The following is a 144179-nucleotide window of genomic DNA, read 5'->3' as shown; positions in this document are numbered from 1 at the left end:
TGAATTCCATTTGATACTTTTCCGCCCACTCAACGAAACCATTGATATCATTCTGGAATCTACAGCTATCCTCTTCACTATCAATGACATGACCAATTTTTGTGTCATCTGCAAATTTCCCAATCATGCCCCCCATATTTAAGTCCAAATCATTAATATATTCCATAGACAGGAAGGGATCCAACACTGAGCCATGTGGAATGCCACTGGAAATGCCTTCCATTCACAAAAACATTTTTCTGACCAGTCTGCCATGAGAACTTTGTCAAATGCCTTACTAAAGTCCATGTAGACAACATCTCCTGCACTACACTCATCAATCCTCCTTGTTACTTCCTCAAAAAATTCAATTATGTTGGGCACCCAGACTAAACCAGACGCTGATTTTGATGTATTGGAGTGAAGTACTACATTGAAACATCCTAAAATAGAGAATGTTTTAAGGGCAAATAAAATATTTAAAAAATTAAATCTGGAGAAATGCATTCTTCCCACCCTTAGGTAACCCAAAGAACTTGAAACTAGTCATTTTTAGCAATACTTCACGTACCAACCTTCCTGATGGGTATTGTAGTGCACCTGATTTCATAATATTTCTGATGGGTGAGAATGGAAATGTTGTCTTTTAGCTTGGGAAGGTAAGAACATAAAATGTGTTGTTAAATGTACTTTCGCTGCTAAAACACTGGCTCTTGTCAAACAGGGGATGTGGGATTCTAGTGTGAATTATTGAAAGTGAGATACCAATATAAGGGGCGTACTGAAGATAGTACACCCTTTGGATGTTGTGTAGATAATTGTTCATTGTGGGATAATTACATTCTAAGAAAAGTGTGAGTGAACATAGAAAATAGGAGCAATTATATTCAATTATAGTTGGTTCCTCAACATATTGGTCCAGAAAACCATCCCGTATATACTACAAGAATTCCTCCTCTACGGTATTGTGACTAATTTGCTTTGTCCAATCTATTTGCAGATTAAAGTCACCCATAATTACAGATGTTCCTTGATTGCATGCATCTCTAATTTCCTGTTTAATGCCATTCCCAACATCACCACTACAGTTTGGGGGTCTATATACAACCCCCACTAAGGTCTTTTGCCCCTTAGTGTTTCTCAGCTCTACCCATACAGATTCCACATCATCAGAGCGAATATCTTTCCTCACAATTGCGTTAAATTCCTCTTTAACCAGCAATGCAACTCCACTGCCTTTTGCTTTTTGTCTGTCCTTCCTAAATACTGAATACCATGTCTCTGTCATCCCAACTATATCATACCCGTTTACATCTATTTGCGCGATTAATTCATCCAATTTATTGCGAATGCTCCGCACGTTAAGGCACAAAGCCTTAAGGCTTGTCTTTTTAACATTACTTGTCCCCTTCCCACTATTTCTCACTGTGGCCCTGTTTGATTCTGGCCCTTGATTTCTCTGCCTATCACTTTTCTTATTCCCCTTACTGTCTTTTGTTCTTGTCTTTGATCCCCCCTCCTCTGACTCTTTGCAAAGGTTCCCATCCTTGCTGGCTTGAAAAAAATGCTGGAGAGAAAGAAAATCTCTAAAATTAAATGGATGGATGTAAGAAATCAACTGTCTGATTGTTTTACAAAAAGAAATTCATGTAACAAAAAATTGTTAGGGGTCCTAGAGGAAGGGTGTCTCACAGTATAATGCTTTGTAGAGAATAGGGAGGTTTCTGATTTAATTTTTTTTGAAATTTTGGTTGTGCATATTAACTCTAACTTTTGTTTAAAGAGGGAAGGGAGTCTGTTAATTGTATATTAATTGTGTTTAATTGTATGCAGATGGTAGGCTATAACTGGTGATTCACTTGAGCCCCTATAAATACAAACAGACTTCACCTGTTGGTGTGGGTTTAGGAGGTGTGTGCTTGTAATTTGTAAATGTGTAAATAAATACTTTGTGTGTCAAGATTGGCTCCAGTTATACCCTTCACCAGCTGGTTGTCAGCATTATAACAATACTTAATCCACCTCCTCACATCTGACCAACCCCTCATACCACAATCTCTTCTGACTTACAAGCTGCAGATGGTCTAAGCAAACACCCTCTTGCTTCTACCATCCTCTCCTCACTGCAACCCTACCCTTTTGCCTTTCTCCTTTCAAATACCCAAAAACTACAGGCGGCCAGGCAATGGTGCAGGAGCATACGAATTAGGAGCAGGAGTAGGCCACTTGGCCCCTTGAGCCTGCTCTGCCATTCAATAAGATCATGGCAAATCTGATTGTAACCTCAACTCCACATTCCTGCCTACCCCGATAACCTTTCACCCCCTTGCTTACCAAGAATCTATCTACCTCTGCCTTAAAAATATTTAAAGACTCTGCTTTCACTGCCTTTTGTGGAAGAGAGTTCCAAAGACTTATGACCCTCTGAGAGAAAAAAATTGTCCTCATCTCTGTCTTAGTTGGCGATCCCTTATTTTTAAACAGTGACCCCTAGTTCTAGATTCTCCCACAGGGGGAAACATCCTTTCAAAATCCATCCTGTCAAGACCTCTCAGGATCTTATATGTTTCAATCAAGTCGCCTCTTGCTCTCCTAAACACCAGCGGATACAAGCCTAGCCTGTCCAACCTTTCCTCATAAGACAACCCGCCCATTCCAGGTTATTAGTCTGGTAAACCCTCTCTGAACTGCCTCCAACGCATTTACATTCTTCCTTAAATAAGGATACCAATACTGTATGCAGTACTCCAGATGTGGTCTCACCAATTCCCTGTATAACTGAAGCATAACCTCCCTACTTTTGTATTCAATTCCCCTCACAATAAACGATAACATTTTGTTCGCTTTCCTAAGCTGAGCCTGCATACTAACCTTTTGTGATTCCTATACTCGGACACTAAGATCCCTCTGCATCTCAGAGCTCTGCAATCTCTCACCATTTAGATAATATGCTCCTTTTTTACTCCTCCTGCCAAAATGGATAATTTCACATTTTCCCACATTATACTCCATTTGCCAGATCTTTGCCCACTCACTTATCCGTACTATATCCCTTTAAAGCCTCCTTATGTCCTTGTCACAGCTTACTTTCCTACCTATCTTTGTGTCATCATCAAATTTAGCAACCATGCCTTTGGTCCCTTCATCCAAGTCATTTATATAAATTGTAAAAAGTTGAGGCCCCAGCACTGATCCCTGTGGCACACCACTCGTTACATCTTGCCAACCAGAAAATGACCCATTTATACCGACTCCCTGTTTCCTGTTAGCCAATCTTCTATCCATGATAATATGCTACCCCCTACACCAGGAGCTTTTATGTTCCGCAATAACCTTTGATTTGGCACATTATCAAATGCCTTCTGGAAGTCTAAGTACAGTACATCCTCCAGTTCCCCTTTATCCACAGCAGATGTTACTTCTTTAAAGAATTCCAATAAATGGTCAAACATGATTTCCCTGATTACCTTGCTTTTTTTCAAGTGCCCTGCTATAACATCTTTAATAATAGCTTCTAACATTTTCCCTAAGACAGATGTTAAGCTAACTGGCCTGTAGTTACCTGCTTTCTGTCTCGCTCCTTTTTTGAATAAAGAAGTTACATTGGCTATTTTTCAATCTAATGGAACCTTTCCCGAATCTAAGAAATTTTGGAAAATTAAAACTAACGCATCAACTATCTCACCTGCCACTTCTTTTCAGACCTGAGAATAAAGTCCATCAGGACTTGTCAGCTCGCAGCTCCAACATTTTCTCAGTCCCACTTCCCTGATGATTGTAATTTTCTTGAGTTCCTCCCTCCCTTCCAAGAAGTGGAAGAGGGAGAAGAGACAAATGCTGAAGAAAAACTGTCACTCTCTCACACAGTTGCAGCTACCAACTCAGATACTGCCACTGTGCGTACTTTTAGAGGGTGCCTTAGAGGCAGGACCTGCATGAGGTTCAACACTGGAGATGAATTGTCTTGAGCCAGGGCAAAGAGACAGGGTAGTTCAAGTGCCAGCTCGCCGGAGGGAGAGGTCTTACATGAATTCTGCTGCAGAGGACTTCGATCGGTATACACAGTGAAATACTTGGTGCAGTGAGCCCTGCCAGAAAGCCTGTGCTCACTGTCAAGGAACATGGAGGAATTTGGCACCATCTTGGCATAAGGCTTTGTGAAAAGCTTGGACTCATCCTTTCCAGCGTAGAAGTGGCAGTCAACTCCATTAGAACATTGGTGGACCTGACCGATGTCTCAGCTTCCATTGCAATACAAGCAGAAGCTACACAATTGCCATGCTAGGCCCCCACCTGCCAAGAATGAGGCGCATTAATTTTGTCATGAACATTGATTTTAAACTGTTACTGGAATTATGAAAGGACTTGTTAAACAGATCAGCCATGGCTGAAAATGACATTTGCATATTAACAGATAGTATTTGGAAGGACAAAGCAGCCATTCCCTGACATTCAACCACAATGGACTTTTGATCACCAGACATTGAAGGTGGGGGAGCTCGCATTCCCAGTTAACTGCTAAGATGGCCGAATACACAAACGAACATGGTCAAACCAGCTCATCACAGGACTAACCTGCTGGGCAACCTGAGTTTTTTGAATTTGTACAAAGAGTTTGGGGAGAGTGTCTGTTTGCATCTGGACTGAAAATATCTCTCTCCTGTCTGCTGCTCCCATCTCTTTCTGACAAGCCTCTGAATCCACTGAAGACACATGAACCCCATGAGAGAAAAGTCTCCTACAGTGAACAAGGTTTAAGAAGAATACTGGGCCCCAACAAAAAGCAAGGTCTACCTACAGTCAAGGACTCTACACTAAGTTCAAAGAACCGTAACAACAACTCTTCAGATATTGCCTCAAACCTTTCCACTTTATTTTTCTTCTGCTCTTTTCTGTCTCTATTTGCATGTGTGTATCGCGTATGCATGCTAGCGTGGGGTGTGGTGTGTATCCATAGACATTAATCGAATTAGAGTTTAAGTTTAAGTTTAATAAATTTAAATTTTTCTTCTTTAAACCTAAGAAAGCCTGTTGGTGCTGGTTTCTTTGCCTTATAATTGGAAAGCGGTGAACAAGGATTCATCACGGGGGAGCTAAAAACACGGTGTGTTTAAAATTAAACCCAGTTACAGTAAGACCAGGTGAAGGCTGAAAGGGAACCCTAGACCTCTTTCTCACCTGGTCATAACAGTATGTTTGCTTCAGTGGAAGCTCAGGCTGCTCTTCTGCAAGCTCAGTTTGCTGCTATGCATGCTCAGACTGTTGCCATTTTAGCTGCTGTTACAAACACCTGTTCATGGTTTGTATCAATTTCTAGAAGTAAATTTTAATTTGGGAATTGATTTTTTTAATGCAAGACAAATTAATACATCTGGTTTGAGAAGCTGGCAAACAAACCTAGGGTGGTTACAAATCAAAGGGAGGCCCATGTTTATTTAGTAAGGTCATAATGGGAAGTGTGAAGACCCTAAAGAATGGGAACCTCTCTGCACTTCTTGATGGAGATGCCGCAATCATGGGTTTAAATTATTCATGCGATTTCCCAGAACAAAGAGAAGATTTGGAGTTGGAACTAATTAGTTTAAATTGCTGTCTGGGACATTCCATGTGCATCACATTTCTATGGCGATAGATGATGCAGGGGATGCATGTTGGTGTTTTGATCTGTGTGCTTGCTAACAGAGAAAGTAATTGGCTTTTGGAAAAGCAGGTTGGGTTTTGGAAAAGCAGTTGGCTTTTGGATGTCAGTTGGACTCAGGCGCAAAGAGGCCATTGGGTGTTTCTGCTTTGAGGCAGGCCCGTGCTCAAGCTGGGAAGTCCAGATTCAGGAGCTGATCTCATATCTCAGAAGATAGCTGAGAAACTAAGGAATCAAAGTGAATTTGTAAGAGCTGTGGTACATTATGGATTGGTCCCAGAAGAAGTGAACAAACCACCAAGATCCTGTAACGTATTGGGAAACTCTTGGGGTGGAAGTAAAAGTCAAACGGGGTGTTCTGTTGAGATTTAGATTTGAAAGTATTCGGCTTCATGCTTTGTTAAGATTTTAAGTTTCAGATATGTGTTTCTAAATTGTAGTGCTAAGCTAATAGTGTTTTGTTTAATCTTGTACAGTAAAGATTTTTAAAATGTAAAATCTTGTGGCTTAATTTCTTCAGTAATAACTGGGAATTTGACTTTTTCTCTAAAAGTTAATGGTCCTTAATGGGATCGTAACACTGTGGATACCAGTGTGCAAAGGGGCTTGCAGGGTCTCACAGTAGTCTGGCAATCTGTTCTCCAGTACATTGCTAGGATTGCTGAGCTTCCATCCTGTGGGAGTGGCAGTGGCTCCCTGAGCATGAACTTTCTGTCCTGTCTCAGAATGACAGCATTCATCCTCCCACCACTGTCAATCTGCCAGCACCCTTGCTGTTGCCTGCCAGCCAGGCAGCCAGCCAGCCAGCTCAGACTTTTGCTGCCCATGCTGAGATGGTGCAGTTTGAAGCAGAGCCAGAGCTACTTGAGATTGTCCTGCAAGGCCATCTGCAGTCTCCCCCAGAAAGTCAGCAGCCTTATGCCAGCCATGTTGAAGTCACTGGTAGCGCTAGGACAGGCAAAGGCACACAGGAGGCAGGCACTAAGCAAATGCACAAGGCCGATTAATTGATTTGTATGGAATGTTGGATTATTTGTTTGATAAAGTTGGTTTGGAATTTTTGTTTTGTGGTGGCTTTTATTTCAGCATTGTGGCCAAGAGCATGCTGTGATGGTCAGTAATAGAGGGAAGTAAAGGTGTGGGACTGCTGAATGGGGAATTGGTATTGCATTTACTGGTGGTGCAGTTGAATGAATCAATCACAGACAGCCCGGAACAGGATGTGTTGGTTGCCCCCCTCCCTGCTTCCTCCTACTTTTTCTCTTCTCCCTCCTCTTTACCCTCCTCCTCCTCAGCTGTTTGCCATATGCACTGTGGCAAGGGCTATGCTGTCCTGATGGCAGGTTTTGCAGGATGCAACAGACCACGACAAATTGTGACACATGTTCTGTAGAATACTGCAGGGCTTCTACCAGAGTAATCCAGGCACTCTAATGGTCTGCTCTATCAAGTTTTGTGTGGTGGTATGGCTCTCGCTTATATGCATGCTATCCATCTATATGGAGTCATGAGCCAGGTGGTCAGCAGATAGCCCTTGTCACCCAATAGCCACCTTCTGATTTCTTGTGGTAGCTCAAATGCTGATGGTACAGCGCACCGGCACATAATAATGGCATCATGGCTGCTGCCAGGATACCAGGCATTGAATTGCATGATGCACTGAGTATGGTTGCACACCAGTTGGACATTGAGGGAGTGGAAACCTTTGTAGTTGTAGTACATCTTGAATTTACACATGGTGACTATGTGCAGTTAATCGCGCCCTGCACCATGGGGAAGCCTGCTATCCTGGCGAAGTCGCGTGATTGCTCTGCCTGCTTCTCTCTGGAAAGAGAGAATGCAAGTTATTCCCCTCTCTTTGCATACAGAGCATCAGTGACCTATCTATGCAACAGTGGACAGTGAACTGCAAGATACGAGCATATGAATTAGAAGCAGGAGTAGGCCACTCGGCCCCTTGAGCCTGCTCCGCCATTCAGTACGTTCATGGCTGAACTGATTACTCCACATTCCCACCTACCTCGATAACCTTTTTCAACCTCTTGCTTATCAAGAATCTATCTACCTTTGCCTTAAAAATATTCAAAGACTCTGCTTCCACTGCTTTTTGAGGAAGAGAGTTCCAAAGACTCAAGACCCTCTGAGAGAAAAAAATGTCTCCTCATCTTTGTCTTCAATGGGCAACCCCTTGTTTTCAAATAGTGACCCTTAGTTCTAGATTCTCCCATAAGGGCAAACATCCTTTCCACATTCACCCTGTCAAGATCCCTCAGGATCTTATATGTTTCAATCAAGTTGGCTCTTACTCTTCTAAATTCCAGCGATACAAGCCTAGCCTGTCCAATCTTTCCTCATAAGACAGCCCACCCATTCCAGGTATTAGTCCAGTAAACCTTCTCTGAACTGCCTCCAACACATTTACATCTTGTTCCAACAAGATGTTGGAAATGTTACCTGTTCCAGCCCGAAAGGAGCCTGACATGAAGAAGTTAATGGCCACTGTCACCTTTACAGCCACTGGCAGTGCAGTCCTCACCCTGCTCTGTGATTGCAGTTGTGTTTGCAGCAGGTGGCAGATTTCAGTGATGATGTCCTTAGTGAAGTGAAAATATCTGACACATTGTTCCTCGCAGAGGTTCAGTTAAGAGAATTACTCCCTGAACACCCTGGGTGGATATGACGTCCTGCTGAGAGCCCTTCTGTCCTTCTCCTCCTTTCAGAAGCTTGTCCTACTTTGTGTCGCCTCTGCTAATTCCTGTCATACTGTAGTTCAAAAAGGATGCGTGCTAATGAATCCATGACTGGGAGTAAGTGATCTGAGCAGAACCTTTGAACTGAGAACTAAGGCCTTCACCATGTGCCACACCACTCACTAAAGACTTCACCAACTTTAATTAGCAGTCCAAGCACTTCTACTAACTCAGCAACAGCCAGTAGAAGTCAACCGGCAGCTAATCTGAAAGTAGTTGATGATCCCTTTTGATCATTAATGGGGAGACCTTCTACTGCTGGACAGATGTGTGAGGTTAAGAGATGTTGTTAGCTGGAATGTTGAGGTCAAAAATGGCACTGCTGAAGTCAAATCAGCATTAAATGCTGACTGAGGTCCCAATCTGCCTACTCTGCATACTTCCACTGCACTTTCTCAGTGTCCACGCCAGTCACCCAACCAGAATGGCATCCACCGTGGTCCACACCAGAAGTGTACATGCAAGTGTACATAGATGCCATTTTGATCCTGAAACAGCACAAGCACTCGTAGCACTGAAAATATGGATTTACACAACTGAGTTTTATGTACAAAATGTCCCAACTACCTTACAGGGGAGTATTAAGGAGAACACACATGCTGAGGCAGGGCAAAGAGTTTAGGAAGAGTCATTGAAAGCTTGAGTAAAAAAGATGAGTTCTGAGAATACTGTTAAAAGTAGGGAGAGAAATAGAGTGGCATTGGTTTTGAGGAAGGGGGTTTCCAGAAAACTGGGCTCTGGTAGCTGAAAGCTCTGGTGCCGATGGTGGGGCAAAGTGGTGCGGGGGGGTGGGGTGGGTGGTGGTGGGGGTTTGGTGGTGGTGGTGGTGGTGGGGGGAGGCTGCTCAAAAGGTCAGAGTCAGAAAACCAAGGGTGCAGGAGAATAATTATCCCTGAAGGAAATGGTAGAGATAGGATGGAACTGACAATGCAGAGATCTGAAGATGAGGACAAGGATTTTAAACTGAATGAGTTCAGGATAGGGAGCCATGGAGTTTTCGGATTGTGTCCAATAAGAACAACAACAAAATAAGAGGATTATTTTGAGGAACTGTTGACTAATGTGAAGCCTTCCGAATGTTAAGTGTATCACCTGAAGTCGTTACTGTGCCTGAAACCTTATCTCAAAAAAATTACCCCCAGTGTCCAGAATCTCTCTGAAATCTGTTAGTAAGGGACAATGCAATTTGCGGCATCATGGTGCCACATGTACAAGAAGTGCAATGATGAAAATTAAGGACTAAAACTGAAGAGTTGCAAAAATTGATTTTGTCTTTTAAAAATGGATCTTTCTTTCAGAAAGTGAACAATGTGCTCAAAATGTCACCAAAGGTAACTTTGGTTACTTGGCCTTTGTTCCTGTCAGACAGTTTGAATATACAAATGAATACCTTCAAAGCTAAGAGGCATCAATTGCACCCATCCAACACACCTATCCTGAAATATTCCCGAATTGAATGGGTTCTTCTGAAACAAATAAATTATGATCTGGAAACATAATAATCAGATTATTCTCATCCTGGGCCATTGTGTGATCACCATGGGGGAGAGACCAAAGCATGTCCTACCAGAGGATGATGTGACAAACTTTTTACCTTTAAAAAGGCAGCCCTTGAAGAGAGAGGGAGACATCCAAAAAGAAGCATCACTGAACAGTTTTTCCAGCTAAGGGGCTAGGAGGAATCCAGCAAGCCAAAAGGGACACACCCTGCTGTAGAATTCTACATCTATTCTTATGCAGCAGTGAATTAGAAGTGATCCAATGTCTTCAACTAAACTTCAAACCAAGAGAGAAACCTATAAACACCTCAGGCCTGCAACCGAGAACTTGACTTCCAAGAGAATTCAAGAGGTTTACCAAGACCCCCCTAAAACCTACCCCCACTTACAACTGCTTACCCCTTTCCCTCTCTATCTGTCTGTTTTGCGTGAATATGTGCAAGTGAATGTGTGAGTGGATGAAGTTGCGAAAATTTCAGGTTAAGGCGTATTGATCAATAAATAATTGACTTAAACCTATAAGGAAACCTGTTGCTGCCTGTTGTTTTGACAAAAAAGGGGTTAAACCCTAATAATAAAACACAGCTGCTGCAGTCAGCTGGGAGTTAAACAGTGGGAACCACCGAAACCCCTCACCACGTGGCAGTAACAATGGCAAAAAAAATCACACCAGGTGAGTGGAACCAGAACGTTTCAGACAGGGTAATCCAGTTCATTTCATGAGTAAATGCCCATGTTATATGGGATCATTTGGTTGGACATTTACAAAATCATCTAATTTTACAGCCACTCAGTGGCATCAGAAGTAATTGAAAGAGTTCATCAAAAACAAGAGAGAATGAACATCAATTTCTATTGTGCCAACCTCTTAAACAGAAAGCCATTGTGTCAAAAATAAATCTCAGAATGTTAAACCAATTCCTCAACAGGAATGGTTCAAGATAGTGACATTGCCTCAAATTATTCACATGGTATGTCCTGGGAAATTGGCTGGCTGCTGTCAAAAAATGCTTAATCGCATTTTAGCATATAGGCTTGCCAGTGCAAACGTTTCAAGTAAACATCAAGGGCCAAAGATATCTGTGCATCTTTTCCTTAGTGGCTGAGGTATTAGAAAGTCATTGTCCATAGTTCTGTTTATATCAGGTTAAAAGCATACAATAATACAGCACAGATGACCATTCAGAGCATCTGCCTGTGCCAGCTCTTTGGTAGATCTACCTAGCTAGTCCCACACCCCTGCATTTTCCCATGCAAATATTTCCCTTCAAGTATTTACACAATTTCCTTTTAAAAGTTATTATTGAATCTGCTTCCATCATACTTTCAGGCAGTGAATTCCAGGTCACAACAACTTGCAGTTTTCTCAAGGCACCTCTAGTTCTTTTGCCAATCATCGCAAATCTATGTCCTCGGGTTATTGACCCTTCTGTCACTGGAGCAGTTTTTCCTTATTTACTCTATCAAAACCCTTCATGATTTTGAATACCTCTATCAGATCTCCTCTTAACCTTCTCTGTTCTAAGGAGAACAACCCCAACTTCTCCACATAACTGAAATTCCTCATCCCTGGTACCATTCTAGTAAATCTCTTTTGCATGCTCTCTAAGGCCTTGACATTCTTCCCAAAATGTAGTGCCCAGAATTGGAACGTAATTTTCCTGAGGCCTAATCAGTGTTTTATATAGATTTAGGGTAACTTCCTTGCTATTGTACTCTATTCCTCCATTTAGAAAGCCAAGTATCCCATAAACTTGCTGAACCATCTTTTGAACTTGCCTTGCCATCTTCAAAGATTAGTGTACACAGACCTCTAAATTTTTCTGTTCTTGCAGCCTGCTCAAAACAGTGCCATTTCAATTATCCTGCCTCTCCATGCTGTTCCTCTCAAAGTTCATCACTTTACACTTCTCTGCATTAAATTTCATTTGCCATGGGCTGGATTTGAATCGGCGTGGAGCTTCAAAAGCGGCGGTGCACGGGATTTGCCCTGTGGAGCCGCCACCATATTTAGCGCGGTGGCACATTTCCATGAAGGGGGCAGAACGCCCACCCCTGATGACGTAGAGGGGGTGGATGCTCCATCCGGCAATGGTGTCCGGCGCCATTTTTAAAGGGCGTCAAGCCCTTCAGGTCCATTTTAATTTTTAAAGGTACAGGTCTGTAAAACATAAAATTAAAACTTTATTATCAGTTTCAATCCCCTCTCTCACCAACCCCCCCACCCCCCACCAATGACTAATCAATCTATAAATTGCCCTCTGCCGCCCAAAGAAAGTAAACTTTCCATCCTGGACTTCCCCCCCCCACTGAACGTTATTAACTTTGACCTTCAACCCCTTCCCACCATCTCCTCAACCAACAGCAAGAGTTTTCCCTGCTCCCCCCCTCCCACCCTGAAAGCTTCACTCCGCCCCCCTCCCCATCAATGTTCTGCCTCGGAACTCCAAATGGAGATCTGATGGTGCATGCAGTTCTGGTCGCCACATTACCAAAAGGATGTAGATGCTTTGGAGAGGGTGCAGAGGAGGTTCACCAGGATGTTGCCTGGTATGGAGGGCGCTAGCTATGAAGAGAGGTTGAGTAGATTAGGATTATTTTCATTAGGAAGACGGAGGTTGAGGGGGGACCTGATTGAGGTGTACAAAATCATGAGAGGTATAGACAGGGTGGATAGCAAGAAGCTTTTTCCCAGAGTGGGGGATTCAATTACTAGGGGTCACGAGTTCAAAGTGAGAGGGGAAAAGTTTAGGGGGGATATGCGTGGAAAGTTCTTTACGCAGAGGGTGGTGGGTGCCTGGAATGCGTTGCCAGCGGAGGTGGTAGACGCGGGCACGATAGCGTCTTTTAAGATGTATCTAGACAGATACATGAATGGGCAGGAAGCAAAGAGATACAGACCCTTAGAAAATAGACGACAGGTTTAGATAGAGGATCTGGATCGGCGCAGGCTTGGAGGGCCGAAGGGCCTGTTCCTGTGCTGTAATTTTCTTTGTTCTTTGTTCTTTGAGTTCCGGCAACCGGCTGGAATATCGGAGTGGGACAGCTGTTGCGGCGAGGTAAGTACTTATGCACTAATTAATGTTCATTTAAATATTTAAATTAAGTTTCCGATGCCGATCGGCGGGGTGCCACCACGAGGCCTTGCCGCCACTGCTAATAAGGGGCGGGGCCTTCCCGGCGTTAAGGCCCACGGCGGGCCTGTCTTGGAGGTATTTTCTGGACCCGCCCGCCATGACTCCTGATGTTGGGGGTGGGGTGGGGGGTGGGGGTGATGCTGGTAAAATCCAGTCCCATGTGTCCGCCTATTTCACCAGTTTGTATATGTCCTCTTGAAGTCTGCTACTATCTTGCTCACTATTTTCTATGTTGCCAAATTTTGGACAATCTTCCTCCAGTTAAACATCTTGATTATTCCTTGTTCTTTTCCATAACTTTTCTAAACCTGCTTTTCTAAAGTTTTCTTATACACATTTCATCCCCCTCTTTGCTCTTTAAACTGTTACTGTCCTAGTCTATATTAAGATATTTGAAGTCTCCCATTATCACTATTCTGCATCTTTCTGTAATTTGCACATTTTCTCCTCTATCTCTTTTCCCCTATTTTATGACTGAAAGTATCCACCCAATAGCAAAATAGTTCCTCTATTGTCCCATATAATTTATAACCAAATAAATTCTGTCTTTGACCCCTAAACTACATCATCTCTCTCCACTACCATAATAGTTTATTTTGTTAATACCGCTACCAACCACCCCTTTTCTCCCTTCCATATCTTTCCTAAATAACTCGTCACTTAAATTCCCAAATCTTTCCTTCTTTGAGCCAGGTTATAACACCTTCCGATATAATAATAGTGATTATACTTCAAAAATATTTTAACAGTTGTAAGGTGATTTGGGCCATCCTGAGCTTGCGAAAGGTGCTATATAAATACTAGCTCTTTGTTTCATGTTTATCAATTCCTGGACAACAACTTACTAAACTGCATGCCCAAAATCCACCGATTCAGCTGTTAAACTGATACTCAGCACAGTCCAAGAACTCAGCTTCACTGTTAACTTTGAAAGCTATAGCTGGAATCAAAATTAACTCCTATTGTAGATTCTCAGCATGATAACAGTTGCCATCTTTGTAGTTCCCACTGTTTGGCTCTTTGACCACATCCACTGCACTACTCTCATCAATCCTCCTTGTTACTTCTTCAAAAATTTCAATCAAGTTATAAGACATGACCTTCCCTTAACAAATCCATGCTGCCTATCCCTGAATAATCCGTGCCTATCTAAGTGGCAGTTTATCCTGTCTCTCAGAATTGATTCTAATAATTTACCCACCACTGAGGTCAGACTGCCCGGCATATAATTATTTGGCCTATCTCTTGCACCCTTTTTAAACAATGGTATTATGTTCGCAGACCTCCAATCCTCTGGCATCTCACCCGTATCCAGTGAGGATTAGAAGACGATCCTCAGCGCATCTGCAATTTCCTCCCTGGCTTCCTTTAACAACCCGGGTTGCAATTCATCTGGGCCTGACAATGTATCCACTTTCAAGGATGTCAGACCCTCTCATACTTCCTCTCTCATTATGCTTATCGTATCTAATATTTCACACTCCTCTTTTACTACAATGGCTGCATCATCCCTCTCCTTTGTGAAGACAGAGACAAAACCTCATTAAGAACCCTGCCCACATCTTCTGCATTCACACATAAGTTCCCTTGTACATCTCTGATAGGCCCTTTCCTTAGTTATCCCCTTGCTCTTTATGTACTTATAAAACATCTTTGGGGTTTCCTTGATTTTACCTGCCAATAATTTTCCATGTCCTCTCTTTTCTAATTTCCTTTTTTACTTCACCCCTTCACTTTCTATAATCCTGTAGGCTTTCTAAAGTATTACGTTTTTTGTGGTCATCGTAAACTTTCTTTTTCTGCTTTAACTTACCCTGTATGCTTCTAGATAACCAGGGGGCTGTAGATTTGGCTGTACCACCCTTTATCTTTGTGGGGACGTGCCTACACTGTGCCTGTAGAATCTCGCTTTTGAATGCCTCCCACTGGTTTGCCACTGATTTTCCTTCAAGTAGCTGTATCCAGTCCACTTTCGCCAGATTACCTCTCAGTTTTGTAAAGTTTGCCTTCCCCCAATTTAGAACTTTTACTCCTGTTTTATCTTTGTCCTTTTCCATGATTATGCTAAAACTAACTGTATTATGGTTATTATCTCCAAAATGGTCACCCACTGCTACTTCATGCACTTGCCCAGCTTCATTACCGAAGGCTAAATCTAGAATTGCACCACTCTCGTTGGGCTTGTTATGTGCTAGCTAAAAAAGTTCACTTGAATGCAGTTCAAAAATTTTGTGCCTTCTGTGCCCTTCACACTGTTTGTATCCCAGTTGATATTAGGGTAGTTGAAATCCCCAACTATTATTGCCCTATAGTTTTTGCACTCAGAAATTTACCTACAAATGCACATTTTATTAAATCTTTGTTGTGATGGTGCATTCTTTGTGCACACTTTAACGCCTCCATGTAAGCAAATCTTTGCATGTGCATGAAAAGAGGAAATGTAACCTGATGAATTGTATTTTCCTTATATGTCTCATTTTAAACCAATATAACAGCCAAAAAAAAATTCTGGACAGAAATGAAAAATACCTCACAATAAGAAATAGGTCCTGAATTTCCTTGGGACCTTGGGTGGAAAGCCAGCATAACAAAGGCTTGAGAGAACAGGTGGCCTGAAAAATGGGACAGGACCTGTTGTATTATCGCTTTAAGAGTGATGTCCCTTTAAGAACTCAGTATGCTAATCAGCTATATACCAGCATGTAGTCTTGTGACTATAAGCCACAGGTTCTGTATATAGATTGCTCTGTATTGCATGTATTAGTTTTAGCTATTAATAAACCTTCTGGAGATCTTCAAGAAACTGGAATCCACATACCTCATTGTGCTGCTTAAGATTACACAAAGAAATACATGATATGGTGGCAGAAATGGTGTACAGCAGTGATTGCTTTCTTTAAAAGACAAGATACAAGCTTGAAGACCACGGGTGAAACAACAAACAAGATTTAGAAGCAGTACCAGAAGTCAGAAATTCCCGTAGTACAGAAAACAGAAGAAAATGAGGCTTACTTACTCCACAAATTGTGAGCATATTTGAACTGGGCAAGTCTGGGCAACACAAGAACACAAGCAATAAGAGCAGAAGTAGACCATATGGTCCTGTGAGCCTGCTCTGCCGTTCAATACGATCATGGCTGATCTTGGGCTTCAATTCCACTTTCCTGCCTGCTCCCCATATCTGTTGATTCTCTGTGAGACCAAAAATCTATCTTTCACAGCCTTAAATGTGTTCAACGATGGAGCATCCACAACCCTCTGGGGTAGAGAATTCCAAAAGATTCACAATCCTTTGAGTGAAGTAATTTCTCCTCATTTCAGTCCTGAATGATGGACCCCTTATCCTGAGACTGTGTCCCCATGTTCTAGATTCCCTGACCAGTGGGAACAATCTTTCAGCTTCTACCCTATCAAGCCCTTTCAGAATCTTGTATGTCTCAATTAGATCGCCTCTCATTCTTCTAAATGCCAGAGAATATAGGCCCAATTTACTCAGCCTCTCATCATAGGACAACCCCTCATCCCAGGGACCAATTTAGTAAATCTTTGTGGAACTGCCTCCAGTGCAAGTATATCCTTTCTTAAATGTGGAGACCAAAACTGCAGACAGTATTGCAGGTGTGGTCTCACCAAAGCCCTGTACAACTTTAGTAAGATTTCTTTATTCCTGTACTCCAATCCACTTGCAATAAGGGCCAACACGCCATTTGCCTTCCTAATAGCCTGCTGCACCTGCATGTTAACTTTGTGCGTCCCTGAACATCAACACTTACTAGTTACACACCTTTCAAAAAATATTCTTTTCTATTTTTACGACCAAAGTGAACAACTTCACACTTCCCTACATTATACTCCATTTTCCATATTGTTGCCCACTCACTTAACCTGTCTATATCTCTTTGCAGCCTCTCTACTTCCTCCCTTCGGCTTACCTTTCGACCGAGCTTTTTATCATCAGCAAACTTAGATAAATTACTCTCTGTCTCTTCATCCAAGTCATTAATATAGAGTGTAAATAGCTGAGGCCCCAGCACTGAACCTTGTGGCACCCCACTAGTCTGGCCACTTGAAAATGCCCCATTTATGCTCACTCGCTGCTTCCTGCCTGTTGACCAATCCTCTATCCAGGCTAATATATTACCCCCAACACCATGAGTCCTTATCTTGCCTATTAATCTTTTATGTGGCACCTTATCGAATGCCTTTTGAAAATCCAGGTCTACCACATCTACTGGCTCCCCTTCATCTACCCTACTTGTTACATCCTCAAAAAGCTCTAATAAATTTGTCAAACAGGATCTCTCTTTAGTAAAACCATGCTGACTTGTTCTAATCATACCATGCTTTTCCATGTGCAATGTTAAGACTTCCTTAATAATAGTTTCAGCATCTTCCCAACGACTGATGTTAGGCTAATTGGCCTGTAGTTCCCTGTTTTCTCTCTACCTCCTTTCTTGAAAAGCGGTGTAACATTTGCCAACTTCCAATCTGATGGGACCATTCCTGAATCTAAGGAATTCTGGAAAATCATAGCCTGCGCATCCACTATCTCTGCAGCTATCTCTTTTAGAACCCTAGGATTTAGGTCATCTGGTCCCAGGGACTTGTCAGATTTTAGTCCCTCAAGTTTTTCCAATACTTTTTCTTGACTGATATCAATATCCTTAATTTCCTCACTCTTTTTAGACCCTGGGTTACTGCATAGTTCTGGTATAGAACTTGCATCTTCTACTGTGAATACAGACACAAAATATTTGTTCACTGCCTTTTACATTTCCTCATTCCCCATGATGATTTCTCCTGTCTCTGCCTCTTAGGGACCAATGTCTACTTTAGCTACTCTCTTCCTTTTTATGTACTTATAAAAGCTCTTACAATCTGTTTTTATATTACTGGCTGGTTTACTCTCATATTCTATTTTTTCCCTTTTTGTCAACACTCCCAATACTCAGACTTGCTACTATTTTTTGCAACATTGTAAGCCTCTTCCTTTAGTCTAATACTCTCCTTAACTTCCTGAGTGAGCCATGGATGGGTCTTTCTGGATGAGTTTTTGTTTTTGAATGGAGTGTACTTTTGTTGACCCCTTTGAATTGTTTCTTTAAATGTTTCCCACTGTACATTTACCACCATACCTTCCAGTCTATTTACCAAATTAACCTTAGCCAGTTCTCCCCTCATACCTTCGCAATTGGCTTTGTTTAAGTTTAAGATGCTTGTTTGTGATTGAAAAGTGTCACTTTCAAACTTAACATGAAATTCAATAGTATTATGATCACTATTTCCCAGTGGATCTTTTACTATGACATTGCTTAGTAACCCTGCTTCATTACACAATACGAGATCTAAGGTAGCTTTATCCCTAGTTGGTTCTACAACATATTGCTCCAAGAAACTGTCATGAAAGCATTCTACAAATTCATCTTCTAGACAACTGTTGCCAATTTGATTGTCCCAGTCTATATGCAGATTTAAGTCCCCCACAATTAATACATTACCTTTTTAACATGCTCCAATAATTTCCCATTTAATGTTCTGTCCAATAATATATCTACTGTAAGGGGGCCTGTAAATTACTCCCACCAGTGTTTTCTGACTCCTGTTATTCCTAATTTCCACCCACACTGGTTCTACTTCATGATGGTCTGAGGTCAGATCCCTTCTCATTAATGTCCTTATGCCATCCTTTACTATCAGGGCTACCTTCCTCCTTTGCCATTCTGTCTGTCTGTCCAAATATTTTGTACCCTGGAATATTTATTTCCCAACTTTGATCTCCTTGTAACCATGTCTTGGTAATGGCAATTAGATCTAGATTATTTACCGCTATTCATGCCACTAGTTCATCTATCTTATTACAGATGCTTCATGCATTCAGATAAAGGAACTTCAATTTCATTTTTTACCTCTATTCCCTGCAATGACCTTATTTGCCAATGTACAATTTTTGTTAAACTCTCTGTCCCTTCCTGTCCCATTCTGTTAGGAGTTAACCACATCACTATCCTGCACAGTGGCGCAGTGGTTAGCACTGCAGCCTCACAGCTCCAGCGACCCGGGTTCGATTCTGGGTACTGCCTGTGTGGAGTTTGCAAGTTCTCCCTGTGTCTGCGTGGGTTTTCTCCGGGTGCTCCGGTTTCCTCCCACAAGCCAAAAAGACTTGCAGGTGAGTAGGTAAATTGGCCATTATAAATTGCCACTAGTATAGGTAGGTGGTAGGGAAATATAGGGACAGGTGGGGATGTGGTAGGAATATGGGATCAGTGTAGGATTAATATAAATGGGTGGTTGATGGTCGGCACAGACTCGGTGGGCCGAAGGGCCTGTTTCGGTGCTGTATCTCTAAACTAAACTAAACTAAATCCTGCTCCAGTACCCTGATCTCTTTGGATTTCTAAATTTCCCTTTACCCAAACCCGGAGTTCCCGGTTGTGGCTACAGAGAACAGTTCTATCCCCTTGATTATACTGTCTCCTTTCACTACCACTTTCCTCTTCACTCCCCCCACTGGAATGGCTTCTTTCATGGTCATGGTCAGTCCGCTCATCCACTGCAGCTAGCTGAATCGTGACTGTGCTATTTAAAATGTAAAGGGCCATTGGGAGCCCCGTGCTGAACAAAGAAAAAGTGTGCCTAAATTTAAACAAAGAAAACAAGAGCAGGCTATAATTTGGAACAGCGCAGAGTCAATAGAACAAGTTTTAAAACCAATTTTAAATCATAAATAGAAAAGTCATGATAAGTACTGTGCTGAAGGTACACATAGAGCTGAAAAAAGTGAAATATAAAGCAGAAAGCACAGCAGATACACTGCTGGAGGTACATGCGGAGAATACTATTACTATTATAGTAATAGGATTATTGAAACATTGTTGTATATCCATAGTGTCCAAAAAAGGCAAAAGAATAGCAGAAGTATGGGTATCAAATTTCCCAGCATGAACTGGAAGGCCATTGATGTCCTATCCAAGTTCAAACTTTTTAAACAAAGAATCAAGTTATGCTTCATAGATCAAGCTGTTGCAGAACCAGAGAAGCATACGACCATAGGAAATAGGAGCAGAAGAAGCATCGATCCTGCTCTGCCATTTAACAAGATCAGGCTGATCTGTTTCTGTCTCGAATTCCACACTCCCATCTGCACCTGATAACCTTTAATTCCCTTGCCTAACAAGAAGCGATCTACCTCCACCTTAAAAAAATTCAATGACCCCGCTTCAACCACCTTCGGAGGCAGAGAATTCCAAAGTTGCACAACCCTCTGAGAGAAAAATTTCTCCTCATCTCTATCGTAAAAGGGAGACCCCTAATTTTCAAACACTGCCACCTAGTTCTTGTTTCACACACAAGAGGAAACATCCTTTCCACATCCACCTTGTCAAGACCATTCAGGATCTTATATACTTCAATCAAGTCTTCTCTCACTCTTCTAAACTCCAGTGAAAACAAGCCCAGTCTGTCCAACTTTTCCTCATAAGACAACCCATTCATTCCAAGTATCAATCTAGTAAACCTCCTCTGAACCGCCTCCAACACATTCACATTCTTCCTTAAATAAGGAGACCAAAACTGCACACAGTATTTGAGATGTGGTCCAACCAGTGCCCTGTATAACTGAAGCATAACATCCTTACTTTTATTTCAATTCCTCTCATAATAAAGGATAGCATTCCATTAGCCTTCTTTATTACTTGAGTACCTGCACACTAGCCTTTTGTGACTCATGCACTAGAACAACTAGATCCCTCTGCACCTTGGAATTCTGCAATCGTTCCCCATTTAAGAAATACTCTGCTTTTTTATTCTTCCTGCCAAGGTGAACAACTTCACATTTTCCCACATTATACTCGATCTGCCAGATTTCTGCCCACTCACTCAACCTATCTATATCAGTCTGCAACCTCCTTATGTCCTCTTCACAACATACTTTCCACCTATCTTTGTGTCATCTGCAAATTTAGCTACCATGCCATCACTCCCCTCATCTAAGTCATTGATATAAATTGTAAAAAGTTGCGGCCCCAGCACAGACCCCTGTGGGACTCCACTCGTCACATCCTGCCAATCAGGAAAGGACCCATTTATGCATACACTCTGTTTTCTGCCAGCCAGCTAATCTTCTGTCCATGCTAATATGTTACCCCCTACACCATTAGCTCCTACTTTCCGCAATAATCTTTCATGTGGCACCTTGTCAAATGCCTTCTGGAAATTCAAGTGCAGTACATCAACGGGCTCCTCTTTATCCACAGATCATGTTCCTCCTTCAAAGAACTCCAATAAATTGGTTAAACATGATTTCCCTTTCACAAAACCATGCTGACTATTCCCGATTACCTTGAGTTTTTCTAAGTGCCCAGCTATAGCCTCCTTAATGATCGATTCTAACACCTTCCCCGACAGACATCAAGCTAACTGGCCTATAGTTACCTGTTTCCTGCCTCCCCCACTTCTTGAATAGAGGGGTGATATTTGTTACTTCCAGTCTGATGGAACCTTTCCAGAATCTAGCGAATTTTGAAAAATGAACACCAACGCATCTACTACCTCATTAGCCACCTCTTTTAAGACCCTAGGATGAAGCTCATCAGGACCCGGGGACTTGTCAGCCCGCAGCTCCGTTAGTTTGGTTAGTACCGCTTCCCTGGTGATTGTAATTTCACCAAGTTCCTCACTTCCTTCCACCTCCTGATTTACATCTATTACTGGAATTTTTTTGTATCCTCAATAGTGAAGACAGAAGCAAAATAGTTGTTCATTTCATCCGCCATTTCCTTATTATCTACTATTAACTCCCCATTCTCACTCGCTAAGGGACAAACACTCACTTTACTTACTCTTTTCCTTTTAAATACCTGTAGAAACTCTTGCTATCTGTTTTTACATTTCTAGCTAGTTTCCTCTCATACTCTAATTTCTTTCTCCTGATACTCTGACCATTCATCTGACCTGCCACTCATCTTTACACAATTATATGCTTTTTGCTTAAGTTTGATGCTTTCCTTAACTTCTTTAGTTAACCACGGATGGTGAGTCCTCCCTTTAGAATTTTTCTTTATAGTAATAATCTTACATGTGGCACCTTGTCCAATGCCTTCTGGAAATCCAAGTATAATATATCAATGGGCTTCTTTTTATCCACAGAGCATGTTACTCCTTCTGCCTCCCCCACTGGTGACTTCTTTCCCCAATTATTCCTCATCTCCACCCAAATTGATTCTACATCCTGATCTCCTGAACCAAGGTCATCTCTAACTATTGCACCAATGCCATCCTTGATTAACAGTGCTACACCTCCACCTTTACCTAGCTTCCTATTCTTCTTGAACGTTATATATCCCTCAATGTTAAGGACCCAATCCTTGTCCTCCTGCAGCCATGTCTCCTTAATGGCTATCAGATCGTATTTATTTACTTCAATGTGCGCTATCAGTTTGTCTACTTTGTTATGAATGCTATGTTCATTTAGATAGAGAGCCTTTAGTTTTGTCTTTTTGTTAACTTTGTAACATCTAGTCTTGACTGTTGTTGTGTTCTTAGGTTTTCTCTCTCTGTTCCTTCCTGCCATTCTCAGACCTTCATTTCCCATATTACTATTTTGCTCTCCTGCCTTGACTCTACCCCTTGATTTGCTACATCTTCCCAAACTTGACCCCTCTCCCCTCTTGTTTAGTTTAAAGCCCTCTCTACTTCCCTAGTTATACGGTTTGCTAGAAGACTGGTCCCAACACGGTTCAGGTGCAGACCACCCCAACGGTACAGCCCCCACTTTCCCCAGTACTGGTGCCAGTGCCTCACGAACCAAAACCCACTTCTCCCACACCAGTCTTTGAGGCACTTATTCATTTCACTCATCTTATCAGCTGTGAAAATACTGATAGCATTTGGCAATGAGGGGTCACACAGAGTCAATACCTCTGGCTTATCTGAAGAGGACCAGAAAGAACCCACAAAGATATGGAAAATGCTAGATGATCTGCATTGGTTAAGAGTGAATTTTAGAATTCATCACCTGGAATTGATGTCTTACAGGCAACAGCCACAGGAATCAATAGATCAGTAGATGCCATAGTAAGAGCAAAGAATGTGATTTTTCAGAAACTGAACTGTCGGAGCTAATAATAGAGCTGGTGATTGTTGCAACACCTATTGAAGCATTTCAAAATGATCTCTTGGGAAAAAAGAACGGTCACAGCATTGATGTACAACTAGAAGATGGCAGGAAATATGAAGCCATTGTAGTCAGACAACAGCATCTGCAAGCATTAGGTGCAGCCGACAGTATTGGCATGGTAACCAGGTCACAAAAACCAAGCAAGTTGTGTGGTAAGTGAGCTTTGTCCCACTCACCGCAAAGCTGTCCTGCATTCCAAGATCTGTGCAAGGCGTGCGGTGTAAAAGGCCACAGGGCCCACCTAAGCAAGACATCTGGCTCCAAAGTTGTAGCCAGAGGTCACAATAGGACACAAACAAACAGAAGATAGGTGCAGCTGCATGGCAATAGCAGCAAGGAGAGTGCCAGAGTCCTGCGTAAATGCACGCCGATACACGCAGTCAACAGTGAAATAGACCTGAGGCAAGAGAGGAGCAATTCTCAGCCAGAAGGTGAGCAGGCGTCTCACATTGTGAACCTGATGCATTGTGTGACGAAGTCAAACAGCTAGAAGCTTTTGCTATTATCAATATCAAAGAAAGTTGGCAAACACATACCCAGGACTAAGATTGACACGGGAGCTAGTGCAAATAGCCTACCAGTTCGAATCCTGAAGGATTTGTACCGGGATCATTGGAAACTTATTGTATAACCAACAACTGCAAAGTTAACTGCTACAATGGATCACTCATCCCTTGCAGTGGCACACTAACAATGCAATGCAGTTATGGTGAATTGGCATGGAAATCACAAATATTTTACCTAGTAGACACGAGTGGACTAGCATTGGCAGGACTACCAGCATTTACAGACCTCAACATTGTGACTATGCACGAGATTACCGAGGTACTCATTACAGCAGAAGAGACCAAGGGTACCTGCATTGAGTCAGTGCAGGACATACAACAAATGTACCCGGACAGGTTCAACGCCACAGGAGATTTCAAAGATGATACTATACTGCACCTCAGAGAGGATGCAATTCCGTCCGTCGACCCTCCCAGAAAGTGCAGCGTGCTCATACAACAAAAGCTTAAGTGCGATCTGGATGTTAAGGAGTGCAATGGCATCATCCATTGTGTGCATCATCACACAGATTGGTGTAGTTCAATTATGTGCATATTAAAGAAGGATGGAGCATTCAGGATATGTCTAGATCCAAGGCATCTAAACCTCTCCCTAAAGAAATGCCCCCTACAAGATTCCAACACTAGAGGAATTGAATCCCAAGTTCACAAGAACCAAATTATTTTCCAAGTTGGATGCTAAACATGGATATTGATTAGTACACTTAGCTAAGGAATCTCAGGAAATCACCACCTTCAGAACACTATTTGAAAGATATTGCTTCCAGAGACTACCTTTTGGCTTATCTGTCAGTCAAGATCTGTTTCAGCAGCATGTGGAGAGAATTACATAAAACATGCCCGGATATATATTTATCAAAGTGATTCCTGACAACGCTGGCTCCTCCACTGACATCATCAGGCTGCGCCGCGGTGCGCACATGCGCAGACGGTCTCCTGCTCTCTGCGCATGCGCTGCGTTCCGGCTTGCCAGGACTGGTTAGCGTATGCGCCGATGACGTCACCGCGTGACGTGTTCATCTTCAGGCAACGCGCCTGGTCGGCCTCTGCGCATGCACTTTGTGCAACGCCAACGGGTATTCACGCATGCGTCAACCTTCGGATATTCACGCATTCGTCAAGCTTTAGCGCGAGTTTCTGAAAGTGGAAGGAGGAGAGGTTTCGTCGGGCATTTTCTCGCAATTATTTAGTCGTTTTGAAGATTTCAGTCTGCTTCATTTTTATCAGAAAGAGGAGATTGCTCCTCGGTAAGTTGTTCTGAAAACATTTCCATTGTCTGGGGCACTGCATGTGCTCCAGTCCCTGTTGTAAATTGCTCTGAAAACATTTTCATTGCCTGGGGCACTGCATGTGCTCCAGTCCCTGTTGTAAGTTGCTCTGAAAACATTTCCATTGTCTGGGGCACTGCATGTGCTCCAGTCCCTGTTGTAAATTGCTCTGAAAACATTTTCATTGCCTGGGGCACTGCATGTGCTCCAGTCTCTGCTGTAAGTTGCTCTGAAAACATTTCCACTGTCTGGGGCACTGCATGTGCTCCAGTCCACTGCACTGCACTAAAAACCTTTCCATTGTCTGAGGCTGTGTGTAGGCAGTACATGTGCTCCAGTCCCTATTGTAAATTGCTCTGTTCCTGCACCCATCAGAGCAGTGCACATGGACACACAGCCACATGTTTCCCCATCCGCCCGTGAAACAACCATGCAGAGACTTGTGAGACTCTGCAATTGCCAGCTGCTGCCTGTCAAGCAGAGAGGGCATCCAAAGCGGTCAAGCACTTGGGAAACAGTCAGCAAGAAGAGTCTGAGCACTAAAAGAAACAAGCATGCCGTGTCCAGTGGTAGCACAAATGTGAATGCTCTTGCTGTGTACAGAACTGGCAAGGTGGGAGTGCAGCCACACCGTTCTCCATCCTCAATGTTGCTTTAAGGCAAAGGTAGATATGAGCGAAAGAAATGGAAGGTGATGCTGATAGTAGTAGGCAGGATTAAATGGGAGCGGATGGGAAGGCACGGGAGTAGCATAACCACTAGCAGGGAACAGCTGGGCTAAATGGCCTGCTTTATGTTCATAGTCCAAAAGAAATGTGCTTCTTTTTCCAGCACCCTCACATCATTCATGTTTTCCCTGAGAGCAGCATTGAACCATCACGAGATAGGGGCAGTAACATCATCCTGACTCCTACAGCTGAGGTGGGTACTAAGTGATTCATTGGCAGTTATCAGTACATGCCTTTACTGCAGAACATAAAGCATGCTCAACGGTAATTTCATTGGAGGGGGAAGCTCTGACACTGATGTTCTTTGCTTATTTCTATTCATGTAAAACATGCAGTCGAGAAAACAATCCTTGAGAATTAAGGTCAGCATTCAAGCAACGAAGGCAACTGGATCATGATGCGGAGCTTGTCACAATGTGGAAAGGAACCCTGCATTTATGGATGAAGTGGGAGCGCACATTGGGATGCGTTTGGGGAACATTCAGCAAGAATAGACTGAGCTCAGACTCTTGTGACTTTGCCTTCTTCACATGGACAATACAGTAGTGGAATAGAGAGCCACGCGTTCATTCACCACAAGGCTCTCCAGGAACAATCTCTGTGGTTCTGCATAGCAGAGACTAGGCCTGTCTGTCTCACGGGAATGCTAGTGACACAACACTCATGTATCCATGCACAGCAGTGCCTCGAATGTTTAATGCACTTAATAAAATTTCTCAATAATTAAACCTGGAATTGTTGAGGTTTTTGATGTTATTTTCCCGAATTTGCAACTGCTCTTCAGATATTCAACTGTGGTGTGGTCCTTGGGGGAGGTGGGGTTGTGAGGGGAGGAGAGGGGGTGTTGGGGGAAGAGGGGAGCAGAGGGTGGGAGAGGTAGAGAGGGGGGTGGGAGGAGAGGGGGTGGTGGGGGAAGAGGGGAGCAGAGGCGGAGGTGGGAGAGGTAGAGAGGGGGGTGGGAGGAGAGGGTGTGATGGGGAAGAGGGGAGTAGAGCGGGAGGTGGGAGAGGTAGAAAGGGGGGTGGGAGGAGAGGGGGTGGTGGGGGAAGAGGGGAGCAGAGGGGGAGGTGGGAGAGGTAGAGAGGGGGGTGGGAGGAGAGGGGGTGATGGGGGAAGAGGGGAGCAGAGGGGGAGGTGGGAGAAGTAGAGAGGGGGTGGGAGGTCGGGGTGTAGTGGGAGGGAGTTAAATTCAGAAGTTCCTGAAGCGGGAGATGCAAAAGGCAGGGACCAGACAGCTGCAATGCCTGAAGTACAGTTGAGAAGTAGGGGAGAAAGTGTCTGGATGGGGGATCTGCAGCTGGAGGGAACGGCTGGATGGAGAGGGCCGGAAGCGAGAGGCTGTAGAGAGCCGCGGGGAGCGAGTGGCCGAAGACCTTGGTGTCGCCGGATGCGGGGACCGGCCGGTAAGTCTTCTGCCATTGCAAATTTACGGCGCATGCACAGAAAAACGCACTCCCCCCCCCTCACCCCCCCACCTCACGCTGCTGTCTCCGGCTGCTCTGCTCGCCTCTGTCACTGGCCCGTTCGCTCAGCCGCTCCGCTCCCCCCAGGCCCGCTCCGCTCCCCTCCGTCACCGGGCCGTTCGCTCGCCCACTCGCCGGCTGCTCCGCTCCTACCAGGCCCCCCCCGCAGCCCCACCCACCCCCCCCGCTCCCCGGCCCCAGCCCGCTCTCTGGCCCCAGCCCGCGCCCTGGCCCGCTCGTTCGCTCTCTCACTCCGCCATTGTGTGCTGACATGTGTTTGTTTGGTTGCCTCTGTGTGATTATTTGAGCAGCGCCATCTTTGGTCCTGGCAGCTGCCTAAAGTCGCAGTCTGTGACGTTTTAGTGGCTCATGCTGCATTTGCGCATGTGCCACAGCAGCGCCCCCTAGTGGTAGCGTTGTCAGCAAATGCAGCCTATATTTATTGACGATGATATTTTAGTTATAGGCTAAGCCAAAGAAGAGTATATTGAAATCTTCATTCACTGATGGCTGTAGTTTGTCGCGAAGGGCTCGTTTTTAACAGCAAGAATGTAAGTCAGATCAATTTTTTTGGCTCTTATCTATTCAGGTTGCGGAATCCTTCCTGACCCAGGCAAAGTCGAAGGTGTAAAGTGCAAGCCTACTCCACAAGACAAAGAACATCTACAGAGATGTCTTGGATTTTTCAACATCTTGGCACCATACATTCCAAGTTTTTCTGACAAAGCATCCACAGTGAGAGGGCTCTTAAAGAAAGATGTACCTTATGTGTGGCAGGAGGACCATCAGCGTATGTTTGAGTTTCTCAAACAAGCATTGTCAGCAGAAACATGTACCCTGCAGTACTATGATCCATGAAAGAAGACAATCCTGGAAGTTGACGCCTCACAGAAAGGGCGGGGAGTGTGCATCCTGCAGGATGGTAAATCAATTGTGTTCAGATCCAAAAGTTTATCCTCAGCACAATCCAATTACTCAAACATAGAGCGTGAAACATTTGCTCTGGTGTTTGGGATCACAAGGTTCCACACCTATCTGTTTGTTAAGCAGTTCACTGCGGAAACCGATCATAAACCACTGGAGATGATCTCACGCAAGCCATTGACAAGTGCACCAACCCAACTACAGCGACTTTTAGTGAAGGTACAGGGGTACGACTTTGATGTTTGCTACAGATGGGTACCAAAATGGTCACCTTGGATACAGTGAGCAGATTGCCAAATCTGAACAAGAATGACAAAGTTCCACTGGATCTACATGGACATCGAGGTGGAATATGTGCTCACAATCAATTTATTGCATGTTGGTCAACACAAATGTGACAAACTGCAATCAGAAATAGCCAATGACCACAACTGAAGGCACTGTGGAGAGTCATCATGGAAGGTTGGCCTGATTCAATAAAAGAGGTGCCAGAAACCCTCAGATGCTTTTGGCCTTATAAAAATGAACTCAGTACCTTGAGAGGCATCACCTGCAAAGCAAAACAAGTGCTTGTGCCCAAAGCTCTCCGACAGGACATCTTGTCACAACTTCACCAAGGCCATATGGGTATAGAGCGAATGAGATGACTGGCGCACGAGACACTGTTTATTGGCCAGGGATCAAAGGTGACATTGAAAAGTTAGTGCGGATGTGTGAGGGATGCCAGAGCCACCAGCTAAAACAATGTAAAGAACCTCTACACCCTCACGAGATTCTGTCAGTCCCTTGGCCCATAATCACCACTGATCTATTTACCGTGAATGGAGACGACTTTAGCTTAGTCACCGATTATTTCTCCAAATTTTCAATTGTCAGGCAGGTAAAAGATGCTTCAAGTGTGGCCATTACTGACTATTGAGCATCATATTCAGTCTGTTCAGTGCACCTGAAGAAATTATTTCTGACAATGGGCGACAGGATATGGGCAAACTTTTCAGGGAAATGTGTGCCAAATGGGGCATAAACCATGTGACATCCTCACCACATTACCCTAGATCTAACAGTCTTGCCGAGCAAATGGTTCGCACAGTAAAATCACTTATCCTGAAGTGTAGGACAATGAAACAAGATTTTCGTGTTGCAATGTTACACCTCAGAGCTACACATATTGATATGGGCTTACCGTCACCAGCAGAGATCATGTTCGGAAGGCAAGTGAGAATGACTCTGCCAAGCCATCATCTGTTCAAATTCTCTGATTTGCAGGAGACACTGCTCAAAAAACAAGGGAGAATGAAGATGGTGCATGACCGACATGCAGGGGCGGAACTACCTCAACTACACGTAGGACAAAATGTCAGGGTCATACAATGAGAACATAGTTACCCGCAGAGGTATCCAAAGTATGCAGTGAGCCTAGGTCTTACGAGGTTACAACAGCCAAGGGAGCAATGTTGAGGAGGAACTGAAGCGAATTAAGAGAAATGTGCAATATCCTAACTGCGCACAGTGGACTCGAAAGAAGACACTCCAATGATGAGGGTGTGACGGAACAACAGGCCAACAACCAACAAACTAACAACACTTCTTCAAACCAAGAACAGCCACGGGTGAAATCCACATCCCCAGAATGTTATATTGTAACAAGATCTGGATGAATTGTCAAACCACCGGAACAATATATGCACTGTTAAGCTTCTGCATTCGTAAATTTTACAATCCCTATCTTGACATTTGTAAATTTTATAATATCTCCCTGTATAACTAATTTTGATATTATCCTATTTTATGTGTTTTACTTGTAGCATACGAGATTTATCTTTGGAAAAAGGGGGATGTTCTATTATTGTTTTAAGAGTAATGTCCTTTTAAGAACTCAGTATGCTAATGAGCTAAGTACCGTCTTGTGACTATAAGCCACAGACACTCTGCACTGTAATACCCTGGACACAGGTTCTGTATATAGTTTGCTCTGTATTGCATGCATTAGTTTTGCCTGTTAATAAACTTTCTAGAGATCTTCAATAAACTGGAATCCACGTACCTCATCGTATTGCTTAAGATAACACAAAGAAACTCAAGACAGGACCCATTAACACTGCTGCAGAAGACGTGCTAGAAATGCCTGCTAGGAGCAGCGTGGGAGGCAGCTGTTCTGCTTGCCGCATTGAAGGCCTGAAGTTAAGAAGGAGGTGGGGGCAGGGTGATGTCATCACCCACCAGATTTCCCATAGTTCCCCCTTCCTTTGCCTAACTGACCTGGAAACGAGCAATATACTGGAATATGGGGCAACAGTGGGGTCTACAGAGATTTCCAGGCCCAGGTCCCAGCTGCACAAGAAGAATATAGATGGCAATTTTCAATCAGCTCTCTGATACAAGGGGGCCTATCATATCAATTCTTCTGCTGCATAATCTGAGTTTGAGCCTCAGCAGGTAGCTTTCGTGTGCTGCATTCTGCTCCCCTTCTAGGAGACCCAAGATGTGTCCATACCTGTAAGGTGTGTGTTTATTTAAATTTTCCAGACTCCACCATGATCTTGAAAACTCTGTGGAGTCAGGATCACAGGTCACTGGTGGGATATGATTCCTGCACTAACAGAGTTACAGTGGAACTCAGGAATCCAATACATCAGCTAGACTGGCCTGCAGTACCCCAGGGCACTATTGACAGTTGACCAGCAAACCTGACTCATTAATGGCATCAGGCAGAGTTAAATCTGTTGATGGGGAGTGGTGTGGAGGGAAGGGGTTAGGGATACATGGTGATGGGGGCCATATATCCTTAGGTAACGCTGCAATGTGCTAATTGGTTGGACCAGCACAGGAAATAGGATAAAAGCAAAATACTGCGGATGCTGGAAATCTGAAACAAAAACAAGAAATGCTGGAATCACTCAGCAGGTCTGGCAGCATCTGTGGAAAGAGAAGCAGAGTTAACGTTTCGGGTCAGTGACCCTTCTTCGGAACAGGAAATAGGAAGCTGACTAGGCAGGTGGTTAAATTCCTGCTGTATCCCTGTGCACAGCTGGAGTTCCTGAAGCCTTGATTCTGCCAACTTGGCACTCTTTGGACTTAGGTAAATGGGGTGTGCTTCTACAGGGAGAGAATATGCATTTCATGTTGACCTAACAGAAACTACTTATATACATTTGTCAATAAGTTAGTTTGAAGACTCCTAAATATAATGATGGGTTTCTGTGTTTGTCAGTCACCTGTCTGCCCACAAATAATGTGGGACAGATACCATATTCAATGACAAAATGTTAACTATCAAATCCATTTTATGTCAAAAATAAGAAATGTAGACATGAGTACTGAATGTTGGATCTGAATGTTTTGTTTATACATAGCCCACCAGACAAAACTGACATTGATGCATAGCTTTCTGTGCATGTTTCTGAACAGCTTATTGCCCTTGGGCCCTTAGGTTAACAAATGGCAGCAAAATTTCCATTATTGAGTCGTGCATTACGTAGACCCATTTTACGACACTATGAATAGATTGCATTTATTTATAGGAAATATGAATGGATTTAACCTTTAGCCCATACAGCCAGTAATACACCTCCAAATTTTCAGCATCAAAATTAGCTGTGCTGCTTACTTATCTCCACTGTGCAGCTGGGGTAGTATTTTATGCTCTCCCCTGCAGTGGGTTTGGAGGCGGGGAGACCATAAAATCAGGTGGGATGGTGGCAGGGAGATCCCGCCTCCATCCCGCCTCCACCAAAATTTAGTCCGGGGCAGGAAGTCCTGTGAATGGCCTTCCCGCCCGACCGCCAGTTGAGGCCCTTAACTGAGTAATTAATTCCAATTACAGGCCTCTTCCCACCTCAGCTGCAATTACCCATTTGGTGGGTGGCCCTGTCGCCACACGGGAAGCATGGGGCAAAAAACCATGCGGGCTGCTTCCTGGCTCTCGAGGGGTGGTGGGGAGTGGGGGTGTTGGGCGGGGTGGGGGGGGGTCCCTTGTTCAAAGGTACAGTGCCTGAACGAGGAACCTGGCATTGGTAAGGGAGGGACCCACTCTGAGGGCCACACCCCTACATTTGCTGCCGACCCCCCCCCCCAATCCCTTGCAACCCCCACCCCACAAGACCCCTCCTGCCCTGACCTACCTTAAGCCTTGTTCCAGCACCACTCCTGTGTGCCTCTGTGGTGGCGCTGCAGCTGCCAGCCTCTGATTGACTGGCAGCTCTATAAGGCCCGGACCTCCGGCGACAGGGTCCTGAATCCAATGGAGGCTGTCCAATTAAGTGCTTGATTGGCGCTAAATTCTGTGGGCCTTCCGGAAAAGAGGCGATGCAGGAAATTCGGCATTGGCTTCCCCCAACATCGAGAACCCCGCCACCAGCATACAATTCCCCCCCAGAAACAATTAGATATCTGTTCTTACCACAACATCCTCTTCTATGATCAGCTGCAGATGCTCCCTTGCCAGATTTTGTGTTCCCCAAGCATGAGCTTAATTCTGTCAGCCCTCAATGGACTGGGAGGTGGGGAGGCCCGTAAAATGGTGAGGGAAGGTGGAGGTGTGGTGTGCCCCTTCCCTTCCAGATGCCATTGAACTTTGTCAGGGGCAGGGAAAGTTGAGGATGGCCTTCCTGCCCATGGGCCAATTGAGGTGCTTAAGTGGCCAATTAATGGTCTTTTCCTGCTACAGCTGGCATTTTACCAACAGCTGGTGAGACCCCCGCCAAGTGGGGAGACCACTCAATAAAATCAGGCGGCCTTCCTGGGGGGGTCGCGGGGTGCCCTTCTGCTTGGGCAATCTATAGTACGTGGAAGGCCCTCTGGCAGCAAAGGCTGCCCCTGTGACAATCCATGCCCCAGGTCCTCAACAACGAACCCACCCCTCATTTGGGCCTGCCTGACTTGTGGCACTGCTGAGACTGCTGGCCCTCTGATTGGCCAGCAGCTCTTGGAGGAGGCATCCCCATCCTTAAAGGGATGGGAACCCTGGCGCCGACCAATTATCTGCCTGAGTACCGAAAATGCAGCCGAGGATCCCCAAACCTTTCTGTCCTGGCATCGGCACCCCTGCTGCCTCAGACAAACTTTCTGAACAGGTTTTTAATGTGCTAGTCAAATGAGGAGATGGGGATTATATCAGATAATTCAGCACATCCATCCCTTAAACTACAGACATGGGTGTGCCTGTGAGTAGGGTGAGTTCAACTCTATTTTAGCTGAGAACAGAAAATTAGGTTTAAATGGTTCTTTAAAAAAGCTTCATCAGATTATCACTAGATGGCACTCTAACATTAAGAAACATTCTTATGCAGTAGGACAAATTTCAGATCTGTTTGATCATAAATCATAGAATGGTTAGAGCATAGAAGGAGGCCATTCAGCCCGTTGTGTCTGTGCCAGCTCCCTGCAAGAGCAACTCACCTTGTCTCACTCTCCTGCCTTCTCCCTTTAGCTCTGCAAACTTTTTCTCTTCAGATAATTATCCAATTCTCTTTTGAAGACCTTGATCGAATTTGCTTCCACCAGACTCACAGGCAGTACATTCTAGATCCTAACCACTCGCTGCGTAAAAATGTTTTTCCTCAAGTTGCCGTTGCTTCTTTTGCTAATCAAACTAAATCGGCGCCCCTGGTTCTGCATCCTTCAGCCTATCTACTCTGTACAGCTCCCTCATGATTTTGAGCACCTCAATCAAATCTCCTCTTCTCCAAGAAGAACAGCCCCAGCTTCTCCAACGTGGCCACGAAACAAAATCTAAAAAAAAATTCTTAGAATTATTAAACGTCGTCAGTCTAATGCTAAATATTGGACTTATTTAGGTCCCTTTTTGTCTGTTTGGTAGGGATATGTGGAAGTGGGATCTCCTGTGGTGGCTTAGTCACAGTCACAACCCTGTGTGTGACTCTAAACAACCTATTTTGATTGCATATTTTTTCATTATGACATTTTACTGTATCAGTTCCCTTCACTTGGCTGTTTCTGTTCATGTAATTACTTTTACTTTAGAAGCTTACCCAATTCCAAGAAATCCGATTGCTGTAAACAATACGGAAAATTTTAGAATCTGGATAATACCCCTGTAAATTATCAGAAGCAGAGCGTAAACTTCTTACACTAATTCTACGTAATCCATTATCCTTTTTCCCAGTCAGAAAACTTTACGACATCCTTAAACAGACACATAAAGGGGAACTTTTGCTGTTATTTTTGACAGAGTTCAAGTGACAATTGTAACATTGGTGAAGCTGCTATTGTATTTCACCGATCAATTTCAGGAACTGATGTCTGGTCAGTATTAGACAACTGGCTCCTGAGAAAATACTCTTCTTCTTAGGCACCCTCGGGAACGAGGATGACTTTCTTCCACTCGAGTATTGTGGGTCTTTAGGTAACTGAATAGTCCAATTCTGGATCCGCACACTGTGCCACAAGTGCGGCAGGTGGTGTTTGATGAGGCAAGTGGATGGGATGCTCGAATTTCCAAACGCTCCTTCTGCTGTTTGCACTTGGTCGCTGCCTGGGCACGTTGACGCTGTTCGAACTGGCTGGCACCTTCACGGATGCTTCTTCTCCATTTTGGGCAGTCTCGGGCAAAAGATTCCCATGAATCAGTGGAGATGTCACATTTTTTCAGGGAGGCTTTAAAGACATCCTTGTAGCATTTCCTCTGCCCTCCTGGTAGCCTCTTGCCGTGACGGAGCTCGAAATAGAAAGCTTGTTTTTGGAGCCTTGTGTCAGGCATGCGGATGATGTGGCCCACCCAATGTAACTGACTAGCCATGGTCAGTGTCTCGATACTGAGGGTGTTGGCCTGAGAGAGGATACTGATATTGGAGTACCTGTCCTGCCACTGAATTTGCAGGATCTTGCAGAGGCACCGCTGGTGATCTCTCTTCAGGGTTTTGAGATGTCTGCTGTCCAGTGTCCATGTTTCCGACACATACAGGAGGGCAGGTCACACTGTGGCCCTGTAGACCATGAGCTTGGTGCCAGATTTGAGGCCTTTGTCATCAAACACTCTTTTCCTCAGATGACCGAAGGCTGCGCTGGCACACTCGAGGCGATGCTGAGTTTCAGCGACGATGTCTGCCCTTTCTGGGAGGTGGCTCCCAAGGTATGAGAAGTGATCCACATTGTCCAGTGGTTCACCATGGATCTTGATAGTTGGGAGGCTGTGTTGCGACGCGGGAGCAGGCTGGTAGAGGACCTTTGTCTTCTGGATGTTTAGCTTAAGGCCCATTCTTTCATTCACCTCCGTGAATGCATCGACGAGGGTTTGAAGCTTGACCTCTGAGTGTGCGCATACGCAAGCGTTGTCAGCGTACTGCAGCTCGATGACAGAGGTTGGGTGACCTTGGTTCTGGACTGGAGGCAACATAATTTTTCTATGGTTCTATGGTTTTCTATGGTTCTAGGTTATATAGTTTACCGCTCGTCCTGTAGACTAGATCTACTCCGGCAGGGAGCTTCAGGGAGATGAGGCGGGGAGATGCGGCAAGGAAGTTGGAAAAGAGCGTTGGTGCAATGCCATAGCTTTGCTTGACCCCAGTTTGCACTTGGATTAGGTCACTAGCAGATCCATTGGCAAGGTTTACAGCTTACATGTTGTCGTGCAGCAGGCAAGGGTGGTGACAAATTTCTCCGGGCATCCAAATTTGAGGAGGGTGTTCCATAATTCCTCCTGGTTGATAGATTCGAAGGCCTTTGTGAGGTCAAAGAAGGCCAGGTATAAAGATTGCTGCTGCTCCCTACATTTTCCTTGGAGTTGTTTTGCTGTGAAGATCATGTCCACTGTGCCTCTTGATGGATGGAATCTGCATTGTGATTCCAGTAGGAGCTCTTCAGCCACAGGGAGGAGGCGGTTGAGAAGGACTCTTGTGATGAGAACATACTAAAAGGTGAGCAACACTCTTGTGTCATTTTTTTTGTGGCCAGATATAACTTGTGGTCCAATTCAATTTCTGATTAAATTACTGAATTCTCATCCCTAGGAAGGTGCCCATAAAGTTAATTTTGAAGTTTAATTTAAATAAAGTGCTAGATTTCAATGTAGAAATTAAAGAAGATACTGAAATGATTAAGGGCTTTTGCAGGGTTTTTGACCATGAACTGTTAGTGTTCACCATCATTATCCCTCTGAATCTGATCACAACTTTCGGATTTAATGCAAGTGCAGATGAATGCCTGAAGCTGCATTATGTCATTCACCACTCACCACAGACTGTGCTGTAGATCTCCTTCCCAACCCACTGAGCCAACAAGCAGCAAAATCAGTTGATCTGGTGAGATCTCTCCCATATCACTGTTAGAAACACCATGAAAAGTTAAGCCTTGTTCAATGAGGTGTAACTGGGTTTTTAATAATGCTCTGAGTAATAACTACTGCTGAACAACTGATGTGGCCCTGGAAAGTATATGGAATGTTGTTTAATGTCTCTATTATGATTGATTACTAGATTTTTTTAAACCTATGTTTAAATAATCAAATTAATTTTTTTTTAATATTTCAGCTTCTACTTTCACCCCATGTGTATATCCCAATCTTTATTTTGCTCTGTGTAAAATTTTTAAAAACTGATTTGATTATTAGTTGTCTGTCTGTGAGAATTCTTTAATGTGATTGGCTTCTTGGACGGCTTGATAATATCACTGCAGCTCCATGCTGGGAATTCCCATTAAACAATGCTACAATCAATTGCACATCAAGAGAGTTAAAGCTCTTGCCAAAGAGATCGCTAAATCTCTCAGCGAGGTTTTCTTCGTGGCCAATGCCCTTGCTTCAGCGCTGACTGCAAGATTTGGGACAATATAAATTATATGGAGATAAAATCTACTGCTAGAGGATGTATTTATGGGATCAAATGCTTTTCTGATATTTTATTAAACAGAAACTAGGCCCGTAACGACTAATGCATCAACTCACACTGTTTTATTTCAGTTTAATAGCAAATTCAGTTCTCACAGCTGAAATAGAGAAAAACATACAGTCCACAAAACATATTTTTAATCCAAAAAAAACAGTTGGCAGTGATCATTGAGAAACGGCATTCTTTAGAAAAAAGCTAAAGAGACTCGCTGATTTTGTGGTTTCTGAACATATGAGAGTATTTTCCTCTGTGTGCTATTTTTAGCACCATGTGCTAAAGTGTATTCACATAAATTCCTGTCTGCGCTATTTCAACGCAGTCATTATCTTAATTAAAATGAATGGGCTAATTACTATGTTAAAATAGTCATCGGCAATTAGCACAAACATGTAAATCAGTGCACTGAAAAGAGCACAGATAAAAATAAACCTACTTATCCTCTGGATGAACTATCTGATACAACTCATTACTCTGCACTTACTACATGATCTAAACAATTTTTTTAATTTTGTTACGACCAGGTGAGAAACAGGTCTAGGGTTCCTTTTCAGCCTATGCCTGGTGTTACTGTAACAGGGTTTTATTTTTAAACGCACTGTGCTGAATTTTACCGGCCCCTCGACACCGCGGGTCGCGGCGCGGGGACTAGTAAAATGTTGCAGGGAGAGGCCCACCTCCATCCACGAAATTGAGAAGGGCCCGCCGCATTTTACTGGCAGCAGCAGGACCTCAGTGCGGCGCCCCCCCCTCCTGCTGTCTGGCGGCAGGCTCTTCATCAGAACTTGTAGATGAATGTTTAAAATATGTAAATAAACTTACCTGCAGGCAGCGGCTGTCCCACTGTGATATTATAGCCGCCCTTCGTGTTCTGCGCGCCTTTGGAACTCCATACGGCGTTCCGGGCGAGAACCAGGTGGGGAGGCGGGAGGAATAAAATTTTCACTGTGGCAGGGGTGGAGGAGCGGGGAAATCAATTTTAATTGGATGTGGGGATGGTGGGAAGGGGTTGGAGGGCAAACGATCAAAGGTTGGGGGGGAAAGTTCGGGTATTTGAACAAGCAGTTGATGGTCATTTCATTGCCTGAAATGACCATTGCAGGGGTTGGGGAAGGGCCTCCATCACTTATTTTTATCTGTAATAAAAATCATGTCTATTATCAGTTTAAAAATTACACTTATTGGTAAGGACTTAAAGCCCTTTAAAAATGTCGCCCTTACATCATCGGGGCGGGTGCTCCGCCTCACTATTGAAATGAGCCCTGGCGTGAAATATCACGGAGGCTCCTCGGCAGCCGCTGAATGTGGGTGCCGCGCTAAGTTTAAAGGGCACCCCCGCGGAGCGTGGCGCCCAAATAAAATTCAGCCCACTGTGTTTTTAGTTCCCCCTTGGTGAATCCTTGTTCACCGCTTTTCAATTATAAGGCAAAAAATCAGCACAAACAGGCTTTCTTATGTTTAAATAAGAAAGGTGAAATTTTATTAAACTCTAGTTCGGTTGACGCCTACGGATACACGACACACCCATGCTAGCATGCATATGCGATACACACATGCAAATAGAGAGAGAAAAGAGAAGAAATAAAGTGGAAAGGTTTGAGGCAATATCTGAACAGTTTTTGTCACGGTTCTTCGAGCTCACTGTAGAGTCCTTGATCATAGGTAGATCTTGCTTTTCGTTGGGGCCCAGTATTCTTCATAGACCTTGTTTGCTGTAGGAGATTTTTCTCTCTTGGGGTTCATGTGTCTTCAGTGGATTCAGAGGCTTGTGAGAAAGAGATGGGAGCAGGCAGACAGGAGAGGTCTTCTCAGTCAAGGAGCATTCTGCTTTCTGCCCAAACAGTTTGTACAATTTCAAAAAACTCAGGTTGGCCAGCAGGTTAACCATGTGACTAGCTGGTTTGACCATGTCCGTTTGTATATTCAGCCATCTTAGCAGTCAACCTGGAATACAAGCTCTCCCACCTTCAACGCCTGGTGATCAAAAGTCCATTGTGGGTTGAATGTGTCAGCGAATGGCTGCTTTGTCCTTCCTAACAATGTCTGTTAATATGCAAATGTATTTTCCAGTCACGGTTGATCTGTTTAACAAGTCCTTTCTTCACTCCAGTAACAGTTTAAAATCAATGTTCTTGACAAAATTCATGTGCCTCATACTTGGCAGGTGGGGGCCTAGTTGATTAACTTGCAAACAATTGGCTTCAGTATAAATAAGAGGATAACAACTACTGTGCTTTATATTTTAATACAGCACAAAATTTTCAAAATAATTCAGTTCTCTTTTATTGCCAAAGCTGCAGAAAAATGTAGTTATTTACAGTATTTAATTTTCGCAAGCACTAATTCTCTGGGTTCATTTAGCTGAGCTTTATAACTAAATTACAGTTCACTTTCTTTATTAAGTGTGCAACATATGTGATATGCTAAGTAGTTGTGCCACATTTTTGGAATATGAAATAAGAACCCAAATGGAATTTTAAGCCAAAAGCAAAAGATTAAGGTCAAACAAGTGTTTCCTTCTAATGGTAGCAGTATCTCTCAGCAGCTGCCATAGTAGCTTGGACCTAGTAGCTGCCATTTTACTCACATAGATAACAACATACAAACATCTTATCGATACAGCTAGAAGAATGGAACAGCACCTTCACATTGCCCATTGTGTCCCCGAGAACTCTTTACCTGTCACTACAACAGTTCTGGCATACTCCTAAATATTCTACCCTGCAGAAAACCCTACCTTATTCAATGAAAACTTAATTACTAAAAGGTAATAAAAATAGAAAATGCAGCAAATAGTCTGCAGGTCAGGCAGCATCTGTGGAGAGACTGAGACCTTTAAAAGATCATTAACCAGAGAGACCTTGACCCCAATATTCATCGAAGCGCAAGTTTGGAGCGGGTAGTGGGGAGAGGAGTTAATGGTTAAACCTGGATGTATGGGTTTCCCTGAATGTCATGGAGTTTTAACTCCAGGGCATATCTTCATTTGTTTTTCCAGGTGATTCTCACCTGATAGCTAGCCTGATTGACAGCTGCAGAGCGGGTACGTCTAGTGTTGGTGAGAAGGCACTGATTGCGCAGGTAGTGGAGAGATCATTGGAGGGAATGGAGAGTTCGCGGGAGGAAGGAACGGAGAGATTTTGGGGCAGCAGTGATATCGTGGGGGCAAGTGGTGAGATTGTGGGTGGAATGGAGAGATCGCTGCGGGAGATCGGGGGCTTAGTGATCGCAGCGGGGATCGGTGATTGCGGGGGGCCTGGATGAAATACTTCTGCTCCAACTAGCCCACAAGCCCCTCTCGTCTCCTTTTACCTGCTGGGTTTCCTGAGGCCAGGGAATTCCGGCTGACAATAGTTAAAATAGGAATCTTGTTACAATGTTGTCACTGTCTCCTTAAAAGATTTTACCAGTGGACCTGCCTCCCATCTCTGTTAAACTTGGATGTGGGAGGGGTCAAGGCAGGTTGGGTTTGGATTTTAAATTCTTTAACAGTTTAACTTCCCATCTGACCCAAACCCATCCGTTTGTTGGGGGTTAAAATGCCCCCTACTAACTCTGGCTTCCTCTCCACAAATACTGCCAGACTTGCTGATTGTTTTCATGATTTTCTATTTTTATTTCAGATTTCCAACATCTATAGTTCTTTGCTTTTATTTAAAGTAAATTTTATTTGAAATTTTTAGGAAAATAAATATTAAATTAGAGGATTGGACAGAAAGTAAGGATGCATTCTATTATGCACAGAAAATCATTGACATTCTCTTGTAATTTAACTTGTGATGTCAGTCCCCCGGTATACAGTTCTCTTCCCTCATAGAGTGAAAATTTATGCATAATAACTTCTTATACAGAGCCTTTTATTTATAAAGTTTTCTTTTTTTAAAAGCGTGAATCATCACGATAATGGAGCTCAGTGCTGGGGACGATGTTTATTTCAGTGTATCCAGTACAGCTTTACGCCTTCCCAGGCCAGTATAGTACGGTAGATGTGGAATAACACTTCCTGTTCTTTACCTTAACAATGTGCCTCAGTCCTAACTTCAGAAAAACATCCTTACTGCAGGAGTGTAGCACTTTTCCAACTTCCATATCAATACCCGGTGAGCAATCTGAGATTTGCCAATTTAGTGCCAATTACTGCCAAAATAGTGGAGTATTTTGTTGTGGATCTCTGTGGAACTAGATCCAGAATGAGCCAAAGGCAAGAGTGGGGAGTGTGCTTCAAGTCATTTACATATTTCAAAGCATTTTGCAGTTTGATATGGAAACGATTTGTTTGTTCCATTTATGATGCAGATGATTAGTTAATTTCAGTGCATGAAACTGGTGAGCGAACTAATGGTAAATCGATTATGTAGCTTTACAGAAAGTACGTGATGTTAATAACCTTCTTATCTTATAGTATTAAGATTTCACATTTATATCATGTTTAGTTTTTTACACATTATGTTAAATTGTAATGAGCTGGAGAGACAAATGGACAGTGCATGTCTGTACAATATGTCCCAGAAGGTAAACATTTTTCCTCTTCCAATCTGTCAGGGGTCATTTTCCAGTTTAGTGGGATATTTTTAAGACCTCAATAATGAAAACTGCGCTGGTAAAACAATAATATCACGCACATTGATAATAGAGTTAAATGTTAATATTGATTTTAAAGTTGGAGCAAAACGGAGTCAACAAGCGGCTAATAGTTCCGGACCAAGTTAAACGTCGAACTCGTTGTGGGACAAGGCTCAGGAAAAGTTCCTGATGTTTTAATTCATTTTACACAGAGATGAATTATACCATCTTCACCTACTGTGCCCAAGACAGCTGCTCCAGAATTGTGTGTAATCGTACTTAGGCATTTGGAACGAATGACTACCAACTTTCGAATCCCCAACGTGTGAAATAGGTTGAAAACACATCTTTTCTTCGAAATTGTCACATGTAAAAATAACAGGTTTGTGACAGGTTTATGTTAAACGTTGGGCCATTTTGCTTTTCATTCAAGTCCTACAGCAAATTCTCACAGAAAGTGGACAGCGATTTGCATTTAACGAAGTCCTCAGCCACTTTTCCAGTTTGGACTTATGCGGGTCGGATATTAAGTAAATATCTGGCCAAAACCTGAGAACATAAGTGCTGCTTTGCTTCCAGCATCCCATCGGCAACGCAGTCAACAAACACAAGTTTAACGCAAAATAACCCGGGCGACTTGAGAGTCGACGTTTTGCCATATCACCCGCTATCTCATTCATGGTTGCTTCCTAATATAGGAATCATTTCAATTTTTATCGCAAATGTATTAAAAATTGTAGTTGGTGGAAAAATTGCCATATGGTGTTATGTGGCCTTTAAGTAGCATGCTAGAGGTAGAACAGAGTAGCGGTGATGAGCGAGGCGGCACAATGCTGACACACACACACACACACACACACACAGTGCGGGAAGTGGCTGCACCGCTGCTTATTTTGACTGCCATGTGATCCTGCGACAAGCAGATCGATTGGAGAAGAGAGAAGCACGGGAGGGGAAGGAAGCTCAGACATCGGGGGTCGGAACGAGCACCAAATCTCGGCTTGTAAAAAAAAAGAGCGCACGAGTATCGCAGAGCGCTCTCCTTTCTCCGATTGCCTGTCAGAACGACAACAGCCACCGCAAGGAGACTGGCACCTGGAAATCAAACTTAACGCGCCGATTGTGGAGCGGCAACTTCGCTGAACTGCCCGCGTCCCACATCACAGCACCAGGGACCAGCTGCTGCCCGAAAAGGCGGCGAATGTGCTGAAAACCAGCCACTTCCACTTTTCAATGCAGCGCTCTCCCAGAGCCGAGGCATCGTGATGGAGAAAGATGCCTTTATTCTTGTTCAGCTTTTAGCTCTCGCTGTTTGGGGTAAGGTGGCGAATGATTGGATTTATATCTATATCACACACTAAGATTGGTTTTATATCTATATCACACACTAACCTGACATTTCCAACCGACTGAGAACCAGGCACCACTGCATGTAACCAAAAACAGCTCAACTACAAAACGGCAACAGGAATCGCCCATAGATTTATTGGGATACCTGCGGCGAACTATAATATAACCAACAGCAGAACCCCTTTCCGATCACAGCATGGAGGGCTAACATTTTGTGTAACGTTGTGTCTCTTTAAATATATACAGAAACAGAGAATTCTGTTTTGCGTTCGAGATCTCCCACTTCAATAAATAGGCTTTAACCCCTTTTCCAATGTTTCTAACATTTTTAATGTCTCTCCAAAGCTATCTTTAAAAAAAAAAAATTATTTACCCATTCTTCGCCCACCAGTATTTTTGTCAGCTCCTCTTCGTTGATTTTCTTTTGCAACTTTTCCGGCTTCGTTTTCTGCACGTTGACTCTAAATTTAAACAGCCATTTTCCGCTTGCTGACTTTGCCTCGGGAATGTGGCGGTGAGTGCGGCAAACGCCAGCGGTTTGACCCGGGAAAGACCGGGCCATAGATAAAGGTACTGCTGCCTTTCCAAAACACCTCACCAACAATATTATTCATGTTTAAATTCGGATCGATAATCGAATAATTTTATATTCTGATTTAAAAAAAACTAAGTCGTTCAAGACAGTAATATCTTTGTAGCATCTTCTAATGCTTTCTCTTTTGTGTGTTTTGTAGGTAATAGTTTGTTGACTTCTAGTCTTTCAGGTAAGAGGAAGCACAGCGATTGGCACTGACCTAGTCCGCTTCTGGTGGCTTTCTGCTTTTTAATGTTGGTCATGCTCTGCTCATCTTGTTTGATTCAGTCCTAGTGTCTATAACTTGGTGCTAAACAGTACATATATCATACTATTTCTTTATATAACATTGGTAAGCTGCAAACTGGTGACATGTAACATCTTGTCATGACAGACTCATGCAGCAGTCCAGTCCAGCCAGGTCTGCTGCCAATACCAAATATCATCTTAACCAGTTCAAGGTTAACAACTAAAAGTTGGAAAGTAGCAATTTGTACCTTGAAATCTAGACGAGGGGGTTCCAGCACCTACGCAGTGGGTTCAAACTGTTATCTAGAGGTATCTGTTGTGTGTGTGAAGTTAAATGCACAGAGCCAGGTTTAAGATGATAGTGCAGTAAAGTCATTTTCATTACTTTAAACACAGAGAAAGATATAGTTTTCGTTCAGACAGCTAGTTGTTGCAGAGCTGAGATAATTATCTTAATGCAAACAATGTTAAAAAAAATTGCAAAGTCAATGAAAACTAATACAAAACCCCTAAGGTTTCCTGGGTATCTTAGTGCCATTAATTGGATGTTTCCAAAGCCCCAATAATTCTATGAATGATACAACTGTGTTTCAAAACAATGGGAAGCAAAATGTTTGTATCCAAATTTACTTGTTAAAAAATCACTAAAATGTCCATACGAACATACGTACGTACAAACATACAAATTAGGAACAGGAGTAGGCCACTTGGCCCCTCAAGACTGCTCTGCCATTTGACAAGATCATGGCTGATCTGATTGTAACCTCAACTCCACATTCCCGCCTACCCCCAATAACCTTTCACCCCTTGCTTATCAAGAATCTATCTACGTCTGCCTTAAAGATATTCAAAGACTCTACTTCCACCACCTTTTGAGGACGAGAGTTCCAAAGACTCATATCCCTCCAAGAGAAACAATTTCTCTTCATTTCTGTCTTAAACGGACCACCCTTTATTTTTAAACAGTGACCCCTAGTTTTAGATTCTCCCACAAGAGGAAACATCCTTTCATCATCCACCCTGTCAAGACTCTTCAGGATCTTACATGTTTCAATCAAGTCGCCTCTTACTCTCCAGCGGATACAGCCTGTCCAACCTTTCCTTATAAGATTGTGTATCTGACTGGAATTTAAAGGAACTTAACCTAAAATGAGTATTATTGGCTTAATTTTACAGTGCAGTATTTGTAAGGTTCAATATTGCCAGAAAAGTAATTTGTAATAATTATACATTTGAAAATTATGAAGTAAAGTGTTAATGTCAAACAAAAAGAATAATTTCACTTTTTTGAAGAGTTGCCAGTTGCATCAAATTAATATTTGTGTTCATATTTCCAGCCAAGAACAATACAAACCTGCATAATCAGTCACAATCAAACCAGTCAGAGAGGAAAACATTAACGGTTTGTAACGAGACTCTTATGCTAGAAGCAGTGCACTGGTGTGGATATCAGTTTGAAAGCCAACTTAACAGAATGAATTCCAGTGACTGGTGCAACTTCACACTCATTGCTGGGTAGGTTTTTTTTTAATGCATTTCTGATTCATTATAATCAAGCTTGTAAAGTCAGATACATAAGTTAACAATTAAGAAACATTGTTGCAAACTCATTGTTTCTTGATATTTGCTGTAAAATTTGTAGTCATCTAAAGCTTGTTAATTAGTCTACAACTTTCAAGATATAATTAAATGTTCCATCACTGTTTTGGATGAACTAAATTCTAGCAGAGAAATTAATATGTCAGAGATTTGCCTATATAGTGAGGATAGATACCAGAAACATGGATTGTATAGAAGGCCAATCCTCTTCATTTCCTCTGCAGGAGATTGCTCATAGATTTTTGTCCTGCCTGATCTTTCAATTATTATTTCTAGATGTGTTACAAATTAACAGTAAATCTGAATCTATTATCTATATTAGTGATTTTTTTTGATTTTGTAAAGCATTGAGCTCAGTAATGATTATTGCAAAATGTCATCTATAAAGGGTAGAATCATTAGCTTTTCCAGTAAGGTGCAACACATCCAAATGGATCTGATCCTCATTAACAGCAGAAATACTATACTCCATTGCGGATAACATTTGCAACTTGACTCTACAAAATACATTATCTCTTTTTTGAAAAGAATTGCCAGTTGAAAACATATCACATAAAAACAAAGTGCTAGAAATGATCAGCAGGTCTGACAGCATCTGTGGAGTGAGAAACAGAGTTGACGTTTAGAGTCGGATATAACTTCTTCAGAAGGGTGAAAGTCCCACCCAAGGCCAATTAAGGGGCTGGGCCATATAAAATCACAGCCTCCACCCCGAGGTAAAATTCCGGCCTCTGCTTCTCTCTCCACAGATGCTGCCAGACCTGCTGAGTATTTCCAGCACTTTCTGTTTTCACTCAATGGAAGGTGTGTCTCTCATGCAGGATGTGCCCATACAGAAATTGTGGTCCTGGGAATTGTTTTTACATTAAGATGTATTGGGAGACTTTGTATTGAGCATTGAATGTAAGGATTCACCTGGTCGGGTAGGGAATCATGAAGTATGAGGGAGGATGTATCTGGAATCGAGAATGTTAAGAGGCCCTGCAAAATGCATCGAGATGTTTGTGAAGGAGTGAGGGGGTTACTGATTTTTTTTTCTGTTATACTGAATTTTTTATATGTTTACTTTGTTAATGTTCATTTTAAAGTATATGGGATTGGTTGGGGAATTGTCATAAAAGTCATAGACCACGGAAAATATTTAGGTAGAATGCGATTTGTGCAGTCAGAAATTTGACCAAATAGAAATTACAGTACAGAGATGGTTTTACATTCTGATTGGTTCCTGATTTAGGGGTCTTGCTGGCTTCTGGCTCTGGAATTTAATTGGTTAAATAGAATGGTTTTACACAGAATGTTTATAGAAGTTACAACATAGAAACAGGCTATTCAGCCCTATTGGTTTATACTGGTGTTTATATTTTGTTTTAAAATGCTCCTATGAAGCAACTTGGGACAATATAGTATATTAAAAGCACTCTATAAATACAACTTGTTGTTATTCTCAGCAACTCCATGTGGCAGTATTCCATGTTCTCACCACTTTCTGCGTCAAAAAATTGTTCCTAAATTCTTTATTTGATCTGTTAGTGGTTCATGGAAAGGTCTTTGGAGTCTGATTATTTGATGTTCTTAGATGTAATCGGTCTGCCCTTTCAGGTGGATGTCAAAGATCCCATGGTACTATTTTGAAGAAGATCAGGGGAGTTATCCCCGGTGTCCTGGCCAGTTTTTAATCTCTTAATCAACATAACAAAAACAGATTATCTAGCCATTATCATATTGCTGGTTGTGGGAAATTGCTATGAACAAATTGGCTGCTGCATTTCATATATTGCAATAATGATTACACATAACATATAGTTCATTGGTTGTAAAGTGCTTTGGGATGTCCTGTGGTAATGAAAGGCACTATATAAATACAAGTCTCTCTCTTTTCCTCTAATTGATCGAAAACAATTCTGTAACATCACAATAGGCAATAGAAGACTAATTCATCAGTCTGTCAATTTAAGGAAGTCTGTCAATAACTTGAAAGAGAGTGCTTGCTGCTCATTGAACAGGAACAAAAGTTTCAAAAATGTTTTGGTTTACTTAAGTCCTTAATGGCTCCTATTATTCTTCTATTTCATGATATTCCTGAAGAAACTATTAACCTTAATTTATTTTAAGATTAAATCAAGAGTGTATAAATTATTTAGATTGAAACTTGCACCATGCCAAAGACATATAACTGGCTGGGCAAAGATCCAAGCCTCTTGCTGAGGATAAAAAATAGTGCAGAAAATACTATACTGACAATATAATTTGAAATCTTCCTTTTGTTAATACCTCAGGGGTAGTGTTCTTGTTATTTTTATCTATCTGTAACAGTTTTATTTTCACACTGCTCCCGAAACAGTAACTTTAGGCAGTTGATCCCACATTTAATTTTTTTGATGAATTTGTTTCTGTTTTCACCAATTCTCGGGCAGTCCTGCATTTTCTGTCAATGTTGCAACTCATTGCTGTCATTTCTATGAAACTATCTAATTTAAGTACAGATACTGAAATAAGAGAAACCAGTCATTATAGCATCACTTGTAGATACACTGTGCTCTACTGATGGAGTAGGTACCTGTACAGGTTTAGCCAATAATTCATTTTTTTGGTTTGTTGAAAAAAAAAAGTTCCATGTTTCCTCAGGTCCATGTATTACAGAATTCATGCTACATTACAAATTACAGGATGCTGGCAGATTCCTAACTCAGAAGTCTTATACAGTTCTGTGGGTGACATTCCTTTTTGATAGGATTGTGGTTCATCCTCAGTAGCAGCTCTCTGCAGTCATTTTTCTAGCTCTAGCCCACAAATTACCAGATTTATTGAAGGCAATTTCACAACATATCATGGTGAGACTATGAATGCCCAGCCTCTGGGTTCTTAGTCTAGTACTATAACCAGAGGATATAATTACAGAGGTGAGGTGAGAGTGAGTGCCCTTGAAATCAAGGCAGCATTTGACTGAATGTGCATCAAGGAACCCTAGCAAAATTAAAGTCAGTGGGAATCAGGGGGAACACTCTCCACTGATTGGAGTCATACCTGGCACAAAGGAAGATGGTTGTGGTTGTTGGAGGCCAAACATCTAAGCTGCAGGACATCACTGCAGGAGTTCCTCAGGGCAGTGTCCTTGGCCAAACCACCTTCAGCTGCTTCATCAATGACCTTCCCTCCATCATAAGGTCAGAGGTTGGCATCATAAGGTCAGAGGTTGGGACGTTCGCTAATGATTGCACAGTGTTCGCATGCAGCAAGACCTGGATAACATTCAGGCTTGGGCTGTTAAGTGGCATTCGCTCCACACAAGTGCCAGGCAATGACCATCTCCAACAAGAGAGAATCTAACCATCTCCTCTTGACATTCAATGGCATTACCATTGCTGAATTACCCACAATCAACCTCCTGGGGGTTACCATTGACGAGAAACTGGACCAGCCATGTAAATACCATGGCTACAAGAGCAGGTCAGAGGCTGGAAACTCTGTGGCAAGTAACTCACCTCCTGATCCCCCCAAAGCCTGTCCACCATTTACAAGACACAAGTCAAGAGTGTGATGGAATGCTATCCACTTGCTTATGTGAATGCAGCTCCAACAACATTCAGGAAGATTGACACCATCCAAGACAAAACAGCCTGCTTGATTGGCACCCCATCCACCACTTTCAACATTCACTCCCTCCACCACTGGCGCACAGTGGCTGCAGTGTGTACCATCTACAAGATTCACTGCAGCAACTTGTCAAGGCTTCTTCGACAGCACCTTCCAAACCTCCGACCTCTATGACCTGGAAGGACAAGGGCAGCAGACATGTGGGAACACTGCCACCTGCAAGTTCCCCTCCAAGTCACACACCATCCTGACTTGGAACTATATCGATGTTCCTTCACTGTTGCTGGGTCAAAATCCTGGAACTCCCTCCCTAACAGCACTGTGGGTGTATCTACACCACATGCACTGCAGCGGTTTAGGAAGGCAACTCACCACCACAAACTTCTGAAGGGCAATTAGGGATGGACGATAAATATTTGCCTTGCTAGTGACGTTGATATCCCAAGAATGAATAAAAGAAAACATTAGGCTACCATACCTTTGCATAAAGAAGCAGTAGGACTAACTTACTCTTTTACCTCTTGAGGCCTTGTATCTTTACAACATTGGGCATGGACTGGTGATTGGGAATTGGAGGGGGTTTGGGGATAGTGGGAGATTTTGCAATGGGGATTCAGAGGAGAGTAGGAGATTGGGGAATGGTGGTCAATGATGTTTTAGATGGCATCACAAACACCTGACTATCGCCTGATCCAGTATGGAGTCTGATGTGCTTCAGGTGCCCTTGTGGAATGGAATGCAGCACCATGAAATTGGTCCTCATTGCTCCCATTTTCTGCCTGGATAATGAGTGTTATGAGGACCAATTTCTCCTCCATTAGATTTTCATTTAGCTGGAATTCAACTAATTTTTCTCCCTCCCTACAGCTTAATTCAGTAGGAAATTTCATGAATTTTTATTTCACTGGAGATAGGAGTGCTGTTTTGTGTCTATGCTGTGTCTAAATATTTTTATGGAAATCAGCAAAGTAGAGTTTTGGTCTGTTTCCATATGTACTTGTCTTCTATAATGAATAGAACATTTGTATTTGGCCACTCAATGTGGCACCCATTCACCAGGCTTACAGATATGCTCTTTCAGCTGAACATGTTGTAGCTTTTGTGTTGTCAGTGAAGAGATGAAATTGTAAGTTTGGCATACCGACATTTCCTACCACTAGCTAATAATGGCCATGTCACTGGTAGCACCTCCAGCCTAGGACTGGCAGGAGAATAAAATCTAGTCTAATTTAATAATTTGAGTTGGCCACATCTAAGTATAATGGTGAATGACTGATGAATTTATTGCTTTTCCAGTGGTTCATAAATTCATCATAAATGTCAAATATTCAACATCTGGTGCTTCTAAACTATTATGATTTGTAGGTAAACTCTTCATTCACTTGAGCCAGATTGTTTTGTTTTCTGTACAGTATGATTGTCAAACTTACATTTTGATTCCGCTGATTTTAGTTTGGTCTATTAATCGTCAAAATTAAAAATCTGGAAATATACTCATTCTTTGGGATAGAGTTCTCAAAAAAAATTAAATGTTCTTAATACAGATGCAGTGTATCCCATGCCAAGTAAGTGTTTAGATACTAAAATAAAACTAGGAAGTTGCATACAATTGCTTTGCCAATTCATTTTTAAGGACAGTAATAAGGTTAGTTCTAAAGATTAATATAAGTGGAACCTTTGAGTTATGAAGGATTGATGTGACTCTCATGTTAGTTTTACTGGCTTGGAATTTACATATGAATTCACTTAAAGGTGAGATTATAATTAGAAACATAAAAACTTAGGAAATAGGAGCAGGAGTAGGCCACTCTGCCTCTCGAGCCTGGTTTGCCATTCAACGAGATCATGGCTGATCTTCTACCTCAATGCCATTTTCCCGCACTATCCCCATATCCCTTGATATCTTTAATATCCAGAAACCTATCGATCTTTGTCTTGAACAAACTCAATGACTGAGCCTCCACTGTCCTCTGGGGTAGAGAATTCCAAAGATTCACCACCCTTTAAGTGAAGCAATTCCTCCTCACCTCAGTCCTAAAGGGCCTATCTCTTATTCTGAAATTGTGTCCCCTGGTTCTAGGGCCCCCCAGCCAGGGGAATCATCCTTCCTGCATCAAACCTGCCGAGCCCTGTAAGAATTATGTATGCCTCAATGAGATCACCTCTCATTCTTCTAAACTCTAGAGAATATAGGCCCAGTGTCCTCAATCTCTCCTCGTGGGACAATCCTGCCTAGCATCTCAGGAATCAGTCTGGTGAACCTTTGTTGCACTCCCTCTATGGCAAGTATATCCTTCCTTAGGTAAGGAGACCAAAACTGCACACAATACTCCAGGTCCAGTTTCACCAAGGCTCTAAGCAATTGCAGCAAGACTTCTTTACTTCTGTACTCAAATCCTCTTGCAATAAAGGCCAACATACCATTTGCCTTCCTAATTGCTTGCTGCACCTGCATGTTAGCTTTCAGTGAGTTATGAACAAGGACACCCAGGTCCCTTTGGAAATCAACACTTCCCAATCTCTCTCCATTTAAGAAATAATCTGCATTTCTTTTTTTCCTACCAAAGTGGATAACTTCACATTTTTCCACACAATATTCCATCTGCCATGTTCTTGCCCACTCATTTAGCATGTCTAAATCCCCCTGAAGCCTCTTTGCATCCTCCTCACAACTCACATTTCCATTTAGTTTTGTGTCTCCGCAAACTTGAAAATATTACATTTCATCCCCACATCCAAATCATTGACATAGATTGTGAATAGCTGGGGCCCAAGCATTGATCCTTGCAGTACCCAACTGGTCACAGCTTGTCAACCTGTGAATGACCCGTTTATTCCTCTTCACTGTTTTCTATCCGTTAACCAATTCTCAATCCATGCCAGTATATTACCCCTAATCCCATGCGCTCTAATTTTGCTTATTAACCTCTTGTTAATAAGAGGTGGCACCTTATTGAAAGCCTTCTGAAAATCCAAATACACCACATCCACTGATTCCTCCTTAACTATTCTGCCAATTACATCCTCAAAAAACTCTTTCATAAATTCATGTTGACTCTGCCCGATCTTACCATTATTTTCTAAGTTCCAAGTTATCACATCCTCTATAATAGATTCGAGCATTTTCTCTACTACTGATGTCAGGCTAACATACACAGGTCTGTAGTTCCCCATTTTCTTTCTCCCTCCTTTCTTAAATAATGGGTTTACATTTGCTACCTTCCAATCTTCAGGAACTGCTCCAGAATCTACAGAATTTTGGAAGATGATCACCAATGCATCCACTATCACTACAGCCACCTCTTTCAGCACTCTGGGATGTAGATCATCAGATCCAGGGGATTTATCAACTTTCAGTCCCATTAATTTCTCCAGCACTACTTTTTCACTAATACTAATTTCTTTCATTCTCGCTAGTCCCTTGGTTCTTTATTATTTCTGGGAGGTTTTTTGTATCTTCCTCCGTGAAGACAGACACTAACGGCTGGATTTTAAGGAGCCCTTGATGTCAGGTTCCGTGGCGGGGGTTGGGGGGGCGGCCTGAAGCTGGCCCCGGATGAGGCCTGCCACGGACCTCAACACCGGCAGTGCTCAGTCAAATCCTCCCAGTGACGGTGGGGGACCATGGCGGCCTCCCCGTAGCTGGGCCACAATTTGAATATTTAAATCAATTAAATTAAGTAATCTAAATATACTTACTCCTCCTCTTGATGACCTTCCACAATCTTTGGCCCGGCGCCTTCGGATCCCTGTCTGGAGAAATGAGGGGCAACAATGGTGGGGAGGGGGGAGGAGGTAAGTTTATCAGCGGGGGGATGGGGGAATGGGGTCAAATGAACATTATAGGTGTAGGGGATGGTGGGAAGGGTTGTAGTTTAAAGTTTATGCAGTTTGGGCGGGGAAGGTCAGATGATAAATTTAAGTGTTTTGAGGGGAGAAGGGCATATAATTTTATCGTTATTGGGGGGGCGATGGGAGAGGGGCAAAAGAAATGTATTTATTTAATTTAATTCAATCTATCTTTAAGTATTTAAATAAGCTGGTAGGGCTAACAGCCATTTAAAAATGGTGTCTGTGCCTGTGCACAGGCAGCTGACGTCATTGCCGGGCACAGACAGCCCGTCTGCTCCATGTGATTGGGGAGGGGCGGCCCACCCTGGCTATTGAAATGAGCCGCCGTGCTTGAGATTGTAGTGGCTCTTTGGCGTCGCTGGCAGCCATTTTTGATCTTGGCGGCGAGCTTATAAAATCCAGCCAAAGTATTTGTTCAGTTTCTCTGCCATTTCCTTATTCTCTATTATAAATACCCTGCCTCTGTTTGTAATGAGCTACATTTGTCTTTGCTAATCTTTTCCTTTTTACATATCTGTAGAAGCTTTTACAGTCCGTTTTTAGGTTTCTTGCTAGTTTGCTTTCAGATTCAATTTTCTCTCTTTTTATCAGTTTCTTGGTCTTTCTTTGCTGAATTGTAAAATGCTCCCAATCCTCAGGCTTACTACTTTTTTTTGCCAACTTTATAAGCCTCTTCCTTTGATCTAATAGAATCTTTAACTTCTCTTGTTAGCCACGGTTGGATCACTTTTTCTACTTTTTTGTGCCTCAGAGGAATGTAAATTTGTTGTAAACCACGTCTAATTCTTTAAATGCTAGCCATTGCCTGTCTACCGTCATAATTTTTCATGTAGTTTCCTAATTTACCACAGCCAACTTGCTCCTCATACCTTCGTAGTTTTCTTTATTTAGATTCAAGACTCTAGTTTTGGATTGAACATTACTTTCAAAGTTAATGTAAAATTCTATCATATTATGGCCACTCTTCCCTAAAGACCCCTTCACAATGAGATTATTAATCAGCCCTTTTCCATTTCGCAAAACCAGATCTGAAATAGCCATTCTCTAGTTGGTTCCTCAACATACTGTTCTAGAAAACCATCTTGTATATATTCCAGGAAATTCGTCCTCCACAGCATGAGTACTAATTAGGTTTACCCAGTCTATATATAGATTGAAGTCCTTCATGATTACAGTATTACCCTTGTTACATGCACTCTAATTTCCTGTTGCATTGTAGTAGCTGTTTTTTGCTTTCTTAGATTACTTTGAAAGAAACGTCTATTTAAGTACAACAGCTGTGATTTGTCACATTGCTGCTCTTACCTATTTTAACCAGCGAGTTGCTAACAGAAGTCTTGAAGTGCAAAATTTTGACGTTATTGAAAACCAAAGGTAACCCTAATTCACTTGCTCTTTGTAATGCTTCTTTCATGAAATATAATTTTTCCAAATACATTTTGCTTGAGATCAAGTTGAGATGGTGTGTGAGCTGACAGTCATTGCACCACACACCAGTGCCAGTTAATAAAATCTCACTGAGGTGGTGTGGACTAACAGCAGCGTACAGTAGACACAGATAGTGGGGGTGAAATTAGACATGAGCAGGGTTGCAAATTGAACAGTATTGCATGAGTCACCTGTTATACCCTCTGCCCAACCTCGGCGTTTTATTTAAACCTGAGCTGAGCTTCCAACTCCATATCCTCTCCATCACCAAGACCACCTGCATACATCTCTGTAACAGAGCCACTTATCACCCCTGCCACAGCTCATCTGTTGCTGAAATGCTCATCTATGCTTTTGTTACCACTAGGCTCGACTATTTCAACCCTCTCCTGGTTGACCTCCAGTTTGCATTGCACTCTCTGTAAACTTGAGGTAATCCAAAACTCAACTGCCTATATCCTAGCTCATGCCAACTCCCATTCACCATGATTTCATTGTTTCCTGACCTACATTAGCAATGCCTCAATTTTACAATTGAACACTATCGCTTGAGTCACCTGTTATATCCTCTGCCCAATATTCAGTTCCATTGACTTCTCATCCTTGTTTTCAGATCCCTCCATGGCTTCCCCATCCTTATCTATGTAACCTCCTCTAGTCCAACAACCCTCCTAGGTCCCTGCATTCCTCTATTTCTGGTCTCTTGCACAGCCCTGATGTTAATTTCTTCACGTTTGGCAGCTGTGCCTTCAGCTGCCTAGGCCCTAGTCTCTGGAATTCCCTCCTAAACCTCTCCACCTCGCTCTCCTCCTTCAAGACACTTGTTATGACCAGGTAAGAAAGGGGTCTAGGGTTCCCTCTCACCTTCACCTGGTCTTACCGTAACGGTTTAATTTTAAACACACTGTTTTGTTAGCTCACCCTTAGTGAATCCTTGTTCACTAACTTCCAATTATAAGGCAAAGAAACTACCCAAACAGATTTTCTTAGGTTTAAAGAAAAAAGGTTGAACTTTATTAAACTTAAACTCTAACTCGGTTAAAGTCTATGGATACGCGACGTGCACATGCATACGCGATACACACATGCAGATAGAGACAGAAAAGAACAGAAGAAATAAAGTGGAAAAGTTTGAGGCAATATCTGAAGATGGTTTTGGTTACTGTTCTTCGAGCTCACTGTAAAGCCCTTGATTGTAGGTAGGTCTTGCTTTTCATTGGGGCCCAGTATTCTTTTTATACACTGTTCGATGTAGGAGACCTTTCTCTCTTGAAGTTCATGTGTCCTCAATGGGTCCAGAGCCTTGTCAGAAAGGGATGGGAGCAGACGGGAGAGGTCTTCTCACTCCAGGAGCAAACAGTCTTTTCAGTTCAAACTTTTCGTACAATTCAGAAAAACCCAGGTTGTCAAGCAGGTTAGTCATGTGACTGGCTGGTCTGACCATGTCTGTTTGTGGATTCTCTTGTCTTGGGCGACCCTGGAATGCCTCTTCTTACACACAATACCTGGTGCTCAAAGTCCATTGTGGGTTAAATTGGAGCATGGAATAGCCCCTTTGTACCTCCAAGCATTGTCTATTAGTATGCAAATGTTTTTCCAGCCACAGCTGATCTGTTTAACATTTCCTCACTCCAGCAAAAGTTTAAAATCAATAAATGATGGAAATACTCAGCAGGTCTGGCAGCATCTATGGAGAGAGAAGCAGAGTTAATATTTCAAGTCTTTTTGCCAGTTCTGATGAAAGGTTACTGACCTGAAACATTAACTCTGCTTCTCGCTCCATAGATGCTGCCAGACCTGCTGAGTATTTCCAGCATTTATTGTTTTTATTTCAGATTTCCAGCATCTGCAGTATTTTGCTTTTTGTTTAAAATCAATGTTCATATGACAAAATTAACATGCCTCATTCTTGGCAGGTGGGGCCTGCATGACACCTCCACACCCAGTGGAATGAAATGCGATTTGGGAAAAGCACATTTGATTAAAAAGAGTCGAGAGATAATATATGAGATACAGGAAAAAGCATGCATTTCTGTCTCTCAGTCATTCACATTCATTCATAAGTCCTAAGACTTATTACAGCCTGTCTTTTCTTGGCAGCAGTGTTGCTTTAAACTGCCCTTTTTTGGCATCCCAATAAACATGTGGTTCTTTGGGGAAGTTTTCCTTCAGTTTGCCCATTACCATGACTGCTGTGGGGCTTTGCCCCTGCTGAGGTCTGCAAAGGTGGAGGGTGGGGGGCGGTTAGATTTAATTAGCCCTAAATTGGATTTTTTTTTCTCGGGAGAGTCAGTAGTGGGCACGTCTGTCCTGAATTCTCTTTCAGTGCTCTGCTGAGTCATGCAAAGGCTTTTGACTTCAGGGGATGAGTCATAGAGAGATACAGTACTGAAACAGGCCCTTTGGCCCACTGCGTCTGTGCCGACCATCAACCACCCATTTATACTAATCCTACATTATTCCCTACCACATCCCCTCCTACATTAATCCCATATTCCCTACCAGTCTCCTACCTACACTACGGGCAATTTACAATGGCCTAGCAACCTGCAAGTCTTTGGTGGTGGGAGGAAACCGGAGCACCTGGCGGAAACCCACAGGGTCACAGGGAGAACTTGCAAACTCACACAGGCATTTCCCAGAACCAAACCCGGGTCGCTGGAGCTGTGAGGCTGCGGTGCTAACCACTGCCCAACTGTGCCGCCCAAATGGGTGGTTCTCTTTTTTTTGGACTGTGGGGGAGGATTCTTTGCTAATCTCCCCATTGTTCTCTGGGACACTCCTGCCTGCAGGTATTTGTACAGACTCTACTGCACTGTTCTGTGGCACTTTGACTAGTTGAGGCATCGCACTCACAGTTTCTCTGCTCCCTAAAGATCTTTCTTTGTCTCTGCAGGTTCCTGTAAATGCTGTTAGCAACTCTGCTGGGGTGCTTCTAGTATCTGCATTTACATAGGAGGATGTGGGGTCTAACTTTTCAAATTTTCAGGGTTGTCTGACCAGACAGTCAGGGTTTTCATCCAGGATTCCTCCCAAACTTCCTTTAACCTGCCCTCTTGGTCGCTTTTTCGCCTTCCCTTTCTAACCTTTTTCAAGCCTTGTGCCTGCCTGTCCCCTTTTGTTCTCGGCTGGTGTCCCTTACAGTTCACCAGCCCTCTGCTGGAGGGTCATCCTAACACCGGTACAGGACTTAGGGGTGCAGGTTTCACTGTAGGATGGGGTTTCCCCTCAACCTGGCATATGTGGTAACTCCTGTAGTACTCCACCACATCTTTGTGGAGTTTTGGCCAGTCAAACTGCTGTCTTATGCGAGCTTTGGTCTTTCGAATATCAGCATGTACAGCCACTGTAGTCTCGTGGGCCCTTCTTAATATTTCTCCCTGGTACCTCTGTGGCAACACTAACTGGTGATCCACTGTCCACTCCTTGCTCTCAGGTCTGTGAGGAGAACTCCATTTCCTCATCAGTACCTCATTCTTTAAATAGTAGCAATCAGGGACTTACTCTGCTTCACTTTCAGACTGGGCAGCCTGTGCTAACTCTTGCAACACTGGGTCGGCTCCCTGAGCCTCAGCTAGGGAAAATTTATTTAATTCATTCCCAGGATGAATTCTAACTTCTAACTTCCCAAAGAAAGTATCGGACTGACAGACCTGCATTTGCCTGCAGTGACAATGCAGTCTCCTCTGGGGGAGCTGGTTTGATCCTGGCCTGATTCATTACACATTCAGGGAAACTGCAGGGGACCATCTCCTGATACTGCCCTGTCTCTCTGACCTCCTGCGGTCTTTCTTTCACTACTGGGGGAGGGGGGCTACCACCTTCACCCCCGCCAGATCATTACCTAGGATCAGGTCAACCCCATCCACAGGCAAACCAGGGACAATCCCTATGGTCACCGGTCCCAAAACTAGGTCGCATTCCAGGTGCACCCAGTGTACAGGTACAGGCATACACTGCCCTCCAATACCATTCACCACCATTCTGGTGTTCACTGCACTCTCTGTGGGAAAAGTCAGGCCTTTTCCCAGTAAAAGGGATCTAGTGGCCCCTGTGTCCCTGAGAATTACTGTGGGCTTTTTCCCTTCAAACACAAAATCCTGACAACCTTCAGGAATCTTATTAACTTTTCCTGTACTTGCAGTAGTAAACTTCCTGGATTGCACTCTTACTGCAGTTAAAGCTACAATTGCTCTGCTATGTTCTCTTCCAGGATTCCTTCTTCACTGAACGGATGTGCCCGGATTAACCCTCCAGGTTTGCCCTTTAGTTTCCAGCAGTCAGCCTTTAGATGACCTGCCTTATTACAATGGAAGCACACAGGTCTCTGGGTCTTATTCCTGCTCACAGCACCTTTCTTTTTGGCTAAATGAGGCCCCCCTGTGTCTCCTGCTTTTCTTTCTCTCTGAGGACTGCTTGGGCTCCTAGCACCTTCCCACCCTTGGTCCTTTTTGGATTTGTGGGGGTGACTAGGAAATGTTCTCTTCTGGGAAACCGACTTATAGATTAAAGCAAACTCATTAGCCATAACGGCCGCTTGCCGGGCTCTCTGGACCCACTGCTCCTCTACATGGGACTTTATGAAGAGTGGGAGAGAGTGTTTAAATTCCTCTAACTGAATTACTTATCTGAGATTCTCATAGCTGAGCTGTACTTTACGAGCCCTCAGCCACTGGTCAAAAGCCAGCTGCTTACTTCTTTCAAACTCCAGATAAGTTTGATTAGCTTGCTTCTTGAGGGTTCTAAACTTTTGGTAATGGGCTTTGGGTACTAATTCATAAGCCCGGAGGACAGCATTTTTTGTCAGTTCATAATTTGATGAACTCTCATCTGGCAACAGGGAATAAACCTCATGGGCTTTTCCAGTTAGCTTGCTTTGTAAGAAGAGAGGCCAGGTCTCAGCTGGCCATTTTAGCTGCCTTGCCAGTTTCTGAAAGGACACAAAAAACATTTCCACATCTTCCTCATTGAATTTTGGGATTAGTTGAGATAATTTTAACAATTTTGTACCCAGCCCTGAATTATGCTCCTCCATATTGGCCATGCTTTCACTGGAGTTACTCTGTCGCCCCCTAGTTAATTCAAGCCACTTCAGCTCTCTTTCTTTGCATTCCTTCCGTAATGTTCTTTTTCTCTCCCTCTCCTGCCTTCCAATTTCTTCACGTTCCCACTGGAAGGCTCTTTGTTTCTCCCTCTCCTGCCCATCATTTTTTCCCTTTCCTCAAATTCAGGTTTCCTCTGTTCCAATTGTATCTTTGCTAACAATACCCTGTCAGAGTCTGATTCTAATCCTGTTTCTGCTTCTTCAGATTCAAGGGAAAAATGGTTGGCCACTAGTCTTAGGAGTTCAGACTTCCTAGCCTTGCCACGTACAGTGATCCCACACTGCTCAGCCATTTTCCACAACTTCTCCATAGACAGTGCTTTTAACTTATCCCAACTACTAGCTTCAGTTGCAGACATGTTAGTAGTCAAGCACTCACAACCACAAGAAAACCTGTATTGAAATCTTGCTCTTTTTTGATTGGGAACAATTTGGCTTCCCACTTCCAATTTCTCTCATTCATCTGTGGATCAAATCCAGGATGGTAGCCCTCAAATTTCTGTTACGTCCAGGTAAGAAAGGGGTCTATAGGGTTCCCTCTCAGCCTTCACATGGTCTTACCGTAACAGGGTTTTATTTTAAACACACCGTTTTTCTAGCTCCCCCTTAGTGAATCCTTGTTCACTAACTCCCAATTATAAGGCACAGAAACTCACCAAACAGTTTTTCTCAGGTTTAAAGAAAAAAGGTTGAACTTTATTAAACTAGAGCTCTACATCGGTTAAAGCCTATGGCACATGCTAGCATATATATGCGATACACATGCAGATAGAGACATAAAAGAGCAGAAGAAATAAAGTGGAAAAGTTTGAGGCAATATCTAAAGATGGTTTTGGTTACTGTTCTTCAAACTCGCTGTGAAGTCCTTGATTGTAGGTAGGTCTTGCTTTTTGTTGGGGCCCAGTAATCTTCTTACACCTTGTTCGATGTGGGAGACTTTTCTCTCTTTAAGTTCATGTGTCCTCAATGGGCCCAGAGGCTTCTGAGGAAGAGATGGGAGCAGACAGGAGAGGTCTTCTCACTCCAGGAGCAAACAGTCTTTTCTTGAGTTCAAACTTTTTGTACAATTCAGAAAAACCCAGGTTGCCAAGCAGGTTAGTCACGTGACTAACTGTTCTGACCACATCTGTTTGTGGATTCTGTTGTCTTTGCCGACCACACTTATACACAATACCTAATGCTCAAAGTCCATTGTGGGTTAAATTGGAGCAGGGAATAGCCCCTTTGTCCCTCCAAGCACTGTCTGTTATTATGCAAATGTTTTTTCCAGCCACAGCTCATCTGTTTAACAAGTAATTTCCTCGCTCCAGCAACAGTTTAAAATCAATGTTATGTAACAAAATTAATATGCCTCATTCTTGACAGGTGGGGCCTGCATGACACACACCTTAAAACCTATTTCTTGACCAAGTTTTTGATCACCTGTTCTAATGTCTCCTTATGTGGCCAAGTGTCAAAATTTGTTTGCTTCCTGTGTAGCGTCTTGGGATGTTTTGCTACATTAAAGGCACTATATAATTGGAAGTTGTTGTTGTATCTCAGGAAGCATATGTTTGCCGTGGGGTGGGTGCAGCACAGATTCACCAGAGTGATACCAGGCTAAAAAGTTAAATTTTGAGGAAAGGTTGCATAGACAAGGCTTGTATATTCTCGATTATAGAAGTTTAAGGGATGACGTAATTGAGGTATTTAAGATGATTAAAGGATTTGTCAGGGTAGATAGAGAGAAACTATTTCCTCTAGTCCAGAACAAGGGGGCATAACAATATTAGAGCTAGGCTGTCCTTGGCTGCTGTTAGAAAGCACCTCTTCACACAAAGGGTAGAGGAACTCGCTCCCTCAAATAGCTGTTGAGGCAAGGTCAATTGAAAATTTCAAAACTGAATTTGATAGATTTTTTGATAGGCAAGGATATTAAGTGATATGTAACCAAGGCAGGTAAATGGACCTAAGATGCAGAAGGGCTATGATCTACTTAAATGGCAGAACTGCCTGGCCTACTACTGTTTCAGTTTTCTACGTTCCTAGATATGGAATCTCACAATGTCATATATAGAAATAGAGAAAGACCTTGCATTTATATAGTGCCTTTAATGACCTTAGGATGTTCTAAAGCACTTCACTGTCAATTAAGTACTTTTGAAGTATAGTTATTGTTGTAATATAGGCAAGTATGGCAGCTAATATCATAGAACGATAAAATCTTATAGCACAGAAGGAGGCCATTTGGCCTATCATGCCTGTGCCAGATCTTTGAAAATGTTGCCCAATTTAGTCCCACCCCCATCCTTTTTCCCATAAACTTGCAAATTAATCCTCTTCAAGTTCATATCCGGTTGTCTTTTGAAAGTACTATGGAATTTGCTTCCACCACTCTTTCGGACAGTGGATTCCAGATTTTAATAACTCCCCCCCAAGTGAAAAGGTTCTCCTCTTTTCCCCTCTAATTCTTTTGTCAATTACTTCAAATTTGTGGCCTCTGATTGTGGGCCCACCGCTAGGTGAAACACGTTCTCTCTAGTTGCTCTATCAAAACCCCTCATAGTTTTGAGCACCTCTATTAGATCTCGACTTAACTTTCCCTGTGAGGAGAATAATCCCAGTTTCTCCAATCTCGCTATGTAACTCAAGTCCCTCGTCCCTGGTACCGTCCTCGTAAACATCCTCTGTATCCTCTGCAAGATATTGGCACCTTCCTAAAGTATGGTGTCCAAAATTGTACATTATACTCCAGCTGAGGAATAACCAGTTATTTGTAAAGCTTTACCATGACTTCCTTATTTTGTATTCAATACCCCTGTTTACAAAAACAAGTATCCCATATGCTTTCTTAACCACCTTTTCAGCTTTATCTTGCCATATTCAAAAATTTGTGAATAAGCTGCCCGAGTTCTCTCTGATCTCTCTCTGCATTCCCCTCAAACTAGTACCATTTAGATTATACTGCTTCTCCATGTTGTTCCTCCCAAAATGCGTCACGTCATACTTAGTTACATTAAATTACCTCTGCCATATGTTTGCCTATTTCACCAGTCTGTCTATGTCCTCCTGAAGGTCTGCTACTATCCTGCTGATTATTTTATAATATAATATCAAAGCAAAATACTGCAGATGCTGGAAATCTGAAATAAAAACAAGAAATGCTGGAAATACTCAGCAGGTCTGGCAGCATCTGTGGAGAGAGAAGCAGAGTTAACGTTTCAGGTCAGTGACCCTTCACCAGAACTGGCAAATATTAGAAATGTAATAGGTTTTAAGCAAGTAAAGCGGGGGTGGGGCAAGAGATAACAAAAGAGGTGTTGATAGGACAAGGTCACAGAGAATTACTGACCAGAAGGTCATGGATCAAAGGCAAACAGTATGTTAATGGTGTGGTGAGAGACAAAGCATTAGTACAGAGAGTGTCAATTGACAGAAAAATGAACAGCCCTGGCCCCAAGCATAAACATGAAAAAATAGTGAGTAGGCACAGTAGAAATAAACTAAAATAAAATAAACACATAAAAAATAAAAAAAACACAATGAAGAAATAACTAAAAATTAAAATAAAAAGGGGGGCCTGTCATGCTCTGAAATTATTGAACTCAATGTTCAGTCTGGCAGGCTGTAACGTGCCTAATCGGTAAATGAGGTGCTGTTCCTCGAGCTTGCATTGATGTTCACTGGAACACTGCAGCAATCCCAAGACAGAGATGTGGGCATGAGAGCAGGGCGGATGTTGAAATGGCCAACAACCAGAAGCTCGGAGTCATGCTTATGGACTGAGCGGAGGTGTTCCGCAAAGCGGTCACACAATGTGATTATTTTCTATTTTGCTACGTTTTGTATCATCCATAAACTTTGAAATTGAACTCTCTTCACTCAAGTCCAGGTCACTTATCTATGATAAGAAAGGCAATGGTCCTAATACCAACCCCTGGAGGAGCCTACTGCATACTTCTCCCTAGTCAGAAAAACATCCGTTCACCACTCACTGCCTTCTATTCCTTAGCCAATTACATACCCAAGTTACCACCATCCCTTTAATACCATGTGCTTCTATTTTCTGAATAAGTCTGTTATGTGGTACTTTATCAAATGCCATTTAAAATTTCATGTATACATCTACTGCACTACCTTCATCAACCCTCTCTGTTACTTCATCAAATAACTCAAATCAGGTTAATCAGACATGATTTGCTTTAACAAATCTGTGCTGACTGTTCTTTTTGACCCACCCGTCTCGAAGTGACATCTTGAAGTGAGAATTAATTTCGTCCTGTACAATGGTCTTTAGTAGTTTTCCCACCACTGATGTTAGACTGACTAGCCTGTAATTACCAGGTTTACCCCTCTTCCTTTTTTGAACAGGAGTGTAACATTTGCAATCCTCCAGGCGACTGGCACCACTCCAATCTTCAAAGAGGATTGAAAGATTAAGGTTAGAGATTCTGCTATCTCAATCCTTGCTTCGCCCAGCAATCTATAAAGTATCCCATCTGGACTGGGTGACATGCTAACTTTGAATGATGCCAATCTATTTATTACCTCGTTTCTTTTTTTTTGTTATATCCAATATCTCTACTCACTTTTCCTCCATTGTAACATTAAGTTCATCCCTTTTGTGAAGACAGATGCAAAGTACTCATCCAGTTCTACAGTCATGCCCTCTACTAAAGGTCTGCTCGGGTCTGCAAATGAGACCCGACCCGAGCCCGACAGAACCCCATCTGACCTCGCGCCCGACCCGGCCAGATGTCCTTCCATTTTTTCCCGCACCCGACCCGACCCGACCATCAGTTAACCTACCTTTTGTTTTTCACTTTGTTCCTTACCTGCACGAGCTTCAAATAACTGTAGCAAAACCACCTTTAAAGTCCAAAAAGTAAATTAACATTAAAGTCACTTACCTGAGGTGTTGATAGAGCGACCTGACCCGAGCCCGAATGCCAGACCTGGAAGTGCGACCCCACCCGACTTGAACCCAAACCCGACCCCGACCCCGACCCATGTTGTCGGGTCCCGTCGGGTTCAGGTCGGGAAGCAGGCCTTTACCCTCTACCTTCACAAGAAAATGTTGTCCCTAATCGGCTGCACCATTCCTTTAACTGTCCTTTGTGCACAGCAAGCTCCCACAAACAGCAATGAGATAAATGCCCAGATAATCTAATCAGACTCTGATAAATACTGGCCAATCTTCCTTGAAAAATGCCATGGGATGTTTTACATCCACCCGACAGGATTTGCTAAGATAATTAAGCGGCCTGGATCAAAGAAGGGCATGTGAGTTTTTAGGGCATAGGCACTGAAGGATTTCATTATCCTGTTGGTAACAAAAGACTATTAAAAGATTATTTTTCTTTAACACTCAACATAATTCATTATATTCTTGGTATAGTGGGAATTGAGCTCTTTGTTACGTTGCCACATTTCAGAACAATAACATTTTCCTCATCTGATATTTTCAGTATTTTCCCTTCCACATGAATGTCGATTATTATACAAGGATTTTAGTTAAATAAGATTCCATGAAGTTATGAGTAATACGTAGAAAAGAAAATCAAGAGCAGTACCATATTTTTAGAAACAGTCTAATCTTGTATTGACAAAGAAGTATGAACAGAGTCATTGCATTTTAAATGAAGCACAGTATTGCCAAGGATCAGAAAGAGAATTCTTCTAAAGATTAAGGTGATAAAGGGTCTATTTTAATTATTCCAGTCAGGCAGGAAATGGAAGGCGTGGGTAAACTGCCCAGTGGGAACAGTTACAACTGACCCCTAAATTTTGTTTGTTGCTGAATTACTCAATCGTAAGTTAATCAACTAGATCTTCTTAGGTTTTTGAACCATAATAATTAACATTAAAATTAAGAAAAACAAGATTCATAACCCACACTGACTTTAGGGTGCTGAATTCCTATTTCTTCCAATTTAGCAAAAATGGGAGCCTGATTTTAAACCCGTAATTTAAATCTTTATACTCTGGCACTTTACATTCAAATGTAACTGATTTAATTTGTGAGCCTGGACCATAGTAAGTTAAATTCAGCAATTGGTTTTGTAAGTGTCTGTTTTTCTTTCTCTCTATCTCCATCTTACAGATACCGGCAATAAAAATGGTTACATTTTGTAATTAGCTGCAAACACAGGTGCTAATCGGAGACTTTAGGGTGATATTTTAACTCACTTGAAATCCGTTCATTTACAGAGTTAAAATCGGGCCTTTTGTTCGCTTTCAAAATTCAACTTAATTTTTTTTTAAAGAATAACCAATTTAAGATTAATAAATGCAGTGTATGTGCGTGTGTCGCTCTCTCTTTCTGTCTGTATTTCTTGTGTGTGAGACGTGTCACTAATTTGACCAACTATCAACAAAACACAAATGACAACTAGAGTCTTTGCTTTTTCTGTTTGCTTTCAAAATTCAGCTTTTTTTTTAGCTTATGAATGTTAATCAGGATGTGCAAAGGTTGTGCTGGCTTACTTTAGTTGTCTGCTCTTCATAAGCAGAGTTGAACTGGTCTTTTTCAACACTTCCTAACACTTAATTATATCATTTATTCTCAGATCAGTAAGACTTGCGTTATCTCTGTGAGAAAACTCAATGTTCTCAAATTTGCTTCAACATTTTAACACTGGACATTTTGTATTTGTTGTCTGTAATCAAGTATCCTGATATTATCACAAAAGAAGATTTAAGTTGCGCTTTGCACTTCAGAAAACACAGGCCCAAGATTTGCTGGAGGATAACGGCATGTTTATGACACCTAGTCATTATTAGTGCCTAAAAAACCCTGAAATAAATGACAAAGAGTAGATATGTCAAGAGTTTCGAATTTTCCCAAATTGAAGGATCCTTTTTGCCACTCTGCCAGTAGCCTTGCAAAACAGAAAAAACTGTCAACACGCTGTCAAGGTGAGGACCACAAGGTGGGACCTGTTCAAGTTGGACATGTTGCACCTGAACTCGAACAGGACGAACATCCTTGCTGGGAGGTTTGCTAGTGCTGTTGTGGGGGGTTTGAACTAATTTGGCAGGGGAATAGGATACAGAGTGGAAGTACAGTAGGGGGTGACGCTCAGTCAAATATGGAAGAGAAACTGAGTCAGTCTGGAAGGCAGAGCAAATATAGACCTGTTAAGGCACTAGTGAAAAATGCAAGACTGGATTGTATCTATTTTAATTCAAGGAGTCTTACTAGTAAGACAGATGAATTGAGGGCGTTGATTAGCACATGGGATTATGATATTGTTGCTATCACAGAGACATGGTTGAGGGAGGGGCAGGACTGGCAGCTCAATATTCCAGGTATAGAATCTTCAGGCGTGACAGGGGAGGGGATAAAAGAGGAGGTGGAACGGCACTGTTGATTAAGGAGTCAATTACTGCAGTAAGGAGGGATGATATCTTAGAAGGTTCCTCAAATGAGGCCATATGGGTAGAACTTAAGAACAAAAAGGGGGCAATCACTTGGCTGGGAGTGTACTACAGACCTCCAAACAGTCAGGGAAAGATAGAGGAGCAGATATGTAGACAAATCTCAGAGAGGTGTAAAAATAATAGGGTAATAATAGTAGGGGATTTCAACTTACCTAATATCAACTGGGATAGTCTTAGTGCAAAAGGCTTAAAGGGGGCGGAATTCTTAAAATGCATACAGGAGAGCTTTTTGAGCCAGTACGTAGAAAGTCCTACAAGAGAAGGGGCAGTACTGGACCTAATCCTAGGGAATGAAGCTGGACAAGTGGTATAATTGTCAGTGGGGGAATATTTCGGGGATAGTGACCATAACTCTGTAAGATTTAAGGTAGTTATGGAAAAGGACAAAGACAGGCCGGAAATAAAGGTACTGAATTGGGGGAAGGCCGATTTCAATATGATAAAACAGGATCTGGCCCAAGTGGATTGGGAGCAGCTACTTGTAGGAAAGTCTACATCAGACCAGTGGGAGTCATTCAAAGAGGAAATAGTGAGGGTTCCGAGCCAACATGTACCCGTTAAGGTGACGGGTAGGACCAACACGTCCAGGGAACCCTGGAGATCAAGGGATATAGGGAATTGGATCATGAAAAGAAAGGAGGCTTATGGCAGATTCGGAGTGCTGAAAACAGCAGAGGCACTAGAGGAGTATAGGAAGTGTGGGGGAGGGGGTGGGGGGGTGGGTACTAAAAAAAGTAATTAGGAGAGCCAAGAGCGGACATGAAAAAACACTGGCAGACAAGATAAAGGAAAATCCTAAGGTGTTTTATAAGTATATTAAGGGTAAGAGGATAACCAGGGAAAGCGTAGGGCCCATTAGGGACCAAAGTGGCAATCTGTGTGAGGAGCTGGAGGACATAGGTGAGGTTTTAAATGAATACTTTGCATCTGTGTTCACTATGGAGAAGGACGATGTAGGTGTAGAGATCAGGGAGGGGGATTGTGATATACTTGAACAAACTAGCATTGAAAGGGAGGAAGTACTAGCTGTTTTAGCAGTCTTAAAAGTGGATAAATCTCCAGGCCCAGATGAGATGTATCCCAGGCTGTTATGTGAGGCAAGGGAGGAGATAGCCGGGGCTCTGACACAAATTTTCAAATCTTCTCTGGCCACAGGAGAGGTGCCAGAGGACTGGAGGACTGCGAATTTGGTGCCATTATTCAAAAAGGGTATTAGGGATAAACCAGGTAATTACAAGCCGGTGAGTCTAACATCAGTGGTTGGGAAAATATTGGAAAAAATTCTGAGGGACAGGATTAATCTCCACTTGGAGAGGCAGGGATTAATCAGGGATAGTCAGCATGGCTTTGTCAGGGGGAGACTGTGTCTAACTAACTTGATTGAATTTTTCGAGGCGGTGACTAGATGTGTAGATGAGGGTAAAGCAGCTGATGTAGTCTACATGGACTTCAGCAAGGCTTTTGATAAGGTACCGCATGGGAGATTTGTTAAGAAGGTAACAGCCCATGGGATCAAGGGCAGTTTGGCAAAGTGGATCCAAAATTGGCTTAGTGGCAGGAGGCAGAGGGTGATGGTTGAGGGTTGTTTTTGTGAGTGGAAACCATTGACCAGTGGTGTACCTCAGGGATAGGTGCTGTTTGTAGTGTACATTAATGATTTAGACGTGAATATAGGAGGCATGATAGTAAGTTCGCAGATGACATAAAAATTGGTGGTATCATAAATAGTGAGGAGGAGAGCCTTAGATTACAGGATGATATAGATGGGCTGGTAAGATGGGCGGAGCAGTGGCAAATGGAATTTAATCCTGAGAAGTGTGAGGTGATGCATTTTGGGAGGACTAACAAGGCAAGGAAATATACAATGGATGGTAGGACCCTCGGAAGTACAGAAGGTCAGAGGGACCTTGGTGTACTTGTCCATAGATCACTGAAGGTAGCAGCACAGGTAGATAAGATGGTTAGGAAGGCATATGGAATACTTGCTTTTATCAGCCGAGGCATAGAATATAAGAGCAGGGAGGTTATGATGGAGCTGTATAAAATGCTAGTTAGGCCACAGCTGGAGTACTGTGTACAGTTCTGGGCACCACACTACAGGAAGGATGTGATTGCACTGGAGAGGGTGCAGAGGAGATTCACCAGGATGTTGCCTGGGCTGGAGCATTTCAGCTATGAAGAGAGACTGAAAAGGCTAGGGTAGCTTTCCTTAGAGCAGAGAAGGCTGAGGGGGGACATGATTGAAGTATACAAAATTATGAGGGGCATTGATAGGTTAGATAGAAAGAAACTTTTTCCCTTAGTGGAGGGGTCAATAACCAGGGGGCATAGATTTAAGGTAAGGGGCAGGAGGTTTAGAGTGGATTTGAGGAAAGATTTTTTCACCCAGAGGGTGGTTGGAATCTGGAACGCATTGCCTGAAGAGGTGGTGGAGGCAGGAATCCTCACAACATTTAAGAAGTATTTAGATGAGCACTTGAAATGCCATAGCATACAAGGCTACGGGCCAAGTGCTGGAAAATGGGATTAGAATAGTTAGGTGCTTGAGGGCCAGCACGGACACGATGGGCCAAAGGGCCTGTTTCTGTGCTGTATAACTCTATGACTCTATGACTGTCATCCTCCCCATTGACATTTATTGCGTGTCAAGAAATTGCTGACTTTGTGCTGTATTTGCGAACTAATCTCACCACAGTCATCTAGGGCTGTTGTTCATGTGACAATGACCCTGTCAAAGGCGGGAATGATGGTCCTCACTTAACATAGGAGCCTGGAGGTGCACAAAAAGAGCATTTCAACACAGGATTCATTGCAGAAGGTACTAGAAGTGCCTGCAAGGATCTCTGAAACCTCAATCTGTCTTGGGAATCAATGTTTGTCAAACTTATTTTTCAAACACTCCTGCAACTGCTTAAATGTGATCTCCAAGAACTCTTTATAGGCCAGGATTTTGTGCTGGAGGTGGGGCTCCTGGCGCCAGGCCGAAAAGGTGGGGGAAAGCCCGCCTCTATCTTTTCTTGCCCCCTAGAGCGATCCTCCTGTCTTTTTAAATCTAAGTTTTATGAGCTGTAATCCCCGTTCCTTTAAAGACGGGGATCCCATCTTAAAGAGCTGCCAACCAATCAGAGGGCTGGCAGCTCAGCAGTATCAGCAGTGCCACCGGGAGCAGCGGCCACTACTGTTACTGCAGAGCCCTCGGACCCAGGCCCAGCGCTGGAACCCTGGACCTCAGGTAAGTGAGGCGGGTTGTTGGGGCCAGTCTGGAAGGCCCCGGCGAGGGGGTTGGAGGGGTTGTTGTGCAGTTCAGGGGTAGGGGGGATCCTGGGGGTAAAGTGGTTCCCAACGGGAGTCCTCCGGGGCTACAGATTGCCCAAGGAGGAGGGACCACACGCCCCTCAACCAAGCCCGCAGGGTGTGCGCCTCGTGTTACAAGGCACCCTCCTCATATGGTGGAGGCACCCCCACCGCCACTGGTAAGATCCTAGCGACGGTGGGAAGAGGGCCTTAAGTGGCTTTTAATGGCCACTAAGGGCCTCAATTGACATCTGGGTGGGAAGGCTGTCATTGGCCTATCCCGCCCCAGGTATGATCGCGAGGCGACAGGCCTTCCACCGCCCGTCACCCATTGCGATTTTCTGTGCCCACCTCCCCTTCCTCCAACTCCGCCTCAAGGGAGCCCATAAAATCCAGCCGTAGATTCAGAAGAGGGAGTCACATGGCTTATCCATTAGGAATACCACTGCTTCTGCTGTTAATTGACAGCCTGGAAGAGGAGCACAGGAAACATTACAGGAACATTTAATTACAGAAAGGATGTAATTGTACTACAGAGGGTACAGAGATTTACGAGGATGTTGCCAGGACTGGAAAAATGCCGCTATGAGGAAAGATTGGATAGGCTGGGGTTGTTCTCCTTTGAACAGAGCAGGCTTAGGGGAGATCTAATTGAAATGTGCAAAATTTTGAGGGGCCTGGATAGAGTGGAGGTGAAGGGTCTATTCACCTTGGCAGAGAAGTCAGTGACGAGGGGGCATAGATTTAATGTGATTGGTAGAAAAATTAGAGGGGAGATGAGAAAAAACTTTTTCACCCAGAGGGAGGTGGGGATCTGGAACTCACTGCCTGAAAGGGTAGTTGAGGCAGAGACCCTCAACTCATTCAAACGGAGTCTGAATATGCACCTCTTGGGCTGTAATCTGCCGGGTTACGGACCAAATGCTGGGAGGTGTGATTAGAATAGGTGGATTGTTTATCGGCCAGCACAGACGTGATGGGCCAAGTGGCCTCTTTTGTGCCTTAAACTTTCAATGATTTTTCTATGAAACAGGCACGCAGGGTCAAGTACCATGGCCGGAGGCTGACTAGATGAACTATTACCTCTCTCCTTCCAGAGAGTATATAGGTAGAGGATGTCTTGTGAAAAGCTGTCAAAGGAACTATCTGTGAGGAGGCTGTTATTCAGTATGAAGGCAAATGGCCACTAGGCCACCTCTGTGAAATGTTAAAGGAGGATCTGCAGCCCCAGTCTACCTTCTGCAGGGCCTTGTCAGTGGCCATGAAGCTAACTACAGCTCTCAAATTTTATGCATGCGGGCGATTTCAGGCTGGCACCAGTGACGTGCAACATCACTGATAGCCTGCATTTAGTGAGTAATGGATACCAAATTCTGCAGTAACATGTCCATTGCGTGGCACAGGATTGCTGATTTATGTTGTTGACAGAATCCACGGGCCATTGAATTCACCATATGATGAACCTGTGCCGTTCATCAACATTCATTAAGAGCGATACTTTGCTGTGCCCGACTGCAGATCCTGAATGTCAATACAGAGAATTTGGAAGTGCTCATGATGCCTTTGTTCTTCAGCACTTGAACTTACATGGCTTCTTCTCCAGGGAGGGACAAGGGGGTGGATGGATCTTAGGTGACAAGGTCTACCTGCAAAAACTGTGGTGGTTGACAACCTACCACAGGACCAATAATGAAGCGCAGCAAAGGTACAGCCATGCACTAGTATGCACACAGCAAGTACTAGAGAGGGTGATAGGTGTGCTGAAATCAAGTTTCTGGTGCCTGGACAGGTCGGAGGATACTTTGCAGTACTCATCTAGGCAAAGTGGTGAGGATTATGGTGGTCTGCTGTGCATTGCATAATTTTGCTGTGCGGGAAGGTCTGAACCTTAACCTGGCAGATGAGATGCCAGTGGATATGAAGAATCTGGTTCATCTCAACTTGGGTGTCACTGGGCCATGGATAGTGACCCCCGGTGAGGAAGGCAGGGCTGCAGCAGGCAGAGAGGCTAGAGAGCACATTTTGGCTGAGTCATTCAAACAATAAGCCTCCTCCACCCACCCTGCATGTGCCCTCTGAAGGGTGAGGTAAAAAATTTGAATGCATGGTGCTCGCTGTGAGATATGCTGCTCTAGCAATTTCTGGGCCTTAGAAAATCCCAAGACTGGAAGAGACTATGGGGCTGGATTTTTGAGGCCCACTGAGGCGGGATCGGAGGCAGGGGGAAAAGGAGTATCGCGGGCTGGTCGGCGGGGTGGAGGGACCGGCGAGAAAATGTAGAGGTGGGGTTCCCCATCACCTTTTCGGCCTGGTGCCGGAAACCCCACCTCCAGTACAAAATCCAACCCCATAGATCCATCTAGTTTGCATTCCTGCTGTCCTAGCTGTTGTAGCCAATGAAGAAAATTGCGCTTTTAACTACAGTACATTAAAAGTCAATTTGCAAAGCATTTAAATATCACACAATACACACAATAAAAACCTAAGGATACTCAACTGTGGAGAGGTCAACTTCTGGAATTTTACTTTTACAGGGCAGTAAAAAGCATTCTCTTTGTTGCTACTCTAGCTTGTATGTGTGAAGTTTGTGTAGAATAAAATGTGACATGCATTATTTGACTTACATCTTTTACTGGTGATACACTTTCAGTTCCAAACAGATCATTCATCCAAGTGCCTAATGCACTCGCTTCTTGATGATGTAATCTAAATCTTTCATTTATGCCTATTTGCATCTTAAAATGATTGTGAGAAGCCATGTGATTCTTTAAAGGACAATAGTATTTATCTGTTAAAATGTCTCTGCTTCTTAATAAAATTAATTCCTTGTATTCGTCCTTAGTTTTTTTCCTAAAATGTAAGCAGCAATCACTCTGAAGGTCAGAAAGAGCATGAGTGAGGTCCATAACAAACCGTGCAACAATCTACTTGGACCTTAACCACAGAAGAATACCTGTACTATTGCCAGTACATGAGTATTCATTGTGTGCATAGGCAATCTTATGAATCTATGAATTGCTTTGTTGATCGTGCTCAAAGTATTGTAGATGTCTTGATTCTGACAACTAGATTTGCTTAACTTGTTGCTTGATGCCCTCATTTCATTGTTGTTGCTTCCTGCTTATACCCAATATCTTCTGTAAGCAGAGCATTTTGAGACATGAGAATATTGTGTTTGCTTTCTGCCTTTAATATTTATATCCCATTGTCAAAAGTGAGTGGAATGATGAGACATTGATAGAGCTTTGACTTCAGTTGCACTCTGATTGATTTTGAACTGTAGATAGAGAGGGTACAGAGGAGATTTACGAGGATGTTGCAAGACTGGAAAAATGCAGCTATGAGGAAAGATTGGATAGGCTGGGTTTGTTCTCCTTGGAACAGAGAAGGCTGCGGGGAGATCTGATTGAAATATACAAAATTTTGAGGGGCCTGAAGGTGAAGGGTCTGTTCACCTTAGCAGAGAGGTCAGTGACGAGGGGGCATAGATTTAAAGTGATTGGTAGAAAAATTAGAGCAGAGATGAGGAAAATATTTTCACCCAGAGGGCGGTGATGGTCTAGAACTCACTGCCTGAAAGGGTAGTTTTACCGACTCCGAACGCAGCTCGCGCGCCATTTGATCTCCATATGGAGTTCCGAGGTGGGGATCTGGTGGGGAGAGGGGAGGAATAAAATCTTCAGGATGGGAGGGATGGAGGGGTGGGGGAAACATTTTTCATTGGCTGTGTGGATGGTGGGAAGGGGTTGAAGAGCAAAGAGTGCAAAGTTTGGGGTTCAAAGGTCAGGACTGTCAAGAATGGTTTTTGGGGGGGAGAGGGAAATAGATTTATTGTGTGGTCATTGGGCGGGGGGAGGTGGTGGAAGTGGCGCTTTTATGTGAAATGTACTGCTTTTATTAAAAATTAAAGTCCTGATCCCTTTTAAAATTAAAATTTCTGCTCAGGGCTTAAAGCCCTTTAAAAATGGCGCAGGCACCTGCGCAGTAGCGCCGAATGCCATTGCCGGGGACACGGCGACCGCCCCCTGTGCATCATCGGGGGTGGCCGCTCCTCCCCCACTATTTAAAAGGGCCCCCGCGCGTAATATCACGGCGGCTGCGCGGCAGCACTTCCGTGTCGGAAGGCTGCTGAGTTGAAAGCGCACCGCCAAGGTGCATGGTGCGCGATTAAAATTCAGCCCTCAATGTCTGATGTGTCCTGAGCATTCACCAATATTGTGATGAGTCCACCCTAAAAGACAACTGTTTTAGTTGCTGATCCATCATAAGGCTGATGTTTGTGTCTATTTTCTCTTTATCATTGAAACTGATCTTTTTATGATATCAATACAGATCCCAGAATTTCTGCCTGCAGTTTTTCTGTCTTTTAAAAGAAAATTAACATCAGTGAAATACTATTATAACTGAATGACCTATATATATCTCTATTTAATGGGGCAATGATTAATTATATAATGTGTATTTATAACAACACTGGAGTGACCATGTGACAAGGTATATCAATCATGCTAAATTGCTACTATGTTGATATTTTTAAAATTCAATCTGTGAGCCTCTGAATTTTGAACCAACACCTCTGACACTGAATGAAACTTAATTGGGAGATTAACAATGTTCTCAGCTAATTAGAAGTCATTTGTAGCCTGACAATAATGTACGGAAAACCATACAATTCCTCAATACATGCTGCTGATGGGCGAGGCTGTAAGCCAGGAATGTATATTTGGAAAATCAGCCTAATGTTGTCAATAATGACCAAAGTGAGATGTATATCAGTAACCTTTTTCTCAGTATTAACTATTTTGGTATTAGACGCATCTTTTAAATTTATTAGCCTCAAAAGTGCTTGGCTGTTTTGCTGGACGCCCCTGAAATTATGATGGAAGTCTGTTGGAATGGTCAGAAACTCAGCTGAGACCAGATATGCTAAGGCCCAGCTTTAAGTTATGATTTCAGGATGGCCTTTTCAGGGAGGAACTTCTGCCCACCCTTACAAAATCATCGATGTGAGCAGGTGCAGGGCTTGGGAGTCATTCTACTCTTAGTTAGGAGATTGCATTCTTTAGCCATCAGTCAAGATTTGACATAGTATCAGGGGTAGGGGTTGCTGAAACCAGCAAAAGTTGGGCTCAGTGAATGTTCAGGTTAAGATCAGGGCTTGAACCCCTGAAGATTGGGGAGATGGTGAGGTGGTGGGTGTGGCAAATGTTATTTTTATTTTGTAAAGCATCATGAAAGGAACCAGATCCTTGGGAAATAAAAGCAAAAATACTGCGGATGCTGGAAATCTGAAATAAAAACAGAAGATGCTGGAAATACTCAGCAGGTCAGGCACCATCTGAGGAGAGAGAAACAGAGAAACAGTTCTCATGAAAGGTTATTAACCTGAAACGTTAGCAGAAATTTTTTGAGGCAGCAGAATTCCCACTACCGGGGCTGAAAGCGGGTGGAAGGACGTGGGGCTACATTTTGTATGCGGCAGCTAATTAAGTGGCTGATGCAGGAGTTGCTGCCCTATTAAGGAAGGCATTCCGCTTCCAAGAGTTTCCCTCCAAGAGGGATAAGTGGAGTGGGCGTCGCTGAAGGCAGGTAGCACTGTTGCTGTGGGGGCAGCCACTGCCACCAGGCGGCCTCTCCATGGGCCATGGAGTGTCCCTAAAGGAGGGCCACCCCGGAGTTCGCCTGGAGGCTGCCAAGTTTCACTGGGTGGTCTCCCCCATGTGGTGGTGGGCCCTCCTCTCCAGGCACAATGTCCTTGGAGGCAGGAAGTAGCCCTTAATTGGCCTCCTGGTGGATGGCCAATCTGCCAGAATTCCCGCCGCTGGCCAAATAATATGGCGGTGGGAAGATGTGAAACACGCCCTTAACCCCATATTTTCCCGTGACATTTTTCCAGCCTTCCTGCCTCCCAGCCCATGTCCAAAGGGCTGGTAAAATTCAGCCAGTTGATTTTGTTTCTTTCTCCACAGATGTTGTTGGACCTGCTGAGTATTTCCAGCATTTTTTGTTTTTATTTCAGATTCTGGGGAAGGTGGGGGAGGCCACAGCAGCCTTATGGGCCAGTCAGCTTCCACTGGATTTTCCAGTGTCTCCGATAAGGGGCGTTCCCAAACCATGAAAGATCTTCCTTGGAAATCTTTCCCTTGACCCCACCAATTTTGTCAGTGGTGGATTCAGTGGCGGGTGAGATCCCGATCTATCAGCCAGGATCAGAGATCAGTGGAAAAAAAATCAATTTATGCACATTACATGTGAAAGATGCTAACACAATGGATGGAATCTTATGGACTTAGTCCCTGCTGGAAGGGTGGGACCATTTTCTGGTCGGGCATCTGATTTCCTAATGGGCAGACTTTGGCATGGGTCTAACATCTTGCCTCCAGATTCCCTGACCAATGAGGGAGAGAGGACGGGATGATGCATCCATTCTGTCAAATGAAGCATTTCTAATTAAAGGGACCAAGCGTGGGTTAGAAGGGTTCACCAGCACATGGATTTTTGAGGCTGCAGAAACCGCACAGATGGAGAGGAGACCTGGGAAGGCTGCTTTCTGGGTGTCTTACTCTTAACCTGGAGGTTCTGTTTGGGATCTGAGGGGCTGCAGTGAGGTGAGCTCTCCCAAGGATGGGACGAAAAGGACAACCTCTCCAACCAAGCAAATGTGGATATAGGTGAGGCAGTGTGATCCCTCCAACCAGGAGACAGTGCACCAAGAAGATCCTGGACCTCAGGAGGGCGTGACAGCTGAGTGGCATAACACTGTCAATTGCCAAGTCCCACACTCTGACTTTCCCAGCATTTTCCTGCATAGGACTCCTCAGAACAACACACCGTGTAGCTCCACTCATTTGTCTCTCGGCAGGCACCTCACATTCCCAACTGAACAGTCAACATTCATACTCACACTCAGCCTATTGCTCTATTGCACCCATGCCTGACAGTCACCCTCCACATGGCAGCACAGTGGCTAGCACCGCAGCCTCACAGCTCCAGCGACCTGGGCTCAGTTCTGGGTACTGCCTGTGCAGTGTTTGCAAGTTTTCTCTGTGACTGTGTGGGTTTCCTCTGGGTGCTCTGGTTTCCTCCCACATGCTAAAGACTTGTGGGTCGATAGGTAAATTGGCCATTGTTAAAAAAAAAATTGCCCGTAGTGTAGGTAGGTGGTAGGAGAATTGTGGGGACGTGAGAGGGGAAAAATGGAATTGATGTAGGATTGGTATAAATGGGTGGTTGATGGTCGGCGCAGACATGGTGGGCCGAAAGGCCTGTTTTGGTGCTGTATCTCTCTATGACAAATGGTGTCCTTCCCCCTCTCCACACAAGTCATTATGAACGATCACATCTCTCTGCTGAAGAGAGCACACAATATGGCAAGAGGCAGAGACCCAGATGGGGTGGCAGGGTGACACTGGTGCTCAGACATGTTGAGTGAGCTGATCCTCTGTCTCTCAACCCTGTGTTGAGTGTCTTGCCTCCTTCCAGATGAATCTCAGTGACCATTCCCTCTATCCTATGGAAGGGTATGTGGCTGAGGAGAAGGCAGCAGGTGATGTTAGTGCTGTGACCCCTGCTCTTGCCCCTCAGCAGAGATGGAAGGTGAAGCTGCATAGCTGCTCCCATGCCATGTTGAAGGCTAGCAGCAAGGAAGATGATGGGATCACAACTGGACGTCAATTTCAGGGGATCCTGCATGAACCAGAACCCACCTCCACTTGGCTGGGAAAATTCTGCCCAATATTTCTAGTGAGTAGAAAGGGGTTTTCAATACAATGTAGGATGAGTCTCTGCATTTTAAAAATCACTATGGGACGATAGCTCACGATTAGTTTATGCTTCATTATTTTCTAAATTGGCCTGACTTTTGTTCTTTTTTAACATCTCTCAGGGAATTGCGTGGCTGTGAAAGGAGGGTTTGATATGTAGTCCTGTACTGTGAAAAATTCAACCCTGCAGTTGTCTCACTGTTGGCTATTTAGTCTCTTCTGGTCTGTTCCACTCCATACTTAAGTACGAAGTTTGTATTTACAGGAATGGCTGTTGATAACCCCAAACTCGGTGGTGTCAGTGCATTTACATAAGTTGCAAATTATATATGTAATGCACCTTTATCTTAATTTAAAATTGGACATTGCCTCATACCCATTAAGAGAGGGCACAAATTCAAATCCTGCCCAGATAGGTGAGATCTAAATTTTTTGAGGCTCCCTTAGTGTTGCCTTATTGGTGCTGGGTGTGAGTTGTAGAATTGGGTACACGTTAATTGATTTTTACAGTGCCTTTTTCTACATATGATTGTTTTGGGTGGTGGTACAACAACCACACTATAGGCATGTTCAAGTTGCATTTAAATTGTACAACTATTAAAATCAGATCCAGTGCTGAATTTACCATCATTTGGAGAAGCCTACACCTGTAGCACACATCTTACCTAAAATAGGTGCAGGAGAAGTCCGAGAGCCTACTTTGCTCATGAAGGCTTCTTAAAGGGAAATCACAAATTGAATTGCTGGAAAAAACATGTTTAATTTTACATTTGCTATTACATTTTTTCTGCAGTTTAGTCTATCCTTATACCATTTTTGAAATTTTACCCCAACTACTTTCCTTCATTATTCTTGGTTGCTCTGCCATTTAAATAGCATGTACTGAGAATATAAATTTCTTTGGGAGTGTCCATAACACTGCATGACTATGCATGAGTTCATCAGGGAACAACAAATACAGGTACAGTTGGCATTTTGCCTTACCTGTAATTACATGGGCACTCACAATTATAGATTCTGCCACACATACATAGACATGTTAGAGAGGATCTTTGCCACCCTGTTTCATATTGAAGTCATTGAAAATGAAAATCAAGAGATGTGTAATGAGCATCTGATTCAATATTGCCTGCTTCGTCACTATCACCCAAAGGCAAAATTACCCTCATTAACTCTTTTTGAGCAAAATAGGAAAATATAGCCATGGAGTGAGAATGCTAATTTTTTGCCAGAATAGTAAAATGTTAGGGGCAAATTTTATTCTGTGTGATATGCAATGTAGTTTAGTACAGATACTTCAATTTAATCTTTGAGAGTTATCAAGTAACATGCTTCTGGGCTAAGAATAAATAGGAAAATAAACCATTTTGTATTGCAAAAATCAATCTCTTAAGTTTGTTGACAACTTACATTTGTTCCTGGCATATTGGTCCAAAAGTCCTTTTGAATTAAAAAAAGAAACTTCTCCTAACATAATTTTCTAAGATTAGAGTCAGATCAGACATTTTTTTGGCTGACAAAACAGTTAGTTGTACAACCTGATTTACTGTTCTCTGGTAAATTTCAGATTAATATGTGGTTTAGACTTTTGACTAATGTGGAGAGTCAGGACAGGCAGCACTTTTATTTGTATCAGTTGTTCCCAAAAGGAAACTTGACATTGACAGCTGATTTGGCTGTATGTTCACATCAACCTCTATTTTCCTAACAAAGCACTTTTTTTAAGAAATATCAAAATAAATCTGGAGCTCCATACCCTGTATCTATTAGGATTATTCAGATTCATTTTCCGTGCTCTTTAAGAATTGGCTGCTGTTGCCAAGTATGCTGATATCTTTGTATATCTGTGCCATTTGCCATGGAGCTGCCAATTTCCCCCCGCCCCATCATTCCATTGGAAATTCCCCTCCACCTTTGCCTTTTAGAAGAAGGAGAGGAGATTTGTTAGGTGCTCAGCGGTTACTTGCCAGTACCCTCACATCAAAATACAGGGCTGAAATTTATACACGCGCCCACACGTTGCGGAGCCGCCGCGATATTCAGCGCAGCGGGTCATTTAATTAGCGAGGGCGAACCGCCCCTCCCCCCCCCACCCCCGATGACGTGGAAGGAGAGTGCTGTCTGTCCCCGGCAATGGCGTCAGCTGCCTGTGCATAGACGCTGATGACATTTTTAAAGGGCTTCGAGCCCTATCATTTAATTTAAATATTTAAAGAAACAGGTAATAAAAACATTTAAATACATTTAATTTGCCCCTCTCCCACCCCCCCCCCCCCAATAACCATAAAATTAATTACTTGCCCTCTCCCCCCAAAACACTTCCCTTGACTATCTGAACATTCCCCCCCACCCCCCCCCTCTGAAAAGTACATAAACATTAAACTATAACCCTTCCCACCATCCCCTACACCAATGATATTACTTTGACCCTGCTCCGGCCCCCCGGCACTGAGAAACTTACCTGCTCCCCCCTCCCCACCAGTGTTCCACCTTGGTTTCCCGGATGGGGATCCAAAGGCGTGGGAGTGCTGGCCAGCAGCACGAATTTTGCACCGGGACTGAAGACGGGAACGTAATCCCTATACAAATCCATGCTGGCTCTTTCTGATCAGCTGAAAGTTTTCAATGTGTCTTTTCTCTACTCTTCATTACCACTCTAGTAGCTTCTCAAGAATAGATGTTAGTCTAACTGCTCTATAATTACCTGTTTTCCTTCTGTCACCTTCCTTACCTAGTGGAGTGACAAGCACAATTTTCCAATTGAGAGAGCTTTGGAAGATTATAGTTAGGGCATCTGCAATTTGCTCACCTATTTCCTTTAAAACACTGGGATGGAAACTATCTGGTCCTGGAGATTTCTCACTCTTTAGTGCTATTGTTTTCTTCCTTACTGTTATTTTGGTTACATTAATTTTGGTGAGTCCCTGTCCCTGATTCAGTATTAGCTTCCATTGGGATGTCTGGCATGCTGACCTCTTCCTCTACTGTAAATACTGATGCAAAGTAATTATTCAATGTGTCCACCACTTATTGTGTTCAGAGTTTTGCAAGTACGACCTGGTTGGAAATGGTCAGTACTCTGCCTATTGTGGCACGGCCCTTCAGCTGTTCGCAGAACAAAATGTCCAACTTTAGATGTGATTCCGCGATTGGACAACACTTACTGATCAATCCCGAGTGTGCTATGAATTACACTAGCAACCAATTTAAAATAATCAGTCGGGCTTGCAATGTGGTTCACTTACACTTGCCAGAAACTACATACTTTCATACGCATGGGCATGTCCTTTGCAGGCAAAAGGAACATGTCCAGGTGTTGTGTCTTTTTATTGAATTAAACAAAAGCTTGGGGGTCAATGGTTCCCTGGTGCATTCCCCATGGCAATGGCTTGATCAATCAGAGTCGACTTGCCAATCAGCATCCTTTTCTCATGCAGTATAAATTGTTGCTCCCGTTGAAATTTGGCATTATTGCATCTTTCCTGATGAGTGCAAGATGTGTGCAAGACATCATGTGTTTTTTTTCAACAATACCAATATGATTTTCCTAATTTTTTGTGTTGATTTTGATATACATGGAATGTTCCTTTTCATACTCCCTCTTTGGAGCTTTGATTATCTGTATTTTTGTATGCTTTTCTTTTAGTTTTATGTTGTCTCTTTCCCTCATGCATTACTTTCTTTTGGCAAGTAGGGCTCTTGATCCTAAGGGTGTGAGAGGACAGTATGGGCTTGACTATGATAGTCCTGAAAATCAGCCTGCGAAAACCTGTGAAAACTTATTATTGAGGTGTAGATTGAGGTATGGGAAAGCTAGTGGCAGAGATGAAACTGTACTTTAGGGTAAGGGATAGCTTTCAGAAATATAGAGAAAAAGGAGGAAAATTTAAAAAAAATCATGGGGATTTCCTAATGGCTTAGTGAGGCATGGTTCAAAGCCTTTCAGATTCAATTTTAACTTATGGACTGTGCTATGTTAGTTGATGTCAGTTGGGGCATTACATTTGACATCAGTGCCTTAAGCTAAGGAAATTAAAACAAAAATGTTGACGGGGTTCCTGTTCCTGATTGTTTACTAGTAACTCCTGCTGGAAAATGTGCGCAAGTGAACTTTGGGCAAGGACAGGAATGGGCTTGGCTGAGATTCCCTTGCTAATTGAATAGCCTGCTGACACTCTAGCTGTGGCTGCGCAAGTGGAGGGTGGCCACTTGGGTGAGGTTTCAGTCCTAACAGTTTCTGTAAAGCTGTGCCCCAGTAAATATCAATACCCTCAGCAGAAAAGAGGGGGGGGGGGGGGGAATTAGCAAAACATCTCTATTTTCAAAGTTTTTTTGCATGTTTTAAAAAGTTAACAAATATCTGAAAGCTGGAGGATTTTTCATCTGTTCCCATTCGTTTATCCTGCACCAGGATGTTTTCTCTATTAATAGAACTGTTACTTCCTCCTACACAAAACTAGGCAGAAGTAAGCACTTTTGGCCATATGCTATTGCAATTCTATTCTTACTTATATTGCCTTCCTGGTCTCATTGAACCTGGGGGAGGGAAGTGGTAGGTCTTAAACAGACTTGCATCATCTCTGCCCTTAAAAGAGATTATATTTTGGTTGAAAAATTTCTCCAGCTCCACTGGCGTTAATGCGCCTGAAATGGACCCTAAACCTCTCACAATCATAAACGGGGTTTCAAATGTTTTTTTTTTCACTTTGTGATGTTTTGGACAGGGAATTAAATAGCCTCCTCTCAATCAGGAAGTCAGCTACTTCTTCGACTGCTGCTCTTGTCTATTCTCACTATTTGAGCAGTGCGGCCCGACCCAGAAGGCCTCGGACCTGATTTACATGCTGGGGAAGTGTTGCTGCTACTGGTCAAACCTCCACAGACAGATTGCCCCACAAGGAAAATCAATATTGGGCAGTGGCTTTCTGACAAGTTCTGGGAGAGGTGTCAGAGCAAACAACACAGAGAGGGCCGATCCCTAGCACTGTGGAGTTGGGGTGAGAATTCCTGCTCCTCCTGGCTCCACAGAAAGGTTTTTTTTTTAGAAAGAAAGTTGAGGGCTGTTGAAAAATCCTGAGCGGGGCAGTCCAGACTCCAGCCCTGTTCATCAGCAGTTAATTTTGTAGCAGGGTCCCTCAACAGATGCTCGGTCCCTCGTTCACATGCTGAAGGGACTAATGTCTTTTTTAGGCAACTGCCCAATCAACTAAAAATGGGCAGTGGGACCAACTAACTTCTGGTAGTTTGGGCACATGCCATCCCACTGCTAAATTGGTAAGCTTTGCACCCATTCCATACCCAGAAAAAATGGGCACAGCATATACCATTTCTGCCCCAGAATTTGGAGCTGTTTGTTATTCACACAGCTTTTCTAATGGCTGTTGGGATGAAGTTTTGTTAATTATCACCTGAGCTATTAGAGGAGGTGTCTTCCTGTGGCAGAACACTTCCACTCAGGAAAGTAAAGCTGCTATAGGCCGCTTGCACTGCTGTAAATACACCTTGTATCTGCCAATCATGGAGCAGTACTGATGATAGATAAAGAAGGTGTTCAGCCTTGTGTGTCTTGTACTACTGCAAAATGGAAGCTTCATGTCAGTAAAGGCTTCGTCAATATAACAAAAAGAAACCTTTGGGAATAGAAGTAATCAAAAGGAATTATATTTACAACTCTGTGCCTGTACATCTATAACATTGGCCATAAAGGTGTGCTTGCTGATGTGAGGACCTCACTTGGTGGCAACCCCAAGGTGATCTTGCTGGATTTTCTAAGGCTAACCACCAGGCAGACCCAGTAAAATTTCCACCTATGGTTCGTTACTGTGACAACGAAAGAGTTGAATTTATATAGAAGCATTTCCCATCTCTCAGATATATCCAAAAAATGCTACACTTGCAGTGGATTACTGTGAGGTGCAGTGATGTTGTTACATAGGCAGCAACCATTTTGTGTATAGTATGGTGGTAGTTGAGCAAACATAATTGTTGATGAAACCTTGGTCCCCTGTAATGCATAGTTTACGATCCCAGGAGTTACACAAGGATTGTGCTGACCCCACTGGAGTTCACAGGGCAAGTGGGAGGCACCTGATTTGCATGCATCCAGCAGGTGCCCACAGTTCTATGAATGCATCCTGTGCTCTATGTTGCCAAAAATACTCAGCACTGGCTGCTATTCGGGGTGGTTGCTCAGGTAGCCCTCCCAGATTTCCTCACATCCACCCTTTTGGAGGGCAAAATATCTTATCTAACTTGGCGTACCGCTTTCCAGTCTCATTTCCCTTATGGACAGGGAAGCGGGAACTCCCAGCATGGGAAGTTCTCACTCTGCAGCCCTTCTGACGTGGCTGGTCTTACAGGGCCATCTGGGATTTTACAACAAAGCATATCCACGTCCAGGCTATCTTCTGAGTGGGTTGAGGAAATTTGGCCCCTGCTCTCTGAATGGTGCTATGGAATCTATGGTACCTCCTTGAACTGGCAGAGAGTGGGGCCTTGACAATGTAATTTCTGTTCAAAACTTCACTGGTGTGTCACCATAGCTTACGTGTTTAAGTCCCTTCAGCAGGCCTTGAGCCTACCATTTTCTGAATTAGAGATGAGTGTATAACTGACTAAGCCAAACTGACACTTTAACACGATGGGCTGGATTTAGTGGAGCCGGCGGGGCTTCTGGAGCTGGGACGAAAAGGCAGTAGGAACCACGCCTTGGCCATTTAGAGCCCCCCTGGCTCTATTTAACTGCACCCAGGCAATTAATTGCCTGGCACAAGGATCCCTGTCCCTTTAAAGTCAGGGTTCCTGCCTCCAAGAGCTGTCGGCCCATCAGAGGCTATCGGCAGCGCCACCAGGAGCAATAGCCACTGCTGGTACTACAGAAGGCTGTGGAACCAGGCCCAGCACTGGAGACCTGGACCATAGGTGGGTAAGGCGGGGTCACCGTCCGTCAGGCTCTGGTGATGGTAGGGAGGGTAGAAGTTGGTGGTGGAAGGTGGGAGATGAGTGCAGGGAGTGGGGTGTTCAGGGAGGTGGGTGATTTTCTGCCAGGGACCCTCCATGGGCCACAGATTGCCCACGGAGGAGGTCCCCCCCCATGAAGCCCACAGGGCGGTCACCTCATTTTACTGGGTGACCTCCTTGCATGGCGGAGGATCCCCCCTACCCCTCACTGCTGGTTTAATTCCAGCGGCGGCAGGAAGAGGCCCTTAAGTGGCACTGGAATTATGCAAAGTAGGCAGATCATGGCGTTGGTCAGCGTGTAATGCTGATTTGACTCTAGTAGTGCCAATTTCAACTTGAATGTTCCACCTTCTCTTAATCTCCCACAGCTGAACATGTGTTCAGCAGCAGGAAGCCCCCTCACCAGTGCTACATAGAGGGATCATCAACTACTTTCAGGTTAGTTGCTGATTGATTTCTGCTGGCTGCTGCTGAGTTGGTAGAAGTGCTGTGAGTTTTCAATTGCTATTTAAAGTTGGTGAAGTTTACAGGGAGTGGTGTTGCACGTGGTGAAGGCACTGGTTCTCACTCCAAGGGTTCTGCTCAGACCACTTGCTCCTAATCATAGGTGTTGTTGTAGGTACCCTCAGCTTGCAGCATGACAGGGAGATTGAGCAGAGGTGACAGAGGAAGCCAAGCTGCCCAAAGAGGGAGGATGAGGAGAGGGAGACGGGCTCTCAGCAGGAGGCCATATCGACCCAGAGTTTTAAGGGAGCAATTCCCTTACCTCAACCTCAGCAAGGAACAATAGGGGGTATTTTATGCTGGTGGTGGAGGTCTTGACATCGGGAGAAACCAACACTGAGATCCCAGTGTCGACTCTTTTCCAGAAGGCCAGTTGAATTTAGTGCCAATCAGGCACTTAGGTGGACAGTGGCAGGCCTTCCATAGGATCTAGGACACCATTGCCGGAACTCCTGCCCTTGGCGAGCTGGTGGCCAATCAGTGGTGATCGTCCTGGAGGCCGAGGAGCATCGCTGGAGCCAGGCCTCAGGTAGGTCAGGGCAGGATGGGTCTCACGGGATGGGGGTTGCGGGGGAGGGGGGAGGAGGAGGGTCGAAAGCAAGGGCAGGGGGGTGGTCCTCAGCGGGCACCTCCCCTTCCCAATGCTGGGTCCCTCGTTCAGGCATTAAGACCCTCCTCCGCCCTTCCCTCTGCAGCCCGCACGGTTCTCCATGGCGTGCTTCCTGTGTGGCGACAGGACTGCCTGTCGCATGGCTAATTGCGGCTGCGTTGGGAAGGAGGCCTTAATTGGGGGTTAAATACCCAGTTAAGGGCCTCAACGAACAGCCTTCCCACCCGGGACTAAATGTTGGTGGAAGCTGGATGGTGACCGAAATTCCACCCCCCCCCCCGCAACCCCGTCACCATCTCACCCGAATTTATGTTCTTCCCGCCTCCGAACCTGCTATGGGGGACAGCATAAAGTTCCCCAGAATTTGAGACGTCTCTGTTTTACGATGTAGATGCTCACTGAAATCTGCTACCTGCTGCAGGCAGACCTGCAGCTTCAGAGCAGGGTGAGAACAGTGCTGCCAGTGCCTGTAAAGGTGACTGTGGCCATGAACTTCTTCATGTCAGGCTCTTTCCAGGTTGGAACAGGTGACATCTGCAACATCTCACAGTTCGCCATCCACTGCTCTTTAAGGGCATTCACTGACATCCTGTATGGCAGGAGAGGGAAAAACATTGCATTCTCTCTTTTCAGAGAGAAGCAGGTGGGTCGTGCACATGACTTCGCCAAAATATTGAGCTTCCCCATGGTGCAGAGTGCCATCGACTGCACATATATTGCTTTATGGGTGCTGCATTTAAATGCAGAGATGTACTGCAACCAGAAAGGTTTCCGCTCACTGAATGTGCATTTGGTGTGCGACCATGCTCAGCACATCATACAGGTGAATGCCCAGAATCCTGGCAGCAGTTACAATGCCTTTATTTTGTGTTAGTCCTCTGTACCATCAATATTTGAACCACCACGTCAAACCAGAGGATGGCTTGGGTGACAAGAGCTATCCGCTGACCATCTAGTACGTGACTCTGGGATAGAATACATAAATAGAAAGTTGTACTGCCATATGAAATGTCATCAAGTGGGCCATTGGGGTGCTTAAGCAATGCTTCTACTGCCTCGACCGCTCTGGAGGAGCCCTGCTGTACTCTACAGAGAGTGTATCATCATTTGTCGTGGTCTGCTGTATCCTTGCCATCATGGCCTTACCACCAGGTATACGGCAAGCAGCTGAGGAGGAGGAGAAGGAGGAAAGGAGGAAGCACCAAGCAGATCCCCTTTCCAGCTGGGCTGTCCTTGATTGGCTCATTCAACTACGATATCAGTGAACACAACCTAACTTCCATTCAATAACAGTCCCACACCTTGCCTTCTCTCTGCTACTGACCATCACAACTTCCTCTTGGCCACAATATTGAAATAAGGACCATCACAAAGTAAACATTCCAAACCAACTTTATCAAACCATTCAATATTCTGTATAAAAGGAAACTAATCAGCTTTCTGCATTCCCTTGGTGCCTGTCTTCCATATGCCTTTGCCTGGCCTGGTGCTACCCCAGTGGCTGCAGCATGGCTAATGGAAGGCTGCTGTCTTGCAGTGGAGGAAACTGCAGCTGGCCTTGAGGATGACCTTGAGCAGCTTTGGGCTTACAAAGCCCAGCTTCAGACTGCAGCACCTCGGCGCGAGGGGCAACAGTGCTGGCTTACTGACAGGCAACAGCAAGGGCATTGGCAGAGTGGCTGTGGTGGGAGGACCAATCATCCTGAGAAAGGAAAGCAGGTTCATGCTCCATGGAGCCACTACAACAGTCCTAGACCAGCAACCCAGCAATCCTAGTGATCTGTTGGAGGACAGACTGTTCAATTGCTGTGAGGCCCTGCAAGCCCTTTGCAGCAATAGTATCCACAGCCATGACGGCAGCAATCTGAGTCTGCATGGCAGCAAGCTGTGCTTGGATGACAACAAGTTGAGTTTGCATGACTTTAGTCTGAACTTCCATTGAAGCACTCAGATTTTATGTGGCTTCTGTGCTGCAATGGAAGCTGAGATATTGGCCCTCAGTTGCTGCATTGTGGTTGGGTCTGCAAGTGTTCTCTTCGAATTGGCCACCACTTCCACACTGGAAGCTCATCATCATCAGTTTTTTCCTTCAGTTCCACTTCATACTCCTGTACCACTGCCTGGGCAGGTCGCAGTACTTGGGTACCTAAAAGGAGAAAGGCACAAGGGTCGGGTTGCAGTGAGGGGAGGAGGGAAAAGCAAGATGTGCATGCTTATACCATCTGGAGCTTGGAAATCAGAAGAGATTGTGCAGTGAGGGGGATGTGAGATGGGAGAAGGAGGATTAGCGAGGAACATCTTTGATGTTTTTGGCCCTTGCACTGGCCACAGTCTCAGTCATGGTCGCTCTAGTGATGGCAAGCTGTGTCTCCTCCATCTGGGTGAGGACAGGCAGCCATGCCTATGTCCCAGCGGATAGCTGCTGCCTTCAGTTCTGTGCCACCTTGTTCTGCAAGAGTGAGGGAAGCGTGCCAGTGAGTGGTGCAATTTGTTTGGGTGATGTGACTGTCATGCTTGACTAGCTGGCATGTATGAAAGGTGTGAGATGTGGATGTGAGTCTTATGGCATTGCTAAGAGCTGTGAGAGTGGGGTGAAGCTATAACAGTTAAGTTACGTCATGATTGATGAAGATTGTTGGTAAGTGAGATATGAGGGTGATGTACATTGAGCAGTGTTTGAGGCTAGTGGTGTAGTTGGTGCAATGTGGCATTTGAAGCTGCATTCACTGACCTTGACCACTCTTGTGAGATCATTGAACTTCTTTCGGCACTACATCTTGGTCCTCTGGGCTACTCTGCTGGCATTGATCTACAAGGCTATCTACTCCCATTTCCTTTGCAGAGTTTCCCTGGTGTGCCTCCGGCCCCCTGTTGGATGAGTGACCGCTCTCCTGTCGACTTCTTGCACCAAGGCCTCCAGTGCCGTGCCAGAGAACCTTGGAGCCTGCTCTCTGCCATGCTGTGCCCTTCCTGTGTTTTTCCCAGGCCAAAGTCATTTGTGCAATGAATTCCAGAACCTGCTCCAGCCCAAATACACCTCCCCTTTAAGAAGTACAGGCTTGCTTTAAGTAGCACAGGCTAACTTAAACTCATGCTAGCCCTCTCACAATTTTGTGCCCCCTACTCAGGTGTGCAGCCACTCAATGCTGTGTGCTGCAATCATATAAATGGGTAGCAGCATGAAGTTTATGTGCTGTCTGAATCAGAATGAATGGGCACGGGTTAATCGCACATTGTGATCCCCGTGCCTGTTTTTGGGCCTTTTCCAATTTCTCCCCCCAGGTGTCTTGACTCATCAAATTCTGTTAGTGGGCTCCAGGAAGGGATTGTGGCCTGGATCCCTGAAAATAAAGGGGTAAATGTCTTGAAAATTTTTGCAAAAGGGACCACTTGGGGCAGTTGAGTGCTTTCTGGAGATGGCCCCACAAACTTTTGATTGACACACTTCCACTGCAGTTTGTATCCTCTTGGGACAGCTGAATGCCTGGTTTGAGTGGTATGGGCATTTGCCTGAGGTATTTAAATCAAAAGGGCTCTTCCTGACCCTGTAAATCTTGGGGGTTAGTGGCTGCAGTCCTGGGAAGGTGTAGCCTGACAGCTACATGTGGGTGCACACCCAACAGATTTTTGACTCAGTGTACCTTAACTATAACTTTAAAATATCACTCTGTACTGTATCAGTATGACATTTTCCCTCGCCTCACACCTGCCATCTTATGGCCTCTTTGAGTGATATTGCTAATTTAGTACCATACCAATTTGTGCTGAATTGTGAACCGTCTTGCGACATAAACATATCCTTACCCATAACCAGGTGGAAGTTGCCCAAACTCATTACATAGAAGCCATACTGCTAATAAATTGGTTGAATTTCCTCTATGTGCTGCTTTAAATCTAATAGTTAACATGATTGCATGAATCCCTGCCTGTGGTTTTTAACAAAATCATTATTTTATTTATCCAAATGTGTTAACTGTTGTGCCAAAAGTATGACAGTAAGAGAATGAAATCCAAGATTGAGGAAGCATTGTTCTGGATTCAAACAAAGGGCCCAAAGATGAAAGTATTAGGGTAATATTGGTATATGATATTGGTGTATAGTGAGACATCTGACGCATTAGTAGCATGTGGCCATTCCCATCCAAACCTCTTAACTGGGAACTCTATATATATTCAGGATACATTTTCACCCCTGTTACGATGGTTTATGGGACCCAGTATGGACAGGGGTGAAATTTTGAAGCACTGCTGTAGGTGTTTAAATTTCTTTTGGCAAAAGATTGCACTCACAGTTATTAATACATTTGTAACAGAATGTAAAATATAGCTGGCAGATCATAGACTAAAATGAAGATGTTATAAGCAAGGAAATTGATTGCACATTTTTACTTTTATTGAAGAATACGAAATCACAAGGCTGTGAATTTTGTGAATTAAGTTATTTTACTTTGCTCAGGATTTTGCAATTGCTTGAATCTTTTCGCATTTTACATTGAAAAGTAGAATCTTTTTTGCTCTGAAATATGTAAGACACTTAAATCATATTAAAAAGAAATCTGGTTGCAAATGCATCCATGATTTAAGTTAGGCTGCGTTTGCTGACAACGCAACCACTAGGTGGCGCAATATTATCTCCTGCTTCTTCCACTGAAACGTCACTGTCTGCAACGTTCAGCAGCTGCCAGGGTTAAAGATGGCGATGCTTAATTTATCACAGAAAAACTTCAACCTGAAAGTCTCCTCAATGGCTGCCATCGCTGTCTCCATTCCACCCTCAACAGTCTCCCGCTCTCTCCTGGCATTGTGCTTCTCCCTATCGGTCCCTCCTGCGCCCGTCTTCTCACTGCTGGCTCCCCGCTGCCTTCCCTTTAGCACCCGTAACAGCCTCACCATTTCCCCCCCTCCCTCAGCCACTCACTCCAGACCTCACCACTGCTCCCCCCCTCCCCTTGGCTGATTGTTCCCCTCTCCTCGTTTTCCGTCCTCCTCCCCACCACCCCGCTCTCTGGGCTTGCGCTCCCCGCTTCCCCCCTCCCCCCCGCTCCAGACACTAGCTCCAGGCCGCGCCACTTCCCCCCTCTTAGCCACTCGCTCCCACATTTGATTGTTCTCCGTACTGCCCAAAGAAGCAAGGCGGGCCGCAAGGGGCAACAGGGTGATGTAGGAGTGTGTGGCTAAGAGGAGGGAAGCAGCTCGGCCTAGCGGTTGGGGTGGGGGCGGGGTGGGGGGGGTGAGGGGAAAGTGGGCAGGGAGTGGCCAGAAAGCGGGGTGGTGGGCAGGGGGGGGTGGGGGGGGGGGCGCACGGGAAGCGAGGAGAGGGAATAATCGGCCGAGGCGAGTGAGGGGGAACAGTGGCCAGGTCTGGAGCAAGCGACTGAAGGGGGGGAAGTGGCCGCTGGGGAGGAGGGGGGAGGGGAAGAAAGCGTTGAGGCCTGGAGCGAGTGGCTGAGGGGGGAGAGCAGCCAGTGGGGTGGGAGAGAGTAGCTGAGTGGGTGGAAGCCGGTCAGGGGAGTGAATAGCTGAGCTGGGGGGAGCAAGTGGTAGGGAACGAGCTCCAGCCTCAACGTGTCCCATTCAGCCGCTGGATGACGTTGGCAATACGCATGCGCCAGTTAGTCCTGGCAAGATGTAGGCTGCACATGCGCAGCATCTCACTGAGAGTAGGAGATCGTTTGTGCATATGCGCAGCTTAGAATGCTCTGATGGCGTCAGCGGGCCGCTGCGTTGTCAGGAGTCAATTTGTTCAAGTTGTGGAAAAAGTCTTCTGTAAGATTTTCTTTTATGGCCTATCACCATATATTGATTTTAAATAAGCAAACATCTAGAAACTCAAGTTGATAACAACTCTGCATTAAACTCTCATTTCCTATGAAACTGAAGGGAAGAGGTTTAATGATTTACACCATTACTCCACTAATGGAACCTTCCTGAGAGTGCACATGCATATTTACTTGCGATATTGATGCATGCATGTCATTTGTTTAATACAGCTGTGTAAAAGAAAAAAAAAACTTACATTTATATGGTTCCTTTCATCACCACAGGGCATCCCAAAGCTCTTTACAGCCAATGAAGTACTTTTGAAGTGTAGTCACTGTTGTAATGTAGGAAATGTGGCAGCCAATTTGCACAAGCAAACTCCCACAAACAGCAATGTAATAATGAGCAGATATTGATTGAGGGGTAAATATTGGCTTGGACACCAGGGCTAACTTGCCTGATGTTCTTCAAAATAGTGCCAAGGGCTCTTTTAGTAAGCAGAGGGGGCTTCAGTTTAACATCTCATCCAAAATCCAAAAGATGGCACCTCCAGCACTGTAACACTCCTTCAGTACCGTAAGCTTTTTGATTCTTGTGCTGAAGAGAAACTTGAACCCACAACTTTCTGATTCAGAGACAAGAGTTCTACCAACTAAACAACAGCTGACACCTAATGAGATGACTAACTGGATGAGAATGCAGGTGATTCCGTGCATCTGAGAAAAAGGCTGAGGCTAACAATTTGAGTGAGAATGTAATCTTGTCTGTCACTGACAGTTCCAATCCTATGATGAAACTTGGTGGCAGAAGATGGCATAGTTTTGCACCTGCGTCCTTTGAGCCTGCAGTAGTTCTTGCACAGATAGGTATGCTTGAACATGCAGATGTAGTTGATGCATAATGACAGGCAGTTTGGCTCTCTGGCATCTGATCTCTTTAACATGCCTTTTTTGATCTACTTCCACTGTCCTGCATGAAATTCTGTGGAAAGAGAGTTTTGAAATCAACCACAATATCTTGCAAAAAATGTCTGTTTTAAAAAAAGGATAATGTAATACTTTTCAGACCTGTCTTCCTTACAGGTGATAATCTCACTAGCCTTTAATGCCCACTTTTAAATGGACAATTTTAACAGTACTGAGGAACTGTAGGAATCAAGGGCTGAATCCTAATAATTATATTTGCATAACTTTTTAAAGCATATTGAAATTTTCTCACAAGTGTAAAAGAGCAAGCACTCCCTGCAGGAAACCAGGTTTGGAATATTGAATAGTTGCAAAATGAGCAGGGAGCTTTGGTTGACCAGTTCCTGCAACTGCAGTGTTTCCACCGAGCTAGATTTTTCCCTACATCTTTTTAAACGCATAAGTTCCATTCATATTGCACATAGCTGGACCTGGGATTTTAGGGCTAATGTGTGTATAATTAATATTTACATGTTTTACAGTTGATATTAATATATCTTATACTTACGACCATACCACTGGTCTGAAAAATCGTGAACTCATTTTGGGACAAGTCTTTTACAGTTTAAGACTGAAAAAATTCTAGTTATAGGGCATGTTTTGGAATTTTTTAATATTCGTTCATGGGATGTGGGCATTGCTGGCTAGGAATTTGTGCAATACGATCAAAGCTTCTTAATTGCCAATCCCTAGTTGTCCTGAGAAGATGTCGGTAGGCTTCCTTCTTGAACCGCTGCGATCCTTTTGGTGATGGTTCTCCCACAATTGTGTTAAGTAGAGATTCCAGATTTCTGACCCAGTGACAAAGACTGGGCAGCAATGTTTGTCCAAGTCAGAATGGTGTGGGAGTTGGAGGGGAACTTGGAGGTTTCTGTTATCTTCTCTCCTACTTTTCTCCCTTTCTTCCTTTAAGGAGCTGACTCATTCTGGAGTAGCTGCAATTGATACAATTGGCTTTTCCAGCATGGGATCTATCACATCCAAGCATGATTCCTATTTCAGTTGTCATCCATGCACACAAGCATACAAACAAACTTGCATGTTCAATCAGGGGTTGGTGGACAGGTATAGGGAGCGGGAATACTAGCTAATATTTTTTTCTCCTCGTAGCTTGTAGTTGATAGTTTGTAGTGTTCTTATTGCTGTCCCAGCTGAGATCAGCTAACTCAGCAGGGACTAGGGATCAACCATTGGACTTTGCTGAACTGTATGGCTGAGTTCCATATTGGCTATCATCCTCAAGTATGAACAAATTATTACAGGCAGGTGATCCACAGCTAAGCTTTAAGTACAGATCCAAATTATTGCAATGCCAGTGCCCAATTAAAGTGACGCTGCTCACGGTGCATCAGGAAGCTGTCTGTTTTGTAATGACATGACCATGCAACAAGCAATGCAATTACATCTGAACATTATACCCTATAACAGGCACTGTGCTTTTGTAGTATATAATATATAACTTGATTGCCCATGGCAGTGCTCACAAACAATTCTAACTGTTGTCTGTTCCTTTTCCACTTCTGAATTTTCTGTATCCCTCTGTTCCTGTATGTGGCAGATAATTGTCTTCTCAGTTTGTCTATCTTGAATAATTTTTCATTGTAATGTCTGGAACTTTATCTGTCTCCAGTTATTTTTCTTGTGTGTTGTTCTCTCCTATAAACCTTCCTCCCATGTGTCTCCACGTTCTTCTGTATGCCACCCAATTTCTCTCTGTGATTGTTTTAGACGTTCTTCTATTGAAGTACTCATTTTCTGGAGTAGGCAACAGGATAGGAAGCAACATATACTGGTTTGGAAGTTGTTTCAGGGATTGAGTGTGGAGAGGTGCCACATCAATGAGAGAAGGTAAATCTGAGAGGGGCTGGGGACCAAACTGGGTTGGACTGGAGGTTGGCGCATTCAAAGGAGTGAGTTGAGTGGAAGAATTGAGGGGTTAGCTTCTGAGAGTAGTAGGCACTGGAATCATTTGATGGTGGGTGGGGGTGGGGAGGGGGTGTAGTCTTGATTTGAGACCTAAGAGCAAGTGTGGAGGCACTGAATGCGATTTAAGTTTTGGGAGCATTTGGAAGGTTTTGTTTTGGAAGTGGGGAGCATTAACATCTGTGGTCAAAGAGATGTTTGGAAGCTGGGAGTATTTGAGGAGGTTAGAGGCACTGGAGATATGAAGGTATGGAGTACTGACTCCCTGGGTCTGGGAGCAAAGGTGGGGGGGGGTGCGGGGTGGTTGCTGGTGTGTGGAAGCACTTGGGGGTGAGGTCTTAGTGCATTGTAGAAGGCTCGGAGTGGTGAGTGATGTTGCCAATATTGAAGAATGATTGTGAGTTTGGAGCACTGATGAGATGATATGGTTGGAAGCACTCAGGAAGGAAAGGCACAATACACTGAGTGCAGCAGAGGAGATTTAAGACTGAATATGGGAAAGTGTCGACCATCCCAGAGAGCAGCAGGCCAAAGATGTTGCTTGGAAACAATGGCAGAAGAGCTGGGGGGGTGGGGTAGCCCAAAAGCACTGCTTTTAAGCAAGGTAGAGGTACCAACTTGGAGTGGGGTATGGTGGCAGCTGAGAGTGAATCAGAAGTGGCTCTGGGAGTGGGATAGAGGAGTTAGCAGTGAATGGGGCCAGAGTGCATTTATTGAAGCTACAGCTTGGGCCCAGAGATGTACAAGTTCTTGGAGCATTATTAAGGGTGAGGTTAGATGGGAGGACTGACCCACTGTGCATTAAATGGGTGAAGCATTGTAAGGGAAGCCCCTGAGATTGTGCATACACAAACATCAGCAGGGAAAGCCCAAGTTCATGATCCAAACATCAGGAATGAAGCAGAAGGCTGGGTCTTTTGTGAGAGTGGTGGCCTGTTTGGGTGAAAATTGTTTTAGGTAATGGGAGATGGAATAAGTTGAACTTAGTGGTAAAATTATGATTTAAAAAAAAAAGAATTTCTCATGTATTATGCCATTTTTAGGAATATACATGGATAATCAACATTTACCTTCAGGTGACTTAAGAAAAAAGCGTCTTGATTGGATGGTTGTTTTGATATTGCTGTTCAGTGGTTGCCTTTGAGTGAATGGATTTAAAAAAAATAGTTAACTGAAATTTCTACAGAATTTCTTTTAGTGAGTGGGACATTTGCACCAAACAGCATGGGCTGTTACCACCCTATACTAACACTTTCCCAGTGTCCCTTGGGCACTTTGAGCTATAAATGCATACCTGGAATAAAACAATCATATGTGAGGTAGAAATTCCACAGGGATTCATCCATCTTTCACCAAAGTTATGGTGGACGATCAGGAACCCCCGCTGAAATTGCGCTATTGATAGGGCTACTTTATTTTTAGTTTTTAAAAGTGTTCATTATCTCCCTAATTTTATCCTTTTTATTGCCTTAAAGATTAAGGTAAATACGTGTTGTTGTGCTGACAAGTCTTTTTTTATTTTCACAACAATGGATCAAATAGTTTACAAAACTTTTAAGGTCTTTGTTCTTTTGGTTGAAAATCCTAATGTCAATTTAAGACATTAAAATTAAAAAGCATAGGAAACAAACCTAAAGTGAGCTAAAGTTACATGTCAAGCCTGGGTTTTGAAAGGTTTTAGGTTATAGGAAAAAAGAAAGACTATGGGTGATAAAGAAGTTTCTAAGTTTAGAGGTCCTGGAAAGAATGATGTAGAGTTGGAGACAGTGCAATGAGCATTATCTTTAACATATAGGTGAATTTTCATCTTTACTGCACTTGCATGATCAGTTTGTTATAGAACCTACCTGAATTCCATTCCATAACCCACTGGGTGTGCAATCCACTGCCTGATTATTGCCCTTTCGGTGAAGATGACAGTTTACCTCAGTCATTTTTCCTTCTAGTTGTACAGACCTAGAAGGTTCAATAAATTACCATAAAACTGAAAAAAAGCTCATTTGTTTTATACACATTATCCTCAAAATATATATGTTAATTAACTCTGGCTTTATATATTTTTTTTTACAGCTATTACAATTTTTTCTCACACTGCACGGAGTTCTCAACAGAAAATGTTAAGTGCTACTGGCCGAATCCACAAGTGGAAAACTATGTAATTAATATCCACAAATTTTTCTTTTCAAACTGTACTTCGGAGATGCTAATCTTTCAGGATCCTCCTGACAAGATCCTCATTATCCTCATTTCAGTGCCTATTTTTCTAACCATTGTAATGATAGCCATGGTGGTGTGGTGTAGTAAGAGGAATGATATACTGGTGTAGATTTAAGAATGCATATTGCACTGCAATACAAAACTATTATTTTACAAGCACTCTACCTTAATGTGATTGAGTCGATTCCACTGACAATGTCTAGATTGTTGTTCATCAACTTAAGCTGGAAGAGGATATGGTCCAGTGTCGAGCTCTGAACATTCATCAACCTGCAGCACAGATGGGTTAAAGCTATGGACCTTACTGGGGGATAAACAGTGTCTGGCTTACTCAGTAACAAAAAGTTGACCCCATGGACTGAAATGAACATGCTTTAAGTGTGTTACAAACTCAAATGGCTCAACAATCAAACTCTGCTTTATCAAACTTACACAATTTACTGGATAACCAATTATATTCACTAGCCAGCATCAAAAATTAAACTTGTAACTACCCAAATTTATGTTGCAGTAAATTATAAAGTCAGCTGTGAAAAGGTGAGAAAGGACATCTTTGGAGACAATCACATGAAGAAGACATCAGCACTTATTGAAAAAAACTTTCCCAATTCTCTTTAAGATGACTTCTTGGAGTTGGAGGGTGTGGAGCAAGCTCCAGGAAGGATGTTGTGAGTGCTTCCCAGAGAAGGAGAAGAATGAAAGGAAATGGCTGACTGTGCTTTCGTCAGGAGTGGTACGGGAACTGACAAGAGTTCTGTATTTCCTAAGCTCTTTGTTATGACTTAAAACCAAATATGCTGCTCATCTCCTCCCAGTGTGTTTTGTGGCAGGAGAAAAATGATAAAGGTTGTTATGTGGCAAACATTATGCTATGAAGATCTTAGTATTAAACAGACATTGCAAACTAGATAATTGTTACCACAAAATGAACAGTGGTCAGAACACAACAGTTTTGCCCCAGTCTGTGATTGCTGTAATGTGAGTTGAAGTGAAGGTTACTGTGTGGTGTCCTATTTTCTGTCTGAAATGACATATACCTGTTTGTGTATATTTTAAACTGAAGTCCTCTTCAAACAATGGTAGGAAATTAGATTGTTCCATTTAAAGCTAAAATATGTCTTTTGGTAAGATCCAGACACCCAGCCTGCACATAACGGCACAGCATCCTATTTAAATATGTTCAGTCATTTTCAAGAAGTCTTCTAGGGTTTTTTTTAAACAACCTCTGCCCAGAAAACTATGGACCAACGATCCCAGTAATTACACCTAGATAATACTCATTGTGAGTTTTTCCACTAAACCCACCAGAGCGTATGGGGTGAGGGACAACGTTCCATCTTTTTTTTTGGAGTGTCTTGTTCAAGTGCATGAGCACTAACGTCAAGGGTCTGACTTGTGTGTGGGCATTTTTGGGCTGCTGTGCGGTCACACAGATTAGAGGGAACATTGGTCAGGGAGAGGTTACCTAATTTAAAAGACTCTGGTGGACATCCAAGGCACTGGGGATGCATCTTGGGTACCTGCCTTCCACTGGGGATTGCATATTGCTGAACCATCAGCCAGGTCCTTTGTAAGGAGGGTGAGATTTCTTATAATACAGGCCACACAATTGCCATTGGGAGGGCATCCTGATGGGACATATCAGCCATGGAACCTGCTCTGCCTGGAAGAAGGAACTTTTCGAATGTACTGAGTCCCTGCTCTAGTCCGACCCTGGTCGCACCTCCACCACATCAGTGGTCTTGCTTAGGACAGATGGAGATTCCACCCCCTAAAAAGACCACAAGAAACGTCAGGGAACGGTTCGAACACAGAATATCGAAGGGTGGCGCAGTGGTTAGCACCGCAGCCTCACAGCTCCAGCAACCCGGGTTTGGTTCTGGGTACTGCCTGTGTGGAGTTTGCAAGTTCTCCCTTTGACCGTGTGGGTTTCCACCGGGTGCTCTGGTTTCCTCCCACTGCCAAAGACTTGCAGGTTGATAGGTAAATTGGCCATTGTAAATTGCCCCTAGTGTAGGTAGGTGGTAGGGAATATGGGATTAATGTAGGAGGGGATGTGGCAGGGAATATGGGATTAATGTAGGATTAGTATAAATGGGTGGTTGATGGTTGGCACAGACTCGGTGGGCCGAAGGGCCTGTTTCAGTGCTGTATCTCTCTATGACTTGGTCTAATTTTCAGCCGTTGTGCTACACTCCACTTCCAACCAAGGTTATAGTGGAATTGTACAGAAGGGCTGATGATTTTGGTGCCTTTAACTTTGGTGTCAAAATTGAACATATGTCCAGTGATTGAATCGATTGCTGCTTATAAAACTTCAAATTACCATTTAAAGACATTTGGTATGTTTTTGTTCTAATTTGTAAACCACTCGGGGTATAAATGTTATCTGGTATAATAGAAAATAATATTTACACCTAATTGTGAGGACAGATTAATTATATTTTATTTGAATTCCCATCGGCTCTGGCTTGGACTAGAATATGGAAGTTTATCATGAGAGAAGGTCAGAATCTCTCATGCTCCGCCCTGAGGTTCAGGTTCCCAAAAAGCACCCTCCTTCAAAAAAGTAATATGTTCCAAAAAGACGAATAAACTATACTTAAGGATAATATATTTTAATATTAAACAATAATTTTATTTAAATGTACATCAGTCCATATTGGAATATGAGTCCTTAAATACCTATAACAAATTAGTTTATTTTCTATTTTAAAGAAGCAGCTATTTAAAATCCTCATTTGCCCTACAGAATGAACTGACATATCTTTTATGTTGGGTTCTGTATCTAATTCTCCTAATTTCAAAAAACAAGATATTGTTTGAAGTGGGACTACCATGGTAATTCAATGCTACATTCTAATTCAAATAGCAGTAAAATATTTAACATGTAGCAAAGTTAAAGTTACCTGATTTCTATGTGGCATGTGGAATTCTGACAATGACCAGCTTTGTAACTCAATTTCTGTTGTAGTAGGTGGGGAAGGCAGAATGAGGCTTCTATGTGTCCTCCATGTGTAGAATTATTCCTCCCCTATCCTTTTTTAGGTGCCCTCTCACCCCATCATCATTTATCAAATCACCTGTTTCGAGGCCTCTGTCAATGATAGACTTGAACCAGCTTCCAGGGAAGACATGCCTGAGAATTTTCTTTCTGTCCTTCTCTGGAAATGTTTAGTTTCGGCTTGACAGCACTTGATGATAGTTGAGATATCAGAGGTTGGAATTTTGCTGGGCGATGAGTCCTAATCATGAACAACAGCTTAACCCTTAACGATGAATGTTGGAACATTCTTCCATTGCTGTGCTCTGACCTCTGTGTCTTTCTAAACTAGAAAATGTAATTTACCACAGCATGTCGCATCACTGTCATAATCCTATAGGCGGTAGCAGGATAAAATCCACTATGATCTTGATATTAAACATCTCGTCAGGTACAGAACTGATTTGAAACCTAGTCAACAGTTCTACTTGTGGGGTAATGGGTGGGGGTTGGGGGTCACACTGTGGAGATAGTCTTGAGCAGAGCATTCATAAAACCATTGTGTTCAGCGATTGGTTCAAATAACCAGTTGAGGATTAGTATCTGCTCTCCTCCCATGCTTGTGTCTCTCCATGCTATACACAATTCAGATGCAAGAGGCTGGGAAAGCAATAACTTCAGCTCTCTGCCAATGCCCATCTGAAGTTGACCATTAGAAGGCATACATAAGCAGGCTGGGGTAATTGTCAATTTCAGTTATCCTCTTGTGGTGAAACATCTGAGCTACACTCCACACCTCTCCATTGTGGCATGGTTGAGATCAGATATGGTTGAGATCAGCACGCATATCCCATCATTTGCTGGTATAGTTTGCATTCCACCAGCTCTATCACTGTGCCACACTTGGCCCAATAGCTGTTATTTTCAAACTCAATCTATCAGCATCGATCTTTTATTTTCCTGATTTTCTCATCTGAAGGCTATGGGTATTGGAATATAGTTCCACAGGTGTCATCAGCCCTCCAGTATCTCATCCAAGTAGACTTTTTCATATACAAGCGGAGACAACATCAGCAGGCAATTTGATCATGGTAAGCATTGGAAGTCCTTAACTGATGATCACTCAAAGAACAAAGAACAGTACAGCACAGGAACAGGCCATTCGGCCCTCCAAGCCTGCACCGATCTTGATGCCTAAACTAAAACCTTCTGCATTTCTGGGGACCGTATCCCTCTATTCCCATCCTATTCATGTATTTGTCAAGATGCCTCTTAAATCGTACCTGCTTCCACCACCTCCCCCGGCAGCAAGTTCCAGGCACTCACCACCCTCTGTGTAAAGAACTTGCCTCGCACATCCCCTCTAAACTTTGCCCCTCTCACCTTAAACCTATGTCCCCTAGTAATGACTCTTCCACCCTGGGAAAAAGCTTTTGACTATCCACTCTGTCCATGCCGCTCATAACTTTGTAAACCTCTATCATGTCACCCCTCCACCTCCGTCGTTCCAGTGAAAACAATCTGAGTTTATCCAACCTCTCCTCATAGCTAATGCCCTCCAGACCAGGCAACATCCTGGTAAACCTCTTCTGCACCCTCTCCAAAGCCTCCACGTCCTTCTGGTAGTGTGGCGACCAGAATTGCACACAATATTCTAAGTGCACTTTCCAGCAGCAACTAATGGATAGCCAGCTGGACCAGTGGCTAATTTCTTTCTATTCTCTAGCTATGGGCATTGAGGCCAGTCAGACCACTCTTATTTCTACCACAATTGAAGCTAGGTTAGCTCATTCCCAGAATCAAACTTGCCACCTTTGTGGTCTGTATAACATGATATATTTACCCATCAGACCACTGGAAGAAGCTCTACCAGCCTCAATCAATATTACGGAACTGACTGCTCTGACAACAACAATATGATCATGTATCATTTCTGGCTTGCAAACCAGAAATTGCCGATGATAGTTTCTTTACTTTTTCTTTTGAATCTACCTCTGTTTGCCTCAAAAAAGTACAGGAAAATTACATGCCATGTTTCATTTTGCAGTGTTTGAAAATGTCTGTTGTTGCTTTTAATTGACAGCACATTACTTTGAAAACAGTATTCTTGAGACATATTGCATCCCGGGGCATAAAAACAGCCTGTAGGTGGTTAAGTATAGTATGCTGTAGTATTTCTGTCAGTCGTTAAGTGTATATTATGCTGCAGTGCACATTACATTCAAGGTCATAACATGTTAGAATTTTAAAAAGCTTGAAAAATATCTATGTATTATCATTAATAAAAATTTATGGTCAAAAACGAACCCCAGCATTTTGAAATTAACAAGAAGACTGACATATGTAAAAGGGGATGCTGTGCATCATTAATTTTCAATATTTCCAAATACTGAACAAACTATGTAGTCTAATCAAGTGGGAAAAGTCCAGCTTTGGCTTGGTCCAGCTTTGCATTATTTAAAAATGGAGTTTTGGAATAAAATGTGAATTGTTGCAAAAGATGTAGAAAATTGTGCATTTTTCTTCTTAAACTTTTTTTTTTACCACAGATCCTATTTTGTAAATGCTCCAGGTGTGACTTTTTAAGAAACAGTATTCAAATTTCACATTGTGATGGGTATTGTAATTTGCAGCGGTGTTATGTAATGTTCATGCTTAGCTGCACAATGTCTACAGTAACATAGTGGTTATGTTACTGGGCTAGTACTCCAGAGGCTTGAACTAATAATGAGCTCAAATCCCACCACGGCAGTTGAAGAATTTAAATTCAGTTAATTAAATAAATGTCAAATTAAAAAGCCAGCATCAGTCATGGTGACCATGAAACAACGGATTGTTGTAAATATCCAACTGGTTCACCGATTACTGCGTCTTGTCTATCTGTGACTCCAGACCTACAGCAATAACTCTGATCTGCCCTTTGAAATGACCTAGCAAGCCACTCAGTTGTAACAAACAGCTACAAAAAAGTATAATAAGAATGAAACTGGACAGACCACCAGATAACAATGGACTCATACATGGCAAAGGCACACCCAGCCCAGTCAACCCTGAAATATGCTCATCACTAACATCTGGGGACTTGTATCAAAAGTGGGAGAGTTATCCCACAGACTGATTAAGGAACAGCCTGAGATTTCCATACTCATGGAATCATACGCCTTTCAAGCAATGTCCCAGAGTCCTCTATAACCATCCCTGAGTATGTCCTGATTCACCAGAGGGGGTGGCCTTGAAAGTCTTCAACATTGACTGTCCCACTGGCAGGATAGACCCAGCAGAGGTGGTGGCACAGTAGGGAGGGAGTTGCCCTGGGAGTCCTCAACATTGACTCCAGACCCCATGAAGTCCCATGGCATCAGGTCAAACATGGGCAAGGAAACCTCCTGTTGATTACCACGTACTGCACTCCTCCCCCTCAGCTGATGAATCAGTACTCCACCATGTTGACTACCACGCAGAGGAAGCACTGAGGGTGGCAAGGGAATGTACTCTGGTTGGGTGACTTCAATGTCCATCACCAAGAGTGGCTCGGTAGCACCACCATTGACTGAACTGGCCGAGGCCTAAAGTACATAGCTGCTAGACTGGGTCTGCGGCAGGTGGTGAGGAATCAGCCAGAGGGAAAAACCTACTGGACCTCGTCTTCACCAATCTGCCTGTTGCAGATGCATCTGTTCATGACAGTATTGGTAGGAGTGACCACTGCACAGTCTTTGTGGAGACGATATCCCGCCTTCACATTGAGGATACCCTCCATCGTGTTGTGTGGCACTATCACTGTGCTAAATGGGATAGAGTTCAAACAAATCTAGCAGTGCAAAATTGGGCATCCATGAGGTGCTGTGGGCCATCATCAGCAGCAGAATTGTACTCAACCACAATCTGTAACCTCATGGCCTGGCATATCCGCCACTCTACCATTACCATCGAGCCAGGGGACCAACCCTAGTTCAATGAAGAGTGCAGGAGGGCATGCCAGGAGCAGCACCAGGCATACCTCAAAATGAACCTGGTGAAGTTTCAACCCAGGACTACTTGTGCAGCATGTGATAGATAGAGTTAAGCGATCCCATTACCAACAGATCAGATCTAAGCTCTGCAGTCCTGCCACATTCAGTCGTGAATGGTGGTGGACAATTAAACAATTAACTGGAGGAAGAGGCTCCACAAATATCCCCATCCTCAATGATGGGGGAGCCCAGCACAACAGTGCAAAAGATAAGGCTCATGCATTTACAACAATCTTTAGCCAGAAGTGCTAAGTTGATGATCCATCTTGGCCTCCTCCTGAAGTCCCCAGCATCACAGATGCTAGTCTTCAGCCAATTCGATTCACTTTACGTGATATCAAGAAACGATTGAAGGCACTGAATACTGCAAAGGCTATGGGCCCTGACAACATTCCAGCAATAGTACTGAAGACCTGTGCTCCCGAATTTGCCGCGCCCCTAGCCAAACTGTTCCAGTACAGCTACAACACTGGCATCTACCTGGCAATGTGGGCCCGGTAGATGCCAGTGTTGTAGCTGTACTGGAACAGCTTGGCAAGGGAAAATTGTCCAGGTATGTCCTGTACACAAAAAGCAGAATAAGTCCAACCCAGCCAATTATTGTCTCATCAGGCTACTCTCAATCAACAATAAAGTGATAGAAGGTGTCGTCAAAAATGCTATCAAGCGGCACTTGCTTAGCAATAACCTGCTCACTGATGCTCAGTTTGGGTTTCGCCAGGGACATTCAGCTCCTGACCTCATTACAGCCTTGGTTCAAACATGGACAAAAGAGCTGAACTCAAGAGGTGATGTGAGAATGATTGCCCTTGACATCAAGGGCAGCATTTGACTGACTATGGCATCAAGGAGCCCTAGAAAAACTGGAGTCAATGGGAATTGGGGAAAACTGTCTGCTGGTTGGAGTCATACCGAGCACAAAGGAAGATGGTTGTGGTTGTTGCATGTCAATCATCTCAGTTCCAGGGCATCACTGCACGGGTTCGTCAGGGTAGTGTCCTAGGCCCAACCATCTTCAGCTGCTTCATCAATGACCTTCCTTCAATGATAAGGTCAGAAGTGGGGATGTTCACTGATGATTGCACAATGTTCAGAACCATTCGCGACTCCAGAGATACTGAAGCAGTCCATGTAGAAATGCAGCAAGACTTGGACAATATCCAGGCTTGGGCTGATAAGTGGCAAGTAACTGTCGTGCCACACAGGTGCCAGGCAATAACCATCTCCAACAAGAGAGAATCTAACCATCTCCCTTTGACATTCAATGACATTATGATCACTGAATTTCCCCACTCTCAACATCCTGGAGGTTACCATTGACCAGAAACTGAACTGGACCAGCCATATAAATACCATGGCTATAAGAGCAGGTCAGAGACTGGGAATCCTGTGGCAAGTAACTCACCTCCTGATTCCCCAAAGCCTGTCCACCATCCACAAGGCAGAAATCAGGAGTGTGATGGAATACTCTCCACTGGCCTGGATGGGTGCAGCCCCAACAATACTGAAGAAGCTTGACAGCATCCAGGACAAAGCAGCCCGCTTGATTGGCACTCCATCCAAAAACATTCATTCCCTCCACGTACAGTGGCAGCACTGTATACCATCTACAAAATGCACTGCAGCAATGCACCAGGGCTCCTTAGACAGCATCTTCCAAACTCACCACCTCTATCACCTAGAAGGACAAAGGCAATAGTTGCATGGGAACACCAGCACCTGCAGGTTCCCCTCCAAGCTACACGGCATCCTGACTTGGAACTATATCGCCGTTCCTTCACTGTCGCTGGGTGAAAATCCCTTCCTGACAGCACTGGACTGCAGTGGTTCAAGAAGGCAGCTCATCACCACCTTCTCAAGGGCAATTAGGTATGGGCAATAAATGCTGGCCTAGCCAGTAACGCCACATCCCATGAAGTCATATTAAAAAAATGTATTCTGAGTAGGGCAACGTCAATATCTATCACCAAGAATGACTTGGTAGCACCACTGCTGCCCAAGCTGGCTGAGTCCTGAAGGATATAGCTACCATATTGGCCTTGCAACAGGTGGTGAGAGAACCAACAAGAAGGAAAAACCTACTTGACATTGCTCTCACCAATCTAACTGACGCTGATGCATCTGTCCACGACAGTATTCAGAGGAGTGACCACCATACAGTCATTGTGGAGACAACATCCTGCCTTCACACTGAGGACACCCTCCATCATGTGTGGTACAACTACTGTGCTAAATGGGATAAATTCAGAACAGATCTAGCAGCTCAAAACTGAGCATTCATGAAGCGCTTTGGGTCATCAGCAGCACCCGAATGGTATTCGACTACAATCTGTAATCTCATGGCCTGGCATATTCCATTACCATCAAGCCAGGGGGAATTTTCTTCCAAAATTCCCTATATTCTGGAAAGGTCCCATCTGATTGGAAAATAGCAAATGTAACTCTGCTATTCAAGAAAGGAGGAAGACAGAAAGCAGGAAACTACAGGCCAGTTAGCTTAACATCTGTCATCGGGAAAATGCTGGAATCTATTATTAAAGAGGTTATAAGCAGGTCATTCAGAAAATCTCAATACAATCATGCAAAGACAACATGGTTTTGTGAAAGGGAAATCGTGTTTGACTAATTTATTAGAGTCCTTTGAGGAAGTAACAAGCAACATGGAAATAATGGATCCTGTAGATGTGGTGTACTTGGATTTCCAGATGGCATTTGACAAGATGCCACATCAAAGGTTACTGAACAAAATAAGAGTCTATGGTAAAGGGGGTAACATATTAGCAGGATAGAGGATTGGTTAGCTAACAGAAAACAGAGAGTAGACATTAATGTATCTGTAACTAGTGGAGTGCCACAGGGATTAGTGCTGGGGCCTCAGCTATTTCCAAATTATATCAATGACTTGGATGGAGCTCAGAATGTATAGTTGCTAAATTTGCTGATGACACAAAGATTGGTAGGAAAGTAAGTTATGAAGAGGATTTAAGGAGACCTTAAAGGGATATAGATAGGTAAAGTGAGTAGGCAAAGATTTAGCAGATGGAGTATAATGTAGGAAAGTGTGAACTTGTCCACTTTGGCTGGAATAATAGCAACATATTTAAATGGAGAGAAAATCTGAGATGCAGAGGGATCTGGGTGCCCTAGTACATGAAACACAAAAAGTTATGCAGGTATAGCAAGTGATTAAGAAGGCAAATGCAATGTTGTCGTTTATTGCAAGGGGAATGGAATATAAAAATAGAGATGTTTTGCTACAGTTGTACAAGGTATTGGTGAGACCACATCTAGAGTATTGTGTACAGTTTTGGTCTACTTACTTAAGAAAGGACATAATTGCATCGGAAGCAGTTCAGAGAATGTTTACTTGACTGATTCCTGGGATGAGGGGGTTATCTTATGAGGAAAGGTTGGACAGGTTGGGTCTGTATTCATTGGTGTTTAGAAGGATGAGAGGTTATTTTATTGAAACATATAAGATCCTGAGGGGATTTGACAGGGTGGATGTTGAAAGGATGTTTCCTCTTGTGGGAGAGACTAAAACTAGGGGACACAGTTTAAAAATAAGGGGTCTCCCATTTAAGACAAGATGAGGAGAATTTTGTTTCTCTCAGAGTATCGTGCGTCTGTGGAACTGTCTTCCCTGGAGAGCATTGGAGGTAGGGACATTGAATGTTTTTAAGGCAGAGGTAGACAGATTCTTGGTAAACAAGGGAGTCAACGGGTATCTGGGGTAGGCAGGAAAGTGGAGTTGAGTCCACAGACTGATCAGCCATGATCTTAAAGAATGGCGGACCAGGCTCGACGGGCCAAATAGTCTACTCCAGCTCCTAGTTTATCTGTTCATATGTACCAACTCTGGTTCAATGAGGGGTCTACAAAAGCATGCCTGGAGCACAAAGTGCATCTAAAAATGAGGTGCCAATCTCCTGAAGCTACAACACAAGACTACATGCATACTAAACAGCTGAAGCAGTATGCTGTAGACAGAGTTAAGCAATCCCACAACCAATGGATCAGATCAAAGCTCTGCAATCCTGCCACATCCAGTCATGAATGGTGGTGAACAATTAAGTAATAGGAGGAGGAGGATCCATGAACATCCCCATCCTCAATGATGGCAGAGCCCAGCATGTGAGTGCAAAAGACAAAGCTGAAGCGTTCACAAACATCTTTAGCCGTATGTGTTGAGTGGATGATCCATTTTAACATTCTTCTGAGGTCCCCAGCATCACAGATGCCAGACTTCAGCCAATTCAATTCACTACACAGTGCTGTTAAGAAACAGTTTAGTGCACTAGATACAGCAAAGGCTATGGGGCCTGACAACATCACGGCCACAGTCCAGAACAAATCGCACCTCTAGCCAAGCTATTCCAGTACAGCTACAACACAGGCATACCCGGCAATGTGGAAAATTGCCCAGGTATGTCCTGTCCACAAAGAACAGGACAAATCCAATCCAGCCAATTACCGCCCCATCAGTCTACTTTCAAACATCAGCAAAGTGTTGGAAGGCATCATTGACAGTGCTATCAAGTGGCACTTGCTCAGCAGTAACCTGCTCACCGATGCTGAGTTTGGGGTTCTCTAGAACCACTCGGGTTCTGACCTCATTACAACCTTGGTCCATACATGGACAAAAGGGCTGAATTCCAGAGTGAGGTGAGAATGATTGCCCTTGACATCAAGACACCATTTGACTGAATGTGGCATCAAGCAGCTCTAGTAAAATTGATATCAATGTGAGTCAGGGAGAAGATGCTATACTGGCTGGAGTCATACCTAGCACAAAGGAAAATGTTTGTGACCTAATCATCTCTGGCCCATGGCATTGCTTCAGGAGTTCCTCAGGTCAGTGCTCCAGGCCCAACCAGCTTCAGCAACTTCATAAATGGCCTACGCCCCCATCATAAGGTTAGAAGTGGGGATGTTCGTTGATGATTGCAGTCCCATTCACAACTCCTCAGATAATGAAGCAGTCTGAGCCAGCATACAGCAAGACCTGGACAGCACTCAGACTTGGACTGATAAATGGCAACTAATGCACATGCAGAGCACCAGCAGCTGCAAGTTCGCCTTCAAGTCACACACTATTCTGACTTGGAAATATATCGCCGTTCCTTCATTGTTACTGGGTCAAAATCTTGGAACTCCCTACCGAACAGCACTAGCGACTGCAGCAGTTCAAGAAGATGTCTCACCACCACCTTCTCAAGGGCAATTAGGGATGGGCAATAAATACTGGCTTTGCCAGTGATATCCACATCCAGTCAATGACTAAATGAAAGATGAAAAAGGACATCTTCCCAATTTACAATTGTTCACATTCTATTTTGTTTCCAACTATGTTTATGTTGTAACGTCTTCAAACAGCAAATCAATACTGTATTCTGAGAAACAAATAATTCGACTGTTCAGTTGGATTGGCTGTGTATACAGCATTGTTGCCATAACAAAGCAAGATGCTATGTCAAAATGAAAGAGGCTTGCTAGAGATGTGATTCAGATTCTATACACAGTCATGCACATGCCTATCCCAGAGTGAAAGTTTAACATAGTCCCCATCTACTGTATTTCTGCTGAAGTTGTACACAGAATGTGCTAAAAATTGGATAAGGCCTAAGGTTCGAAGGTGCGAGGATCACGATGCAAACGTCATGCTGCCCACTGAACTCCATAATTGTGGTGTGCAGTCCAGGGCTGAACGTGCTGCTGAGTGGCTGCATGCTCAGCAGGGACCCCATAATTAAGAGAGGCTAGCACCAATTAAAACTCATCTTCAGTTCTTAAACCCCCAGCCTCTTAAAGGGGATTTGCATTCTGCCTGCAGCAGGGGCTGGAAGTAACTGTGAAAGAGTTTTTGAGCAGAGGAAATTAGAGCAATGGAGCACCAGGCCAGAGTGAGGGTTTCCAGGTTCTCAGATTCAGCATTGAAGGCCTGAGTGCAGGAAGTGGAAAGGAGGAGAGAGGTCATCTTTCTGCAGGGGGCCAGGAGGCCCTCCAGACATACACAGTTCAGGCAGTGGGAGAAAATAGCCATGGAAGTCAATGCTAGGAGGCTGGCCCCAAGGACCTGGATACAGTGCCAGAAAAAATTCAATGACCTCACATGAGTGATTGAGGTCAGTGAACGCATCTTCAAGTGCCATCTCCTACCGCACCACCAACCTCACACACTGCTCAATGCACCACACCCCTATTACTCACCCATCAGCAATCTCTACCAATCAGAACTCACGCCTAACATTCATATGCTCTGCCTCACCCTCACACACTTACCATTACTGTGAGCCTCACACTCACATTTTGCAGCTTCCAGATACTTCCAGCTATTCAGCTATGACAGGCACATCACCTAAACAGACTCCAAAACACTGACACATTTCCCTCTGTCTTGTAGGACAAAGTGGCACATAACATGAGGGAACAGCAAAGGACCGTCCAGGGCCAGGCACGGCTGCATGTCCTCAATCCGTTGGAGGAGATGATGCTCCAAATTGTCAGCATGGCAATCATTGAGGCTACTGCAATTAGCGTCGCTGAAGCCATCCAGGATGATGGTATGTTCCTGCCTTATGTATCTTCTCAAATTCTACTTCACCCTCATCCTGCAATCCGATATGAAGTACTACCTACAGATAGTGTAACCAGGCATCTCTACCACTCCACCCTTCCCTTTCCCTCACCCTAACCCTCCCCTTCTGCATTTATGCTTTAAGAGACCCGAGACCTGCTGCTGGCCAGCTAGTGGTGCCTGACAATGAAAGGCAAGAAAAAGATCACATGGCTGAGGAAGAAGCACCATCACTTGACCTGACACTTGCAGCTACCAACTCAGATAATGGCATTGTGTGTATGGTATGTAGATGGTATATAGATGCAGGATCTGCATGTGGCGAGTCACTGGGATTGAGTGGGCTGCAGCCAGGCCATGGTGAAAGGATAACGTGTGTGCCATCAGCCTGGAGGGAACTCAGATGTAGACTTTGATGAGGTAGCATACAGGAAAAGACTGATGCGCATGCACATCCAAATGCTTGGTGCATTGGCAGGCCTGCCACAGAGCCTGTTGTCATGGTCAAGGAGCATGGAGGGGTCTGGCTTCAACTTGGCACAGGGCTTCGCGCAGAGTTTGGAGACAATCTTTTCCAGTGGTCAACGCTACGACAGCACTTGTGAACCCAGTTGTGATGCAGTGTCTGGTGGCCATATCTCAGCTTTCATTGCAAAACAGACTGAAGCCACTCAACGTTTGAGCGCGGCAGTGGAAACTCAGACAGGTCATGGGATCTCTGTTTATTGCCATGCAAGCTTAGTTTGGTGCCATGCAGGGTCAGATTGCTGTCATCGTGACTGCGGATATCAGTGTTTAGAGTGGCTTGCAGGGTCACACAGTAGTCCAGCAAACTGTCCTTCAACAGATTATTAGGATTGCTGAAGCCTGTACCCTGCCCCCCACCCCCACCCCCCCAGGGGAATAGCAATGGCTCTGTAGTGCATGAACCCACTGTTGTTTCTCAGTATTACAACATTTGTGCTCCCAACATTGCCACTCTGCCAGTGTCTTTGCTGTTGCCTCTTAGCCAGCCAACCCAGACTGTTGCCGGCCATGCAGAGATGGTACAGTCCAAACCGGGCCCTCAAGGCCCAGAGCTGCTCGAGGTCATCCTGCAAGGCCATCTGCAGCTACTGCGGTAGGTCTGTGTAGGAGCGCTAGGACGGGCAAAGGCACCCGCAAGACAGGCACTAAGGGAAAACACAAGGGTGAATAGAATCATGGAAACATAGAAATTTACAGCACAGAAGGAGGCCATTTGGCCTATCGTGTCAGTGCCGGCTGACAAGTAGCCATCCAGCCTAATACTACTTTCCAGCTCTTGGTTGTAAGTTACAACACTTCAAGTGCATTTAAAATGGGCTGAGTGTTGCTGCCTCTACCACCCTCTCAGGCAGTGAGTTCCAGATCTCTACCACCCTCTGGATGAAAAGAATTCCCCTCAAATCCCCTCTAACCCTCCTGCCTGTCACCCTAAATGTATGCCCCCAATATTTGAGTATTGTATGCATTATTGGAAGTGTTGCATAAAATTAGTATTGAATGGTTGTTTGTGGTGTCTTATTTCAGACGTTTGGCCAAGAGGATGTTGTGCCAATCCATTACAGAGGGACAGAAAGGTGGGGGAAGTGTGATGCAACAGTGATGTGGGAATCTTTTCAGGCGAAGTGAGTCTGATGAGATGCTCATGGACAGCTCATTCAGAGTGATGATGTCCCGGATGCCTTCTCCCTTCCTCCTCCTCCACCTCCTCTTCCTCCTCCTCCACCTGAGGTGGTTGTCGAAGGCCTGGTGGAAAGGACTGTGCCCTCAAGATTGCCAGGTAGTGGAGGACACAGCAGACCTCTAAAAATGGCAAGACTCGCTCCGATGATTATTGGAGGGCTTCTCCTTAGCAGTCCAGGCAGCAGAAGCATTTTTTTCAGGATGTCGATGATCTGCTCCATGATGTTCCTATTTGCAGCATGGCTGTCATTGCATCAGCACTGTGCACATATGCTTGAGTTACAGAGGGAAGTTATTAGTCACGTGTAGCATAGGTAGTCCTTGTCACCATGCAGCTACCCTCTGGTTTGACAAGGTGGCTCGCTGATAGCAGGAACGTTGACTGGCACAGGATAAAAGCATTGTGGCCTCTGTCAGGATAGCAGACATTTGCCAACAGGATGATCTGTGTGGGATCGTACACCAGCTGCATGTTAAGGGAGTGAAAACCTGAGCAGTTTTGGTATATTTCTCATTTGAGAATGTGGTGCCTGCATAGCCACATGTGTGCAATTGACAGCCCCTTGCATCATTGGGAATCCCACTACCCCGGCAAAGCCACGTGCCTGCCCTTCCTACTTCTCTCTGCTTAGAGGGAAGACAATGAAATCTCCTTTCCTTGTGAGCAGGGCATTAATGACCACTCAGATGCAGCAATGCATGGCCAACTGAGAAATGTTGATGACGTTGCGAGTTTCAACCTGGAAGGATCCTGAGGTGTGACCTTGATGGTCGCTGACAGCATTGTCCTTGTCCTGTTCAAGGAGGTGGCATAATTCTGTGACCACCTCCTTGGTGAAGTGTAGCTGCTGCAGACACTGCTCCTGGCTGAAGTGGAGATAGGAGAAATGCTATCTGAAGATTCTGGGTAGGAATGGCCTTCTACATAGAAACATAGAAAGACTTAGAGCACAGAAAAAGGCTGTTTGGCCTATTGTGTCTATGCTGGCTGAAAACAACCATCCAGTCTAATTCCACCTTCCAGCTCTTGGTCTGTTGCCCTTCAGGTTACAGCACATCAAGCGCATATCCAAGTGTTTTTTAAATGCAATAAGGGTTTCTGTTTCTACCATCTTTTTGGACAGTGAGTTTCAGATCCGCACAACCCTAAGGGTGAAAAAAAAATCTCCTCAATATAATCCTTCCCCCAATTACTTTAAATCTATGCCTTCTGGTTATTGACCTCTCTGCTAATGGAAATAGGTACTTCCTATCCACTCGATCTAGGTCCCTCATAGTTTTATACTACTCAATTAAATCTCTCCTCAGCCTCCTCTGTTCCAAATAAAATAACCCAGCCTATCCAATCTTTCCTCATAGCTAAAATTCTCCATTCCTGGCAACATATTCATAAATCTGCTCTGTATTCTCCCGAGAGTGATCATATCCTTCCGATAAGGCAGTGACCAGAACTGAATGCAGTACTCCAGCTGCAGTCCAACTAATGTTTTTGCAGTTCTAGCATAACCTCCCTGCTCTTATATTCTAAGCCTTGGCTAACAAAGGAAAGTATATCGCATGCTTTTTTGACCACTTTATCTACCTGTCCTGTTGCCTTCTGGGATCTGTGGACATGCACTCCAAAGTCTCTCTGTTACTCAACACTTCTCAGTTTTCTACCATTTATTGTGTATTCCCTTACCTTGTTTGTCTTTTCCAAATGAATTATCTGATATTTCTCCAGATTGAAATCCCTTTGCCACTTTTCTGATCACCTGACCAGTCCGTTGATATCTTTCTGCGGTCTACAGCTTTCTTCCTCCCTATTAACATGCCACCAATTTTCGTATAATCTGAAAACTTCTTAATCGTGCGCTCTACACTTAAGCCTAAATCATTGAAACATACCATAAACATCAAGGGATCCAATACTGAGCCCCGTGGAACCCCACTGGAAACAGCCTTCCAGAAACAAAAACACTCATTGACCATTACCCTTTGCTTTCTGCCACTGAGTCAATTTTGGATCCAATTTGCCAACCTTCCCTTGGATCACTTGAGCTTTTCATTTACTGATCAGCCTGCCAAGCTGAACCTTGTCAAATGCCTTGCTAAAATTCATGTAGACTGTTCCATGTGGTGTGTAAAATGGCTACTGCCAGAAACAGTTATTTATAGGAACATAGGAGCAGGAGTAGGTCATTTAGCCCATTGAGCCTGCTCAGCCATTCAATATGATCATGGCTGATCATCCACTTCAGTGCCTTTTTCCCAAACTATCCCCATTACCATTTGTGTCATTTATATTTAGCAATCTGTCAATCTATGCTTTAAACATACTCAATGACTGAGCTTCCACAGCCCTCTGGGGTAGAGAATTCCAAAGATTCACAACCCTCTGAGGAAAGAAATTTCTCCTCATCTCTGTCCTAAGTGGCTTCCCCCTTATTTTGAAATTGTGCCCCCTGGTTCTAGGCTTCCCAATCAGGGGAAACATCTTACCTGCATCTACCCCGTCTATCCCTTTAAGTATTTTGTAGGTTTCAATGAAATCACCTCTCATTTTTCAAAACTCTAGAGAATACAGGCCCAGTTTCCCCAATCTCTCTTCATAGGACAGTCCCACCAGCCCGGGAACAAGTCTGGCGAATCTTTGTTGCACTCCCGCTATGGCATAAATATCCTTCCTAAGGTAAGGGGACCAAAACTGTACACAATACTCCAGGGTGCAGTCTAACCAAGGTTCTATAGAATTGAAGCAAGACTTCATTATTCCTGTACTCAAATCTTCTTGTGATAAAGGCTAACATACCATTAGCCTTCTTAATTGCTTACTGCACCTGCATGTTAGCTTTCAGTGACTTATTGACAAGGACATCCAGGTCCCTTTGTACATCTACACTTTCTAATCTCTTACCATTTAAGAAATAGTCTGCACATCTGTTCCTCCTATCAAAGTGGATAACCTCACATTTTTCCACATTATATTCCATCTGCCATGTTCTTGCCCACTAATCCCCTTGAAATCGCTTTGCATCTTCCTCACAACACATGTTCCCACCCTAGTTTTGTGTCATCCACGAACTTGGAAATATTACATTTGGTCCCCACATCCAAATCATTGTGAACAGCTGGGGCTCCAGCACTGATCCCTGCAGTACCCCAATAGTCAGAGCCTGCCAACGTGAGAATGATCTGTTTATTCCTACTCTCTGTTTTCTGCCTGTTAACCAATCCTTAATCCATGCCAGTATATTACCTCCTATCCCATGTGCTTTAATTTTGCTAACCAAATTCCTGTGGAGGACTTTATCAAAAGCCTTCTGAAAATCCAAGTATGCTATGTCTACTGACTCCCCTTTATCAATTCTGTTAGTAACATTCTCAAAACAAAACTCCAACAGGTTCGTCAAACATGATTTTCCATTCATAAATCCATGTTGACTATGCCCAATCAGATCATTATTATCCAAGTATCCATTTATAATAGATTCTAGCATTTTCCCGACTACTGATGTAAGGCTGACAGATCTGTAGTTCCCTGTTTTCTCTCTCCCTCCCTTCTTAAACAGTGGGGTGACATTTGCTACCCGCCAATCTGCAGGAACCATTCCAGAATCTATAGAATTTTGGAAGATAATCACAAATGCATCCACTATCTCCATAGCTACCTCTTTCAACACTCTGGGATGTAGCACATCAGGCCCTAGGGACTTATCAACCTTCAGCCCCATTAATTTCTCCAATAAAACCTTCTTACTAATACTAATTTCCTTCAATTCCTCTTTCTCCCTAATCCCTTGGATCTCCAATTCTGGGAGATATCTTGTATCTTCCTCAGTGAAGATAGACACAAAGTAATCATTTAGCTTCTCAACCATTTCTCTACTTCCCATTATAAATTCTCCTGACTCTGCCTGTAATGGACCCATATTTGTCTTAGCCAAAGTTTCCTTTTTACATACCAATAGAAGCTTTTACAGTCCCTTTTTATGTTTTCTGCTAATTTACATTCATATTCTATTGTCCCTTTCTTTATCAGTTTCTTGGTCCTCCTTTGTTGTATTCTAAACTCCTCCCAATTCTCAGATTTATGTGTCATGACAGCAGAGGTCACATGAGTACAGCAAGCCAAACTGTACAAAAGTATTGGTGATGAAATTACAACAACTGTCCTTTGCAATGGATTGGAGACCGCACCTTTTTGTATCTGAACGGGCGTCAATCAAGGCTGTGTGATTGTGCCTACTCTCATCAATATTTACCTCAGCCTGGTCATGGAATTCATTCATGACCAACTTCCACAAGGGGTCTTTATTGAGTTTTGATTTGACGGGAAGCTTTTCAATCTTAACAGCCTGAGAGCCAAGACTAAAGTGATTGTCCAGCACATTCACCACTTACAATATGCCGACGACTGTGCAGTTGTGGGCCACAATGCAAGTGACATTGGAACCACCCTCAACCTCTTCAACTCCTCATACAAAAGGGTTGGTCTGTCACTTAACATCAGCAAGACCAAAATCCTCCAGCAGCCCTCCCCCCGACAAACACCTGCATCTCTAGCTATTTTTATTAATGGGGAGAATTTAGAAGTCGTTGAACACATTCCATATCTTAGCAGCTACCTTTCTCAAAACGTCACTAGTGAAGTGGAGATCCGGCACAGAACCAGCTGTGTTTAGATAGAGGATCTGGATCGGCGCAGGCTTGGAGGGCCGAAGGGCCTGTTCCTGTGCTGTAATTTTCTTTGTTCTTTGTTCTTTGTGCCAGCGCAGCCTTCCAAAATGCATAACCATGTCTTCAACAACAGCGATCTCAATAAGAGGACAAAGAACTTAGTCTGCTACATTGTTGTTGTCACCACTCTTCTCTATTGCAGTGAGATTTGATTCACCTATCATAGGCACCTCCGGTCACTGGAGAATTATCACCAGCAGTGTCTCCGCAGTATACTCAAAATCAAGTGGGAAAACAGGCAGACAAACTCCAGCATCCTCACCGAAGCCAATTCCTCCAGCAGCACAACCATGATCATGTGAAATCAGCTCCACTGGTCTGGGCATTTCATCCGTGTGCCAAATAATCAGCTTCCGAAGCAGATCCTCTTTTCACAGTTTAAGGATGGCATCTGATCTCAAGGAGGACAGAGAAAACATTTTAAGGACACTCTGTGGACCTCTTGAAAAGGGAACAAATTGACATTAGTGCATGGGCGGAACTTGCCACTAACCATGCCAGGTAGCGATGCCTCATCCAACAAGCCCCACACAGTCGGAAACTAACCACATAAATCCTGCTGCAGAGAAGCAACAAAAGCGGAAGGAACCAAAGCAGAATCCTGGCTCGAGACCCCCCTCCCTCAGGGTAACACTTGTCCTCTCCGTGCAAAGACCTGTGGTTCCAGGATTGGCCCGCTGAGTCACCTGAGGACACATAAATCATGAACCCTGGCAGATGTCTTTCTGGTTTTGAGGGACTGACGACAACAAAAGTATTTATTCAAACATCCCCGTTTTCATTAAAAAATGTCTTTTATGTCCTTTCAAATTTGTCTGTCCTGATACACATGTTTCACGCATAATCTTTAAAGCGTTCAGGTCGTTTTATGGTACACATGCGTGTTGTTATTGGCTATTCGTCTGGTGTCTGCTGGTTGCTTGCGTGATGTTGCTGGTGTGCCTTCTGTGGGAAATACTGTTGTTGTGGTGATTGTTGCTGCACATCTGTTGCACTGGTTGGAGTACGGTTGACCTCTGGGACTGACGATCGTTCAGTTCCTTGGTCAATTGGCTATCTCAGATCTGTCTCGTCAGCCATTTGCTGTGAAGGAACAGCTTCTCCGGTTGAGCATTAATGTCTGCGGTTGAGACGATAGATCTGGTTGTTCACCTTTACCTGGTATGATCGAGGTGACAACTTGTTAATGCAAGTCCCAAGTTGCCAAGTGGGCTCATTTTTCTTGAGTGTGTTGAATGCACTCTGACCAGCCCTTCAACTCAGCTGTGGCAATGATTTGGTAGTTTTATCAAAGTGACATTTGACTTTCCGTCATTTCACTATAATCTTGTCCCTCACATCTGTTACTACTTATGGCTTCAGTAGTTTCTTAGCTATTGGAAGTCGTCTGGGTGTGGTGTGGCATGACTTGCTGGACTAGACTACTTCCCATGCCTTCAGTCGGTGTATTTCTCCACTCTATAAGAATGCCTTGTGCGCATCTGTGCTGGATATAGTACACAAGAACACAAGAAATAGGAGCAGAAGTAGATTTCTTTATGATCCTTTTGGCAATTTTCACCGCTGCCTCAGCCTCTGGGAATAGTGTGGAGATGATGTGTAGTGCTGAATTTCCCAATCGTTCATGAAACGTCTGAATTCTTCACTCGTGAACAGAGGGCCATTGTCGCTCATCACAATGTTGGGAATGCCATGATGGGCTTTCAGACGTTCTGCGATCTCACTGGTAGATGTTGTCGTTAGCTGGTCTAACTCCCAGTAGTCCGAATAGTAGTCAACTGTGATGAGATAATCAGTTCCAGTGAGAATGAAGAGGTCTACACCAAGCTTCATCTATGGTCTATTTGGGATGTCATGAGTCATGAGGGGCTCTTTAGCCTGCTCAGCTTGATATTCACTGACTGATCTGGTCCTTAATCTTATTGCTCATGTTTGGGCAATAGAGCATTTCTCTTGCCTTCCTCAGACTAGACTCGATTCCTTGATGACTTGCATGGAAGCGCTTCAGAGTTTCTTTTCTCATCTCTTTTCTCATCTCTTTAGGGATAATGACCCTAGTTCCCTTTGTATAAGATGCCATCTTGGGCAGTCACTTCATCTCTGTATGCCCAATACTCTCTTACATCAACAGGTGTGTCCTTGATGGTTTCAGGCCATTCTTTCATCACAACTTCCTGTAGCACCTGAGGAGTTGCATCTCGTTGTGTAGTTTGCTTGATCTGAACAAGACGCTTGTCTGTCAGATTCAATGGCTCTGCTGGGTTGATGACTTCCAGAGCATGTCATGCTGTTGCTTCTTGTTGAATCTGGAAGATTTCACACTCTGTACTAGCATCATCAACTTCCTTGAAAGGGACCGTAGCTCTCAACAGCGTGTCGGCAATGTACATCTGCTTCCCTTGCTTGTACTTCATTTCCTAGTGATATCTCCTCAAACAAAGTAACATTCTTTGCAAATGCTTTGGAGCAGATCGAAGTGGTTTGAGAAAGATTCTTTGAAGTGGCTTGTGGTCAGACTCTACCATCACTTTTTCTCTCCCAAATAGATACTGGTTGAAATGCTCACAAGCAAAGACAATAGCCAGACACTCTTTCTCGATCTGTGCACAGTGTCGTTCAGGTTTCTTTAACACTCTGGATGCAAATGCAACTGGTTGTCCTTGTTGCATGAGTATTGCTCCAAATCCTGTTTCACTTTCATTACACTGCAGAGTGACTTCCTCGTTGACGTCATTATACCTCAGCACTAGCATTGTCATCACTAGTTGTTTGATGTGACTGAAAACTGCTTCTTGCTCTGTGCCTCAGAACCACTGAACATTTATTCCAGTGAGCTCATGTAAAGGTTCACACTCTGATGACAGATTGGGCAAAAACTTGGCTAGATAGTTCACAAATCCAACAAATCATTGAACTGTCTTCACATTTGTTGGTTGCTGCATTTCTGATGCAGCTTGCAGCTTATCAGCATCAGGATGAAATCCTTTAGCTATCAGAAAATGACCTATGTACCTGACTTCAGTCATCATCAGCTGCAACTTTTTCTTGTTCAGCTTCAGGTTCATCTGGCGAGCTCTCTCTAGCAATTTCACCAGACTCTGATCATGGTCTACAATGGTGTCTCCACAACCATACTCTACAAGACCATCTACAATTGCTTCCACTCTTGTTAAGTGTCAGGCAAACCCCCCACTTGCCAAGACTGAGGCACACATTATTTCATCACATGAACATTAAAACTTAAAATTACAAGCCCCTGACTGGAAAGACATTTGCATAGTAACAGACAGTGTTGGAACAATGTTGCACAGTCGTTACACAGAAGAAGTGATCGAACCAGTTTTAGTCACATAACTAACTGGTTGTTGCAGAGGTTTGAACTGAGAGTTTTAAATTGCAGAAAACAGTGTCTGAAAGGAGAAAGCCATGTTCTCCCAGTTGGAACAGAACCTCCTCTCCAGTCCTGCCTGCCTCCATCTCTTTCCCACGGAACTGAATCTTGTGAAAACGCGTGAACCTCAAAGAGAGAAAAGTCTCCAACGTGAACAAGGTTTAAGAAGAACACTAGGCCCTGACAAACAGCAAGACTACCAACAATCAAGTGAGCTCAAAGCACTGTAAACAAGAAACTCTTCTGATATTGCCTCAAACCCCTCTCTCCTATATTTTCCTCTCCTCTTTTCTGTCTCTATTTGCATGTGTGTATCGCGTGTGCATGCTAGCGTGGGCACGTCATATATCCATAGAAGGTAACCGTATTAGAGCTTAAGTTTAAGTTTTAATAAAATTTCATCTTTCTTCTTTAAACCTCAGAAAACCTATGTGAATTGGTTTCTTTGTCTTATAATTGGAAAGCTGTGAACAAGGATTCACAAAGGGGGATCTCAAAACACAGTGTGTTTAAAATTAAACCCTGTTACAATAAGACCAGGTGAAGACAGCAACAGACCTCCAGACACATTTCTCACCTGGTTGTAGCAGAAAGCCATGGACTATCTCATGCTGTCTGCATTAGTACTCTTCCGGAGCAGTAGAAATGCCAAATGGCATGCATATGTATCTCCCAAATGGCATCCAGAAAGTAGTCAGAAAGCTGCAACTTTCATCCAGCTTCAGTTGCCAGTATCCATCATTAGCATCTCGGGTAGTAAACATAGCAACATAGGGAATAGGAGCAAGAGTAGGCCATTCAGCCCCTCGATCCTGCTCTGCTATTTTACTAGATCATGGCTGATCTTCTACCTCAACGCCATTTTCCCGCACTATCCCTATATCCCTTGATATCTTTAATATCTAGAAATCTATTGATCTTTGTCGTGAACATACTCAATGACTGAGCCTCCCCAGCCCTGTGTGGTGGAGAATTCCAAAGATTCGCTACCCACTGAGTGAAGAAATTCCTCCTCAAATCAGTCCTAAATTGCCTACTTCTTGTTGTGAGTCTGTGTCCCCTGTTTTAGATCCCCCAGCCAGGGAAACATCCTTCCTGCATCAACCTTCTCGAGCCCTGTAAGAATTTCGTATGCTTCAATGAGATCACCTCTCATTCTTCTAAACGCAAGAGAATATAGGCCCAGTCTCCTCAATTTCTCCTCATAGGACAATCCTATGATCCTGGGGATCAGTTGGTGAACATTTGTTGTACGCCCACTATGGCAAGTATATCCTTCCTTCGGTAAGGAGAACAAAACTGTACACAATGCTCCAGGTGCAGGCCTACCAAGGGTCTATACAATTGCATCAAGACCTCTTTACTCCTGTACTCAAATCCTCTTGCAATAAAGGCCAACATACCATTTGTCTTCCTCATTGCTTGCTGTACCTGCATGTTAGCTTTCAGTGACTTATGAACAAGGACACCCAGGTCTTTTTGGACATCAACACTTCCCAATCTCTCACCATTTAAGAAATTGCATTTCTATTTTCCTACCAAAATGGTTAACTTCACATTTTTCCACATTATATTCCATCTGCCATGTTCTTACCCACTCACTTAGCCCGTCTAAATCCCTTTGAAGCCTGGTTGCATCCTCCTCACAACTCACATTCCCATGTAGTTTTGTGTCCCAGCAAACCTGGAAATATTACATTTGGTCCCCATATCCATAACATTGAGATAGATAGTGAATAGCTGGGGCCCTTCGCCTTGGCAAGTTGAGGCAGAATCTCTTCAATAGTTGGTATATGGTAGTGGAATCTCTTCAAAGCTTTACTGAGGTCCTTTGGATCTAAAATCACTCTCAACTTTCCTGCTTTTTTCACTGCTACCATGCTGCTAATCCAGTCTGTAGGAGTTGTCGCTTTCCTGATTACTTCCATCTTGTCAAACTCTTTTTGTTGTCTTTCAGGCTGGACTTGAGGGCAGCTGGAACTCTCCTCAGAAATTGTTGAGTTTGCTTCACACGTTTAGATTAGAGATACAGCACTGAAACAGGCCCTTCGGCCCACCGAGTCTGTGCCGAACATCAACCACCCATTTATACTAATCCTACACTAATCCCATATTCCTACCAAACATCCCCACCTGTCCCTATATTTCCCTACCACCTACCTATACTAGTGACAATTTATAATGGCCAATTTACCTATCAACCTGCAAGTCTTTTGGCTTGTGGGGGGAAACCGGAGCACCCGGAGAAAACCCATGCAGACACAGGGAGAACTTGCAAACTCCACACAGGCAGTACCCGGAATCGAACCCGGATCCCTGGAGCTGTGAGGCTGCGGTGCTAACCACTGCGCCACTGTGCCGCCCATCTACTTCATCTACTTCAAGATGATATTCACCAGGAAGGCATCCAAGACCTGTGAAAACATCTTTGTAATCTGTGAGGATTTGTTCAGCAGTCAATGACTTGGTGTCATGTGAAACACTGCAAATCTCTTCTGGTATATGGAGAGTTATCAACTTGTTTCAGCTGAGATGAAGGGAGTTTTCTTAGTGTTCACTATCTGGAACTGCAGTTGCTCTTTCTTCCTGTTGCATTGGACTCTCAGCTTGGTTTGTTCTCTTGGGGTGAGTATCATTCCATCATACAGCCTCAACTTTACCTTCGATAGCTCCAAATTCAGGTCACCATCTTGTGCAATTTCACGCAAGTCTGCAAAGCTCATGATGTTGCACATAGAACCAGTGTCTATCTGACACCTCACATTAGCTTGATGCTCTCCTTCTGCAGTCATCATTCCAACCACTTCCTACCTCGAGACTTAACAGCATCAATATGTTCTAGGGTGTAGAATGATTTGTCAGAATCATCATTCGACATCTCTCCATCAACCTTTACAGGATTGCTTTTCTTCTTTCTCCTTATGTTCTTGTAGGTCTGGGGCAGATCAGCCATGATATTATTAAATGGCGGGGCAGGCTTGAGGGGCCAAATGGCCTACTCCTGCTCCTATTTCTTATGTTCTTTCTAGCAAAACATTTTTGTGCAAAGTGGTTCAGTTTCTTGCAGTTAGTGCACTGCTTTCCCCACACTGGACATGCTTCCTTTTCCTTCTTGTGGTGTTGTCCACAGTATTTACATACATCTTTCTGAAAGTTGCCCTTCCTTTTCATCATTGACTTGTGCTTGAAAGACGTGGACTGCCTCTCAGCATAGTGCTCAGCCTCATTGGTTCTCCCCGCAATACTCTTCAGCTATGGATTCGCCACCTCAGAGCTTCTGTACATGCCAATAGCTTTCTTGAGAGTAACCTTCTCATCTCTCAGAAGAGGTGTTCTCACAGCGGGATCTCTTGTTCTTAAGGCAATCCTATCGCTGATGAGATCATCCTTCAGTTCCCCAAACTCACAAGACTCAGCTAGACATCTCAGTACAGTCACATACTGCTCAATATTCTCCATCTCTTTCTGAGCTTTAGTGTTAAATACATAGTGCTCAGAAATTACATTAGTAGAGGGTTCAAAGAGGGTCTTCAAGACCTCCAAAATCTCGCAAGTATTGCTTTCCTTCTCCTCAGTGAGATCCACGGTGGATTAGAGCTAGTAACATTCTATTGCTATCAATGATAACAGAGTTGCTGCCCTGATCAGTTCAGGTGCCTTGTCCAACTCTGTGGCAGTCACATAATTCTGCTGTTGAAACTGGAAGAAATCCCTCTCAAATCTCCCTTCATGTCCGTAGAAGTAGGTACTAGAAAATGTTACGCCTTAATGACCTACCCAGCGTCCTGTGCAAAGTTGGAAACAGGAGTTGTTTTAAACTCTGATTATTTGCGCATCTGCCGGCTGCCTTACAGCTATCAAAATCCTCTCAAATCCTGGCTACTCACTTCTGACACCATGTTAAATGTGTTGTGTAAAATGGCTACTGCCAAAAGCAGTATCCAGGTGTGATTGACGGGTGAATTACCCAATCATCTCCATTCCAACTGGGTCTTGTGGGGCCTGATTTTCTTTCCAGGGTCGGGAAACGGATGTTGGGACTGTTGCCGGGGAAGAGGTTACAGGTCCCAATTTTCATGGGAGCAGCCTGTTAATTGGCTGGAAAGTAGGTTGGGTGGCCAATTAGCAGCCGCGGGGGAGGGAATGGAGGCGGGACTGAGTGAGTGAAGGCCCCATTTAAACAGATTTAATTGCAATAGCGGTCATGGAGCAAGAAGTGCAGAGGGCTGGAACGTGGGACAGGACTGCCCCTCGCTTCGTAGACATAGACCTGGAGATCCTCCTTGAGGCAGTGAGGGAGAGGAGGGAGGTCCTGTTTCTGGAGGGTGGCAGGCAACGGTCACCCTCCCAAACCAAGCAGGATTGAGGTGGTGGAGACCGTGAACAGAGGGAGTGTGGTCAGGAGGTACTTGGTGAAGTGTAGGAAAAGGTTCAATGATCCTATTCGCTCTGGCAAGGTGAGTGCAATGCCATGACAGGCCTCTGAGTATCCAAGCTCCAGCAGACAAGCTTGAGAGCTCATGCTGCTCCTGAACGTGGGAGGACTGTGTGCCCAGGGTGTACCACTCAGCAAGGCTCTGAGACATAGTGCTGCTGAAGACTTGCCAGCACTGATACATGCAGCTTCATAAGAAAGACTTGAATTTATATAGCACTTTTTGTGACCACCAGATGTCTCAAAGTGCTTTACAGACAACAAAGTACTTTTTGAAGTGTAGTCACTGTTGTAATGTAGGAAATGCGGCAGATCTCACTCTCTCTCTCTCTCTCATACAGCAGAAAAGGGCACATAATACCTGTGAAAGGGAGCAGACCAAAGGAGAGGTTCCCAACCTACATGTGGAGGAGGGAGCAATGAAGATTGCCAGGATGACTGACCATGAGCATGAGGGGAAAGATGAGATGAGTGAATAGATATTGCAATGCGTAGATGAAGGGGTTGCAGTGCACTCTAGCCCATTCAACAGCATGCCAAAGACTCAGCTACACTGGGAAGCCTCAGCACTGTAGAGGCTTTTACTCTCCAAGCTTGTTCTCATGCTCTCTTGTGTCTCCCATAGGTTCAAATGTTGCAGGGGAAGGACATCCTGTGTCTGCACTGGGGCAAGCTCTGGCAGCATAGATATCAGAGCAAACACCATCACACCTTACAAGCGTGCTCCCCACCAGCTCAGATACAGTTTGGATAAATACCCTTTGTACACTTTGCCTTGCTGTACACATGTGACCTCTGATGTCATGATAAAGGCTTTTGGCAGTAGCCATTTTATGCATCAAATAGAACATGGTGTTAGAAGTGAGTAGTCAGGATTTGAGAAGATTTTGATAGCTGAAAGACAGCCGGCAGATGTGCAAAACATCAGAGAATAATTATGCCCTGTGGAGTTCCAGCAGGGAATGTTTTAGTTTAATAAAAGCTCATGTCTCCAACTTTGCACAGGATATTGACTGCTGGGTAAGTCATTATTTCTTTGAATTTTATGGCACCTGCTCCTATGGACATGAAGGGAGATATGAGAGGGAATTTGCAATTCTTCCAGTCTCAACGGCACAATTATGAGATTGCCATAGAGTTGCACAAGAAACATGAACAGATAAGAGTAGCAATTATGTTATCATTGATGGGAAATGAATGTCACAAACTGTATTGCACCCCAGATCTCACTGTGGAGAAGAAAGTCAGGACTTGTGAGATTTTGGAAGCCTTGAAGACTCACTTTGAACCCTCCACTAATGTCTTTTATGAGCACTATGTGTTTAACACTGGAGCTCAGGAAGAGAGGGAGGATATTGAACAGTATGTGACTGTACTGAGATGTCTAACTGACGTTTACATCCACAGCATTATTACAAACTGAACGGTGCTATGCACAGATTGAAAAAGAGTGCCTGGCTATTGTCTTTGTGTGTGAGCATTTCAACCAGTATCTGTTTGGGAGAGAGAAAGTGATGGTAGAGTCTGACCACAAGCCACTTCAAAGCATCTTTCTTAAACTGTCCCTAACTGTCCAAAGCGTTTGCAAAGGATGTTACTTCATTTGAAGTGATATCATTTGGAAATGAAGTACAAGCAAGGGAAGCAGATGTACATTGCTGACACGCTGTCAAGAGCTGCACTCCCCTTGAAGGAAGTCAGTGATGCTAGTACGGAGTGCGAAATCTTCCAGATTCAACAGGAAGCAACAGCATGACATGCTCTGGAAATCATCAATCTAGCAAAGACATTGATTTGGATTTTATCCAACCAGCAGGAGCAGGATTGGAGGCATGGGGGAGGAGAATGGTTGTAAAATCAGGGTGGACACATTTGACATCATGAGGTTGGTTCTGGATTTTGCCAGCAGTGGGAAAAGTCCAGGGTGGCGTTGTTGCTATGACAGGAGGGAATGTAATTTGAATTACTGAGCAGGTATTTAGCCTGTATTTACATCTGCCTGACTCAGGTTTTATGAGGGTTTTCAATTTAGTGAATTTAGTGGCGATCATGTGCCTTCAGATCCCTGGTCGTTTAAAGGTGGCATCACCTAGGCGAGGCCTCAGTGCCACTGCAGGAAGGAAGACATGGGGAGTGGTGGATGAATGCAGGATGGGGAATGGTGAGGTGGCGGGGGGATGCGGCGGCCACTGCCTGACAGCGGTGCCCCTCTGTCCCTCACAGCAAGAGTGGGCAAAGCGGGATTGCGGCCCTCAAGGCAAGAGTGGACTTTGTCTCGGGTGGTGTGCTTTCTGCAAGGTTGGGTGCTGAGGGGCATTAGCCTGTGTTCAGAAGGGAGCGGCAAGGGGAAGATTCCAAAGGCATGGTCCTCTCTCCAGGGACAGTGTGCAGGACGGGGAGCGACAAGCTGACTTGGGTCTCATAACCCAGTCTTTGGACAGATAGAAGCAGTTTGAGAAAGATGCTTTGAAGTGGCTTATGGTCAGACTCTACCATCACTTTCTCTCTCCCAAGCAGGTACTGGTTGAAATGCTCACACACAAAGACAATATAGCCAGGCACTCTTTTTCGATCTGTGCATAGCATCGTTCAGTTTGTAATAATGCTGTGGATGCAAATGTCAGCTAGACATCTCAGTACAGTCACATACCTCCCTCTCTTCCTGAACTCTTTGTAGATCCCTGCTTTGTGTAGCAGGGGGAGGCAGGGCCAGGCGGGTGCTGGACAAACTGGTGTAGATTGACTAGCGGAGTCACAGCAGTTGGATATGCCAAGAAGGCCCTATCTGCGGCAGAGAGTGTACCGACTCACCTCAAATAACCAAGTGGCAGTGACAGCAAAGACTGCGGCTCTCCAGGAAAGCAATCACCGACTTATGCGCCCTGTCGCAGACGAGATGTGACCTATGGGCTTTGGTGGACACCCAATGCCCGCGGGCCTGAAGATCACCGTGGCACTCAACCTTTGCACCTCAGGTTCTTTCCAGTGATCCACTGGGATCATGTGTGGGGTTTCCCAGGCAACAGCCCACCACTGTGTCAAGAAGGTGACCAATGCCTTGTTCAAGAATGCCAGCAACAATGTGTGATACTGAACCAACCCTGACAGTCAGGCTGAGTGGGCCATCGCTGAATTCCCCCAAGTTCAAGGTATCATTGATTGCATGCATGTGGCCATCAAGGCTCCCATGGAGTGGCCAGCGGCATTCATGAACAGGAAGGGCTTTCATTCCATCAATGTACAACTGCTCAGTGACCACTGAAAGAGTTCCCTGCGGATGACTGCCTGCTTGCTTCCCGGGAAGTAGCCACGATGCCTACTTACTTCGGCAGTTCCAGCTCACCACACATCTTCAGGGATGGATTCTTTTTTATTCGTTCATGAGATGTGGGCTTAGCTGGCTAGACCAGCATTTATTGCCCATCCCTAATTGCCCTTGAGAAGGTGGTGGTGAGCTGCCTTCTTGAACTGCTGCAGTCATTGAGGTGTAGGTGCACCCACAGTGCTGATAGGAAGGGAGTTCCAGGATTTTGACTCAGCGAAGGTGAAGGAACAGTGACATCATTCCAAGTAAAGGCTTGCTCAGGTCGGGAAAAAGAACCCAACCCGAACCCGACCGATCCACAATGGACCCAAGACTGACCCAGCCCGAGTCCCTCCAATTTTGCTCCGCGCCTGACTCGACCCATGCCCGACTCCAATTCAACCCGACCCAACCATCCCTTTTCTTACCTTCCGACTCGGAAGCTGCAGGAAGCTGCAGCGTGTGCGTGATGACGTCATAGAGACATCACTCGCTCACTGCGTAGACTCAGATTTGTCTCGGACTCTCAGCTCAGGTAAATTTTTTCTTTTTCATACTTACCAGCAGAGCACTTACCGTGTGTGTCCGGCCCGACCTGGACCTGGCCCGACCCGACCCGACCCGAGCCCAAAAGCCGGACCCGGAAGAGGGGCCCGACCCAACCCAAAGCTGACACATGTCATTGGGTCCCGTCGGGTTTGGGCCAGGTAGCAGGCCTTTAGTTCCAAGTCAGGATGGTGTATGACTTGGATGGGGAACTTGCAGGTGGTGGTGTTCCCATGCATCTGCTGCCCTTGTCCTTCTAAATGGTAGAGGTCGTAGGTTTGGCAGGTGCTGTCGAAGGAGCCTTGGTGAGTTGCTGCAGATGGTACACACTGCTGCCACTGAGTGTCGGTGGTGAAGACTGAATGTTGAAGGTGGTGGATGGGGTGCCAATCAAGCGGGCTGTTTTGTCTGGGATGGTGTTGAGCTTCTTGAGTGTTGTTGGAGCTGCACTCATTCAGGCAAGTGCAGAGTATTCCATCACACTCCTGAATTGTGCCTTGTAGATGGTGGACAGGCATTAGGGAGACAGGAGGTGAGTTATTCGCCACAGAATTCATAGCCTCTGACCTGCTCTTGTAGCCATAGTATTTATATGGCTGGTCCAGTTCAGTTACTGGCCACTGGTAACGCCAGGATGTTGATAGTGAGGGATTCAGCAATGGCAATGCCATTCGACATCAAGGGGGGATGGTTAGATTCTCTCTTTTTTAAGATGGTCATTGCCTGACACTTGTGTGGTGCAAATGTTACTTGCCTCTTATCAGCCCAAGCCTGGATGTTGTCCATCTCTTGCTGCATCTGGCCATGGACTGCTTCAGTATATCAGGAGTCATGAATGGTCCTGAACACTGTGCAGTAATCAGCGAACATCCCCACTTCTGACCTTATGTTGGAGGGAAGGTCATTGATGAAGCAACTGAAGATGGTTAGGCCTAGGACACTACCCTGAGGAACTCGTGCAGTGATGTCCTGGGACTGAGATGATTGACCTCCAACAACCACAACCAAGGTCCTCTGTGCTAGGTATGACTCCAACCAGCGGAGAGTTTTCCCCCTGCTTCCCATTGACTCCAGTTTTGCTAGGGTTCCTTGATTCTATACTAAGTGTCCGTGGATGTGGTGTATATGGATTTCAGTAAGGCGTTTGATAAGGTTCCCCACGGTAGGCTATTGCAGAAAATACGCAAGTATGGGGTTGAAGGTGATTTAGAGCTTTGGATCAGAAATTGGCTAGCTGAAAGAAGACAGAGGGTGGTGGTTGATGGCAAATGTTCATCCTGGAGTTTAGTTACTAGTGGTGTACCGCAAGGTTCTGTTTTGGGGCCACTGCTGTTTGTCATTTTTATAAACGACCTGGATGAGGGTGTAGAAGGGTGGGTTAGTAAATTTGCGTATGACACGAAGGTCGGTGGAGTTGTGGATAGTGTCGAAGGGTGTTGTAGGGTACAGAGGGACATAGATAGGCTGCAGAGCTGGGCTGAGAGATGGCAAATGGAGTTTAATGCGGAGAAGTGTGAGGTGATTCACTTTGGAAGGAGTAACAGCAATGCAGAGTACTGGGCTAATGGGAAGATTCTTGGTAGTGCAGATGAGCAGAGAGATCTTGGTATCCAGGTACATAAATCCCTGAAAGTTGCTACCCAGGTTAATGGGGCTGTTAAGAAGGCATATGGTGTGTTAGCCTTTATTAGTAGGGGGATCGAGTTTCAGAGCCACGGGGTCATGATGCAGCTGTACAAAACTCTGGTGAGGCCGCACCTGGAGTATTGCGTGCAGTTCTGGTCACCGCATTATAGGAAGGATGTCGAAGCTTTGGAAAGGGTGCAGAGGAGATTTACTAGGATGTTGCCTGGTATGGAAGGAAGGTCTTACGAGGAAAGGCTGAGGGACTTGGGGTTGTTTTCGTTGGAGAGAAGGAGGAGGAGAGGTGACTTAATAGAGACATACAAGATAATCAGAGGGTTAGATAGGGTGGATAGTGAGAGTCTTTTTCCTCGGATGGTGATGGCAAACACGAGGGGACATAGCTTTAAGTTGAGGGGTGAAAGATATAGGACAGATGTCAGAGGTAATTTCTTTACGCAGAGAGTAGTAGGGGCGTGGAACGCCCTGCCTGCAACAGTAGTAGACTCGCCAACTTTAAGGGCATTTAAGTGGTCATTGGATAGACATATGGATGTAAATGGAATAGTGTAGGTCAGATGATCGGCGCAACATCGAGGGCCGAAGGGCCTGTACTGCGCTGTAATATTCTAATTCTAATTCTAATTCTAATTCTAATTCTAAGTCAAATGCTGCCTTGATGTCAAGGGCAGTCACTCTCACCTCACCTCTGGAGTTCAGCTCTTTTGTCCGTGTTTGGACCAAGGCTGTAAATGAGGTCAGGAGCTGAGTGGTCCTGGCGGAACCCAAACTGAGCATCAGTGAGCATGTTATTGCTGAGTAAGTGCCACATGATAGCACTGTTGACGACACTTTGCTGATTGAGAGTAGACTGATGGGGCGGTAATTGGCCGGGTTGGATTTGTCCTGCTTTTTGTGTATAGGACATACCTGGGCAATTTTCCACATTGCCAGGTAGATGCCAGTGTTGTAGCTGTACTGGAACAGCTTGGCTAGGGGCGCAGCAAGTTCTGGAGCATAGGTCTTCAGTACTATTTCTGGAATGTTGTCAGGGCCCACAGCCTTTGCAGTATCCTGTGCCTTCAGCCATTTCTTGATATCACATGAAGTGAATTGGATTGGCTGAATACTGGCATCTGTGATGCTGGGGACCTCAGAAGGAGGCCGAGATGGATCATTCACTCGGCACCTCCGGCTGGTGCTGGATGCAAATGCTTCAGCCTTATCTTTTGCACTGATATGCTGGGCTCCCCCATCGTTGTGGAAGGGGATATTTGTGGAGCCTCCTCCTCCTGTTAGATGTTTAATTGACCACCATCATTCATGATTGAATGTGGCAGGACTGCAGAGCTGAGATCTGATCCTTTGGTTGTGAGGATCGCTGAGCTCTGTCTATCGCATTCTCGGTGACTAGGGCCACCCATTGGAGATATGGCTACTCATGCCTGTGAGGAACCCTCACACTGCAGCAGAGGAGAGGTACAATATAGACCATGGGTCCACCTGAGCGATGATTGAGCAGGCCATTGGGCCGTTGAAGATGAGATTCCAGTGTCTCGATCAATCCAATGGAGCCCTGCAGTATGCCGCAGCAAGGGTCTTGCATATCATGGTGATCTGCTGTGCTTTGCACAATCTAGCACTGCAGAAGGGTGGAGGCCTTTTGCCTCATCAAGACATGATTGATTGCCACTCCTCATCCGATGAGGAAGATGTAGAGGAGGATGCTAAGCAGGCTGCATGGGTTGATGAAGCCCTTGTACCTGAGTTAAGCACCATTGAAAGATGTGCAAAGAAAGCTTGGGACAATCTCATACATACCCAGTTCCTGTCACCATGATTTCCATTCCAAGTGAACTCAATAAATACTCACCTCACTGTATTTCGCGTGTCGCCTCCTTCCTATTGCAATGCCGCGCCTTGTGCCCAGGCTCCACAAGGCACACACAGAGCTGAGAAAGTGACCATACGTGGCCTGCCCCTGCGCTGGCAGCCGATTGAGGGAGCAATGGTGAAGCTAGCATCTGACAGTTTAGCGAGGAAAGCATCAGAGATTCTCAACAATGAAAGTGATCTTCATTTAGTTACACATTCACAATTACCAATAACAATACCAAGTTGTACACACTTGTGAAACCCCAAGTGCTTCTAGGTGCTCTTGTTCACTCATTTGTGTGAGCTTTTATGAAGTGCTTCCCCTGCACTAGCAGCTGAGGTGGAGGCAGGCTGCTGAACATACTGCCCTTGGCCTTGGATGACTTTGGCGGGCATCCTCCGGCTGCCTGAGTCCTGGAGGGTCTGCGTAGGTGCAGGGCCCTCTGTCGTCACAGCTACTGGAGCTGGAGTCACTGGTGGAGGAGCTGAGGGGTGTCTGTCCACACTCAGATTGCCCTGAGGGGAGACCCTAGATGTGGAAATCAGCCTCTCCTCCTCCCTTTCAAGGCTCACTTGAACCTCCCTGCTGACCATAGAAGGACGAGAGCCTGGAGAAGACTCCAGGTACCTCATTCCCCTCTCACCTTGCTGCGTTGAGCTCATTGCCAAGGTGATGGTATGCAGGCCTGTGCGCATCTCTGGGATCTGGCTCTCCAGGAAGGTTTCCAACCCCTTGATGGAGAAAGCCATGTGTTCACATGTCTAAGACATGGTAGCATTCATGGCATGGATGGACTCCTCCATCGTCTGCACATGACTGCATATTCTGTGCTGCTGACACCAAAGGCTTGTCATCAGCCGGGGGCTCAGCATGGGTCAGGCCTCCCACAGTCCTCGCCTGCCACAGCCTCCGTCAGCTGCTTGAATGTATGTGTCGTGCTGACACCTGCTTATGACCCTGTATTTAAGCCTGAAGGCCTACCCTCCGAGGTGAGAGTTTCTGAGCTGGTGAAGAATGCGGGGGAACAGTGTGATGGTGCACACTATGAGGATTCTTCCGCGTCGTCGTTAGAGGACAATGGGATTCCAGCAGTGCAAGCAGACGATCGTCCCTCCGAGGTGCTACGACCTGCATAAGAAAACACAAACGTTTAGGGGTTCTGCTGCATGGATCTGCCCACGCCAACCATGTGTGATGTGGTTTTCCAGCAGGCCAGTGGTGGGCACATGAACACAAGGCCTCCTCATTCTCTTGGGCAGACACTCCGGACTCTTGTTCGCCCCGGGAGCCGGTTTGTTCCAGGGCCCCCTCCTCTGCCAGGTCAGTTCTCGGATGTCCGGCATCCCACCTCTAGTCTTCGCCCTTTTCCTAGTCTTATGGGCCATTTGCTTCTGCGAGCAGAAAAAGTGACACTGTTAATGTTCTCACGGAGACCAGCAGGACACTTGTTCTGGTGTCAGTCCTATGGCCCATGATAGGAGCTTCCGAAAGCCTCCTCATCACGTCCACTCTCAAGGGATGTGCGCGGGCAAGCTAGGACAGAAGGCTGGCTGTCTTGGAGATGCAGCCATGCATCTGACAGGATCTGCATAGCCCTTTGCCACCCACTTTGCAGCCAACCCCTGACCATGTCACACTCCCTCTTGCCTGGCCACATGCAAGCCACAATGATGAGATGGGTATGGAGGACTCACCTTGGAAGAGTGAAGGAGGTCATTGACCCTCTTGTGGCACATAGGAACGTAAGAACATAGGAACACAGGAACAGGAGTAGGTCATTCATCCCATCGAGCCTGCTCCGCTCTTCAATGTAGTCATGGCTGATCATCCACTTCAATGCCTTTTTCCCACACTATCCCCATATCCCTTTATATCCAAACATGGACAAAAGAGCTGAATGCAAGAGGTGAGGTTAGAGTGACTGCCCTTGACATCAAGGCAGCATTTGACTGAGTCTGGCATCAAGGAGCCCTAGCAAAACTGGAGTCAATGGGAATCAGGGGGATAACTCTCCACAGGTTGGAGTCGTACCTAGTGCAAAGGAAGATGGTTGTGGTTTTTGGAGTTCGATCATCTCGGCTCCAGGACATCACCACACGAGTTCCTTAGGGTAGTGTCCTAGACCAAACCAACTTCAGCTGCTTCATCAATTACGTTCTTTCAATGATAAGGTCAGAAGTGGGGATGTTCGCTGATGATTGCACCATTTGCGACTCCTGAGATACTGAAGCAGTCTGTGTAGAAATGCAGCAAGACCTGGACAATATCCAGGCTTGGGCTGATAAGTGAAAAGTAACATTTGTGCCACACAAGTACCAGGCAATGACTATCTCAAACAAGAGAGAATCTAACCATCTCCCCTTGACATTCAATGGCATTACGATCACTGAATCCCCCACTATCAACATCCTGTGGGTTACCATTGACCAGAAACTAATCTGAAGTAGCCATATAAATACTGTGGCTGCAAGAGCAGGTCAGAGGCTAGGAATCCTGTGGCAAGTAACTCACCTCCTGATTCCCCAAAGCCTGTCCACCATCTACAAGTAACAAGTCAGGAGTGTGATGGAATTCTCTCCACTTGCCTGGATGGGTCCAGCTCCAATAACTCTCAAGAAGCTAGAATGCATCCAGGACAAAGAAGCCCACTTGATTGGCACCCCATCCACAAACATTCACTCCCTCCACCACCGACGCACAGTGGCAGCAGTGTGTACCATCTACAAGATGCACTGCAGCAATGCACTAAGGCTCCTTCGACAGCACCTTCCAAACCCCTGACCTCTATCACATAGAAGGACAAGGACAACAGATGCATGGGAACACCATCACCTGCAAGTTCCTCTCCCAGTCACACACCATCCTGACTGGGAACTATATCACCGTTCCTTCACTGTCGCTGGGTCAAAATCCTGGAACTTCCTTCCTAACAGCACTGTGGGTGTACCTAAACCACATGGAATGCAGCGGTTCAAGAAGGCTACTCACCACCACCTTCTTAAGGGCAATTAGGGATGGGCATTAAATGCTGTCCTAGCCAGCAATGCCCACATCCCATGAATGAATAAAAGAAATTGTCATTGGTATTTAGAAATCTGTCAATCTCTGCTTTAAACATACTCAATGACTAAGCTTCTGCAGCCCCCTGGGGTAGAGAATTCCAATGATTCACAACCCTCTGAGTAAAGAAATTTCTCCTCATCTCTGTCCTTCTTATTTTGAAATTGTGTCCCCTGGTTCTCGACTCCCCAACCAGGGGAAACATCTTCTTACCTGCATCTACCCTGTCTATCCCTTTAAGTATTTTGTAGGTTTCAATGCGATCACCACTCATTTTTCAAAACTCTAGAGAATACAGGCCCAGTTTCCCCAATCTCTCTTCATAGGACAGTCCCGCCATCCCAGGAACAAGTCTGGTGAACCTTCATTGCACTCCCTCTATGGCAATAATATCCTTCCTAAGGTAAGGGGACCAAAACTGCACACAGTACTGCAGATGCAGTCTAACCAAGGTTCTATAGAATTGAAGCAAGACTTCACTACTCCTGTACTCAAATCCTCTTGCGATAAAGGCTAACATACCATTAGCCTTTCTAATTGCTTGCTGCACCTGCATGCTACCTTTCAGTGACTTATTGATGAGGACACCCAGGTCCCTTTGTACATCTACACTTTCTAATCTCTTGCTATTTAAGGAATACTTTGCACATCTATTCCTCCTACCAAAGTGGATAACCGCATATTTTTCCACATTATTCTCCATCTGCCATGTTCTTTCCCTCCCACTAAGTCTGTCCAAATCCCCTTGAAGCCACTTTGCATATTCCTCAAAACATACATTCTCACCTAATTTTGTGTCATTCGTGAACTTGGAGATATTACATTTGGTCCCCACTTCTAAATTGTTGATATATATTGTGAACAGCTGAGGGGCCCAAGTATTGATCCCTCTGCTACCCCACTAATCACAGCCTGCCAACACGAGAATGACCTGTTTATTTCTACCCTGTTTTCTGCCTGTTAACCAATCCTTAATCCATATCTTATCGCATGTGCTTTAATTTTGCTAACCAATCTCCTGTGGAGGGCTTTATTAAAAGCCTTCTGAAAATCCTAGTGTGCTATGTCCATCGACTCCCCTTTATCAATTCTGTTAGTAACATCCTCATAACAGCAACACAGGGTCTCCAGACAGGGGGCTAGTATCACAGCAACACAGGATCTCCTGTCAGGGGGCTAGTATCACAGCAACACAGGATCTCCTGTCAGGGGGGCTAGTAGCACAGCAACACAGAGTCTCCAGTCAGCAACACAAAGGCAAAGCAGCAGCAAACTCACTAAGTAGCAGTACAAACAGGGCTGGGAGCACTTTAAATATGGCACCAGCACCTAAGTTCATCTCAGCTGACTACACCATTGGCATCTCATCGCCCAATGGGACAGGCTCCATGTCTCCAGGATTAAACTGGGCTGGCCGCCGTGTGATCGCAGTTGGCCAGCCGCACACGTGATGTACTGTGACACCACCCTCATCTGATGCCCCTGCCTTGACTCTTGATGGGTGATAAAGTTCAGCAGATTGAATGAGACAGACATGCATCTTGCTGAGATCAAGTAGCCTATGCAATGAGATGCAACTGTTCAAGTGCCCCAGGAAGTTGTGATGAAAGGATGGCCCGAAACCATCAAGGACACACCTGTTGATGCAAGAGAGTATTGGGTATACAGAGATAAAGTGACCACCCAACATAGCATCTTGTACAAAGGAAACTAGGGTCATTATCCCCAAAGAGATGCTGAAGCGCATCCATGCAAGTAATCAAGGAATCAATTCTAGTCTGTGGAAGGTGAGAGAAGTGCTCTATTGCCCAAACATGGGAAATGAGCTTAAGGACCACATCAGCCAGTGCAGTGCTTATTTTGAGCATCAAGAGGAAAAAGCTAAGAGCCCAGAAATGGCTCATGATATCCCAGACATACCATGGATGAAGCTTGGTGTAGACCTTTTCACTGTCACTGGAACTGATTATCTCATCACAGTCAACTACAATTCAGATTACTGGAAGTTAGACCAGCTAACAGCAACAACTACCAGTGAGATTTCCCGACATTGTGATGAACAACCATGCCCCTTAGTTCATGAGTGAAGAATTCAGACACTTCATGAATGATTGGGAAATTCAGCACTACACATCATTTCCACACTCTTCCCCCGTCAAATGGAAAGGATGAGGCACCAGTGAAAATTGCCAAAAGCATCATAAAGAAATCAACTAAATCTAGCACAGATGTGTACAAGACATGGGAAGCAGTCCAGTCCAACGAGTAATGTCACGCTGCTCCCAGACGACTCTTCCAACCGGGGGTCAGCAATGTCTCTCCACCAGTGTCCATGGTAAAATATTTTGAGCTCTGTGACTAGTAATTTCAGAAATGAGAAATTTCCCATTGGCTTCTTCTTCCAGACTGTTTTTTAAAAAAAAAATCACAATGTCAGTTTCACAGCAGAGAGGTGCTGGGAGCAGGTACAGCAGTTTCTGAATTTAAGACAGCTTTGTGGTTTTCCAGCGGGCTTAAAAAAAAAGTCAGAACCCTGAATCTGCTCGATATTCAGAAACTGCTGTTTTCGCTCCCAGCACTTGTCAGCTGTGAAACTGTCTTTGTGGTTGGTTAGTTATTAAAAAATATCACAAAGCTGCTTTGCTGAGCATTCCCACTCTCTGCAACTATCAGAGAGAGGGGCAGAGAGAGAGAGAGGGATAGAGAGAGAGGGGCAGACAGAGAGAGAGAGAGGGGACACAGAGAGTGAGGATGAAACAGAGATGGGGAAAACAACACAGTGGGTGGGAACATAGGGAGAGAGAGAGACAGAGACAGAGAGAGGAGGGAGAGAGAGCGATCAAGATTACTCCTGCCAGATGGACATCTATCTGGAATACTCCGTATCACTGCAACAAGTGTGCGGGCAGACATTGACTACTTGTGCAAGCATAGAAATGCCAGGTATCTCACTAAATCAGTGTTCAACATCGTGAAAAGAAAGCAAGTCAATAAATTAGTCTTCTCATTTAAAGATTCTTCACAAAACTGCAAATGTATTGTTATTTTGATGAATAGTAAGATACATTTTTAATGCCTTTATCTTTCCGGAATTGTCTCAGTGGCCCCCTATGTAAGATAAAAAGTGTAATATGGCCACCACCCCCCCTCCCATGTGAAGAGGTTGGGCATTGCTGCTCCAAGCCTTTAACCTCGTGTTTTAAAATAACCTAGCAGCAAGGTTATTTTAAAACATTGGGTTAAAGACTTGTGTTATGTAAACTCATTTTCAAATGGCGAAAGTCACTTAGGGAATGCCTTGATTTCTATGCTCTGGCACACATTGGTTTCACTTGGGACACAAGCTCAGAGACATTTTGAAAGTTGTTGGACCAATTCCGCTGCTATCTATTTGGAATCACATTGTTCCAGAACTTGTATTGAGGAGAAAACAGGCAAGAAAATCCAAGGAATCTCCAGAAGTTAATACTGTAAGTTTCTCACAAATACAGTGTAATGATATTGACAGAAACAGAATGCTGCTGACCCATACACAATAGTTAGTAAATACAATGTGAACCTTAATCTATGATGAACTGTCTACGATTCCTTACCAAAATCTATGCTGCATTTGCAGTTTTAAAAACTGTCAGGGAAGACATAGTAAAAATGTATTATTTTTCAATGACCATGTTAGAAACAGTCATTAACTAATTTTTTTTGCTGTAAATTGGATTAAAGGACAAGTTTTACAAGTATGTCAATGATCAGTATCTGCAATACGCATCATTTACTATCCAGTTTGAAGGCAGATCACCTGAGTGACCAATGTCATTTGAAAGTTGTCTGTATCAGATAATTAGATTATTTTAAAAGTGCACCTTTGCTAACAGGTAATAAGTTTGGACATAAATTGGTTAGTCTGGAATAAGATAGATAGTGACTAAGCATTTTGGAACTGATTGATACATGCAATAACAACCGCTGAACTTGTTGCAGAAAAGCTTTTTGTTAATAATTATCTTGTGTTATGATCCTGTAGTTTTTTTTCCGGGAAGAATGTGGTGTGCCTTTCAGGTTGAAAAAGGATCAGTACTGCTTTAAGGCAACAAGCTCCAGAGACTGAGTCAAAGAATGCAATCTCGTTGCCCCTGGATACAGCTACTCAGACACTGAGTTAAAGAATGCATTCTCATTGACCCGGGATACAGCCACTCGGAGACTGAAGATCGAGAGATACAATGTTACAATTTAATTTTGAACTGGCTTATAGTGGAAACTGATTGTTCTAACTCTCAGACACAGACAGATAACTGGACCAGGAAATGAGAGCTCTCTCTTGGTTTATTTAAATCTTATTCATTATACTTTCAGAATTCTGAAGTCAAGCCAGATTAATTTCTTAAAAGAAAATAACCAAATTCCTTTAACTACTGGACTGTAATTGTTGAAATTCAATGCTGGAAAAGAAAAGCATCAAGTCAACCACTGAATTAGATGACAGACTGTTCTACTGTTGAAGAACCTTTTGTTTTCCTCATCGGACAGCTGTGAGGACTTCAAGCAACCTTGGACAATTCCACATTGGAAGATTTCACTTTGGCAGGAGCGTAAATACGCAAGGACTGTAATATTTTCTATTTTAAATGTTGTTTATATCTTAGTAGTGTTTACGAGTTTAGTTTTTCTAATTAAACAGTTAATTTGTTGATCTAAAGACACCTGGTTTGGTTAGCCTCATTCAGGGATTAATAGACGGTACAATTTGGCTGAGTCTTTCTTTAATTTGGAAAGTTTAAAATGATATGTTAGGTAATCTGTGGAGGGACGGGACTGAAACAATGGTGTGTTTCTCCCATCACAATCAGAATCATATATTTTGATTGGGGGCTTTGACTTGAGCGGTCGGTCATAACACTTGTCAGAGCTGAATCAAAATTGACAGTGTTAGACTGAGATATAGATATAAGTGAATTTAAGGGAATCGTTTTATTGTAGGAACTGATGGGTGCTCTTTATTTGTAATTGTGTTTGTCTAATTTTGTCTCTAGCTTTGGTGAGCAAATGACATTTTGTCCATGAGAGATTCTGTTATTTCTGTATTTTAGAATCCAGGATCTAGTTTAACAGATCGAGATGAATAAACTAGTTTTGTCTACCTGCCATTGATCTCTCTGTCCCTTCCTGTCCCACGCTGCTTTTCTGTTTTACATGAAGTACTATCTACTCCATCCTATAAAATTCTCCTAATTTGGAGATCACTGCCCTTTTGTTGGCTGCCCTGTCTTCAGACACATATTACAAACAGGTGGAGAAGTCGCACAAACATTGACCATCATAGGTTAAATTGTCTTCTGACAACAGCAGTGTGAGAAATGGTTCATCTTCCTATTGCTTATTTTTCTACTGCCTCACCTCAATAACAATCCTCTCTTGAGTTTCATGGTTTATTGGATAAATTTGTATGGCTGACACAGTGTGAATCCACAGAGGTCATCCGATAAGGTTCATCAGCCACCCTGTGACATGGCTCTATTCTGTCAACAAAGATAATTCGCATTGGCATTGCAAACTATTTTGCTTACTAGCTAGCGAATACAGTTGTGCTGCTCTCCATTGATGTCTGTATGCTTAGCTACTTTATTAATAGGGGGAAATGTGTTTTAAATCAGACTGTGTTTTGATGGCATTAGATTGGCTATACACTTTGTATACAGATTAATTGCCCCCATGTCCATGGCTGAGTCAATAATTTTGTCTCACGTCCGTACTGCAACATGTCAGTGCATAGCCCTGCTTCCAACAGCTCGCCAGATGAACCTGAAGCTGAACAAGAAAAAGTTGCAGCTGAAGATGACTGAAGTCAGGTACATAGGTCATTTTCTGATAGCTAAAGGATTTCATCCTGATGCTGATAAGCTGCAAGCTGCATCAGAAATGCAGCAACCAACAAATGCGAAGACAGTTCAATGATTTGTTGGATTTGTGAACTATCTAGCCAAGTTTTTGCCCAATCTGTCATCAGAGTGTGAACCTTTACACGAGCTCACTGGAATAAATGTTCAGTGGTTCTGAGGCACAGAACAAGAAGCAGTTTTCAGTCACATCAAACAACTAGTGATGACAATGCTAGTGCTGAGGTATAATGACGTCAACGAGGAAGTCACTCTGCAGTGTAATGAAAGTGAAACAGGATTTGGAGCAATACTCATGCAACAAGGACAACCAGTTGCATTTGCATCCAGAGTGTTAAAGAAAACTGAATGACACTGTGCACAGATCGAGAAAGAGTGTCTGGCTATTGTCTTTGCTTGTGAGCATTTCAACCAGTATCTATTTGGGAGAGAAAAAGTGATGGTAGAGTCTGACCACAAGCCACTTCAAAGAATCTTTCTCAAACCACTTCGATCTGCTCCAAAGCATTTGCAAAGAATGTTACTTTGTTTGAGGAGATATCACTAGGAAATGAAGTACAAGCAAGGGAAGCAGATGTACATTGCCGACACGCTGTTGAGAGCTACGGTCCCTTTCAAGGAAATTGATGATGCTAGTACAGAGTGTGAAATCTTCCAGATTCAACAAGAAGCAACAGCATGACATGCTCTGGAAGTCATCAACCCAGCAGAGCCATTGAATCTGACAGACAAGCGTCTTGTTCAGATCAAGCAAACTACACAACGAGATGCTCTGGTGTGGGGGTGGGGGGTTGGGGTGGGGATGGGGGTCCCTTGTTAAAAGGCACTTAGTACCTTAATGAGGGACCCAGCATCAGGAAGGGGGGGCCCTGCTGAAGGATGCCAACTCCCCTCACCCCTTACCACGACCCCTACCTGGCAAGACCTCTCCCGCCTTGACCTACCTGAGGCCTAGTTCTGGTGATGCTCCTGGGCCTCTGGCAGGTGCAGTTGTAGCAGCAGCCATCACCTCTGTGGTGATTCTGCAGCTGCCAGCCTCTGATTGGCTGTCCAGTTAAGTGCCAGATTGGTACTAAATTTGGAGGGCCTTCCATAGAAGAGGTGATGCAGGGATCTCGGCATCAGTTTCTCCGGACGTCAAGTCCCCTGCCATTAGGATAGAATTCCCCCATATGTGTGAAATATGCATGTCAAGACAGACAAATTTGAAAGAACAAGAAAGAACAAACTTTTTTTTATGAAAAGGGGGATTTTGGATAAACACCTTTTGTACACTTAGGTCTCTGATGTCATGATATGTAAAAAAAAGGCTTTGCCAGTAGCCATTTTATACACCACATGGAACAGATGCAGTCACTTTTGTGGGTCCTTGCATGCGCTTAGGGTGGCACTGGGTGATGAGCATGTCACGAGTGAGCAGGAGACGGTGCTAGAGGCAGAGACAGCTGTGGGCAGTCCCTCTCAGAGGATGGAGGACAGACACAACTACGCTCAGCTAGGCTTAGATAAAGGGCCTCGTGAGTCACAGAAAAGAGACTCGAATTAGATCAGCAGCAACAGGTGTATTCCCACATGTCAAAGTTCCCTGAGGCAGTGTGGGGTCATGGGCAGGGAATGGAGGAATCCATTCAGCTCATGTGTGCCACCATGGCTCAGGGGTTTGAGCGCATGGGCTCCTCCATTGACAGAGTGGCCAACCTTATGGAGAGACACACAAGACAGCACTTGGAGTGTATGTAGGAACTGCACGCTGATGTACACACTCTGTAGCATGGACTGGTCAGTGGCGCTGTTGGCGCAAGGATATTTGCAGGGGGTGCCAGTTGCCCCCCAGCTGGTGTCCCCTCCAGTCATCTGGAGCACCAGCTGATGGAGGATAGACATCTGTCCAGAGGTTGCACTGTACCATTTCAAGGATCCTTTCTCCCCTTCACCACTTCATCCCTTTTTTCTTGTCTTGCCACTAATAAATGGAAGCTTACACGTCTGGTGTCATGTGTTAATCTTTACATGGTGAAGCAAACCCCAGTGACCCAGTCAGTGCTCTGGTTGACACAATGGCCTTCACCCTTGGACACCTCTATATGGTGCTCCCCTTGTGTCCTCGCTTATGTCAAGGGCTGAAGCAGTCACTAGGGCAGATGAGCGTGCTACCCCTCATGGGGTGCCATCATCATTATCGGCCTCCTTTGTCTCTCTGACAGAGGGACCATCTATGTTGCAGGGCCCAGTGATGGAGAATGCCCCTGCATTGATGCCAGTGCCGCAGTCTCTGGAGGTGCCCTCACTAGCATCTCCACAATGAGGACGACAGCCATGTGCACCTCAGCTGCAAGCAGACACAAGCGATCGGACAGCAAGGCCACAAGGTGAGCACCTATGGCACTGAGGACCCGCAGACCAGGAATATGCTAGCCTCATTAAGGATTAAAGAAAAGTTAGGGAAGTCCCTGGCCAGGTCTCATTTTGTGAATGGCACAAATGGAATCAGTATCCATTTAAATGGCCCATTCAACCATGTTAGTTTCTGTTCCTTATAGGGGATATGGTTGATTTAAGTGGTTGCACGTTGGCCCTGTGATTGCATTGCTTATTTCTTACTTTTCCTACTGCAGCTATTCACAGCTTTGTATAACTACTCCATCAACAGTTTGTGGGTATTAGCCAAGGATTTAACTGCTGTCCCAATGGTCTGCTGTGTCTGAAGGGTGGGATTGGAGGAGGCAAGCAGTTCAGCTGACCAAGGTGTCCACAATTATTGTTATTTGCTGCGTCTTTAATACTATGCCCCACAAAGTGGCCTTGTATTAAAACTAGTAGGAGAAGGCAGGAAGCAACAGCCTATGCAGGAGACCGAGGACTTCTCTGTCCAAGGAAACAGTTACTCATCAAATCATAAAGCAGGTTTTACTAGAAGACACATTTCTTTAAGTGCCAGAAACACCCAAGGCACAACAGTCATCGAAATAAATGCCAAATCCCTTGCCAAATAAAGCAGCATCTCCATTGCTTCCAACCATAACCGAAAAGACGTTCCTCCCAATTACCTTAACCTGCCCCATAGTAAAAGGGCTGTTAGGAAACATTGCTGTATCAGTCATTCCAACTTTTTATAATCCTTACAGTGTGTGGTACAATGTGTTCAGTAGGTCCAATTTTCAACTGTCCCTATTTCAGATGACGATTGGGAGTGGGATGGGACCTTGGCTGCCCCTTGGGCACACAAGGCCCACCTGATGCGATCTTCAGGTATGTCTGTACATGAGTGAATAGGACACCCACCTGTTTTGAGCGAGAAGCTTTTCAAATATGCAAATTGGTGTCCTACTCTGTTATAGGACTCTGATTGAAATT

At 44.1% G+C, this 144179-nt stretch overlaps 1 protein-coding gene across 2 annotated transcripts; it reads left to right on the top strand.

Annotated features, from left to right (window-relative positions):
* The first annotated feature begins 42349 nt into the window (after positions 1 to 42349).
* On the top strand, positions 42350 to 102161 carry LOC137347160 (receptor activity-modifying protein 3-like). Of its 2 annotated transcripts, XM_068011338.1 has the most exons (5): positions 42350 to 42846; positions 43614 to 43643; positions 45040 to 45217; positions 96551 to 96635; positions 97209 to 102161. In XM_068011338.1, exons 1-5 carry the CDS (start codon positions 42795 to 42797, stop codon positions 97209 to 97211), a joined length of 348 nt encoding a protein of 115 aa, XP_067867439.1. In that variant the 5' UTR covers positions 42350 to 42794; the 3' UTR covers positions 97212 to 102161. The 2 variants fall into 2 exon arrangements, with proteins under 2 accessions (XP_067867439.1, XP_067867429.1); XM_068011328.1 differs by having other exon boundaries at positions 96551 to 102161.
* The last annotated feature ends 42018 nt before the right edge of the window (positions 102162 to 144179 follow it).

This window comes from Heterodontus francisci, chromosome 2, assembly GCF_036365525.1.
Source record: "Heterodontus francisci isolate sHetFra1 chromosome 2, sHetFra1.hap1, whole genome shotgun sequence".
Lineage (NCBI taxonomy): Eukaryota > Metazoa > Chordata > Chondrichthyes > Heterodontiformes > Heterodontidae > Heterodontus > Heterodontus francisci.
This window is presented reverse-complemented; position numbering and strand designations above follow the sequence as displayed.

Excerpts from the sequence above, each read along its gene's own strand:
- LOC137347160 (XM_068011328.1), top strand. The coding sequence starts at position 42,795 with ATGGAGAAAGATGCCTTTATTCTTGTTCAGCTTTTAGCTCTCGCTGTT. Across the intron at positions 42,847-43,613 it reads TTTAGCTCTCGCTGTTTGGG|GTAATAGTTTGTTGACTTCT; the intron begins GTAAGGTGGCGA and ends TGTGTTTTGTAG. Across the intron at positions 43,644-45,039 it reads GTTGACTTCTAGTCTTTCAG|CCAAGAACAATACAAACCTG; the intron begins GTAAGAGGAAGC and ends TCATATTTCCAG.